This window comes from Myotis lucifugus, unplaced genomic scaffold (assembly GCF_000147115.1).
Source record: "Myotis lucifugus unplaced genomic scaffold, Myoluc2.0 scaffold_984, whole genome shotgun sequence".
NCBI lineage: Eukaryota > Metazoa > Chordata > Mammalia > Chiroptera > Vespertilionidae > Myotis > Myotis lucifugus.
In genome coordinates, this window is record NW_005872032.1 from 1 (window position 1) to 121,417 (window position 121,417).

At 43.4% G+C, this 121,417-nt stretch overlaps 1 protein-coding gene across 1 annotated transcript; it reads left to right on the forward strand.

Moving 5' to 3' along the window:
* Positions 1 to 24,164: 24,164 nt before the first annotated feature.
* LOC111824153 lies at positions 24,165 to 58,538 on the forward strand. Its single transcript, XM_023747798.1, has 4 exons — positions 24,165 to 24,419; positions 49,451 to 49,557; positions 53,046 to 53,097; positions 57,836 to 58,538. Exons 1-4 carry the CDS (start codon positions 24,165 to 24,167, stop codon positions 58,469 to 58,471), a joined length of 1,050 nt encoding a protein of 349 aa, XP_023603566.1. The 3' UTR covers positions 58,472 to 58,538.
* Positions 58,539 to 121,417: the final 62,879 nt, after the last annotated feature.

Genomic DNA, 121,417 nt, shown 5'->3' on the forward strand with positions numbered 1-121,417 from the left:
AAGGAACACTCGTCCACTGCTGGTGGGAATGCAGACTGGTGCAGCCACTATGGAAGACAGTATGGAGTTTCCTCAACAAAATAAAATGGAACTCCCATTTGACCCTGTGATCCCACTTCTAGGAATATATCCCAAGAAAACAGAAACACCAATCAGAAAGGATATATGCACCCTATGTTCATAGCAGCACAATTCACCATAGCTAAGATCTGGAAACAACCTAAGTGTCCATCAGTAGATGAATGGATTAGAAAACTGTGGTACATCTACATGATGGAATACTATGCTGCTGTAAAAAAGAAGGAACTCTTACCATTTGCAACAGCATGGACGGAACTGGAGAGCATTATGCTAAGTGAAATAAGCCAGTCAATGAAGGAAAAATACCACATGATCTCACTCATTTATGGATAATAACGACCATTATAAACTTATGAACAAAAATAGATACAGAGGCAGAGCAGCCTCAAACTGACTGTCAAACTACAGTGGGAAGGCCAGGGAGGGTTGGGGGGCAGGAGGTGGGGGGGTAAGAGATCAACCGAAGGACTTGTATGCATGCATATAAGCATAAACAATGGACATAAGACACTGGGGGGTAGGGAAGGCCAGGGGATTAAGGGAAGGAAAAAAAGGAGACATGTGTAATACTCTTTTTAATACTTTAAGCAATCAAACAATTAAAAAAATAGAAAAAAAACTGTGACTCATAAATAGAGAGCAGGCAGACAGCTCAGGGGGTGGGAGAGGGATTGACCAATAAAGAAAAAAAGGGGGGAGGAAGAACTTATTGATATAGACAACAATGTGTTGATTGTGGAGTGGAGGGGAATGAGTGGAGATGGAAGAAGGCACAGAGGAGATAAAAAGTGATGGAAAATTAAAAAATAAATTATTTAAAATCTCAAAAATATTCAAGCATATGGAGGCTAAATAGCATATTATTAAATAATGAATGAATAACCCAGAGATCCAGGAAGAAGTCAAAAATTTTCTGGAAACAAACAAAAATGAATGCATAATGACCCAAAATCTATGGGACACAGCAAAACCTGTCCTGAAAGTGAAGTTCATAGCATTACAGGCCTACCTCAGGAAGCAAGAAAAATCTCTCATAAACAATATTACCCTATACCTAAAAGAACTGGAAAAAGTACAGCAGAAAAACTCCAGAGTAAATAGGAGGAAGAAAATAATAAAGATCAGAACAGAAATAAACTACATAGACTCTAAAAAGAACAAAAGACAATGAAACCAAAAGCTGGATCTTTGAAAGGATAACCAAGATTGATTGACCTTTAACCAGACTCATCAAGAAAGAAAGAGAGAGGATCCAAATAAGTCCAATCCGAAATGAAAGGGGCAAGGCAACCACTGACATCACAGAAATACAAATGATTGTAAGAGAATATCATTAACAACTATGTGCCAACAAAATAGTCAACCTTGGCAAAATGGAAAAATTCCTAGAAGCATGCAATCTTTTAAAATTGAATCAGGAGAAAATACACACCTGAAAGCACCAATGACAGCTAATGAAAGCAAAACAGTAATACATTTTTTTCTGAAAAATTCCAAGAAGAAAATATCCTGAGATCAGAAGCTTTCATAGATGAGTTTTACTGAACATTCAAGAAAAAAATCCTGCTAAAGCAAATACAAAATATTGAAGAGGGAAGATTGCCAAGCTCTTTTATGAGGCCAAAATTATCCTAGTACCAAAACAAGGTAAAAACACAACAAAGAAAGAAAATTATAGGTTAATATCCCTGATGAACTGACATGCTAACATACTCAACAAAATATTAACATATCAAACCCAGTAATACATTTTAAATAAAAAGCCATGATACAGTGAGATTTATTCCAGAAATGCAAGGTCTATATAAACTTTGCAATTAAATAAATGTGTTACATAACATAAACAAAATAAAATATAAAAATCACATGATCATATCAATAGATGCCAAAAAGCCATTCAATAAAATCCAGAACCAATTTATGATAAAAACTCTCAACAAAGTGGGAATAAAGAGAACATACATCAATATAATAAAGGCCATATTTGAAAAACCTACCATCACTTTATACTGAATGGGCAAAAACTAAAAGTGTTTCCCTTAAGATCAGAAAAAAGACAGGGATATCTGCTTTCACCACTCTTATTCAGCACAGCACTGGAAGTTCTAGCTACAGTGATCAGACAACAAGAAGAAATAACAGGCACCCAAATTGAAAGGGAAGAAGTAAAGCTGTCATTATTTACAGATGACATGACATGGTACATAGAGAACCCACAAGATGCAACCAAAAAGATAAATCTAATAAATGAATTTGGCAAAGTTGCAAGACCATCCTAATGGGTATGAAGGAATATTTCATTTTTGTTTGGATTTGATTTCTCTAATGAATAATGATGTTGTGCATCTTTTAATAAGCTTTTTGACCATTTGTATGTCTTCTTTATAAAAATGTCTATTATAGTGTTTTGACCATTTTTTAATCAGGCAAATTGGTCCTTTTATTGTTGTTGAATTGTAGGGTTTCTTTATATACCCTAGATGTACCTCTTAACACACCCACACACACACACATATATATATATATATACTAGAGGCCCAGTGCACAAAAATTTGTGCACTCGGGGGGGAGAGGGGGTCCCTCAGCCCAGCCTGTGCCCTCTCGCAATCTGGGATCCCTCAGAAGATAATGACCTGCTGGCTTAGGCCTGCTCCCGGATGGCAGAGGGCAGGCCCAATACCTAGGCGCAGCCCCTGGTCGGGCTCAGAGCAGGGCCGAGTGGGGAGTTGGGGCGCCGCCCCCTGTCATGCACAGAGCAGGGCAGATCGGGAGGTTGCAATGCCACCCCTAGTCACGTTCAGGGTAGGGCCGATTGGGGGGTTGCAGCACCACCCCCTGTCACACTCAAGGCAGGGTCGATGGGGAGGTTGTGGCTCCACCCCCTGTCATGCACAGAGCAGGGCCGATCAGGGGGTTGGGGCACCGCCCCCTGTCACACTCAAGGCAGGGTCGATGGCAAGGTTGTGGCGCCACCCCCTGTCACGCACAGAGCAGGGGCCATCAGGGGTGTTGGAGTTCCGTACCCTGTCACACACAGAGCAGGGCCGATCAGGGGGTTGGGGAGCTCCCCCCTGTCACGCACAGAGCAGGGCCCATCAGGGGGTTGGGGAGCTCCCCCCTGTCACGCACAAGGGAGGGCCGAACAGGGGGTTGAGGAGCTCCCCCTGTCACTCACAGAGTAGGGCTGATAGCGGAGTTGGGGCACCACCCCCTGTCACACACAGACCTGGGTGGATCAGGGGGTTGGGGCACCACCACTGTCACACTCAGGGGAGGGCCAATGGGGAGGTTATGGCTCTACCCCATCACACACAGAGCAGGGCCCGTGGGGGGCAGGATTGGGGGGCCGCACCCTGTCACACACAGAGCCGCAGGGCGATCAGGAGGTTGGGGAGCTCCTCCCTATCAGGCACAGAGCAGGGCTGATCAGGGGGTTGGGGTGCCTTCCCCTGTCACGAACAGAGCAGGGCGGATAGGGAGGTTGTGGCCCCGCCCCCTGTCACACACAGAGCCACAGGGCGATCAGGGGGTTTGGTCACTGCCCCCTGTCATGCTGCTCCAGGGGCCACGAGGCCTCACAGCTCAGCTGATCCCGGTGCTGGGAGGCCTCGCTGCTCCACTGATTCCGGTGCTGGGTGGCATATTACCCTTTTACTATATAGGATAGAGACCTGGTGCATTGGTGGGGGCCGGCTGGTTTGCTCTGAAGGGTGTCCTGGATCAGGGTGGGGGTCCCCACTGAGGTGCCTGGCCAGCCTGGATGAGAGGATGATGGCTGTTAGCAGCTAGTCACACTCCCTTCAGGGTGGGGGTCCCCACTGGGGTGCCTGGCCAGCCTGGATGAGAGGATGATGGCTGTTAGCAGCTAGTCACACTCCCTTCAGGGTGGGGGTCCCCACTGGGGTGCCTGGCCAGCCTGGATGAGGGGATTATGGCTGTTTGCAGCTGGTCACACCCCTTTCAGGGTGAGGGTCCCCACTGGGGTGCCTGGCCAGTCTGGGTGAGGGGCTGAGAGCCATTTTCATGCTGGCGGGTGACTGAAGCTCCCAACCTGTCCTTTTTATCTTTTTTTTTTTTTATTCTGGGCCAGCTTTAGCTCTGAGGCTTGGCTCCAGGTCTGAGGCCTAGGCTGTTGAAAGCAGGTATCTGGTTTGTTTGGGTTCTATAATTGTAACACTGTTGCGGTCCTGCTCACTCCAGCTCTGAGATCTCGGCTGGCTGAAAGCAGGGATCTGAGTTTGCTCTATACTTGAAACAATGTTGCAGTCCTGCTAGCTGAAGCCCGGCTGGCTGAAAGCAGGTTTCTGGGGTTTTGTTTAGCTTCTATATTTGTAACAATGTTTCTTAAACTGCAAGCTCAGAGGCTGGCAAGGCAGGCGGGGAACGTTGGCTTCCTCCATCACTGAAGCAAGCAAGCCTCCTGTTCGCTTCAAGCTGCCTGGCTGCCGGCAGCCATCTTGGTTGGCAGTTAATTTGCATATCGCCCTGATTAGCCAATGGGAAGGGTAGCGGAGGTACGGCTAATTACCATGTTTCTCTCTTATTAGATAGGATATATACTAGTGACCCAGTGCACAAAATGTGTACATATTAAAAGGGAATTAATTAGAGAAAATATTTTAATATTGCTATTTGCCTTTATAATAGAAGTGTCAGAGATAAAAGAGGAGAAACCAAGATGGCGGCATAGGCAAACACCTGAGTTTGCTGCCTCGCACAACCACTTCAAAAATAAAACTATAAGATGGAACGGACATCATCCAGAACCACAGGAAGGCTGGCTGAGTGGAAATTCTACAACTAGAAGGAAAGAGAAAAGCATACCGGGACTCACAGGAGGCGCAGTGCGGAAGTAAAATACTGAGGTGCAGAGGTGCATGTGGAGCAGGCTGGTGGCTGAGGGCGGGGTAGTCATTTTCAATCGGGAGGGAGTCTCAGCTCCGAGCTTCAGTTCCAGGCGAGTCTCTAGGAACCCAGATTCATACGGGAGAAGCGGGACTGTCTGGCATCGGTCGGAACCCTAGGGCAGCTTTCTCTCCGAGGGGCTTGCAGTGATTACACGGACACTGAGAAGCAGAGTCTCTGAGGGCTAGTCTGAGAGCAGCCATAACTGCTAGCCCCGCCCTGTTGATCCCGTGGGACCCGCCCTGCCCAAATCCTGCAGGGAGGCTTTTGCTGGATAGCCTCAGGCAAAGGCTAGATTAGCACCTCCCTAGAGATCCAGGAGCCAGGAAGCCCAGAGGTCAGAGTGGGAAGATCTAGTTTCCAGCTCCCTGGAAACATAAAGGACACACTCAGGGGGCAGACTCGGTGAGCACCAAAGCCCCATTGAAGCAATTCTTGCCCCAGAGGGGTGTCTCCAGCACGGAAGTTCTCCCACTGCAGACACAGCTGATTCTCACAGCCAATTGGCCTGGAGGTCAATTCCTCCCAGTGATAACTACAACAATCAAGGCTTAACTACAACAAGACTGTGCACAAAGACAACAAGGGGGTGCACCAAAAGTGTCCTCCTCAGGTAATTGGGGAGGCTGAACCACTGGTCCCTAGAGGACACTCAGCACAGAAAACCGCTTTTCAACACAGGGAAGCATAAAATATGCCAAGACAAAGAAACAGGTCACAAACAAAAGAAATGAAGGAAAGCAAACTACTGGATATAGAGTTCAAAACCACACTTTTAAGGTCTTTAAACAACTGTCTAGAAGCCGCCAATAAATATAATGAGATCCTCAAGAAATATAGTGAGACCCTTGATGTTGTGATAAAGAACCAACTGGAAATTAAGCATACACTGACTGAAATAAAGAATATTATACAGACTCCCAACAGTAGACCAGAGGATCGCAAGAATCAAGTCAAAGATTTGAAATACGAAGAACCAAAAAACACCCAACCAGAAAAGCAAAATGAAAAAAGAATCCAAAAATACGAAGATAGTGTAAGGAGCCTCTGGGACAGCTTCAAGCGTACCAACATCTGAATTATAGGGGTGCCAGAAGAAGAGAGAGAGCAAGATATTGAAAACCTATTTGAAGAAATAATGACAGAAAACTTCCCCTACCTGGTGAAAGAAATAGACTTTAAAGTCCAGGAAGTGCATAGAACCCCAAACAAAAGGAATCCAAAGAGGACCTCACCAAGACACATCATAATTAAAATGCCAAGAGCAAAAGACAAAGAGAGTATCCTAAAAGCAGCAAGAGAAAGAAAGTCAGTTACCTACAAGGGAGTACCCATACAATGTCAGCTGATTTCTCAACAGAAACTTTGCAGGCCAGAAGGGAGTGGCAAGAAATATCCAAAGTGATGAACAGCAAGAACCTACAACCAAGATTACTTTATCCAGCAAAGCTAGCATTCAGAAGTGAAGGTCAGATAAAGAGCTTCACAGATAAGGAAAAGCTAAAGGAGTTCATCACCACCAAACCAGTATTATATGAAATGCTGAAAGGTATCCTTTAAGAAGAGGAAGAAGAAGAAAAAGGTAAAGATACAAATTATGAACAACAAATACACATCTATCAACAAGTGAACCTAAAAATCAAGTGAATAAATAATCTGATGAACAGAATGAACTGGTGATTATAATAGAATCAGGGACATAGAAAGGGAATGGACTGACTATTCTTGGGGTGGGAGAAGGAGTGTGGTGGGTGCGGGAAGAGACTGGACAATAATCATGCACCTATGGATGAGGACAGTGGGTGAGGAGTGAGGGCAGAGGGAGGGGTGGGAACTGGGTGGAGGGGAATTATTGTGGGGAAAAAGAGAAACCAATGTAATAATCTGAACAATAAAGATTTAATTAAAAAATAAAAAAGAGATAAAAGAAAATTAGTAAAATGTATATAAAAATCTTCCTCCTGTAAGAGCCTGGGGTGCGCCATGGGAACCAGAGTCAAGTCCCTGCCCACTCACGTGTGCCTCAAAATTGCACGAGACCCAGACCTGGCCAGCCCCACCGGCATTGGGCTAGATCCAGACCCAGCTGGTCCCATCCCCGTCAAGCCCTGCTGGATGGGGGGGCGTGGCCTCAGGTTGCTCAGCCCAGTGCTGGGGCGGGGCCTGAGGCCCCCCGCAAGCCCTGCTGGATAGGGGACATGGCCAGAGATCCTGTCAAGCCCTGCTGGGCAGGAGGTACGGCCTCAGTGCTCCTGCCCCTGGCCCAGCGCCACACAGCCTCAGGTCCCTGCTGATTGCTAGTTAAGGCTCATTACAGGAACTCTGCCTCTGCTGTGGGTGCAGCCATCTTGTATTATGGAATCCCTGGCTCTGCTGTGGGCACAGCCATCTTGACAGTTATGGGGTGATGGTCAATTTGCATATTCCCCTTTATTACATAATATATATAATTTTCAAATACTTTTTCTCATTCTGAAGGTTTGTTTTTCACTCAGATGATTGTGTTTTTTTTGATGGCCAATAGTTTTTAAGTTTAATGTAGCCCCATATTCTTTTTAAATATATTTTTATCAATTTTAGATAGCAAGGAAGAGGGAAAGAGAGATAGAAACGTCAATGATGAGAGGGAATCATTGATCAGGTGCCTCCTGCAAGTTCCCTACTGGGGATGGAGCCCACAACCTGGCATGTGCCCTGACTGGGAGTTGAACCTCACTGAGCAATGCTGGGCGGGCTGTAGCCCATTTTCTATATTCCTTTGTTCCCTGAGCTTTTGGTATCATATCCAAGAAATTATTGTCAACTACAATGTCAGGAAGTTTTTCCCCTGACTATTCTGTGAGTGTTATGGTTTTTGGTATTACATTTAGATCTTTAATACATTTAAAAAAAAAAAAATATATATATATATATATATATATATATATATATATATATATATATATATATATAATTGATTTTTTTACAGAGAGGAAAGGAGAGGGATAGTTAGAAACATCGATGAGAGAGAAACATTAATCAGTTGCCTCATGCACACCCCCTACTGGGGATGTGCCTGCAACCAAGGTACATGCCCCTGACCGGAATCGAACCTGGGACCCTTAAGTCTGCAGGCTGATGCTCTATCCACTGAGCCAAACTGGTTAGGGCGATCTTTAATACATTTTGAATTAATTTTTATATGTCCTATAAGATTCTTTTACTTGAGAATATCCAATCTTCCCAATACTTTTTGTAGAAGTCTGTCTTTTCCCCATTGTGTGGTCTTGGCACCTTCAATGAGGATTATTTGATAATATAAAGGGTTTTATTTCGGGCTCTCTATTCTGTTCCACTGGTCTGTATTTCTATCTTTATGTCAGTATCACTCTACTCTTACTTTAGCTTTGAAGTGTGTTTTGAAATCAGGAAACTTGGCGATTTTTGAAGATTGTTTTGTCTCCGCAGGGTTCCTTGAGATATCATATGAATTAAGAATGATATTTTTATTTATTTAAAAATGCCTTTGGGATTACAATATATTTTATTGAAACTGCAGATTGCTTTGAGTAGTATGGACAGTTAACAATATTAAATCTTCTAATTTTGGTGTTGTTGTTAATGAGGATGGATTTTAAAGAAGCAATTGCTTTGTTCCTTTTTCCTTCAATCTTTTTGTACTCATTCTTCTGAGGAAGTTGACAAACCTCTCCTAGCCCAGGACTCCCTGAGGTGAGGACAGGACAAGGGTTCCAGAACTTTAGATCCAGGGTCTATGTGAGGCTATTAAGTAAGCTGGAGTCTTTCCCCGATCCTTCCATTTTCTCACTCTGGTGTAACTGGCTGTTAACCCCATGGGTGACTCTATTCTGTTGAACATCCCTTTTTTTCCTGCCAACTCTAGCTCAACTGGAACAATTTTGTCCTGTATAAATAAGAACCTTTAAAAAAAAACAAATAAGAACCTTATTTACTAGAAGCCTTCCGTTTTAAGAATATTAGTGACTGGTTCATTTGACACATCACTAGTCTGTCAGAAATATTTGAAAGTCATTCACAAGAAATGTAGTCAAATTGTAGTAAGAAGCTAGGAATATTCCTTGGCATGTGGAATGGGGAAACTGAGACAGATAGCTGGATAAACTGGCTTAGCAATTTACAGCCAGATGCAGAAGGTCACCACGGCAGAAACCCTCGGGTACCTAGCAATGGGCAAAACTGTTCCTAGACCTTGACTTCAGGGTGGCCTTTCCTCCCCTGGCATACCATTGGTCATAACCTGACCTGCTGTTGACCAATCAGTAGAGACCAGGATCTGAAAGGGCAAACCTGGAAATGCTTATAAATATCTTATTGAGATCTTCCCTGAGACCTCCCCTAGGTACCCACCTTTAAAAAGTAGATAGAACCCCTCAAGACAAAGACGCCAGCATGTGCCCCTCTTGGGGCACACTCACTCAAATCTCCTTTTCCAGTGAATTTTCTTTCACCTAAACTCTAAGTGGTACCCAGGAGACTTGCAACCAGGGAAACAATAGCTCATCTTGGGCTAACCCGCTGAACTTGTCCCCAATTCACTTTGCCTCTGACTCTCCAGTGAGCTGACAGCAGCCCTGTATAGGCTCCCTTCTCTCCCATAAAGTTTCTAGAGAGCTGAAGCAGCCACAACTTGTCTCTCTCCCTCTGCTTCTTGTATCCCAGGCCCTTCCTTGTTTCACTGTCCCCAGCTTTAATAAACGTAGTCTCAAAATCACCTGGACTCATATTCTGAAATCTTTCCTGCGTGAAGTAAAGTACATGCACACTACCAGCTGGTCTTTTGCAAATTTGCTCAGGGCCTGGCTTTTATTTCTGATAACATTTTGAAATGTCGAGAGAATGCTACTTCAAAAGGAAGGAAAAGGATCTGGGAGTGTTCTTTAAAAATATTTTTATTGATTTCAGAGAGGAAGGGAAGGGGAGAGAGAGATAGAAACATCAATGATGAGAAAGAATCATTGATTGGCTACCCCCTGCACACCCTACACTGGGGGGTCGAGCCCACAACCTAGGCAACTGCCCCGACTGGGAATTGAACTGTGACCTCTTGGTTCATAGGTTGATGCTCAACCACTGAGCCATGCCAGCTGGACTGGGTGTTTTTATTTTTTTATTTTTTAAATTCTTTATTAGTTAAGGTATTACAAATGTGTCCTTATCCCCCCTATTAGCCCCCATACTCCCCCCCCACTCATGCTCTCATCCCCCTGTTGTCCATGTCAATTGGTTTGGCTTATATGCATGCATACAAGTCCTTTGGTTGATCTCTTCCCCTTACCCCCTCCTTCCCCTACTTTCCCTCTAAATATTGATAGTCTGATCGCTGTTTCTCTGTCTTTGGATCTGTCCCTGTTCATCAGTCTATGTTGTTCTCTATAATCCACAAATGAGTGACATAATGTGGTATTTATCTTTCTCTGACTGGCTTATTTCACTTAGCATAATGCTCTCCAGTTCCATCCATGCTGTTGCGAAAGGCAAGAGGTCCTTCTTTTTTACCACAGCATAGTATTCCATTGTGTAGATGTACCACAGTTTTCTAATCCACTCATCTGCTGATGGGCACTTAGGCTGTTTCCAAATCTTAACTATGTTGAATTGTGTTGCTATGAACATAGGGGTGCCTATATCCTTTCTGAATGGTGTTTCTCATTTCTTGGGATATATTCCTAGAAGTGGGAACACTGGGTCAAATGTGAGTTCCATTTTTAGTTTTTTGAGGAAGCTCCATACTGTTCTCCACAGTGGCTGCACCAGTCTGCATTCCCATCAGCAGTGCAGAAGGGTTCGTTTTTCTCCACATCCTCTCCAACACTTGTTGTTTGTTGATTTGTTGATGATAGCCATTCTGACAGGTGTGAGATGATACCGCATTGTCGTTTTGATTTGCATCTCTCATATAATTAGTGACTTTGAGCATGTTTTCACATGTCTTTCGGCCTCCTGTATGTCCTCTTTTGAAAAGTGTCTATCTAGGTCCATTGCCCATTTTTTGATTGGATTGATTATCTTCCTATTGTTAAGTTTCATGAGTTCCTTGTAAATGTTGGAGATTAAACCCTTATTGGTGATATTATTGGTAAATATGTTCTCCCATGTAGTGGGTGTTCTTGTTGTTTTGTTGATGGTTTCCTTTGCTGTGCAAAAGCTTTAATTTTGATGTATGAACTGGGTTTTTTAAGAGAAGTTAAAAGTAAGTAGTTTGACCTAACAAGTTAATTATTTCTGAATGAGTAAAAAGAGGCAAACTGAAAACTAGGGAATCTTTAGAGGTTAGTGGAAAAGGAATATTGAGAAATTTTATGTAGAAATGCCAGAACCTAATTATTGAGATATGCTTACACCCTAACCCAACAAAGACTACTAACCATATTAATTCAAATGAAGCTGAAATAGCTATAAAAACATGGTCCTCTATAACTGCAGCTGAGGCACAGAAAATTTACTTATGATAATCTTACTGTCTTCCTGGTCTGTGAAACTTTTAGATGGTAATTGTAATATACACCATTGGGTTATGACAGCCTTGTCCCCAAATATGATTACAGTTCCAAATTGCACAACCAGCAGGAATCAGATTAATAATGAATGACCCTTGAATGTTTTCAATGGGAAATAAGTGGACCATTGTAAATGGGAAAAAATCTCATGATCAGATTGTGAAAACTGAAGAGGTGTATAGTGTGCCCTCAAACTATAAGCAAATGTTATACTAGATGCAAAATACAGAGAAATGAGACAGACAGCAAAATGTGGATCACGATAGCTTATAGGTTAGGAATAACCCAAAATGTTTTAATTTTTTATTGTTTTTTTTATTTAAATCCTAACCTAAGGATATTGTTTCCATTGATTTTTAGAGAGAGTAGAAGGGAAAGAGTAGGAGGGAGGGAGAGAGAAAAACAGAGAGATAGAGGAACATCGATATGAGAGAAACACGATTGGCTGTCTCCTGCATGCATCCTGATTGGAACCATGGATTGAACCTACAACACACACACATGACCTTAACAATGAACTGCAGGCTGATACTCTAATCATTTAGCAACACTGGTCAGGGCCAAAGATTTTTCTTAATGAAGACCAGTGGAACCTGACTGGCTCCCATTTACCTGCTTTTCACTTTTGAGAAAATTTGACCTTGACTTCCATCCAAGGTTACAGTCTTCTCCTATCCCCAATGGTCATTTGTTCAGCTAGGTAAACTAAGACTTCCTAGCGATGAGCCTTTCTAGCACCATGGGACCACATTTTCCAACCAAAAGTTTGGTCATCAGTAAATCATTCCGTTTGATTTATGACCCAAAGGGGGAGGTGTGGATGAAAAAGGGGCCACATACTAAAGCTGACAAGCTCAGAGAAGGCCTGCATATTATGATTTGCAAAATATGAGACCTAGAGCAACCACATAGGATGGCCTGAAATGATAACTTTCTAACTATAAGTGAGTCATGGCAGGTAATTATGTTTTAGGAATTTTTTCCTGACAAAGCTGAATCTTTACATTAACGGAACATATCTATTGTTTTTGCATTCGTGATAACTTACTTTTGGAAAATCAGGAAAAAATTTTCATTTTTCCGGACCCTCACTGCACAGAGGAGAAACGACAGAACCCCTAATTGCTATTGTCATCATGTTAATTGTTCACTGCTAACTATACTCTATCAACCAATGTAAAAGAAGTATGTGTCTATTTGTTTTATTTTTTATCCAATCTCAGAGATTTCCCTGTTTTGCTTCCTCCCACCTTCCTAATCTATCACCAATGGATTTTATTTAACCCCTTAGGCCTCCTGCTTTGATTGTAATGTATAACATACGGTGCAAAACTGCCACTTTTCGTAGAGATTTTGCTTTCTGGCAATTGTCGTCAGTTTGACTCAAATAAATTCATAAAAATTCTTGACAGGTTTAAATGTTTCTTACGTTGGCAGCTGAAAATTTCAGACTTCTAATCAAGATTTGGCCTTTATGGCAACCTGTCCTCACCCTGCAACTAACCAGAGGCCTGTCAGGAGTTGCCTCATCGGGACAAAAGACACTCTTATTGCCCATATCACTCAGAAAATTTCAAGAATTTAAACTGCTCTATTCTAAGAACCAGGAAATATCTTTCTATGAAATCACATTAGGAAACTGAGGTTTTTTGAGGTGAGATCACTTGCCCAGAGTCACACAGCCTGCAAGTGGACAAAACCATGCCATGTATTGTCTATTGGCACTTGACATCTCAGCTCCACCCCTTTCTATATTTCCTCCTATACCAGAGGGGTTGAAAGGTTAAATACCACTCTTCCCACTTCTAATGACTGGGAATCCAGGTGTGAATTAATTTCATCCTCTGAGATGCACTTGTGTGTAGTTTGGACTCTGGGAGGGAGAAGGGGCTGTGATTCCTGCTCCTGGTGGGTGGGCTCTGCAGACAGAGCTTTATGTGAAGAAGCATGTGTTTCTTTCCCTCTGGGTGGGGCTGTGGCAATGGGACATTGAAACCAGACTTCATGTGTTAACTCCCTGACTTCCATTTTTCAGGCCCTTCATTGGTTTTACATGCACCTATTTCTGTGTGCTAAAGACCTTTCTGCACAAATGTTAATGCCTGGTTTACCTGTAATAGTCCAAAATGGGAATCAACACAAATGTCCATGAATGGATGAATGGCTAAACAAGTTTGGTGCATCCTACGACGGAATCGACCTGAGGGATTAAAAAGGAAAGAACTATTTCAAGATGATGGCGTTGATTCAAGAAGCCAACATTCGCCCAAAATTACATATTATATGGTTCAAAATATGGAAACTGCAGAAAATGCAAACTCATCTATTATGACTGAAAGCAGATAAGATTGGAGGGTGTGGGAGAGGGACAGAGTGAGGAGATTATAAGAGGGCCTGAGGAGGTTTTAAGATTAAAGAACATGTTCATTTTCTTCATTGTAACAACTTCTCTGGTGCATGCATATGGCAAAGCTTAATAATTTGTATACTTTCAATAGGGCAAGTTTATTACATGCCAACTAAATCAATAAATATGTTAAATTTAAATATACACATATGAAATATTGCTTAAAGTATAAGTTGAATAGAAAATTCAAAACTGTAACGTGACTTTTTTCTTGCACATTTCTCAGCTTGTCCATCAAAGGAGGGTGAGCACCTCCACAGCCTGCAGCCTCCTCAGCTGTCTGCTGACCCCACCTCAGCAACACCCACAGCCCAGCAGGGTCCAACCTCACCAGCATTACTCAGTCCACATTCCTTCTCACTATTCACACTGCCCTCTCTGGACTTCCAAGGCTCCTCCATCCAGCCAGGCATCTGCCCACCAAAGTCCAGTCCTCTGCAGGCAGCTTACTCATGACCCTCTGTCCAAAGGGTGAATGGCCACTCATGCTTCAGGTCTCAGCCAAGAGGTCACTTTCTCAGAAGTGCTCTCTGGAATCCCCAGAGAAGCTGAGACTCAAGTACATACAACTCTTACTTCCTGGTCCTTCTTTGGATTATAATTATCTCCTTAGTGCTGTGATTTCTCTGAGAGCCTGTCTTTGTTACAAGGTAAACTCCATGAGCACAGGTCCCACCTATGTCCTGTTCTCTCAGGTCCCAGGGCCCATCCCAGGTCTGGCACATCACAGATGCTCAGAAAACACTCATTAAATGGATGAGGGGAAACCACCCAATGGAAGCCTGTCAACCTGTGTGACACTAGTGGTCAAGCTATGTTCTTTATTGGCACGAAGTCATTGGTTTCAGCATGGGAGGAGGCCACAAGAGTCCGGGTATGACCAAGGGATGGGTTTTTCCCCCTCACACAAGCAGGGTGGGCTGGAGGTAGGACCAACTAAAAGTGAATAGTCAAACCTTCCTTCATTCTCAGAAAATCACAGCCCTCCCATTTTCCAACTTCTGAGTGTTGTCTCATATTCCTGGGCCCTGGACAGCAGCCTCTGTTCTTTGTCTTCTCACAGAGCCCTGATCTGGCAGACACTCTGGATCTTTCACCCCAGGTAGAGGTACTACCGTGGGAAAAGAGAGCTCACACTGACCTCAAAGGAATCCGGGGATGACTCCCAAACCCACAGTCAATGGTCTGTGGAGATCAGCCTGTATCCCTGAACATCTCACCCGCCCATGATGACTTGTGGAGCAAGGGGAACGTCCTCAGCAGGATGGGACAGGAGAACACAGGATCTGTGGTTGCTTCCATCTCAGAGGACTGAGGGTCCCACAGGGGCCTCCCCTCCCCTAACAGAGGGACCCACAGCTCCTGTGGTTGACACGCCAAGTGGAGCTGCTTCAGATCTTGGGCCCTGTGGGGAGGACTACAGCAGAGGATGGACAGGAACACAGGTGACTTGAATGCAACACCCCAATGCAATGATGGAGACGCACAGGGCATTTCTGGGATCAGCCCTCCAGTTTAGCACACTCTACTAAAAGCCTCAGAAGAGACATCACCAGGTCCTGTTCTTGAAATCTTTGGGACAGAGATTTCCTCCTGAAACAGCACATCCACCAGAGGGGATAGTTCTCATGACACTGGACTCATAATCCTCTGGACCCTCAGCCCCTCTGAGATGGAACAGCCCCAGATCCTGTTCTTTTACTGGGCTCACCCTGCTCTGGGATGGAGTCAGGAGGCCTGGAGCCCACAGTGACTGGGCCCTGACTGGCTGGCCTTTCAGTTTGAAGGACTGAGCCCAACTCTGCCCTGGTGTCAGGGTCAGCTCTCATTCTCTGGTCAGCATCCCTGGTGCAGCACCTGACATTGGCTGCAGGTCTCTTTCTGTTCTCCAGGGGGCGATATTTAAACACACAGACAACAGGGAATTCACACATGAAAATGGCTTTGCCTAAGGAGCTGGAGAAGGAACCTGATTTCCATTCCCTGCTCCCACAGATGCTTTTGTAATCTGCCCTCATGACTGCTGTATCCCACCTGCTACTTCTAGGGACTGTGAATAAAACAACAACAACAACAGAAATGGGTTGTAAAATAAGCCTGACAAGCCCAGGGGGTCACATGGCAGGCCTGACCAGCTCAGTGACCAAAAATAACTGCACAGGATGGTCGGATCACAAATTCCACACTGGGCAGGTGATGGCAGGGAGTCATGTCCCAGGCCTACACCTTCGTTAGCAAAGGTCAGACTTTACGTAAAGTGAGCCCTCTTCCCTGTTCTTATGCATCTTGAATAACATACCTTTGATACATCAGAGTAGTTGTTTTTTGCAAGATGATTTGAAGGCACAGACTCTGGTACCAGCATATGAGACAACATACTTCTTAGTTACCTGGTTCCTTGCACAACCTCTCTATGTGCTGTAAATGTTAATTATCCTGGACCCACCAAAGTAAAATAAAAAAAGTGTGTGTTTCTCCATTTTGCCTTTTATCAATTCTAGAGATTTCTTCACTTCCTAATGGATTACACACAACTTTTTCCATTTTCCTTTTTTATTATAATGTATAAAATAAGTTTCACAACTGCCAAGCTCAGGATTTGAGATCTTGTTCCAGGCATATGACGTTAGCTTGGTTCAAATAAACTTAAAAAATTTTCACAGGTTGGGAAGTTTCTTACTTTAACAGACCCAAGATCACCTGCTTTCTCAGGGCTATATTTGCTATTCCCCGTCCCAGGCCTGGCACCACTATGAACTAGGTGAGGTAATGAAAGGAAACTCCCCAAGACAGAGGACAGACAACGGCCCAAGGTCAGGGAGCTCCGGGACAGGCTGAGCCAACAGAGAGGGAGGTTCTCCCAGAAACTACCCCTGATAACCAGGGAGCGCTCAGCCACCTGAGCTCTGACCACAGTCCTCTCTTCCCAGGACATGCAGGACACCTTCACCTTCACTCCCAGGTACTGCAGGGCCTCCTGAGACTCCTTGTCCTGGGTCTCTGTCCCTGGAAGCAAAGGCCAGGCTGGTGACAACCTGAGATAGAGGGAGGGTCCCCTCTGCATTCATCACCCAGATTGATGCCTTTTCATACCCACAGTCACCTCTGTGGCCCTCCTGCTGGGAGGAAATCCAAACTCCCCAGGGCATTTGAGAACAGGGGGCAGACCCAGTGCCCAGCTAGGTTTCTGTATCACAAACAGAAATAATACCCAGTTTGGGGCCTGCAGGGCCCTCTGTGTGGTGCTGACAGACCCAAGACCAAGACACAGCAGAGGCCAATGCTGGGGTGACAGGATCATCCTCTCGGGGAAAACATGCCTCCATCAGCCTTGCTGTTGCAAGTGGGCTCCAAAGGCCATTAAGATCCACCTCCCCTGAGAGCTTGTCAGATGCAGAGTCTCTGGTCCACTGCACACCTGCAGAGTCAGAATCTGCATTTTAACATTATGTGGAGAATCCCTATGCCAGGAGAGGGGGAGGGGTGTCCCATCACCACATCACCAGATCTCATTCTGGTTGGGCATCCACATTAGCTGGACAGCTGCTGAAACAGCATCTACCGTGGCACTTGGGCATCGCAAACTTTACAAAGTTTCACAGGTGATCCTATGCAAAGCGGTGGTGACATCCCTGTGACAAGAGTTCCTGAGGTGGCCTCAGAACTCCTGCTCTGAAGGGAAAAGTCAAATTTTGAAGAGAGAGGGCTGTGGGGGAGGCTACTGTGCACCTGACTGGGAGCCATGGGGAATGCCCATGACCTGGATGCTCCAGGCTGGTGCTTTTCCAAACAGAGCATGTAAGTGTGTGTGTGTGTGTGTGTGTGTGTGTATGTGTGTGTGTGTGTGAGAGAGTGTGAGTGTGTATGTGTGTGTGAGTGAGTGTGAGTGTGTATGTGTGTGTGAGTGTGTATGTGTGTGTGTGTGAGTGTGAGTGTGTATGTGTGTGTGACATCAGCAGCTCCAAGGCAAACAAAATTTAGAGAGATGGTAAGCTGGAACTAACCAACATTTAGAGGAATGGTAAGCTGGAAGAAGGGGACGAGGAGGTGGGTCTTTGGCACAAACTCCGCCCTGGTCCACGTGAGCAGGTAAGTGATCTTGCACCAGGAGGAGGCCCAGTGCACAGTGAAGAGGGACAGCAGATCCCAACAGTTTGTGCAGCGGTGCCTTTGAGCTTTCCTGGAATCCAAGCTCTTCTCGCAGAGGGAGGGACAGTGCAGGCAGCAGACACCATGGAGTCACTCTCAGCCCCTATCTGCAGAGGACCTTTCCCCTGGCAGGGGCTCCTGTTGGCCAGGAAGGAAGGAACAATCCCTGGGGTTGGACTGAAGCAGGAAACACGGGGACTTGCTGGGGTCTCCTGGGGAGTGGAGGGAGGGCTTCTGTGTGGACCGGGGGCAGAGTAGGATGGGAAAGGGAGATGAGTAACAGGTAACTGGGAAATCTCATGATCTGGAAGTGGAGTGGGACAGGGAAACTTCAGTTGCTGTTAATTCCTAAGTTATTCATCACTGAGTATTGAATTTTGGAAACTGACCAAAATAATAACAATTTATGTCAGGTGGCACCAGAGAAGAACTTAATCAGGGGTACAAACATCATCCTTACCACCAGTCTCAGGAGAAATACACCCCAAGAGGTGCAGGACTCTGGGAACATTCATTAACCCACAGGTATTTGCAGCCTGTTGCAGGCACTGGGGATGCATGATCAGACAAGCCCCTGTCCCCATGGAGCTCACGTTCTGTGGGTGGAGAGAGATAAGAAAATATCTACATGTGATGTCAGGTATCCACAAGTGTTATAAAAAGAACAACAGAGCAGTGACAGGTCAGAAAGTGATTAACAGAGAGTCTTTAGGGAAGTGTTCTGTGAAGGTGCCTCCTATGGACCCTCCTAAATGTCACCAGGGGTCTGAGGCAGTGAGTGGGTGAGCTGAACAGACACCTGGCAAAAAGTCTGAGAAACAGAAAAAGTAACAGGTTCACAGGTGCTGAAGTATTGGTGGTCATGCTGTTGACCTTGACCACACTCACACACACACACTCACACACACACACCAAGGCTGAGATAAAGAGACCTGTTCCAAATCTTTCCAGCCCAATATATACATCCAAATATTGATCAATTTCTCTCTTCCCTCCTAGTTTCACTCTTAAATTTCTGGAGCCTGCCCACCACTGCCCAACTCGCTGTTGTGTCAACCAATGCTGCTGAGGGACAGGATGTGATTCTACATATCCGCAATATGCCTCCGGAATTTACAGTCTTTGTGTGGTACAGGGGGGAAGGGGAAAACTACAAACATAGTATTGCATGTCTTGGAATATTCCTAAGACATAGAACAGGGCCTGCACACAGCTGTCGAGAGAAAATAAACTTTGATGGATCCTTGCTGATAAAGAGGGTCACCCTGAAGTACACAGGAATCTACACCATAGCAGTCTACCTTCCAGGCTATATAAAAGAAATAGGATTTGGACGGCTCAATGTATACAGTGAGTGATTGCTCTCTGAATTCTGGGTGTTGGATGGGTGAACACACAGGACTGACAGCCCTGTACTCTACCTCCATGCCCCTCTGCATCATCTCCCAGGTTGGGTTTGGGCATTTAGTGCAGGACACACACAGTGGAGACAAACTTTCTCAGATCAGAGTTCCCTTACTGGATTCCAGCCCTGCAGACATTCTCCACAGAGAGAAGGGCCAGTCTGATGGGAGTTCCTCAGCAGAGTGAGACCAGTCTCCATCCAGTTCCCTCGGCCCCTCCCCATGACAATGACCCTGAGAAAGACCCTGCAGGTCTCGGCCAGAGCCCATCCTGAGGAGCCCCCTGCAATCCTCATAAAGAAGCTCAGCTTTGGCAGCCCCGCCCAGACCCCTGCCCCAGGGTTTCTGACTCCAGGGACCCTGGGGTTCCTGTGTCAGGTTGGGGTTAACCTCCTGGGAAGGGCTCAGTGGGTGCAATGGTTTCCCAGGTGTCTGAGTCACAAGGCTTTTGAGCTGCTCAGAAGCCAGAGCACAGGCCCATGAGCCACATCTGGATAGGGGTGGTGCTTCACCTGAGACTGTATGTGGCTAGCACAGATGGACAAGGTCGCCATGCCATTTATGAACTACACTGAAATATTTAGGAGAGTCCAGAGAAAGGTCAGAATCATAGGGAACAAAAAGAAGGAAAGATACTCCTGGCAGCTCCTCATCCACCAGGGATCAGCCCAGGAGATTCTCTCTTGGAGTTGAACAATAACAGATGTCCCTCATTTGAGCAGCTCCCCTGTGCCAATGTTTAGTCAGATACTGTGAATATTTTATTGTTGATACCCTGACACCCTGGCAGCCAAATGTTCATCGTACTGCATTGAGAGGAAACCAAGGCACAGGGAGATATAGTCACTAAAGCAGAGCCACACAGGCCATGAGAGTGACTCAAGGTCTGTCTGCAGCCATAACCTCTCCTCCATCCCAGAGGGATCCCTAAAGCAAACACTGGTTTAGAGCAGTGATGGCAAACGATTTGAGCTTGGGGTGCCAGCATTTTGAAAAACCTTAACTTAACTCTGGTGCCATGTCACATATAGAATTTTTTTGATATTTGCCACCATAGTAAAAAAAGACTTACATTTTTGATATTTATTTTATATATTTAAATGCCATTTAACAGAAAAATCAGCCAAGAAAAATGAGTTTGCTTGTCACCTCTGAGTCATAGGTTCGCCATACCTGGTTTAGATCTTCCCTTAGACATCCCCAGTTCAGAGAGAGAGACTGTGGTCTAGAAAATAACACCAAATGGAGAACTAATTTATTTGTACTCTAGAACCAAATTGCCTGCAGTAACAATCAGTCAGTGCTGGGAACACCCAGACCTTCCCCTCAGGTGGCTGATACACCCCTCCTTGCACTGGAGGTGAAACCACTGAATTGTTTCCTGATGTGTTGGTGTCACTCCCACTGGATATAAAGGAAAGAACGTTGCCTGCTAGCTCCCCATTTATGCTTGTAACCAGCTAAGGGATCAAGATGTAACACTCAGTTGTTTTGATGAATTAGGAAGAAATAAATGGCTACTGAAGGAAGGAATGAGCTAAAACATCTTCAGAGCTGAAACCTGGATGCAGAGTCTTTGGAATGCTGGCCACATGGGAAAGGCTCTCTGTCACTCCAAGGGTTGAGACCGATGTTTCAGACCCTTTGCTGTTCTCTATAGAAATAGTCCTTCTTGCAATTGTTCTTAGGCCCTGTGGTATTAATAGTAATTTTTGCATATGGGGGAATTTTAAGATCTTTCCAAATTTCTATCTCATAACCACCAAACACAAATGGTCCACAAGGGTCCACATGTCAGCAATCCATGCTGCCCTCTTGCCATTCATCACCCCTTCTGCATCTGCACAAGCCTCACCTGCCTTCCGCAGAGGGAGAATGACTTTAATGACCAAGGGCAAAGGATATGGTTCTGCTGCCACAATCAGATCCTGCCTGTCCCTTCACTCCTTTCTGGCTCATTCCTTGGACTCTGCTCTATCATTTATTGGCTCACTGGCTCATGTCAATCACACTCACCGGAAAAGGCCTGACCCTGCTCTTGGCCCCGGGGCCTGAGTAGTCAACAGACCACAGGTTCGATCCTGGTCCCGTTTTATTTCTGCTCCAATCTGAGTCTCTAAGATATCCTGGGAAATGGTGTCTCTTAGAAACACACCTCAGCTGGGCAATGAAAGTCTGTGAAGCTAGAACAAATTGCAGTCAGATGGTCAGTGAAGAACTAGGAGAGGTGTGGGAGGATTAGGGGGGCAGGTGGTGTCTCTAACTCTAGGTTCTCTTTTTTTCCACAACCAAATCCTGCTAATCTATTGAATGGTTCCCTTCATTTGTTGAAAAGACCATCCTTTCTCCATTGAAGAGTCTTGGCTCCTGAGAAAGGCTGTGCTTTCTCCCAGACATAGAGGATGTAAGTTCTCTGTGGGCTCAGAGCCCCAGGCATTTGTCTTGTGATACATAGACCTGCTTTATTCCTTTAAGTTGGCTGAGAGTTGAGAGGTGCCAATACTGATTGAAGAAGGCTTGGAGGACTCAAATGTCGCACAGGGCAGTGGTCTCCTGTTACCTGCTCAGTGGAGTTACCCACACTCAATATCACAAGCATTTACTTTGAGAGATTTGATTTATATTTTTCTAATGATAGTGATGTCGAGCATCTTTTCCTGGGCTTATTGACCATTTGTATATCTTCTCTGGAGAAATGTTTATTCATGAGGTTTGCCCGTTTTTAAATCAGCTTATTTGGTGTTGCTGTTGTTGAGTTGTAGGAGATCTTTATATATTCTGGATATTAACCCCTCATCCTATTAATGATTTCCAAACTATTTTCTACAAAGACCTCCTGCCAGGATTTCAGGAGACGGTTTACATTTGCTTTCTGTAAAGCCCATTAGAAAAATTGTAGGGTATCTTTATATATTCTGGATATTAACCCCTCATCCTATTAATGATTTCCAAACTATTTTCTACCATTTCACAGATCACCGTTCACTCTGTTGATTGTGTCCTTGGATGAACAGAAGTTTTCGTTTTGACAAAAATCTAAATTATCTAATCTTTTCTCCTCTGAGTTTCTAGTTTCATAAAGAAATCACTGCCAAATCCAATGCCATAATGCTTACCCCTATGTTTTCTTTTAAGAGTTTTATAATTTTAGTTTTTAGCTTTAGGATTCAATAAATTTTGACTGAATTGTTGTGTACGTAGATATTGCTGTTCAACTGCCTTTGTTAAAAAGACTGTCTTCTCTCCATTGAACAGTCTTGGCTCCTTTATCAAAACCATTGGATTGTGACTTTTGACAAATAGAAGTCTTTATGCCAGTGTAACTATTTTGGTTACTTTCCCTTTGTAGTAGGATTTGAAATTAGTAACTGTGAGACCTTCAATTTCAATGCATCCTTTTGAAGATTGTTGCAAACGTTTGGAATCCATTGAAATTCCACATAAATTCTGGGATGGATTTTTTTATTTCTGAAAAAAAGTAATTGGGATTTTGATAGGGATTGTTTCAAATATGTAGATAGTTGGTGGTCTTGGAATCAATGAACATGGATGTCTTTCCAGGTATTTTTTTCTTCTTTACTTTCAGAAATGTTTTGTAGTTTTCAGTGTATTCATCTTCTACCTTATTATGTTTAACCCTAAGCATCTAGTCTTTTTGATGCTATTGTAAATGGAAATGTTTTATTTATTTTATTTGATGATTGTTCATTTTTGTTTAAAGAATGGAAATGATGCTGAGTGTTGATTTTGTCTGTGGAAACTTCATCTTTTATATTAGTTATAATAGTTTTTTTAGGTATGTATTGGTGAAATCTTCCGGGTGTTCTACAATAAGATTATGTCATCTTTTTAAAAAAGATATTTTCTTATTCCTCTCTAAATTGGATATCTCTAATCTCATCTTCTTGCCTGATTTTCCTGACTAGTTGAATTAGGGGAAAAATAGCATCCTTGTCTTATTCATGATCTTAGTACTGTTTTCAGAGGTTCTCTGTGTGTTAGCTGTGGACTTTCCTGTGCGGTTTTTACCATATTAAGTAATTTCTTCCTATCCCTGCAGTTTCTGTCTTTTTTTAAAATCATAACCACTTCCCTTTAGTGATTTATTTTACCATTATATGCACTCAGCAGGCCTGGAAATAAAGTCCTGTTCAGAATGAGGAATCCTATAGATGGAAATTATGCAGATCCAAGGTCAGGAAGAGTGGGTTGGGCCATCTTTATTCACTAATGAGTTATTTAACAACAGTTAAATGCCCGTTCACTTTCTGTAAAGTCCCCTTGGCCAAAGTAGTGGGCAGAAGTGGTAAGATGGCCTTTCCCAACATACATGGAATTTTAAGTCAAAAGAACTTGTAGGAAAGGGTCAGTAAAAGCTCATGAGAGGAAAACTCCACCTTATGGTGAGGTTATACAAACGTGGGCTGCGAAAGGGATCCCTGTGTTGATACTACAAAGATGTCTATGGGAACAGGTCAGGGGTGATCTGGGTTCAGAGAAGAGGTGCAACCCTTTCCCTACACATCGTCCCCTGAACAAAGACAATTGTCCTTCTGCAGAGATTAGAACCATCCTCTGGTGACCTTACGGAGCTCACAGTGAAATCTGAGTGGCTAAGATGTCTGATGAGCTTGCATGGCCCAGGTCCCAAGCCCACTCTCAATTAGCCATGCTCTCTATTTCTTCACAGAGCCAGTGACAATGCCCACCCTTGAAGCCAGCAGCACCACAGTCATGGAGTATATGGATCCCGTGGTCCTCACCTGCTACACAAATGCAGTCTCCACCAAGTGGTTCTTCAATGGCATGAATCTGCGGCTGACGGAGCGAATGATGCTGTCCTTGGACGACAATAAACTCACCATAGACCCCGTCAGGAGGGAGGATGCTGGGAATTACCAGTGTGAAGTGTCCAACCCCATCAGTTCCGCTAAAAGTTTGCAGGTTGAGCTGGATGTAAAATATTAGTGACCTTCCTCCTCTCCAATATGTTACTAAACTCTGAATAATCTTTTGTGCCCTTTAAATAGATTTCTTATGTGGGTGGAAAGTCCTTAGAAGATTTGCATTGAGTCAATAAATGCTCAAAAAAGAGAGCTGACATTGTCATTATTGTTGACTTAAGGTGATAGTCTATACCAGATCCCACCTCTGTGTGGTCTAAGTTGTACCATTTCCACAGTGGAGGTGAAACTGTATCTTTTAAGAGAATCTCAGTGGCAGTGTGATTACCCTGGGTGCAGGTGATGAGTTTGCATAAATCCAAGCTCTGTCCCTCCTCCAGGGGGACATGTAGTGGATACCCAGCCACTGTTTTTGGCAATGGGAATGGACAGGAGGACATCCATGTGGGTAACAACACTGACCTTTTTTTCTCCCTGTTTGACTTATTTCAAAAAATTTCTTAAGTCTTTTTTAGTATGTTTATTTATATGGCTATAGACTTATTTGCATAAAGTAAATAGGACTCTGTCTTCCTTGTTAATAGGGTATAATTGAAACCTTAGTAACACAACCAAGGCTTTGGCTCAAATGTCCTAGTTCAGACTGATGCCCACAGAATTAGAAATGACCTCACCTTTCATGGAGCTAAATTTGACCTGCGGGGTTTTTTGGAATCTCTTGGAGATGAGGGCATTACCCAAATACAAGGATGAGGCTTCCTAATTTCAGGAGGCTGTTAGAACTCCCATCTTCGGTTTCATAGAAAACCTGCATCAGAGCAAATTATGTGGTAAATGTCAGTTCCTCTGCACTTAGGTCACTAATCAGGCCAAATCCAGTGACACCAGCCATGTTGTAGGATGGAGAATACTCTTTTCCTTGGAGGTGACCTGTGGTCAAAAGGAAGGTGACTGTAGAGAGCAATGTAATGTCTCCATGGAGAACTCTAGAAGCACAGCATTCTGGGAGATCAGATCCTGGCTGTGTTCAGGAACTCTCAGCTACTTTGCATCTGTTTATAAATTGCTGGGAAATTGCACCTCTTTATACATTCCTGGAAATGATTAAGATGTCAACTGCATCTTGGCTAAGAGAGATTTAGTTGTGTTCCCTCCACTGTGCTGAAAGCAGATTTGTTCTGAACTAGAGGCCTTAATGTTCCCTCAGAGTCACTAACCTTTACACAGTTTCTTCCTGACAACATGCCTTTGTCTTCCATCCTTAGACCATCTCTTTCATAAATGTAATTAGTAATTGCAGGTTCTTTCTCTGCACTTTTGAAATATACAGGCTTCTTGCCAGGGTTATGACCCAGAGAATAACTGTCTCAAGGACCTGGCCCCACCGTTTGAAATTTAATCTTCCTGGTGTCCCTGTGTCCCAGTTTCTGAGGGAGAGTAGGAGCCTAACTTGGGTGGGGACATTTACAACCAAGATGTGAAAAGACCTCCTGCCAGGTCTTCAGGAGATGGTTTACATTTCCTTTCTGTAAAGCCCATTACAAACACAGATGCCTATAATTCCTTTTTCTTTCCTAAAATCTCCCCAGCCTTTTGTTTCAGGGGTGTTGAGTTTCATCTCATTGCCCTATTGCATGGTTCTGAAGAATGTCTTCCTTTCCTCTTTAAATGAGTTGGACACCTGTTTTACTTTGTCATCATCTACCTGTAACTAGCTGATCCTGTCATTTTGCTCACATTGTCGATCCTTACCTTATTTTCAAATCTTCCATTTTCTTTCCTTATCAGGCTAAAATCCTCCACATAAAGGTCTCCAGTTTTCCTGCCTCCCTTCTGACTTGGCATCCACAGCAGCATCTGACGTGACTTCCTAGATGCTTTTGAGGCCCCTGGTTGCCTCAGGATGGCCTTTGCTTCAGAAACTGAGAAGACATGCAGGCCTGAAAGGGTACACGTCCACAGGGACCAAGCCCTCAACAGTGTTCACATTCATTTTCACTGCATCTTCAAGGAACAAGTTCACAGAGATTTTAACAAATATTCTGTCTGGAATCTAAGAAACTCTAGTAAACATGCTGGTCCCTGACATGTCAGTCACCCACAGGCTGTCACTAAAAGATGCTGTTTTGTGTCCCCCGTGACATGGAGCTCAGGCCAGGCATGTGTCCTCATACTTTGTTTTCTTCATTGTTTTTACAATCACAATCGCCAGGTGCCTGTTCATATAGAATCCACATCCAGAACCTGGGAAATGGAAATAAATCTTTCCTGTGCCTTGTGGGTCTGGGGTATTTAGCTATACTCCTTTGAGACTTAGCCAGAAGTGGATTGTGGGTAAGCAGAAGTGAGCATAGAGGGGAGCTGTTGAGTGATAGGATCTGTTCACAGCCAGGATGATAATTAGTAAAGCCTGGGGGATTTGGAGATGTTAGGCATTATATGAGGTCAAGGGGACCTAAAGGTACCCTGAAGGTGGGCTCTTTTGGGGAGGGCTCTGGATGGGGGTGAGGGATATGAGTGAGGGGCTACCTTCTACCTGTTGAGGGAGAAGCCACTGGAGCTGGTGTAGTGAAGTGGGAATGCAGTTTTCACTAACTTGGATAGGCAAAAAGGGTTGGGGGAAAGAATAAGGTTCTTGAAAATTCATATTAGTGTCCTGACATTTGGGAAAAAAGGGAGCACCAGATATACTGGCTGGCAGGAGTTACAGAATAGACATAAAATAAGAAACAAGAAGTAAAAGCAGATGAGCATCTTGTAGGGAGTTAGGAGTCTGAAAAGTGAGGAGGGATGGGGACTCCATGAATGCAGATGAGCCTAGGGAATGTGGCATTTGAGCCAGGAAATTAGTTGAAGTCCAGGGTAGTCAGACTAGAACAGGGCTTGGCATGGAGCCTGGGGAAAGTGGGGAATGCAGGGCAGGCTTGAGGGTGAGGACCAAATTGAGGGCCAGAGGTGTCCAGCCTCAAGCTCCAACCCAGGAGAGTTGTGTGCATTTGGCTCTCAAAGCAGTTTCCCCATAGCCTGGGAGAACCATGAAAGGCCAATCTCACCTCTATACACCAAGATGTGCCTCAGTAAACAGGTTAGCCATGTCCCAGGGGATTTGTGTGTCAGTGAGTAAGTCTGACTAGGAGCCTGGGGACAGGCAAGGAAAAGGCTGATGGTATGTGTGTGTTGGGGGAGGAGAAATTGAAGGCTGGCATGATCTTGGAATGTGTGGAGCATTTTCCTTCTTTGTTGACTACTGAGAGTAACTTTCTGTGATTCCACAGGTAAGAGATCAGTGGTAGGTCACAGGGATAGAGTGGTAGGTACGCACCTGTCTTTGTCTAATCCAGGATGTGTCACTTCCAATTATATTGGATGCTTCTCTCCTCACCTGAACTTATGTTGGTGGGTGTGGTAGAACCCAGGCTATGATGAGAAGTTCTGCCTACCTGGTCATATTACAGAACACGTTCAGATTCTCCATCTCTCCTCAGGCCTAGAAGCCTGTTGGGAGCTGTTGCTTTATTGCCGTAGAAGATATGGCCTTGTTCACAAGAAGTCTGCCTAGGAGTAATTATTTTATTAGATCTCACCAGAGGTTTCATAAAGCACCTTTCATTCTTCTAACATCAATTAGCAACTTGTCCTTTTCTCTGGAGGTTACATCCAGCATGGCCCAGACTAGTGGAGCCATAGATGTAGCTGATCCCTGAATGGTCAAGGATGTGGATGGCCCTATAGCTCATGCTTTGTTTAAACTGCTGATCACAAGAGTTGATCCTGTCTCTGGTGTCACTGTCATCACTGATGTCATTGTCTTAGAGCATCAACGTTAGCAGGCATCACTTCCACCCTTTGGAGCACATGTGTCTTACTAAGGCATTGAGAAACTTGTAATTTTGTTCATCTTTAGCAGGAAAGCCTCTAGTTCTCTCCATTTTTATGACTTGAGTTTGGGATTGAATTAACTTGGAGAATGAACACGTCCATTTGCCCTGGTAGGGAGGGCTGGCTTCATGGACTGGTAATTTGTGCAGCCACTTAGAAGGGCCTGTGATGCTATTTTAAATGGAACTGTTCTCTTAATTTTATTTTGGCATTGTTCATTTTTGTTGAAAAAAATGGAAATGATGCTGAGTGTTGATTTTGTCTCCAACAACTTTGTTTTGGTGTGTGTGTGTATGTGTGGTGAAATTTTTAGGGTTTTCTATATCTGATTAGGTTGTCTTTTTTAAAAGATAATTTTTCTTCTTCCTTTCCAATTTGGATACCTCTTATTTTATCACCTTGACTGATTTTTCCAGCCAGTTCTTCCACTACTATAGTGAATAAGCAGGAAAAACAGCATCCTTGCCCTAACCGTTTTGGCTCAGTGGATAGAGGGTTGGCCTGCAGACTGAAGGGTCCCAGGTTCAATTCCGGCCCATGGTATGTACATGGGCTGCAGGAACATCCCTAGTAGGGGGTGTGCAGGAGGCAGCTGATCAATGTTTCTCTCCCATCCATGTTTCTAACACTCTATCGCTCTCCCTTCCTCTCTGTAAAAAATCAATAAAATACATTTTAAAAAAACAGCATCCTTGTCTTGTTCATGATGTCACTAACATTTTCCAAGTTTCTCCATGGAATGTTGGGTTAGCTGTGGGCTTTCATGTGTAGCCTCTATCATATTGAATAGTTTCCTTCTATTCCTACAGCCCCTGTCTTTTTTAAAACTATAACCACTTCTCTCTAGAGACTTATTTTACTATGATATTCTAACTGCAGGCCAGGAAATAAAGTCCTTTTAGACTGAAAAGTCATTTAGCTGGAACTTCTCCAGTTCCAAAATCATGAAGACTGGGTTGGGCCATCTTTATTGCCTAATGAATTATTTAAAAAGAGGTAAATGCCTTTTCACTTTCTATAAAGTTCCCTTGGCCCCAGAGCTGGACAGAGGTGGTACCCTACCTTCCAAAACATACATGCAATTTTACATAAAGAATGGGACCTCATCTTTTTTGAAGTTAATGACAGAAAGAATCAATAAAAGCTCATGAGAGAAAAATACTACATGATTATGAGGTTATAGGAAACATCAGCTGGGAAGTTGCTCCCTATGCAGATATTACAGAGATGTCAGGGGTCACGCTGGCGGATTATGTGGGGTCAGAGAAGAAGTGCAGCCCTCTCCTTATACATTGTCACCTCAACAAAGACAATTGTCCTTCTGCAGAGGTCAGGACCATCCTATGCTGACATTTACAGAGCTCACCGGGGACTATGAGTGGCTGAGATGTCTCAGAATGTAGCAGGACCCCAAGTCCCAAGCCCACTCTCAATCAGTCCTTGGCTGTTAGATCTTCCATCTTAGGTTTCATAGAAACACCTGCATCAGAGCAAACTAAGTATGAATGTAATTCCTCTGCACTTAGGTCACTAATCAGCCAAATTGAGTGACACCAGGCATGATGTAGGATCAAAAATACCATTCTTGCTTGGTGATTTCATTTGATCAAAGGGAAGGTTACTATAGAGGGAAATGTAATGTCTCCATGGAAAACTCCAATTGCACAGCCTTCTGGGAGATCAGATCCTGGCTCTGTTCAGGGACTTTCAGCTATTTATCACCTGCTTATAAATTGCAGAAACTGATGAAGATGCAAACTGGATCATGTCTGAAAAATATTTAATGGTGTTTTCCTCCACTGTGCAGAAAGCAGTTCTGTTATGACCTGGGGACCTTAATTTTGCCTCAGTGTCACTTATGTTTAGATGGGTTCTTCCTGACTTCAGGCCTTTGACCTCCATTGTTTTAGAGCATTTTCTTCAGAAATGTAATCGGAATTTGCAATTGCAGATTTTTTCTCTGCCCTTTTGAAATATACCTAAGTCTCCTCAAAAACTTCTTGCCAGTGTTATGTCCCATAGAATATTTGTCTCAAGAGCCTGGGCCCATCCTTTGGAAATTTAATCCCCGCGGTGTCCCTGTGTCCCAGTCTCTAAGGGAGGGTAGCAGCCTAACTTGGGTGAGGACATTAATAGCCAAGAGGCTATTGGTGGGTGTGAGAGTACTCAGGTCATGATGAGCAGTTCTGGCTACTGGGTCATTTCATGAGAAGTTTTACTTTTCTTTTGTGTAAAGCCACCTAGCAAACACAGATGCCTATGATTCCTGCTGTCATCCTTAAAATCTCCCCAGCCTTTTATTTTGAAGGTGTTGAGCTCAGTATCACTGTCCTATTGCATGGTCTTCAATAAAGTGTTTCTTGACTCTTTCAATTTGCCCAATGCATGTTTTCTTTTGACATTACCTACCTAGAATTAGCTGATTCTGTTATCTTGCTCATCTTACCTATTTTCAAATTTTCCAGTAGTTCCTTATCTGGCTATAATCCTCCAAATAAATGTTTCCAACTTGCCTCCCTCACTTCTGACTTACCCTCCAAAACAGATGACCTGACTGCCCAGATCATTCCGTGGCCCCGGTTTTCCTTGGAGTTGCCTTTGTCCCAGAATCTGAGTGCACCTGCACAGCAGCCTAAACATTTAGATTATTCTCATTCCACATGCATGTTAACTGCACTTTCAAGGGAAAGGTCACAGAGATTTTTGAAATATTATGTCAGAAAACTCTAGAACTCCGGTTAATATGCATGATCTTTATCATGTCAGTCACGCACAGGCCTGCAGTTAACAATCTTATTTTGTGCCCTCTGTAACCTGGAGCTCAGGCCAGACATCACTGTCCTCATTCGTGGTTGTTTTTACAAACTCCATGTGCCTCTTCTTAGAGAGTTTACAACCAGAAACTGAGAAATCGAAAATATATCTCTCTTCTGGTTCTATTTCCTTTTCTGCTACTTGTGGCCTCTGGTATTTAGCTGAAATCCTTGGAGGCCTGCCCAGAGAATGATTGTGGATAAGAAAAGGTGGGTATGAGGGGGGACATGGAGGGATGGTGTCTTCTCAGAGTCAGGATGAGAAATTATAAAGCCTGGGAAGGTTTGGATGTTAGGCATTATAAGGGTTCAAGGGGACCTATGGTGCCATGGAACAGGTCTTTGGGTGGACTGAGAATGGAGTTTAGAATTTTGATTGAGAGGTAGACTTAGTTATTGAGGAAGAAACCACTGGAGCTGGTGCAGCGAAGGGTGGGGGAGTCCCATTCTCCTAGACTCGAATGGGCATGAAGGGTGAGACACAGGGTAAGGGAAATGACAAGGTAGCTGAAGACTCCATTTAATGCCCTGACATTGGGACAAGAGGGAGCACCAGGCTGGTAGAGGACATGTGATAGGGGCAAGGGGGAGAAGGAGATGAGCATCCAGTTGGTGAAGAGTAATGAGGGATTGTAGAATAGGGACACTATGAACATAGAAGATGATTCTTGGTAGTTTGAGATTTGTATCAGGAAGGGAGTTGTAGTGCAGGGTTGTCATCCTATAAAAGGGGTTGCATGGAACTGGGGTAAGGTGGGGAATGCAGGGTAGGCTTGGAGTTGAAGACAAAATTGGGGGCCTGAGGTGTGCAGTCTCCAGTTTTGAACCAGTAGAGACATGTGCAGCTCAATCTGAAAGCATTGCCCAAAGGCAGCAGTTTCCATATGACCTGGAAGAGCAATGAAAGGACAAATTTAATTCTCATACCACTAGACATGGCTCAGCTAAGTCAATAAGTTAGCCATGTCCCACGGCATTTTTGTGTCAGTGAGTAAGTCTGACTCGAAGACTAGGTACAGGCAAGGGAGTAGCTGACTGTGTTGGGGGAGGAGGAATTGAGGACCAGGATAAACTGGAGTGAGTGGATCCTTTTCCTTCTTTCTTGAACTTCCTGTGATTCCACAGGTGAGAGCTCTGTGACAGGTCACTAAGCTGGAGTGGTAGGTGCCCATGGTCTTGGCCACCTGTTCTCATATAATCCAGGATGTGTCACTTCCATCTGTGATTGATGCTTCTCTACCCACCTGACCTTCTGTTGGTGGGTGTGAGAGTACTCAGGTCATGATGAGCAGTTCTGGCTACTGGGTCACCTTACAGCCCATGTTCAGACTCTCTGTCTCTCCTGAAGCCTAGAAGCTGGTCATGGCTATTGTTCTATTGCCTTTGAAGACATGGCTTTGCTCCAAACCATAGGAATGTGCATGTCATTCTCTATGAGGTATCACAAGAGGCTTAACAAAGCACGTTTCATTCTCCTAACATCGATTAGATTAAGGTACAAGCACAGAAACTTCTCCTCTACTCTGGAGAATACCGTCCAGCAAGGCCCAGACTATTGGAGCCATGAAAGCCTCATAGATGTCTCAGACCCTTGAATGATCAGAGTCGTGGATGTCCATACAGACAATTGTTAGCTTAAACTGCTGATCATTAGTACTGATGCTGACACTGCTGTCACTGTCATCACTGATGTCATTTTCATAGAGCATCAACATCAGCAGGCATCCACTTCCACCCTTCAGAGCACACGTGTCTTACTTAGGCACTTACGAATCTTATCGTTTTGTTCATCTTTAGCGGGAGAGTCTCTAGCTCTCACATTGAGTATGGCTTTAGGTCTCTACGTATTTTATGATTTAAATTTGAGGGAAAATTAACCTAAAGGATGAACACATCCTTTGGCCCTGCTAGGGAGGACCAACTTCATTGGATCCCAATCTGTGCAGTCATTCAGAAGTACCAGGAGTAGGTTTAATACTTTGCTTTTGCCATTTTGAAATTCTCTTTTTTTCTTTATTGATTAAGGTATTACATGTGTCCTTACCCACCATTGTTGAAATTCTTAATGGCACTCACTTTACTTGATTACGTCCCTAGCAGAGACCCCGGGCTGGAAAAAATGTTTTGAGCCTGGCCAGTGTGGCTCAGTGGATGAGTGTCCACCTATGAACCAGGAGTTCATGGTTCCATTCCCACTCAGGGCACATGCTCAGGTTGCAGACTCGATCCCCAGTATGGGGCATGCAGGAGGAATCCAATGATTCTCTCTCATCATTGATGTTTCTATCTATCTCTACCTCTCCCTTCCTCTCTGAAATCAATTTAAAAAAATTTTTTTAAAGAAAAAAGGTTTGGCCCTATTTGTGAGGTGCAAATTGTAATGTGACCACCAGAGGGCGGCACCACCAAAAAGTAACCTAGAGGAGCTGAAAAAGAATGTGAAGTGGTTTTGTCTTTCTCTACTCTAATGAGCAGGACCACCCCTCTCCCACCCCTGCAGCTAGAAGAGGAAGGTTCTCCATCTATGATGTATTTCAGAGATTTGAATTTGAAGAAATCACGGAAAGTTGGCTTAAATGTGAATAGCATTAAACAGATACAATAAAGTCTACACTAAATGCTGGTATTCAGGAAAGTACTGGGGAGACAGGATAAGAAAGCTGTGTGTGTGTTGTTTGTCTGTGTGTGTGTGGGGGGGATGATGACGATGGGACAGAAAGCACCAGAGTCCTCATCTTCATAGAGGGAAGAACTTGGATTAGATAATGCTTAAAGAGAGGAAAAAACAGTAAGTAGCATCAAAGCACATTGTTTAGAGAAGACTTTGGTTCCTTCTAGGGGAGCTGTTGTTCTTTGGGACAATGTCCTCAGCATGGCCCAGACAGGGAAGCCGGAACTTTCCTATGATAACTTTGAACAGAACATTGAGACACAGAACTTATCACAGCAACATCCAGTGTTGTCACACATGCATACAGGAAAGAACATCCAAGGAGAGGGAGCCTGGAACAGGGTTTGTTCATAGTGTGAATATCAGACACAGGGTAACAATGTCATGTTTCACCTGCAGGAAAAGTTAAAATCTCTTTAAGGTTTTAAGTGATCAAATCAACACAATATGCCCCCTCTGGTGTCTTACATACTGATTAAGGTTTGTCTGAGAAACCCAAACTTCTTGGTTCTTTGTCCGAATGACATATGATGGGCAATGACATGTTCTATGTGGTTGTTTTATTTTTGATATCAGTAACATAGAATTGAAAAGCTATAATCTTTCGTTTATGAACCAGTCCATGAATGATCTGTCTTCCTTTTAGGAAAAGTATTATTTATTTAAGTTAAATTTTATTTATTTACTTATATATACGGGAGCTGACTGAAGTTGCAGCTTCGAGAATGGTCTCCAAGGACAGGACTGGAGATTTTCCAAGGAATACCTGTTACTTCCCAGGTGAAAACACTAGGAAATGGACTGCATTGGTCCAGGCCATAGCCCTCTGCAGCCTTTAGGACCTACCAGCCCCATGGACTGAGTGCTGAGAGAGGAACAACGTACACCTCACAAAACCACTTCCTTCTTCCAGACTCACACACTGAATCTGTTGTCAGAGATTCAGGAAATTACTCCCTTCAGTTTCTCTGTTTTCTGTGTGTTTTCCAAAGGATTTAGGAAAGAATGAGTTAAGCCAACCTGGGGCATCTCTCCTACACAGCATTGGGGTACCTTTAATGTAACATGTGCACAACCAAGATCTTTATTCTCCCCACCTCCCAACCTGATCTTCCAAGAACCTTCCACTTCTCAGACAAGATCAATGCCATCGTTTCAGGTGCTCGGCTCAGAAATATTGGCATTATTCTTGATGCCTCCCTTGCTCTCACAGTAATCTCTAGTCCATCAGCACACATGCAGTCAGTGTACACAGTATAGATAGAACACGAACACTCAGGTCCAAGCCACCATCACTCCTACTAGAGGTTATTGTAACAGCCTTCTAACTGGTTTTAATGCTGCCTCCTTAACCCACCTTATTGCCATTTCCCCAGAGTAGGGCCTGTGAAAACTTAGCGTTAAATGATTTAAAAACCCAAGTCAAGTCATCCCTTTTACTCCCAAAGCCCTCTTGTCACTCACACCTCAATCACAGCTCACAAGGTCCCACATTAGTGCAGCTCAAAGGGCTGGTCTGCATAAGACAGGAGTTTCCACCAGAAGGTCAAGCAACTCAGTTCTTTATTTGAGAAAGTCTTGCAATGAAGAACATATCAGGTGAAATAAGCAGGACACTGAACAATGTGGTTGGTCTACTTTCTGTCCCAGGATCTTTATCTCCTTGCAGATCACCCTTTGATAGCAGAGCCTGAAAAAAATCTGGTCCCTGTCTCCACTTCTCATGCCATTCACCTCATCTCTTCTATTCTGGCCACAGTGGCTTCCTGACCTTCAAACATGGCAAGCATCCTCCTGGCTCAGAGTCTTTGCCTTGGCCATTTTCTCTTTCTCCAAAGACCTATATGACCCCTTTCTCCCTCTTCTAGGTCTTTCTCAAATGTCACATAATCTTTGAGCATTTCCTTGACTATCCTATATAATAAAAGGATAATATGTTAAGTGTCTGGTCGTCCGTTCAACCAATCAAAATATAATATGCTAATGTTATTCTAAGGTCATTCAACCACTGACTATGACATGCACTGACAACCAGGGTGCAGACAGTCGACTGGTCAACCAGTCACTATGATGTGCACTGACCACCAATGAGCAGATGCTCTGACTGGGAGGTTAGCTTGCTGCTGGGGTCAGGCCGATCAGGACTGAGTGAGATGGGCCAGACATGCCCTGGAGCCCTCCCACAGTTCCTTTCAGGCTGACCAACCTCTTGTGTCTTCCCCAGGCCCTGATCGTGCACAAGTGGGGTCCCTCAGCATGGCCTGCACCCTCTCGCAATCTGAGCTGAAGGACCCCCCCCACAAGTGCACAAATTTTGTGCACCTGGCCTCTAGTTTTATATAAGAAAATAAATCCCAATTCACCCACTCCCTCTCTCCTTCACACCCCTTTAGAAATGCTGCTCGTTCATTTGTTGATTGCTTCTCCCTCATCACTACAATATCAGCTTCTGAAGCCAGTGACTTTTGTGTCTCCTCCAACCACTATAAGCCTGTGCAGAAATTGTGCTCATTGCTCAAATAAGCAATTAATTACTCACTGGTGAGTAATATCATGCTGGGAAGTGAGTACAGTCTCTTTGGTTTCATTGTTTGTAAAATGTGAATAATTCAAGCCCTGTCAACATGTAGGAATCATGGGATGGCCTCCTTCCTGATATCTATCCCTATGTAACCAAGAAGACCCCAAACTTAAAATCGCTGCATGTATGACATGATGAAGGACCTGAAAATCACAAACTCTAATGATGATGATAAATGATCAATTTTTGCACAAGGTACTAAAGACACAAAATCCTGAGTGAAGTTCCATGGAGAAGGAACACTAGTGTCCTTTTGGAGAATCAGCTTTCCTGGCTTTTCATGCCTCTCTACACTCCATCTCTGGAATGACCCTAAGGTATATGCACTGTCCTCACACTGAGGGTCAGAGTCTCATACTGGGGTTGTCATTTCAGAAGACACAGGATTCAGTGGGACTATTCTGTCATCCTCTGTACTTACCTACACACACTACGTAAGTCAGACACATGGATCCATGCTGCTTCTTTTACTGAACATCGTGTCTCTGAGATACATCTAAGTTGGCATATGTGGTCTTATTCCTCTCGTTGCCATCACTACAAGATTTTTACACTTCCCCAGGAAAGGACACTTTTATTAAAGCCTGGATCACTGTCTGTCCACAGAATATGTATGATCTGGGTATTTTAAAAGCATATCTGGGTATTTTAAAAGCATATCACACTCTTCAAAGGACTATGTACAATTAATAAGAAGACATAATTGTTTACTCTTAAAAATCTGGGTATTGCATTTTTACTAATAAGTAGACATTATTATTTTATCATTTGAAAAAATGTATAATCTTATTTGAAAAAATGTATAATCTTATTTTAATAGGTGACTATTAATTATAAAGGGGAGAGTGTCATTTATCAGAAATCAGTCATTATATATTTGTAAAAGATGTAGTTTATACGAAAGATTAGGCACCTCCTCATATGTGTACTTAGAAGGGCAGCCCCTGGGGAGTTGGGCGCTCAGACCACTGACAGGTGGTGATGCTGGAGTTTAGTGAGACACAGGCTGCAAAGATTCCCAAGAAAGGGAGGGTAAGTTCAACATGCCCAAGGCAGGTGAGTCCAGTGTGGGGGCCAGGGCCCAGGGCTGTTTGTTAGGTTCAAAACTGTAGTAAGAAATAATGTCTCTTAGGGAAATGCTAATCTAAACAACAATGAGATTTTTCAAAAATTAAAAGTAGAACGATCATACAACCCAGCAATTCCACTTCTGATTATTTATCCAAAGAAAATGAAAATACAGATCAAAAAGAAATATGACAGCGTCCTAAGTGTCCATCAATAAATGAACGAATATAGTAGATGTGTATAATGTAAAGACAAACACATATGAAAAATAAATAGAATATTACTCAACCATATAAAAGAATGACATCTTGCCATTTGTTCCAAAGTGGATGGCCTTGGAGGGTATTATAGTAAGTGACGTAAGTAGGACATGATATTACTGGATGTGGAATCTAAAATGCAAGATAGCTCTGGTCGGTGTGGCTCAGTAGGTTGGACATTGTCCCATGCACCAAATGGTTGCTGGTTCGATTCCCAGTCAGGGCACATGCCAGGGTTGTGAGCTCGATCCCCATTAGGGCTGTACAGGAGGCAGCTGAATGATGTCCCATTCTCACATTGATGTTTCTCTTTCACCCTCTCCCTTCCTTTTTCTCTAAAATTCAATAAAAATAGCCCTAACCAGTTTGGCTCAGTGGGTAGAGCATCGGCCTGTGGACTGAAAGGTCCCAGGTTCGATTCCCGTCAAGGGCATGTACCTTGGTTGCGGGCACATCTCCAGTAAGGGGTGTGCAGGAGGCAGCTGGTAGATGTTTCTCTTGCATTGATGTTTCTAACTCTCTATCCCTCCCTCTTCCTCTCTGTAAAAAAATCAATAAAATATATGTAAAAAATCAATAAAAATATTGAACAAATGAAAATAAATAAAAAGCAGGCAAATGAATAATCCAAACAAAACAAAAACAGGCTCATAGATGCAGAAATCAAACGTGTTTTCTAGAGAGATGTGGGTGGAAGAATGGTAAAAATGGGTGAAGGGTATTAAAGAGTGCAAACTTCCAGTTATAAAATTAACAAGTCACTAGAATATACCAAGCAGCACAGAGAATGTAATCAGGAATATGGCAATAATTTGTATGGTGACAGAGGGTCACAAACTATCTATCATACTGATCACTTCGTAATGTATATAAATATCAAGTCACTATGTTTTATACCAGAACCTAATAGAACATTGTAAGTTAATTATCCTTAAATTAAAAAAAGACCTTAAAAAATACAATGAGATTCTATCTCTCACCCACTAGGATGGCTATTATTGAAAACCAGAAAATAACAAGTGTTGGAAACAATGTGGAGAGGTCGGAAAGGTTGTGCACTGTAGGTAAGAATGTAAAATGCTACAGCCTCTTTGGAAAACAGTGTGGAGGTTCCTCAAAAAGTTAAATATAGAATAACCATAAAATCTAGCATTTCCAATTCTGGGTACATACTCAAAAAATGACAACAGTGTTTCAAATAGATATTTGTATACACATGTTCATAGCAAATTTATTCACAATAGCTGAAATGTGAATGCAACCCTAGTGTCCATGGGTAGTGAATGGAGTGGCAAAATGTGGTACATACAGGCAATGGAATATTTATTGTTCAGCTTTTAAAAAAGGGAATTCTAGGGAAGGGAGATGGGAAGTAGCTGGAGGCTGCATGCCATTTATCCCAGCCAGGGACCAGATTTAGAAATAAATACTGTGGAATCAACTTGAAAAAGCAAGTGAGGTGTAGCTGATTGGAAATATTATATCTAAGGAGCAATGAAGAAGCCACGTCGAGAGTGGTAAGAGGAGTAGTGTTGGGAAAGGGATTGCCCCCGTTGAGCAGGTGCGGTGGCTGAGGCCAGAGGGATATCACAGCTACAAAGCTCCCTCCCCTGGAAGTGTGGGGTTTAAACTCCATGCAGGGATCCCAAACCCAGAGCAGCAGAGATGTAAAAAAAGAGTCCATGTAGCATCACACATGGGGAGCCAGGGGGACTCTGTCTGCCTGGGAGACATGGACCGCACCTTGCCAGTGAGGGGTTGCTCCTATTGTTAGCAACCCCAGTATGAGAAGTTTGCTCTGGGCTCTGACTACTGGAGAGGCTGCACTACCATGTTTGAGATCAGTGGAAGGGTCTGCAGGCTGCACCCAGCAGTGACTTTGAGGGACCCTCTACATTCATGGAAGACATTGTGCAGAGGCCCAGTGAATGACTAAATTGTTTGCTTGGGGAAAGAGGAAAGGTCTCTCCTACCTTGAGCACATGGTTAGTAACCCTCCTGCCACCTGTGTAGCTACTCGGACTGATGGGTTGATGGCCTGGGGGATCAGTGCAGGTCTGGGATTATTGGCCCACACTGCAGAGTTCAGAGCTCTAGTGGAGCTGGGAATGTTGGCCCCCACCTTGCTGGTACCTGCTGTGAGGACAGATTGGAGTCTTGTGCAGGGCTGATTTTCTACCCCTTCCAGCTTGGTCTGGTGGCATAAAGGCGTCAGTGCCACACAAAGTTGGGATTTGGGGGCTATATTCCCTAGAGAGGCTTTTATTGGGAAGACAGGTGCCAGTGCTTGGCTTTGTGATGCATTGTGAGGAGGCTGATCTGAGCTCCCTGTAAGTATTGCCAGGCAGCCCCAAGAAGAAGTAGAGTCCACCACCCTCAATCCTGCAACCTGCAGACAACACCCTCAACAAGAAACTGTTTAGTTCAGCCCTGTGAAGTCCTGGGTAGCTCCACTGGGTGCAGTCCTATGGGGGATGGGAGAATGGTTCAGAGAGAGACATTCAATATGTGACACCTCCAGGGGCTGAGAGGAAGTTCTTAGCCCCCTCTTGGGCTGGGACCACAACATCTTCAACCAAAGACTCTTCTGATCTATCCCCCTGAGCCCAGGCAGGTGAACCTGCTCCTGCAGAGGAGACTGAAGGCCCTACCCAAACTGAAGCTGCACCAAGCCCCCTTACAGGAAACAAGAGTTGGTGTCTCTGGTGGAGACTGAGGAGTTTAGCTTTAAAGCAGAGACTAATTTCCCATCATTGAGTGCCTGACTGTGTAATCCCCAAGCAGGGGGTCCACTAGTAGACATAGACACAAACAGCTATCAGAGAAGTAACTACACACATGTACACACAATGTCTGAGAGCCTCTTGCATCTGAAACCCACCCAGAAGGACCCAGAACCAACACAACCGGTGGTGGGCTTCAGACCACACCAGAGTTCAATTCAACTAGGCCCACAAATGGTGCACACAAAGGTGGATTCTGGCAGGTTCCAGACCCTGCTGGGAATAACTCCACCTTGAATGGCCATCCCCTGCACAGCAGCTCATACATGGCGATAAAGTTTGACCCCTTTAAACACACAGCCTGAAGGGTTAATGATCGTGTCACTGAGTCCATCAAGACACCTTGAGACTGCACCTGCATGACAGTTTGCACACATCGGTCAAGGTTGAGCCTCATAGTCAACCAGCCTAAGGGTGAATCTCACCCATGAAAGGGCCAACAGCAATGAAGTCCCAGTTACAATAGGAACAGCCAAACAATCCACACTAGAGACATTCCTAGAGCACCCAGCTCAGGAGATCAAGGAGACTGCATCACTCTGTCCCACAGGACACCTAATACAAATGGCCACCCCACCAAACTCAGAGTCATAGAGAGTTACAGAGTTTTCTCTAATACATGGAATCAAACACAAAGAGACAGCCAAAAGGGGGAGACAAATAAACATGCCCCCAACAGGAGGTATATCCAGATAAAGAGCTAAATGAAATGGAGGCAAACAATTTATCAGATAGAGTTCAAAGTAATGGTTATAAGGATGCTCAAGGAACTTAGTAAGAACCACAGCATGAAAAAGGACATAGAAACCATGAAAAGTAATCAGTTGGAAATGAAGAATGCCATACCTGAAGTACAGAATACACTAGAAGAAATAGCCTGTAAGCTGGATGAAACAGAGTATCAAATCAGTGAATTAGAAGACAAAATAGAAGAAGAATCACTAAATCAAAGCAACAAAAATAAAAAATAACTTTAAAGCATGAGGATAGTTTAAGGCAGTGGTTCTCAACCTTGGCTACACATTAGAATCACCTGGGAATCTTTTTAAAATCCTGATTTCTGGGCCTCATCAAAGAAACAGAACAAAGAAACAGAACATTAGTAACAAAGAAACAGAATTTCCAGAGGATGAGGCCCAGAAATCAGGATTTTAAAAAGATTCCCAGGTGATTCTAATGTGCAGCCAAGGTTGAGAACCACTGGTTTAAGGGAACTTTGGAACAACATGAAACATAACAACATCCACATCATTGGGGTAGGAGAAGTAGAAGAAAGTGAGAAAGAGCTAGAGAACCTGTTTGAAGAAATAATGATAAAATAAACTTTCCTATCCTGGTGAAGGAAGATGTCAAAAAAGCTTAGGAAGCACAGAGTCCCAATCAAAATGAACCCAAAGAGACCCACACCAAGACATATCATAATTAAAATGGCAAAGATTAAAGACAAAGAGATAATCTTAAAGGCAGCAAAATAGAAACAGTTACCTAAAAGGGCGTTCCCATAAGGCTGTCAGATGATTTCTAAACAGAAACACTTCAGGCTAGAAGGGATTGCCATAATGTATTCAAATAAATGAAAACCAATAAACTGCAAGCAAGACTGCTCTATCCAGCAAAGCTATCACTTAAATATTGAAGGCAAAATAAAATGTTTACCAGCAAAAAAAGACTAAGACCAGCAAAAAAAGACTAAGACTAAAGGAGTTCATTACCAGCAAACCAGCATTGCAAGAAATGCTAAAGTGAATGCTTTAAGAAGAAGAAATTATATATATATATATATATATATATATATATATATATATATATAGAGAGAGAGAGAGAGAGAGAGAGAGAGAGAGAGAGAAAGGAACATAGGCATAAAAATGTTGCAAGAAGTACCTATCAATAATAACCTTAAATGTAAATGGATTAGAGGCTCCAAAAAAAGAAGAAGAGTAGCTGAATGGATAAGAAAATATGGCCCATATTTATATGCTGTATACAAGATACCCACCTCATAATGAAACTTATGCATAGGCTAAAAGTTAATGAATGGGAAAATATTCCATGCAAATAGAAACAAAATATAGCTGGTGTAGCAATACTTATATCTGACAAAGTAGACTTCAAAACATAGACCATAAAAGAGACAGAGAAGGTCACTACATAATACTAAAGGGATTGATCCAACAAGAGGTGAACCTTATAAATATATATCCTCCCAATATAGGAACACCTAAATATCTTTTAAAATTTTAGTAGACTTTATTTTTTTCTCTTTTTTTATTGCTTAAAGTATTACAAAGAGTATTACACATGTCTCCTTTCATTTTTTCCCCCCGACCTTGACAATCCCCCGGCGCCCCTACCCCCCAGTGTCTTATGTCCATTGGTTATGCTTATATGCATGCATACAAGACCTTCGGTTGATCTCTTACCACCCCCCTCCTGCCCCCCAACCCTCCCTGGCCTTCCCGCTGTAGTTCGACAGTCTGTTTGAGGCTGCTCTGCCTCTGTATCTATTTTTGTTCATAAGTTTATAATGGTCTTTATTATCCATAAATGGGTGAGATCATGTGGTATTTTTCCTTCATTGAGTGGCTTGTTTCACTTAGCATAATGCTCTCCAGTTCCATCCATGCTGTTGCAAATGGTAAGAGTTCCTTCTTTTTTACAGCAGCATAGTATTCCATTGTGTAGATGTACCAGGGTTTTCTAATGGATTCATCTGCTGATGGACACCTTGGCTGTTTCCAGATCTTAGCTATGGTGAATTGTGCTGCTATGAACATAGGGTGCATATATTCTTTCTGATTGGTGTTTCTGGTTTCTTGGGATATATTCCTAGAATTGGGATCACAGGGTCAAATGGGAGTTTCATTTCCAGTTTTTTGAGGAAACTCCATACTGTCTTCCATAGTGGCTGCATCAGTCTGCATTCCCATCAGTAGTGCACGAGTGTTCCTGTTCCTCCACATCCTCTCCAGCACTTGTCGTTTGTTGATTTGTTGATGATAGCCATTCTGATGGGTGTGAGATGGTACCTCATTGTTGTTTTGATTTGCATCTCTCAGATGATTAGTGACTTTGAGCATGATTTCATATGTCTCTTGGCTTTCTGAATGTCCTCTTTTGAAAGGTGTCTATTTAGGTCCTTTGCCCATTTTTTGATTGGATTGTTTATCTTCCTTTTGTTAAGTTGTTTGAGTTCCCTATAAATTTTGGAGATTAGGCCCTTATCAAATATAACATTGGCAAATATGTTTTCCCACACAGTGGGTTTTCTTGTTGTTTTGTTGATGGTTTCTTTTGCTGTGGAGAAGCTTTTTATTTTGATGTAGTCCCATTTGTTTATTTTCTCTCTAGTTTCCTATGCCCTAGGACCTGTATCGGTGAAGAAATTGCTTCGGCATACGTCTGAGATTATGTTGTCTTTGGATTCTTCTAGAATTTTTATGGTTTCGTGTCGTACATTTAAGTCCTTTATCCATTTTGAGTTTATTTTTGTGTATGGTGTAAGTTGGTGGTCTAGTTTCATTTTCTTGCATATATCTGTCCAATTTTCCCAACACTACTTATTGAAGAGACTATCTTGGCAACATTGAATGTTCTTTCCTCCTTTGTCAAATATTAATTGAGCATATTGGTTCGTGCTGATTTCTGGGTTCTCTATTCTTTTCAATTGATCTATATGCCTGTTCTTGTGCCAGTACCAGCCAGTTTTGAGAACAGTGGCTTTGTAATACAGCTTGATATCTGGTATTGAGATCCCACCTACTTTGTTCTTTCTCAGGATTGCTGCAGCTATTCGGGGTCTTTTTTTATTCCAGATGAATTTTTGGAGAGTTTGTTCTAGGCCTGTGAAATATACCGTTGGTATTTTAATGGGAAGTGCGTTGAATTTACAGATTGCTTTGGGTAGTATGGACATTTTCATGATGTTGAGTCTACCAATCCAAGAACATGGTATGTTCTTCCATCTGTTTATGTCTTCCTCTATCTCTTTTTTCAACATCCTGTAGTTTTCTGAGTAGAGGTCTTTTACCTCTTTAGTTAAGTTTATTCCTAGGTATCTTAATTTTTTTTGGTGCGATGGTAAATGGGATTGTTTTTTAGTCTCTCTTTCGGTAAGTTCACTATTGGTGTATAGAAATGCCATAGATTTCTTGGTATTAATTCTGTATCCTGCTACATTGCCAAATTCATTTATTAAGTCTAATAGTTTTTTGATGGAGTCTTCAGGTTTTTTTATGTATAATATCATGTCATCTGCAAATAAGGACAGTTTTACTTCTTTTCCAATGGGATGCCTTTTATTTCTTCTTCTTATCTAATTGCAATGGCTAATACTTCTAGTACTATATCGAACAGGAGTGGTGAGAGTGGGCATCCCTGTCTTGTTCCTTTTCTTAGGGGAAATGGTGTTAGTTTTTGTCCATTGAGTATGAGGTAGGCTGTGCGTTTGTCATATATAGCTTTGATTATGTTGAGGTATGATCCTTCTATTCCCACGTTGCTGAGAGTTTTTATCAAAAATGGGTGTTGGATTTTGTCAAATGCTTTTTCTGCATCAATTGATATGACTATGTGGTTTTTTTCTTTCAATTTGTTTATGTGATGTATCACGTTTATTGATTTGTGGATATTGTACCATCTTTGCCTCCCTGGAATAAATCCTACTTGGTCATGGTGTATGATCTTTCTGATGTACTGCTGGATCTGATTTGCTAAGATTTTGTTGAGGATTTTGGCATCTATGTTCATGAGGGATATTGGCCTGTAATTCTCTTTCATTGTGTTGTCTTTACCTGGTTTTGGTATTAGGGTGATGCTGGCTTCATAGAATAAGCTTGGAAGTGTTCCTTCCTCTTGAATTTTTTTGAAAAGTCTGAGGAGGATAGGTTTTAGTTCTTCCTTGAATGTTTGGTAAAACTCCCCTGTGAATCCGTCTGGTCCAGGGCTTTTGTTTGCTGGAAGCTTTTTGATGACTGCTTCAATTTCTTCCATAGTTATTGGCCTGTTGAGATTTTTAGATTCTTCCTGATTGAGTTTTGTAATGTTGTATTTTTCTAGGTATATGTCCATTTCCTCCAGGTTGTCTAATTTGTTGGAGTGAGTTGTCCATATTATTGTTTAACAATCTTTTGTATTTCTGTGGGGTCTGTTGTTTTTTCACCTCTGTAATTTCTGATTTTGTTAGATGAAGGTACAAGCACAGAAATTTCTCCTTTACCCTGGAGGTTACCATCCAGCATGTCCCAGAGTATTGGATCCATGAAAGCCTCATAGATATGTCAGACTCGTGAATGGTCAGAGTCCTGAATGACCTTACAGTTCATACTTTGCTTAAACTGCTGATCATTAGAACTGACCCTGACACTGTTGTCACTGTCATCACTGATGTTGTTGTCATAGACAATCAACAGCAGCAGGCATCCACTTCCACCCTTCAGAGCACACGTGTCTTACTAAGGCACTTAGAAATCTTATCGTTTTGTTCATCTTTAGAGGGAGAGTCTCTAGTTCTCACATTGAGGATGACTGTAGGTCTCTAGGTATTTTATGACTTAAATATGGGATTAAATTAACTTAGAGGATGAACACATCCATTTCCCTTGATAGGGAGGGCCAACTTCATGGATCGAAATCTGTGAAGTCACTTAGAAGGGCCTGCAGTAGGTTTAATACTTTGCTTTTGCCATTTTGAAATTCTCTTTTTTCTTTATTGATTAAGGTATTACATATGTGTCCTTACCCACCATTGTTGAAATCCTTAATGACAATCACTTTACTGGATTACGTCCCTAGCAGAGACCCTGGGGTGGTAAAAATGTTTTGAGCCTGGCCAGTGTGACTCAATGGATGAGTGTCCACCTATGAACCAGGAGTTCATGGTTTCATTCCCACTCAGGGCACATTCTCAGGTTGCAGACTCGATCCCCAGTGTGAGACATGCAGGAGGAAGCCAATGATTCTCTGTCATCATTGATGTTTCTGTCTCTCTCTACCTCTCCCTTCCTCTCTTAAATCAATTTTTAAAAAATGTTTTAAGAAAAAATGGTTTGGCCCTATTTGGGAGGTGCAAGTTGTAATTTGGCCACCAGAGGGCGGCACCACAACAAACTAACCTAAAGGAGCTGAAAAGGAATGGGAAGGGGTTTTGTCTTTCTCTACTCTAATGAACAGGACCACCCCTCTTCCACCCCTGTAGCTCAAAGAGAAAGGTTCTCCATCTATGATGTACTTCAGAGATTTGAATTTAAAGAAATCACAGAAAGTTGGCTTAAATGTGAGTAGCATTAAACAGATAAAATAAAGTCTACACTAAATACTGGTTTACAGGAAAGTACTGAGGATTGTTTTGTATCCTCAGGGTTCCTTGAGATATCATTTGAATTAAGAATGATATTTTTATTTGTTTAAAAATGCCTTTGGGATTACAATATATTTTATTGAATTTGCAGATTGCTTTGAGTAGTATGGACAGTTAACAATATTAAATCTTCTAATTTATGGTGGTGTTGTTAATGGGGATGGATTTTTAAAGAAGCAATTGCTTTGTTCCTTTTTTCTCCAATCTTTTTGTACTCATGCTTCTGAGGAAGTTCACAAACCTCTCCTAGCCCAGGACTCCCTGAGGTGAGGACAGAAAAAGGGTTCCAGAACTTTAGATCCAGGGTCTATGTGAGGGGGTTAAGTAAGCAGGAGACTTTCCCTGATCCTTCCATTTTCCCCCTCTGGTGTAAGTGGCTGTTAATCCCATGGATGACTCTATTCTGTTGAACATCCCTCTTTTTTCTGCCAACTCTAGCTCAACAGGAACAATTTTGACTTGTATAAATAAGAACCTTAAAAAAAACAAATAAGAACCTTATTTACAAGAAGCCTTACATTTTAAGAATATTAGTGACTGTTTCATTTGACACATCACTAGTCTGTCAGAAATATTTGGAAGTCATTCACAAGAAATGTAGTCAAATTGTAGTAAGAAGTGGAATATTCCTTGGCATGTAGAATGGGGAAACTGAGACAGATAGCTGAATAAACTGGCCTAGCAATTTACAGCCAGATGCAGAAGGTCACCAGGGCAGAAAGCCTCGGTACCTAGCAACAGGCAAAAGTGATCCTAGACCTTGCCTTCAGGGTGGCCTTTCCTCCCAAGGCATACCATTCATCATCTGGCTTAGACCTCCTGTCCTGCTGTTGACCAATCAGTGGAGACCAGGATCTGAAAGGGCAAACCTGGAAATGCTGATACATATTCTATTGAGATCTTCCCTGAGACCTCCTCTAAGTCCCCACCTTTGAAAAGTAGATAGAACCCCTCAAGGCAAAGAAGCCAGCATGTGCCCCTCTTGGGGCACACCCTCTCAAATCTCCTTTTCCAGTGAATTTTCTTTCACCTAAACCATAAGTGATACCCAAGAGAGTTGGAACAACAGGAAAAATAGGCAGCACTAGCTCATCTTGGGCTAACCCCCTGATGTCCCCAAGTCCCCTTGCCTCTAACTCTCCAGTGAGCTGTCAGCAGCCTCACATAGGCTCACCTCTGTCCCATAAAGTTTCCAGAGAGCCAAAGCAGCAAGACCTTGTCTCTCTCCTACTGCTTCTTGCATCCCAGGCCCTTCCTTGTGTCACTGCCCCCAGCTTTAATAAACATTGTCTCAAAATCACCTGAACTCATCTTCTGAAATCTTTCCTGCATGAAGTCAAGTACCTGCACACTACCAGCTGGTCTTAGGCAAATTCGCTCAGGGCCTGGCTTTTATTTATGATAACTTTTTAAAATGTAGAGGGAATGCTATTGCAAAAGGAGGAAAGGGATCTGGCAGTGTTCTTTAAAAAAAAATTTATTGATTTCAGAGAGGAAGGGAAAGGGAGAGATAGATAGAAACATCAATGATGAGAGAGAATCATTGATTGGCTACCCCCTGCACAACCCACACTGGGGGTCAAGCCCACAACCCAGGCAAGTGCCCTGACGGAATCGAACTGTGACCTCTTGGTTCATAGGTTGATGCTCAACCACTGAGCCACGCCAGTCAGGCTGGGTGTTTTTAAGAGAAGTTAAAAGTAAGTAGTTTGACCTAACAAGTTAATTACTTCTGAATGAGTAAAAAGAGGCAATCTGAAAACAAGGGAAGCTGTAGAGGTTAGTGGAAAGGAATGTTGAGAAATTTTATGTAGAAATGTCAAAACCTATTTATGGGGATATGCTTATACCCTAACCCAACAAAGACTACTAACCATATTAATTCAAATAAAGCTGAAGTATCTATAAAACATGGCCCTGTATAACTGCTGCTGAGGCACAAGAAATTTACTTATGATATTCTTACTGTCTTCCTGGTCTATGAAATTTTTAGATGATAATTGTAATATACACCATTGGGTTCTTACAGCCTTGTCCCCAAATATGATTACAGTTCCAAATTGCACAACCAGCAGGAATCAGATTAATAATGAATGACCCTTGAGTGTTTCTAATGGGAAATAAGTGGACCATTGTAAATGGGAACCCATCTCATGATCAGATTGTGAAAACTGAAGAGGTGTATAGTGTGCCCTCAAATTATAAGCAAATATGATACTAGATGAAAAAGACAGAGAAATGAGACAGACAGCAAAATTTGGATCATGATAGCTTATAGGTTAGGAATATCCCAAAACGTTTTTCTTTATTTTTTTATTTTTATTTTTTGTTTTGTTTAAATTCTAACCCAAGGATATTGTTTCCACTGATTTTTAGAAAGAATAAAAGGGAGAGAGGAGGGAGGGAGGTTGAGAAAAAAGAGAGAGGGAGAGGAACATCGATATGAGAGGGACACAAATGGCTGTCTCCTGTATGCATCCTGATTGGGGCCAGGGATTGAACCTACAACCCAGACACATGACCTTGACCAGGAACTGCAGGCTGATACTTGAATCACTTAGCAAGACTGTTCATGGACAAAGTGTTTTTCTTAATGAACACTTGTGGAACCTGACTGACTCCCATTTACTGCTTTTCACTTTTGAGAAAATTTGACCTTGACTTCCATCCAAGGTTACAGTCTTTCCCTATCCCCAGTGGTCCATAGATCAGCTAGGTAAACTAAGACTTCCTAGTGATGAGTCTTTCTACACCATGAAACCACATTTTTCAACCAAAAGGTTGGTCATCAGTGAATCATTCCATTTGATTTATGACCCAAAGGGGGAGGTGTGGATGAAAATGGGGCCACATACTAAAGCTGACAAGCTCAGAGGACGCCTGCATAGTATGATTTGAAAAATCATAGACTTAAAGTAACCACATAGTATAGCCTGAAATGACAACTTTCTAACTAAAAGTGACTCATAGTGGTAATTATGTCTTAAGTATTTTTTCCTAACAAAGGGGAATCTTTATGTTAAGTGAACTTGTCTTGTCTTTTTACATTCGAGATAACTTACATTTGGAATATCAGGAAAATTTTTTCTTTTTTTCCAGAACCTCACTGCACCAGAGGAGAAGCCACAGACCCCTCATTGCTATTGTCATCATGTTAATTGTTAGCTGCTAACTATCCTCTATCAACCAATGCAAAAGAAGTATGTGTCTATTTGTTTTACTTTTTATCCAATCTCAGAGATTTCCCTGTTTTGCTTTCTCCCACCTTCCTAAACTATCACCAATGGATTTTATTTAACCCCTTATCCATCCTGCTTTGATTGTAATGTATAACGTATGGTGCAAAACTGCCACTTTTCGTTGAGATTTGGCTTCCTGGAAATTGTCGTCAGTTTGACTCAAATAAACTCATAAAAATTCTCTACAGGTTTAAATGATTCTTACGTTGGCAGCTGAAAATTCCAGGCTTCTAATCAAGATTTGGCCTTTATGGCCATCTGTCCTCACCCTGCAACTATCCAGAGTCCTGTCAGGAGTTGCCTCATTGGGACAAAAGACACTCTTATTGCCCATATCACTCAGAAAATTTAAAGAATTTAAACTGCTCTATTCTAAGAACCAGGAAATACCTTTCTATGAAATCACATGAGGAAACTGAGGCTTTTTGAGGTGGGATCGCTTGCCCAGAGTCACACAGCCTGCAAGTGGACTCAACCATGCCATGTATTGTCTATTGGCACTTGACATCTATGCTCCACCCATTTCTATATTTCCAACTATACCAGAGGGGCTGACAGGTTAAATACCACCTTTCCCACTTCTAATGACTGGGAATCCAGGTGTGATTTAATTTCATCCTCTGACATGCACTTGCGTGTTGTTTGGACTCTGGAAGGGAGAAGGGCTGTGATTCCTGCTCCTGGTGGGTGGATTCTGCCAACAGAGCTTTATGTGAAGAAGCAGGTGTTTCTTTCACTCTGGGTGGGGCTGTGGCAGTGGGACCTTAAACCAGACTTCCTGTGTCAACTCCCTAACTTCCATTTTTCGGGCCCTTCATTGGTTTTACATGCACCTAATTCTGTGCTAAAGACCTTTCTGCACAAGTGTTAATGCCTGGTTTACCTGAAATAGTCCAAAATGGGAATCAACACAAATGTCCATGAATGGGCGAATGGCTAAACTAGTTTGGTGCATCCTACCATGTAATAGACCTGAGGGATTAAAAAGGAAAGAACTATTTCAAGATAATGGCGTTGATTCTAGAAGTCAACATTCACCAAAATTTACACATTATATGGTTCAAATTATGAAAACTGCAGAAAATGCAAACTCATCTATAATGACCGAAAGCAGATAAGAGTTGGAGGGAGTGGAAGATGGACAGAGTGAGGAGATTATAAGAGGGCCTGCGGAGACTTAAAGAGTGAAGATTTCTTGATTGTAACAACTTCTATGGTGCTTTCATCTGGCAAACTTAATAATTTGTATACTTTCAATATGGTAACTTTATTATATGCCAACTAAAAGTCAATAAATATGTGAAATTTAAATATACACATATGAAATATTGCTTAAAGTATAAGTTGAATAGAAAATTCAAAACTGTAACATGACTTTTTTCTTGCACATTTTTCACCTTTTCCAACAAAGGGAGGTGAGCTACCCCACAGCCTGCAGCCTCTTAAGGTGTCTCCTGACCCAACCTCAGCAGCACCCACAGCCCAGCAGTGTCCAACTTCACCAGCATTACTCAGTCCATATTCCTTCTCACTCTTCACACTGCCCACACTAGACTTCGAAAGCTCCTCTATCCAGTCAGGTATCTGCCCACAAAGTTCAGTCCTCTGCAGGCAGCTCTTCTCCACCACCCTCTGTCCATAGGGTGAATGGCCACTCATTCTTCAGGTCTCAGCCAAGAGGTCACTTTCTCAGAAATGCTCTCTGTGATCCCCAGACAAACTGAGACTCAAGTACATACAACTCTTTCTTCATGGTCCTTCTCTGGATTATAATTATCTCCTTAGTGCTGTGATTTCTCTGAGAGCCTGTCTTTGTTACAAGGTAAACTCCATGAGCACAGGTCCAAACTATGTCCTGTTTTCTCAGGTCCCAGGGCACATTCCAGGCCTGACACATCACAGATGCTCAGTAAACACTCATTAAATGGATGAGAGAAACCACCCAATGGAATCCTGTCACCCTGTGTGACACTAGTGGTCAAACTATGATCCTTATTGGCACGAAGGCATTGGTATCAGCATGGGAGGAAGCCACAAGTGTGCAGGGATGACCAGGGATGGGTTTTTCCCCCTCACCCAATAAGGGGGGCGGGAGATAGGACCAACTAAGAGTGAAGAGTCAGACCTTCCTTCATTCTCAGAAAATCACAGCCCTCCCCATTTCCACCTTGTGAGTGCTGTCTCATATTCCTGGGGCCTGGACAGTAGCCTCTGTTCTTTGTCTTCTCACAGAGCCCTGATCTGGCAGACACTCTGGATCTTTCACCCCAGGTAGAGGTACTACCATGGGAAAAGAGAGCTCACACTGACCTTAAAGGAATCCGGGGATGACTCCCAAACCCAAGGTGCCTGGTCTGTGGGACACCTGCATGATGTAGTCCCTGAACATCTCACCCGCCCATGAGGTCCTGGGGAGCAAGGGGAACGTCCTCAGCAGGATGGGACAGGAGAATTCAGGATCTGGGTTTGCTTCCATCTCAGAATGTACTGGGCTGGATATCAGGGCACGCTGTGCTGTCTGTTCCTGGAACAGACAGATAGGAAGGTACTGACATCAGGTCAGGCCTTGAGATATGGTCTCATGGTCCCTCCTCAATGTATACTGTGCTCTCTGTTCCCAGAAAACATAGATAGGAAGGTGATAATGCTGTGCTGTGTCAAGAACAAATTGTGTAAGCATGACTTTGTAACTTTGTAGTTTTTGCATATAAATTGCCATAACTCTTGGAGTCAGGTGCTGCAGTTCGAAGCAAAGGCTGAACTGCAGACAGCTGGCCAGCTTAATAAAAGTTCCTAAATTTAAATTCTGAGTCAGTGGTCTATCTCGCTGAGTCAACCATAACATATGGAGGCCCCAGCGAGATACCCGGCAGGGAGGAGAGGGACCCCTTATTTAGGGCAGGAGGCTCTCCCCCAGCAGGGAGGAGAGGGACCCCCTATTCAAGGCAGGAGGCTCTCCCCCACTTGTTGCCGGGCACTCAGCGAGATACCCCACACCTGTGGAGAACAACTACCAAGGAGGCCTCCAGTCCACCCAAAACTTTCAATTCGGAAACCGAACCACCTGGACTCTCGAGAGAGGTAAGGACCGGTCGTTAAACAGGAATTGGGACGTCCCACGGAAGGACCTATACGGAGGGCTGGACGCAGCGGTACTCCTGGTCCTGACCCGTGGCCACGACGGTGGCCGGGGTCCCTGGTTCGTGCGGCTGTAGGCTGCACTGGGTTTGTCTGTCTGGTATTTGTTTGTCTTGCTGTTTATTGTTAAAAAGTTGTCTGCATCTGTGTACACCCTGCTGCAGTGTTTTTTGAACATTTTCAGGACTTCAAGGAGCAAGCTGCAGGTTCCGGGCAACCTTAGGTTGCATTTGGCTGATTTATTTTGTCTTTGTTCTTTGTTGTCTTTGTCTTTATCAAATGGGATAGGGTCAGTTATCTTCGTCGACCCCCTATCAGTCAGGCCCACTCCAGGTGAGTGGAAGGGGAGCTTGATCACCTCCCGGGAAGCTATAGAGCTCCCTCAGGAATTAGGAAATTGTTAGGAATTGGGTGGATTGTTTAAACTCTGAGTGAATGTCTGGTGAAAGTGTGTGAGTGTGGAGGGAAGGGGCCTGCCCTCTCCTCTCCTTTATGTGGCTCCACGACTTCGGTTACGGAGTCCAAGTGGGCCCCAACCTGCGGTTCTGTGATTCGTCATATGGCATAACGGTGACTCACCCCCATGTGGAGGTGACCAGGCCCGGGGTTTATACGGGTGCACCTTAGCTACGACGAATCTAAGCTCCCAAGGGACACGGCCAGGTGGGCATCTGAGTGAGGATCTGTGAAAACAGGTCACCCCCTCCCTTGTCTGTCTCTCGCCACCAATCATCATGGGGTCGGGACAAAGTTTGTGTGGGACTAGCCAATTTACTACTGAGAAGGAGGAAAAAAAGTGTAAATCATTACTGGTCTGTGTGAAGTAAGAGCTACTTTGATTTATTCTGCTTTCTGTTGATACGCTTGGCTGACTGTTTGGGCTGGCCCCTTAGCAGTATGCAAACAGTCTCTCGGCAGCTGCGGGAATTATTTTTCTCAGAGTCTTTTGCTCACTGTTAAGGAGAATTAGCCCACTTAGTTAATAAAGATTTCTGTCTATCAGCTGCTCTTACCTAGGTTGTAATTTACTGTATTAAACTGAAGTTCTAGGGTAGATTTAAAGGTTATAATGTTAATGCTTTTGATTTACAGCGATTCTGTGAATGAGAGTGGCCCACTTTCCAGGAGGGGTGGCCGGATGCAGGGTCCTTTGATCTGACCACTGCCTACCGGGTCCATTACATCATACACGGCCGCCCAGGGCATCCTAATCAAATTCCTTATATTCAAATTTAGGTTGACATATTGTCCAAGAAACCCCAGTAAATGAGGGCTTGCCTCCCGAGGGAAAATTGGGACAGAGACAGACAATTCTTTTGGCCGGGCCCCAGAAGGGAAAGGCTCCCCCGGTCCTTCAGGGAGAGCAGGAAGAACCCATTAGCCGGCCGCCCCCTATGGTCCCCTGGCGCCGGATTCGGGTGAGCCCGGGCCTCAGGCCCAGGCCACGCCACCAGCTCTTGACCCGGAGCCCCTGCCTCCCCCGATGCCAATTGTCTTCCTTCCGCACCCACCGACGGGAAGGGCTTTGTCGTCCTTCAACCCCTTCAGTCCATCCCATACTAGACAGGGATAGCGTATGGGGAGAGAGAGGGGGCGGGGGAGAACCTGCAGGACCTTGCGACATCTGCCAGTCCTGCAGTTCCTATGTTGCCACTACGGCAGGCCGGCCCTCTAGATCTGGGGCTAGACAGGCAGCCCTCTGGGGAAGCAAGGCAGACCGAGGCGCTATTCCCAGCTCCAGACCAGATTAGGGAGTGAATGAGAGAAGGGGGGCGGGGGTGTTGGCAGTTAAGTTACTGGCTGCAGACCTAACAGGTCTTATCAATGAACTTCAAGGTCACAAAAAGAAACTAAGCACAGTCTTTCTCTGCCCTGGTTTATTCTTTTTAACCCCTCCAGTGCTGAATCAATCGGGCCTGGGCTGAGAGAAGGGGACTGGTGGGATGACAAGGAAAGCAGGGCCCTGTAACTATAAATAGAGTTAAGAGAAGGGCACTCTCCCTGGACCTGGGAGCCATCAGGACTTTGAAATTCTCCAAGAGAGGAGAAGTCTGACTCAGAGACTAGCCGAAACCTCGTTGGGTTAGGAGGACCGGAGGCTACATATTGAACTTATAGACTGCAATTTGCTAGACAGTGGTCCAAGACCAGTTGTATAGGGATTAAGCTACCTATGTACAGCAAAACAACTTTCTCCTGTGCCAGAATACATTTTAAGGAAATTGGACAAACTGTATTTGTGGCTAGAAAGAAGAACTGGCCTATGTGTAAACTGTCCTGGAAAAAGGCTATGTGGAATGAACCCAAAAAGTAAAGTGTGTCTAGCTGCCGAGAGGGCAGTTGCCCAGGTGAGCAAAGAAGAATACCCATTAAATTTTGGTCTCTATTGAGAGACAGTTGACAGTTAGCAACCTGTATACTGTCTTACAGGCCTGTGTGACCATGCCCATGTCAGGGGTGGCACAAAACCTCAACTGTAGGAAACTGGGAAAGGCCTGTCTAGAACAGAGGGGGTTAATAAAGTGGTGAATACTAGCCCTCTGTTACAGGAATTACAGACCCTGTGAGGTCCTGTGACATATAAGACCCTGTAGGGAAATAAAGCTCCTTTAGTCCATTCTGAAAGAACAAATAAAAGACAGATTAGAGGCTGTGTTTCCCTCCAGGCAACCCAACTGGAACCCCTATAGTGACAGGGGAAAGGAGGTTCTCGATCGGTATCGCCAGACTCTATTAGGGGGCATCCGAGCTGCTGCTTGGAGACCCACAAACCTCTCTAAGGTGACAGAGACAGTCCAGGGGCCTAACCCTGATGCTCTGGAAAGTCGGAGGGCTGTCAATGTTGCATTTGTTTCCAAGTCGGCCCCAAATATTAGGAAAAAATGACAGAAGTTAGAAGGCTTTGAAAGGAAATCAATCTCTAAATTGGTTGAGGTGGCCCAGAAGGTTTTTGACAATCTGAAGGACCCAATGGCAGGTTTAAAGACCTGGATGGCCAAGGTCCTCCTGGCCCTAAACGAGAAAAAGTGGCCCAAGGGGCCAGAGAGACAACAAGGGCAAAGAAAAGCCTCGCGGAAGAAAAGGAGTCCAACCCAGGCTTGGGAAAAATCAATGTGCATTTTGCAGAAAGGAAGGACATTGGAAAAGGGAGTGCCCTGAACGTGCGGGGGATCCGACTCCCATGCTGGTGGAGGAGGTGGATTGGGGTTGTTGGGGCTCGGCTGGCCCCCAGGAGCCCAGAATAACCCTGACAGTGGGGGGCCAAAAGGTGGACTTCCTTGTGGAACACATAGCACTCACTCAGGCCCTCTGGTAGGGAAAGGGAAAAAGAGTAAACATTTCAGCTTCCTGAAAACAGCTGCCTTGAACCCTGCCACACTCCTCCCTGACAAGAAGGCAGAGGCCCCTTTGCCTGACTGCAAGGAGACACTGACTACCCTCACTTCCCTCCGTGAGGACCTTGTGGACCAGCCCTGCAGAATCCGGATGAGACCCTCTACACGGATGACGGGAGCAGCTTCATAGAGGGAGGTACCCGGTAGCGGGGGGCACATGAGGAGGATCCAGGGGAGATCTAAGAAGCCCTGGTAAGCGCCCCGGCACTGGCCCTGCCAGACCTACCCAGGGACTACAGGGATATATCTCCTCACACTGCCCTTACAGGAGGACACGGGAGCCACCTTAAAGAAGTCTCCTGACCTCAGGAGGAAAGGAAAAAGCTCCTGAGATACTTAACAACCTGGCAGCCATATAGGGGCCAAGGAATTGACTAAAAGACCAGTAGGGCCCCTAGAAGTTCTCGTAGCCCTGCCAGCACGAAGGCACCCAGAGAAGCCTACTCATCTGCCAGAGGAGCAGAGGCTAGCTGAGAAACTAAGGGCCCGGGAAGGAGAGGCTGGATGGCTAATTCTGCCAGATGGGAGGCCTATAATGCCAGAAGCCCTGGGGCGGACCATCGCTTCCCAGACCCACCAGAGCACCCACCTGGGGGAATGAAGCTATCAGAACTACTGGGAAGAGAATTTTACATCCCAGGGCTCCAGAAAATATCTCAAGAGTTGGCTAGAAGGTGCCAAGTGTGTGCCTGGGTGAATCAAGGGCCCCCTGTTGTGGCCATGCCGGGACAGTGATTCCGAGGTCAGAACCCCGGAGAACACTGGGAAGTGGACTTCACCGAGATACCAGGAGGACAAGGAGGGTATAAATACTTGCTGGTTTTCATTGATACCTTCTCTGGCTGGCCTGAGGCATACCCAACCAAGGCAGAGACAGCACAGGTAGTAGTTAGAAAACTCCTCACCGAAATTGTCCCCCGGTTTAGCCTGCCACTATACATGGGTCCGACGATGGCCTGGCGTTTATCGCCCAAGTTACAATCCATAGTTAAGGCCCTAGGAGTTACTTGAAAATTGCATTGTGTTTATAGACCACAGAGTTCTGGACAGGTAGAGAGGATAAATTTAATCTTAAAGGAAACATTAACTAAATTAAAATTAGAGACTGGCGAAAACTGGGTAAGTCTCCTTCCTTTTGCTCTCTTCAGAGCTAGGTGCACCCCATGCATCCAAGGGCTAACTCCTTTTTTAAGATAATGTTTGGGCAACCGCTGCCATTGGTGCCCAGGTTGGGGGAGGAGGAAGTCGCCCGTCTCTCTACCCAAAATTTGCTTAAGTCCTTACAGGCTTTGCAGAGCAGCGCCACGTCAGCACGACGGGTGGTGAAAGCCATACGGGAGGAGGACGTGCTGAGATCCAGTCCAACACAGCCTGCCTTCTCTCCGGGAGATCTCGTTTGGGTGAAGCGTCACGACCCTGGCAGCCTGGAACCTAGATGGGATGGACCCTACCAGGTGGTGCTGAGCACTCCAACCGCCATCAAAGTCGCAGGAAAGAGGCACTGGATCCATCGTACGCAGGTTAAGAAAACGAACGACAGCGTCGAGGGATGGGCCCCGAAGAACTGCACGATCAGAAATTGTAACCCCGTCCTCCTCATGCCTCTCGCCTGGTGGACTGACCAATGGGAAGGGGGAAAGACCTGGGGACTAAGACTCTATGTAAGCGGCCGAGACCCTGGCCAGCTCTTCACCATTCAACTCCGGACTCTTCCCCGGTGGTTCAACCCGATTGGCCCCTTGCGTCCCCTAGACAAGCCAGAGAGGCCGAGCCAGCCACAGCACCCAGCCCCAGCTAAAACTTCCTGGTCCCCCTGGCTAACTACCCTGCTCTCCTCCTTGGCAGGACCAGTTGTTCTGCTCCTCCTAGGACTCATATTTGGGCCCTGCATTGCCAAATGCCTCCTCAATTTCATATCGTAGAGGAGGGCGCTGAATCAAAGATTTGATTCGGGAATAAGACCAGTAGGGAATGTACTGGGCTGCATATCGGGGCACGCTGTGCTGTCTGTTCCTGGAACAGACAGATAGGAAGGTACTGACATCAGGTCAGGCCTTGAGATATGGTCTCATGGTCCCTCCTCAATGTATACTGTGCTCTCTGTTCCCAGAAAACATAGATAGGAAGGTGATAATGCTGTGCTGTGTCAAGAACAAATTGCGTAAGCATGACTTTGTAACTTTGTAGTTTTTGCATATAAATTGCCATAACTCTTGGAGTCAGGTGCTGCAGTTCGAAGCAAAGGCTGAACTGCAGACAGCTGGCCAGCTTAATAAAAGTTCCTAAATTTAAATTCTGAGTCAGTGGTCTATCTCGCTGAGTCAACCATAACAAGAGGACTGAGGGTCCCACAGGGGCCTCCCCTCCCCTAACAGAGGGAAACAGCTCCTGTGGTTGACACACCAAGTGGAGCTACTTCAGACCCTGGGCCCTGGGGGAGGACTACAGCAGAGGATGGACAGGGACACAGGTGACTTGAATGCAACACCCCAATGCAATGATGGAGATGCACAGGGCATTTGGGGGATCAGCCATCCAGTTTGGCTCACTCTACTAAAAGCCACAGAAGAGACATCACCAGGACCTGTTCTTGAAACCTTTGGGACAGAGAGTTCCTCCTGAAACAGCACATCAACCAGAGGGGACAGTTCTCATGACACTGGACTCATAATCCTCTGGACCCTCAGCCACTCTGAGATGGAAGCAGCCCCAGATCCTGTCCTTTTACTGGGCTCACCCTACTCTGGGATGGAGTCAAGAGGCCTGGAGCCCACAGTGACTGGACCCCGACTGACTGGCCTTTAAGCTTGAAGGACATAGACCACCTTTACCCAGGTGTCAGGGTCAGCTCTCATTCTCTGGTCAGCATCCCTGGTGCAGCACCTGACATAGGCTGCATTTCTCCTTCTGCTCTCTAGGGGGCGACATTTAGACACACAGACAATACAGGGTATTCACACATGAACCTGGCTTTGCCAAAGGAGCTGCAGAAGGAGCCTGATTTCCATCCCCTGCTCCCACAGATGCTTTTGGAATCCGCCTTCATGACTACTGTATCCCACCTGCTACTTCTAGGGACCGTGAATAAAACAACAACAATAAAAAGGGGCTGTAAAATAAGCCTGACAAGCCCAGGGGGTCACATGGCAGGCCTGACAAGCTCAGTGACCAAAAATAACTGCACAGGATGGACTGATCACAAATTCCTAACAGGGCAGGTGATGTCAGGTAGTCATATCCCAGGCCTACAGCTTTGTTAGCAAAGGTCAGACTTTACGTAAAGTGAGCCCTGTTCCCTGTTCTTATCCATCTTGGATAACATACCTTTGATACATCAGAATACTTGTTCTTTGCAAGACGATTTGATGGCACAGACTCTGGGACCAGCATATGAGACAACATACTTCTTAGGTTACCTGGTTCCTTGCACAACCTCTCTATGTGTTCTAAATGTTAATTATCCTGGACCCACCAAAGTAAAAACAAAACAAAACTGTTTCTCCATTCTGCTATTTATCAATTCTAGAAATTTCTTCACTTCCTAATGGATTTCACACAACTTATTCCATCTTCTTTTTTTATTATAATGTATAAAATAAGTTGCACAACAGCCCAGGTAAGATTTGAGATCTTGTTCCAGGCATATGACGTTAGCTTGGTTCAAATAAACTCATGAAAATTTTCACAGGTTGGGAAGTTTCTTACTTTAACAGGCCCAAGAGCACCTGCTTTCTCAGGGCTCTATTTGCTGCTCCCTGGCACCACCCATGAACAAGGTGGGGTAATGAAAGGAAACTCCCCCAGGCAGAGAACAGACACCGCCCCAAGGTCAGGGAGCACCACGACAGGCTCAGCCAACAGAGAGGGAGGTTCTCCCAGAAACTACCCCTGATAACCAGGGAGACCACAGCCACCTGAGCTCCCACCACAGTCCTCTCTTCCGAGGACAGGCAGGACACCTTCCCCTTCACTCCCAGGAACTGCAGGGCCTCCTGAGACTCCTGGTCCTGGGTCTCTGTCCCTGGAAGCAAAGGCCAGGCTGGTGACAACCTGCGATAGAGGGAGGGTCCCCTCAGTAGTCCTCAACCAGCTTGACCCCTTCTCACCCCAGTCATCTCTGCGGCATTCCTGTTTGGAGGAAATCCAACCTTTGCAGCACATTTGAGAACACGGGGCAGACCCAGTGCCAGGCTGTGTTTCTGTGTCTGAAACAGAAATAATCCCCAGTTTGGGGCCTGTGGGGCTCTCTGTGTGGTGCTGACAGACCCAAGACCAAGACACAGCAGAGGCCAATGCTGGGGTGAGAGGGTCATCCTCTCAGGGAACATGTGCCTCCTTCAGCCTTGCTATTGCAAGGGAGCTCCACAGGCCAGTGAGACCCACCTTCCCACAGAGCTCATCAGATGCAGAGTCTCTGGTCCAGTGCACACCTGCAGAGTCAGAATCTGCATTTTAATAGGATGTGGAGACCCTCCCTTTGCACAGGAGACAGGGAGGGGTGTCCCATCACCACATCACCAGATCTCATTCTGGTTGGGCATCCACATTAGCTGGACAGCTGCTAAAGCAGCATCTATGGTGTCACCTGGGCATAGCAATCTTTACAAAGTTTCACAGGTGATCCGATGTACAGTGGTGGTGACATCCCTGTGAGAAGAGTTCCTGAGGTGGCCCCAGAACTCCTGCCCTGAAGGGAAAATCAAATGTGAAAGAGAGAGGGATGTGGGGGAGGCTACTGTGCACCTGACTGGGAGCCATGGGGAATGCACATGACCTGGATGCTCCAGGCTGGTGCTTTTCCAAACAGAGCATGTGAATGTTTCTGAGTGTTCAGAAACCTCAGCAGCTCCAAGGGAACCAACATTTAGAGATGGTAAGCTGGAAGGAGGGGGAAAGGGTGGCAAAAATGAGGGGAGGAGGAGGTGGGTCTTTGGCACAAACTCCGCCCTGGTCCACGTGAGCAGGTAAGTGATCTTGCACCAGGAGGAGGCCCAGTGCACAGTGAAGAGGGACAGCAGATCCCACCAGTTTGTACAGCGGTGCCTTTGAGCTTTCCTGGAATCCAAGCTCTTCTCGCAGAGGGAGGGACAGTGCAGGAAGCAGACACCATGGACTCACTCTCAGCCCCTATCTGCAGAGGACCTATCCCCTGGCAGGGCCTCCTGTTGACCGGTAAGGAAGGAACAATCCCTGGGGTTGGACTGAAGCAGGAAACACGGGGACTTGCTGGGGTCTCCTGGGGAGTGGAGGGAGGGCTTCTGTGTGGACCTGAGGGGAGAGGTCAGGGGGCAGAGTAGGATGGGAAAGGGAGATGGGTAACAGGTAACTGGGAAATCTCATGATCTGGAAGTGGAGTGGGGCAGGGGAAATTCAGTTGCTGTAAATTCCTAAGTTATTCATCACTGAGTATTGAATTTTGGAAACTGACCATAATAACAATTTATGTCAGGTGGCACCAGAGAAAAACTTAATCAGGGGTGCTAAACATCATCCTTACCACCAGCCAAGGAGAAATACACCCCAAGAGGTTCAGGACTCTGGGAACTTTCATTCACCCACAGGTATTTGCAGCCTGTTGCATGCACTGGGGATGCAAGATGTGACAAGCCCCTGTCCCCATGGAGCTCACGTTCTGTGGGTGGAGAGAGATAAGAAAATATCTACATGTGATGTCAGGTATCCACAAGTGTTATTAAAAGAACAACAGAGCAGTGACAGGTCAGAAGGTGATTAATAGAGTGTCTTTAGGGAAGTGTTCCATGAAGGTGCCTCCTATGGACCCTCCTAAATGTCACCAGGGGTCGGAGGCAGTGAGTGGGTGAGCTGAACAGACACCTGGCAAAAAGACTGAGAAACAGAAAAAGTAACAGGTTCACAGGTGCTGAAGTATTGGTGGTCATGCTGTTGACCTTGACCACACTCACACACACACGCTCACACACACCAAGGCTGAGATGAAGGGATCTGTTCCAAATCCAGGACCTCATCTTTCCATCCCAACATATACATCCAAATATTGATCAATTTCTCTCTTCCCTCCTAGTTTCACTCTTAAATTTCTGCTGCCTGCCCACCACTGCCCAACTCGCTGTTGTGTCAACCAATGCTGCTGAAGGACAGGATGTGATTCTACATATCCGCAATATGCCTCCGGATGTTAGAGGCTTTGTGTGGTACAGGGGGGAAGGGGAAAACTACAAACATCATATTGCATTTCTTGGAATGTTCCTGTCATATAGAACAGGACCTGCATACAGCGGTCGAGAGCAAGTAAACTTTGACGGATCCTTGCAGATAAAGGGTGTCATCCAGAAGGACACAGGAAACTACACCTTAGTAGCCTACCTTCCAGACTATATAAAAGAAATAGGATTTGGACGGCTCAATGTATACAGTGAGTGATTGCTCTCTGACCTCTGGGTGTTGGGTGGGTGAACACAGGACTGATAGCCCTGGACTCTGCCTCCATCCCCCTCTGCATCATCTCCCAGGTTGGGTTTGGGCATTTAGTGCAGGACACACACAGTGGAGACAAACTTTCTAAGATCAGAGTTGCCTTCCTGGATTCCAGCCCTGCAGACATTCTCCACAGAGAGAAGGGCCAGTCTGATGGAGTCGCTCAGCAGAAAGAGACCAATCTTAGTGCAGTTCCCTCGGCCCCTCCCCATGACAATGACCCTGAGAAAGACCCTGCAGGTCTCGGCCAGAGCCCATCCTGAGGAGCCCCCTGCAATCCTCATAAAGAAGCTCAGCTTTGGCAGCCCCGCCCAGACCCCTACCCCAGGGTTTCTGACTCCAGGGACCCTGGGGTTCCTGTGTCAGGTTGGGGTTAACCTCCTGGGAAGGGCTCAGTGGGTGCAATGGTTTCCCCGGTGTCTGAGTCACAAGGCTTTTGAGCTGCTCAGAAGTCAGAGCTCAGGCCCATGAGCCACATCTGGATAGGGGTGGTGCTTCACCTGAGACTGAGTGCGGCTAGCACAGATGGACAAGGTCACCAGGCCATTTGTGAACTACACTGAAACATTTAGGAGCGTCCAGAGAAAGTTCAGAATCACAGGGAACAAAAAGGAGGAAAGATGCTCCTGGCAGCTCCTCATCCTCCAGGGTTCAGCCCAGGAGATTCTCTCTTGGAGTTGATCAATAACAAATGTCCCTCATTTGAGCAGCTCCCCTGTGCCAATGTTTAGTCAGATATTGTGAATATTTTATTGTTGATACCCTGACACCCTGGAAGTCAAATGTTCATCGTACTGCATTGAGAGGAAACCAATGCACAGGGAGATATAGTCACTAAAGCAGAGCCACACAGACCATGAGAGTGACTCAAGGTCTGTCTGCAGCCATAACCTCTCTCCATCCCAGAGGGATCCCTAAAGAAAACATTGGTTTAGATCAGTGATGGCAAACCATTTGAGCTTGGCTTGCCAGTATTTTGAAAAACCTTAACTTTGGTGCTGTGTCACATATAGAAATTTTTTGATATTTGTAACCAAAGTAACAAAGACATATTTTTGATATTTATTTTATATATTTAAATGACATTTAACAGAAAAATCAGCTAAAAAAAATGTGTTTGCATAACACCTCTGACACACGTGTCATAGGTTCGCCATCACTGGTTTAGATCTTCCCTTAGGCATCCCCAGTTCAGAGAGAGAGACTGTGGTCTAGAAAATAACACCAAATGGAGAATTAATTTATTTGTACTCTAGAACCATATTACCTGCACTAACAATCAGTCAGTGCTGGGAACACCCAGACCTTCCCCTCAGGTGGCTGATACACCCCTCCTTGCACTGAAGGTGAAACCACTGAATCGTTTCCTGATGTGTTGGTGTCATTCCCACTGGATATAAAGGAATGGACTTTGCCTGCTCACTCCCCATTAACTCATTTAACCAGCTAAGGGATCTAGATGTAACACTCGGTTGTTTTGATGATTTAGGAAGCAATAAATGGCTACTGAAGGAAGGAATGAGCTAAAAACTCTTCAGAGGCTGAAACCTGGATGCAGAGTCTTTGAAATGCTGGCCACTTGGGAAAGGCTCCCTGTCACTCCAGGGGTTGAGACCCATGTTTCAGACCTTTTGCTGTTCTCTAGAGAAATAGTCCTTCTTGCTTTTGCTCTTAGGCCCTTGGGTATCAATAGTAATTTTTGCATATAGGGGAATTTTAAGATCTTTCCAAATTTCTATCTCATAACCACCAAACACAAATGGTCCACAAGTGTCCGAATGTCAGAAATCTATGCTCCCCTTTTCCATTCATCACCCCTTCTGCATCTGCACAAGCCTCACCTGCCCTCAGCAGCGGGAGAATGACTTTAATTACCAAGGGTAAAGCATATGGTTCTGCTGCCACAATCTGATCCTGCCTGTCCCTTCACTCCTTTCTGGCTCATTCCTTGGGCTCTGCTCTATCATTTATTGGCTCACTGGCTCATGTCAGTCACACTCACCTGGGAAGGCCTGACCCAACTCTTGGCCCCGGGGCCTTAGTAGTCAACTGACCACAGGTTTGATCCTGGTCCCATTTTGTTTCTGCTCCAATCTGAGTCTCTAAGATGTCCTGGGAAATGGTGCCTCTTAGAAATACACCTCAGCTGGGCAATGAAGGTCTATGCAACTAGAAAAAATTGCAGTCAGCTGGTCAGTGAAGAACTAGGAGAGGTGTGGGAAGATTAGGGAGGAAAAGAGGTGTCTCTAACTCTATGTTCTCTGTTCTTGCACAACCAAATCCTGCTAATCTATTGAATGGTTCCCTTCATTTGTTGAAAAGACTGTCCTTTCTCCATTGAACAGTCTTAGCTCCTGAGAAAGGCTGTGCTTTCTCCCAGACATAGAGGATTTAAGTTCTCTGAGGGCTCAGAGCCCCAGATATTTGTCTTGTGATACATAGACCTGCCTTATTCCTTTAAGTTGGCTGAGAGTTGAGAGGTTCCAACTCTGATTGAAGAAGGCTTGGAGGACTCAAATGTCGCACAGGGCAGTGGTCTCCTGTTACCCGCTCACTGGAGTTACCCACACTCAATATCACAAGCATCAGCCTTGAGAGATTTGATTTATATTTCTCTAATGATAGTGATGTTGAGGATCTTTTCCTGGTCTTATTGACCATTTGTGTATCTTCACTGGAGAAATGTGTATTCACGAGGTTGGCCCGTTTTTAAATCAGCTTATTTGGTGTTGCTGTTGTTGAGTTGTAGCAGATCTTAATATATTCTAGATATTAACCTCTCGGTTAATATCCAACATTTACAACCAAGATGTGAAAAGACCTCCGGCCAGGACTTCAGGAGATGGTTTACATTTCTTTTCTGTAAAGCCCATTAGCAAACACAGATGCCTATAATTCCTTCTTCTTAAAATCTCCCCATTCCTTAGAAGATTTGCAAACTATTTCCTATCATTTCACAGATCACCGTTCACTCTGTTGATTGTGTCCTTGGATGAACAGAAGTTTTCGTTTTGTCAAAAATCTAAATTATCTAACCTTTTCTTGCCTGAGTTTCTAGTTTCATATTCAAGAAATCACTGCCAAATCCAATGCCATACTGCTTACCCCTATGTTTTCTTCTAAGAGTTTTATAATTTTAGTTCTTAGCTTTAGGATTCAATCCATTTTGACTGAATTGTTGTGTATGTAGATATTGCTGTTCAACTGCATTTGTTAAAAAGACTGTCCTCTCTCCATTGAACAGTCTTGGCTCCTTTATCAAAACCATTGGATTGTGTCTTTTGACAAATAGAAGTACTTATGACAGTGTCACTATTTTGGTTACTTTCCCTTTGTAGTAGGATTTGAAATTACTAACTTTGAGACCCCCAATTTCAATTCATCCTTTTGAAGATTGTTGCAAACATAAATTCAGGGATGGATTTTTTTTATTTCTGAAAAAAAAGTAATTGGGATTTTGATAGAGATTGTTTCAAATATGTAGATATTTGGTGGTCTTGGAATCAATGAACATGGATGTCTTTCCAGGTATTTGTTTCTTCCTTACTTTCAGAAATGTTTGGTAGTTTTCAGTGTATTCATCTTCCACCTTATTATGTTTAAACCTAAGAATCTAGTCTTTTGGATGCTATTGTAAATGGAACTGTTTTCTTTATTTTATTTGAGGATTGTTCATTTTTGTTTAAAAAATGGAAATGATGCTGATTGTTGATTTTGTCTCTGGCGACTTCATCTTTTTTATTAGCTATAATAGTTGTTTTAGGTATGTCTGAGGTGAATTCTTCAGGGTGTTCTACAATAAGATTATGTTGTTTGTTTTTAAAAAAAAGGTATTTTATTATTCCTCTCTGAATTGGATATCTCGTATCTCATCTTCTTGCCTGATTTTCCTGACTTGTTGAATTAGGGGAAAAAACAGCATCCTTGTCTTCTTCATGATCTTAGTACTGTTTTCAGAGGTTCTCCGTGGAGTAATTGGTTAGCTGTGGACTTTCCTGTGTGGTCTTTACCGTATTAAGTAATTTACTCCTTTTTCCTACAGTTCCTGTCCTTTGTTAAAATCATAACTACTTCTCTTTAGTGATTTATTTTACCATTATATGGAATCAGCAGGCCTGGAAATAAAGTCCTGTTCAGACTGAGGAATCCTATAGATGGAACTTATCCAGATCCAAGGTCACGAAGACTGGATTTGGCCATCTTTATTCCCTAATGAGTTATTTAACAATAGTTAAATGCACGTTCACTTTCTGTAAAGTCCTATTCGCCCCAGAAGTAGGCAGAAGTGGTAAGATTGCCTTTCCCAACATACATGGAATTTTTAAGTCAAAAGAACTTGAAGGAAAGGGTCAGTAAAAGCTCATCAGAGGAAAACTCCTCCTTATGGTGAGGTTATAGGACACGTGGGCTGCGAAAGGGTTCCCTGTGTTGATACTACAAAGATGTCTATGGGAACAGGTCAGGGGTGATCTGGGTTAAGAGAAGAGGTGCAACCCTTTCCCTACACATCATCCCCTGAAGAAAGACAATTGTCCTTCTGCGAAGATCAGAACCATCCTCTGGTGACCTTACAGAGCTCACAGTGGACTCTGGCATGGCCCAGGTCCCAAGCACACTCTCAATTAGCCATGCTCTCTATTTATTCACAGAGCCAGTGAGAGAGCCCACCCTTGAAGCCAGCAACACCAAAGTCCTGGAGCATATGGATTCCGTGGTCCTCACCTGCTGCACACAAGCAGACAACATCCAGTGGTTCTTCAAAGGCCTGAATCTGCTGCTGACGGAGCGGATGAAGTTGTCCTCAAATGACACAGCCCTCACCATGTAACCCGTCAGGAGGGAGGATGCTGGGAATTACCAGTGTGAAGTGTCCAACCCCATCAGTTGTGCTAAAAGTGTGCGGGTTAAGCTGGATGTAAAATATTAGTGACCCTCCTCCTCTCCTATATGTTACTAAACTCTGAATAATCATTTGTGCCCTTTAAATAGATTTGTTGTGAGGGTGGAATGTCCTTAAAAGATTTGCATTGAGTCAATAAATGCTCAAAAAAGAGAGCTGACATTGTCATTATTGTTGACTTAAGGTGATAGTCTATACCAGATCCCACCTCTGTGTGGTCTAAGTTGTACCCTCTCCACAGTGGAGGTGAAACTGTGTCTTTCAAGAGAATCTCAGTGGCTGTGTGACTACCCTGGGTGCAGGTGATGAGTTTGCATAAATCCAAGCTCTGTCCCTCCTTCAGGGGGACAGGTAGTGGATGCCCAGCCACTGTTGTTGGCAATGGGAATGGACAGGAGGACACACATGTGGGTAACAACACTGACTCTTTTTTTCTCCCTGTTTGACTTGCTTATTTCAAAAAATGTCTTATTTATATGGCTATAGACTTCTTTGCATAAAGTAAATCGTACTCTGTCTTCCTTGTTAATAGGGTATAATTGAAACCTTAGTAACACAAACAAGGCTTTGGCTCAAATGTCCTAGTTCAGACTGATGCCCAGAGAATTAGAAATGACCTCACCTTTTATGGAGCTAAATTGGACCTGCAGGTTTTTTTTGAATCTCTTGGAGATGAGGGCATTACCCAAAGCTCGAGGATGAGGCTTCCTAACCTCAGGAGGCTGTTAGAACTCCCATCTCCGGTTTCATAGAAAAACCTGCATCAGAGCAAATTATGTGGTAAATGTCAGTTCCTCTGCACTTAGGTCACTAATCAGGACAAATCCAGCGACACCAGCCTTGTTGTAGGATGGAGAATACTCTTCTTCCTGGAGGTGACCTGTGGTCAAAACAAAGGTGACTGTAGAGAGCAATGTAATGTCTCCATGGAGAACTCTAGAAGCACAGCATTCTGGGAGATCAGATCCTGGCTGTGTTCAGGAACTCTCAGCTACTTTGCATCTGTTTATAAATTGCTGGGAAATTGCACCTCTTTATACATTCCTGGAAATGATTAAGATGTCAACTGCATCTTGGCTAAAAGAGATTTAGTTGTGTTTCCCTCCACTGTGAAGAAAGCAGTTTTGTTCTGAACTAGAGGCCTTAATATTCCCTCAGAGTCACTAACCTTAACACAGTTTCTTCCTGAAAACATGCCTTTTTTTCCATCCTTAGACCATATCTTTTATAAATGTAATTAGTAATTGCAGGTTCTTTCTCTGCACTTTTGAAATATATATGTCTCCTCAAAGGCTTCTTGCCAGTGTTATGACCCAGAGAATAACTGTTTCAAGGACCTGGCCCCATCCGTTTGAAATTTAATCCTCCTGGTGTCCCTATGTCCCAGTCTCTGAGGAAGAGTAGGAGCCTAAGTTAGGTGGGGACATTTACAACCAAGATGTGAAAAGACCTCCTGCCAGGTCGTCAGGAGAAAGTTTACATTTCCTTTCTGTAAAGTCCATTTCAAACACAGATGCCTATAATTCCTTCTTCTTTCCTAAAATCTCCCCAGCTTTTTGTTTCAGGGGTGTTGAGTTTCATCTCACTGCCCTATTGCAGGGTTCTGAAAAATGTCTTCCTTTCCTCTTTAAATGTGTTGGACACCTGTTTTACTTTGTCATCATCTACCTGTAACTAGCTGATCCTGTCATTTTGCTCACATTGATGATCCTTACCTTATTTTCAAATCTTCCATTTTCTTTCCTTATCAGGCTAAAATCCTCCACATAAAGGTCTCCAGTTTTCCTGCCTCCCTTCTGACTCGGCATCCACAGCAGCATCTGACGTGACTTCTTAGATGCTTTTGAGGCTCCAGGTTGCCTCAGGATGGCCTTTGCACCACAATCTGAGGAGACATGCAGGCCTGAAAGGGCACACGTCCACAGGAACCAAGCCCTCAACAGTGTTCACATTCATTTTCACTGTACCTTCAAGGAACAAGATCACAGAGATTTTAACAAATATCCTGTCTTGAACGGAGAAACTCTAGTAAACATGCTGGTCCCTGACATGTCAGTCACCCCCAGGCTGTCACTAAAAGATGCTGTTTTGTGTCCCCCATGACCTGGAGCTCAGGCCAGACAGGTGTCCTCATACATTGTTTTCTTCATTGTTTTTACAATCACAATCGCCAGGTGCCTGTTCGTAGAGAATCCACATCCAGAACCTGGGAAATGCAAATAAATCTTTCCTGTGCCTTGTGGCCTCTGGGTATTTCGTTATACTCCTTTGAGAGCTATCCAGAGGTGGATTGTGGGAAATCAGAATTGGGCATGGAGGGGAGCTGTTGAGTGATAGGGTCTGTTCAGAGCCAGGATGATAATTTGTAAAGCCACGTGGGTTTGGAGATGTTAGGCATTATATGAGGTCAAGGGGACCTAAAGGTACCCTGAAGGTGGGTTCTTTTGGGGAGGGTTCTGGATGGGGCTGAGTGATATGAGTGAGGGGCTACCTTATACCTGTTGAGAGAGAAGCCACTGGAGCTGGTGTAGTGAAGTGGGAATGCCATTCTCCAAAACTTGGATAGGCGAAAAGGGTGAGACACAGGGTTGGGGGAAAGGATAAGGTTCTTGAAGATTCATATTGGTGTCCTGACATTTGGGACATGAGGAAGAACAAAATATACTGGCTGTCAGTAGTTACAGAATAGACATAAATTAAGGAACAAGAAGACAAAGCAGATGAGCATCTTGTAGGTAGTTAGGAGTCTGAAAATTTAGGAGGGATGGGGATACCATGAATGCAGAAGATGAGCCTAGGGAATGTGGCATTTGAGCCAGGAAATTAGTTGAAGTCCAGGGTAGTCAGACTAGAACAGGGCTTGGCATGGAGCCTGGGGAAAGTGGGGAATGCAGTGCAGGCTTGAGGGTGAGGACCAAATTGTGGGCCAGAGGTATCCATCCTCCAGCTCCAATCCAGGAGAGATGTCTGTATTTGGCTCTCAAAGCAGTTTCCCCACAGCCTGGGAGAGCCATGAAAGGCCAATCTCACCTCTATACACCAAGATGTGCCTCAGCTGAGTAAACACTTTAGCCATGTCCCCGGGGATTTATGTGTCAGTGAGTAAGTCTGACTAGGAGCCTGGGGACAGGCAAGGAAAAGGCTGATGGTATGTGTATGTTGGGGTAGAAGAAATTGAGGGCTGGCATGAACTTGGAATGTGTGGAGCATTTTCCTTCTTTGTTGACTAGTGAGAGTAACTTTCTGTGATTCCACAGGTAAGAGCTCTGTGGTAGGTCACAGGAATGGAGTGGTAGGTACCCACCCGTCCTTGTCTAATCCAGGATGTGTCACTTCCAACTATGATGGATGCTTCTCTCCTCACCTGAACTTATGTTGGTGGGTATGGTAGAACCCAGACTATGATGGGCAGTTCTGCCAAACTGGTCACATTACAGACCACATTCAGACTCTCCATCTCTACTCAGTTCTAGAAGCCTGTTGGGAGCTGTTGTTTTGTTGCTGTAGAAGATATGGCCTTGTTCACAAGAAGTCTGCCCAGAAGTAATTATTTTATTAGGTCTCACCAGAGGTTTCACAAAGCACCTTTCATTCTTCTAACATCAATTAGCAACTTGTCCTTTTCTCTGGAGGGTACGTCCAGCATGGCCCAGACTACTGGAGCCATAGATGTGTCAGATCCCTGAATGGTCACAGATGTGGATGGCCCTATAGCTTATGCTTTTCTTAAACTGCTGAACACAAGAGTTGATCCTGTCTCTGGTGTCACTGTCATCACTGATGTCATTGTCTTAGAGCATCAATGTTAGCAAGTATCACTACCAACTTTGGAGCACACCTGTCTTACTAAGGCATTGAGAAACTTGCAGTTTTGTTCATCTTTAGCAGGAAAGCCTCTAGTTCTCTCCATTTTTATGACTTGAGTTTGGGATTGAATTAACTTGGAGAATGAACACATCCATTTGCCCTGGTAGGGAGGGCCGCTTCATGGGCTCATAATTTGTGCAGACATTAGAAGGGACTGTGATGGGTTTAATAGTCTGCTTTTGTCATCCTGAAATTCTTAATTTGAACAAAGAGCCCAGAACTTTCACATGACTTTTCATAGTCCTGCCCCTACACCTGACCATTGGTTGGGAAAATTCTGTAATGTGACCACCAGAAGCAGTACAGCAGCAAGGAAACCTGGAGAAGCTGTGAAGGGATGTAGAGAAATATTTGGCTTTTTCTACTCTATGGCATTACAAGTGTCTAATGAGCAGGACCATCCCACGCCCACCTCTGTAGCTCACAGAAGGAAGGTTCTCCGTCTTGATGTTCTCTGGAGACTCAAATTTAAAGAAATCTCAGGTAGTTGGCTCAAATGTGAATGGCATTAAACAGACACAATAAGCCTACACTAAATATTGGTCTTTAGAAAAATACTGGAGAGACAGGAGAGAGAGAGAGAGAGAGAGAGAGAGAGAGAGAGAGAGAGAATTGGTGATGAGAAAGAAATCAGCTGAGTTTTCATCTTCCAGGAGGAAAGACCTTGCAGTAGATAATGCAAATAAATAGTAAATTTAAAGAATGTCATTAAAGACTTTGGTTCCATCCAGTGGAGCTCTCATTGTTTGGGGAAGATATCCTCAGTATGGCCCAAAGAAACCAGAACCTTCCTATGATAACTTTTAACAGAACACACAGAGACACAGGGCTTATCAGGCAACATTCAGTGTTGTAACAAATACAAGGAAGAATATCCAACAGGAGAGAGCTGGGACCTGGCTTTGCTTACAGTGTGAATATCAGACATGGAATAACTATTTCATGTTCCACCTGCAGAAGGAGTTAAAATCTCCTTGGGTGTAGAGGGTCACCTCAAAACAATTTACCTTCTCTGGGTCTTACAAACTGATTAAGATTTGCCCTTGAAGCCCAAATGATTTGGCTTTTTGTCCAAATAATATATAATGGGCACTGCCATATTTTTTGTATTTGTTTTGTTTTGTTTTTTTTTATATCAGGAAAATAAATGGTGATCGAAATAAAATAATATAAATTGAAAAAGAAAAAATTACAATTCTCAGTTCATTAACCATATCATAAGTGGTGTGCCTTCCTTTTTAAGAAAGATATTACTTATTTAACTTAATTGTTATGTATTGGGAAGCAGACTAAAGTTGCAGTGTCCTGAATGATCTCTAAGGGCAGGACTGGAGATCTGATTTGCTAAAGTGTTGCTGTTACTTCCTGGATGGAAACACTGGGATATGGACATGCTGCATTGGTCTTGAGTAACAGTCCCTCTACAGCCTCCATAGCCACAGTCCAGGCTGCATTGGTCTTGAGTAACAGTCCCTCTGTAGCCTCTGTAGCCACAGTCCAGGACCCACCAGCTCCATGGCCCTGAGGGTGGGAGAGTCACAACCCACACTGCACAAAACCGCTTCTCTTCCCCAAAACACACACATAGATTCTGTTGTCAGAGATTCGAGGAATTGCTGTCTCCAGCTGCTGAAATTTTTTCCCAAGATTTTAGGAGAGAATGAGTTAAGCAGATATGGGGAATCTTTCCTAGACATAATTGGGGCACGTCTATTGTAATGTGTGCAAACAAAGATCTTTATCCTCCCCACCTCCCAACCTGATCCTCCACAATCCTCCTCTTTTCAGTCAAGGTCAAATCTATCCTTCCAGGAAATCTTGGAGTTATCCTTGCTGCCTCTCTTGCTCTCAGTGACCAACATTCTTTGTTTCTGTAAATTTGAATACTTGAGATACATATAAGTGGAACACACTCTTCCATCTGCTTGTTTCATGGAGCATACTATCCAGAATTACCATTTTTATAAGGCTGAATAAGGTACCATTGTATATGTATGTGCTACATTTTTTATGTTACTCTATGAAAAATAGAGTTGCTTCCACCTCTTGACTATTGTGAATAATTCTGCAATGAAAATGGATGTGTAAATTTCTCTTCAAAGACTTGTTTTCCATTCCTTTGGATATAAAAGCAGAAGTTATGTTGCTGGACCACATGATACATGGTAAGTCTATTTATTATCTGCCTCCAAATTGTTTTCTATAGTAGCTGCACCATTTTGCGTTTTCACCCACAGTGAGCCCAGCTCCAATTTTTCCATTTTGTTCCAACACAGGTTATTTTCTGTTTCCAACAGTGACCATCCTAATGGTTATAAGATGATATCTCATTGTTCTTTGGATTAGATTTCTCTAAGGATCAGTGATGTTGGATATCTATTCACTAGAGGCCCAATGCACAAAATTCTTGCAAGGGGCTTGGCCCTCACAGCCCCAGCTGCCTCCGCCCTCACAGCCCGGCCTCACACCCTGCCCACTGGTGATTCTGGAAGATCATTCCGCCATTCGGTCTAATTAGCATATTCATGTTCGCTTCCAGCTGCCTGGCTGCTGGCCGCCATCTTGGCTGACAGTTAATTTGCATAAAGTATTTTGACCATATTTAATCAGGTTATTTGATTTTGTTATTGAGTGGGAGTTCTTTCTATATTCTAGATATTACCCCTCATCTTATATATGTCTTGCAAAGTATTTTCTACCATTTCATAGGTCACCTTTCACTCTGTTGATTGTGTCCTTTCATGAACAGAAGTTTTTTATTTTGATAATATCCAATTTACCTATTTTTCTTTTTTTACCAGTATTCTTAGAGTCATATTCAAGAATCATTTCAAATTCAATGTCATGATGCTTCCCTCTATAATTTCTTTAATGAGTTTTATAGTTTTAGGTTTCACATTTAGGATTCAATCCCATTTTGACTTAATTGTTGATTATGGTATAAGCGATGGTCCACTCCATTTGTTTGCATGTGGATGCTGCTGTTCAACACCACTTGTTGAAAAGACTGTCCTTTGTCCATTGAACAGTCTTGGCTCCTTTGTCAAAACCATATGATTGTGTGTTTTGACAAATAGAAGTCATTACGCTAGTGAGACCATATTTTGGTTACTTCAGCTTTGTAGTAAAATTTGAAATTAGTAAATGTAAGACTTCCAATTTTGTACTTTTTTCTAAGATTATTGAAACATTTTGTGGGTCCATTGAAATTCGTTATGAATTTTTAAATGAATTTTCTTATTTCTGAAAAAAGTCATAGAGAATTAGATAAGGATCATATATTTGGGGGTATTCCAACCCATGAACATGGATGTTTTTCAAGGTATTTTGTTTCTTCTTTACTTTCTTTCAGAGACATTTGGTAGTTTTCAGTGTATATATCTTCATCTTACTAATTAACTTAATTCTAAGTATTCTAGGCTCTTTGATGCTATTTTAAATGAAACTGTTCTCTTAATTTTATTTTGGCATTGTTCCTTTTTGTTGAAAAAAATGGAAATGATGCTGAGTGTTGATTTTGTCTCCAACAACTTTGCCTTTTTTATCAGGTCTTAATTTTTTTTTTTTGATGTGTGTGTGTGTGGTGAAATTTTTAGGGTTTTCTATATATGATTATGTTGTCTTTTTTTAAAATTTTCTTCTTCCTTTCCAATTTGGATACCTCTTATTTTATCACCTTGACTGATTTTTCCAGCCAGTTCTTCCACTACTATAGTGAATAAGCAGGAAAAGCATCATCTTTGCCCTAACCGGTTTGCCTCAGTGAATAGAGCCTTCTATGGAATGTTGGGTTAGCTGTTAGCTTTCATGTGTAGCCTTTATCATATTGAACAGTTTCCTCCCTAGTAGGGGGCGTGCAGGAGGCAGCTGATCAATGTTTCTCTCTCATCCATGTTTCTAACACAATATTCAATCTGCAGGCCAGGAAATAAAGTCCTTTTAGACTAAAAAGTCATTTAGCTGGAACTTCTCCACTTCCAAGGTCATGAAGATTGGGTTTGGCCATCTTTACTGCCTAATGAATTATTTAAAAAGAGGTAAATGCCTTTTCATTGTCTATAAAGTTCCCTTGGCCCCAGAGATGGACAGAGGTGGTAGCCTGCTTTCCACAACCTACATGGAATTTTACATAAAGAGTGGGACCTCATCTTTTTAGAAGTTAATGACAGAAAGAATTAATAAAAGCTCATGAGAGGAAAATACTACCTGATGATGAGGTTATAAGAAACATCAGCAGGGAAGGTGTTTCCTATGCTGACATTACAGAGATGTCCGGGGAACAGTCAGGGGTCAAGCTGGCGTTATGTGGGGTCAGAGAAGAAGTGCAGCCCTCTCCTTACACATTGTCACCTCAACAAAGACAATTGTCCTTCTGCAGAGGTCAGGACCATGCTCTGCTGACCTTTACAGAGCTCACTGGAGACTATGAGTGGCTGAGATGTCTCAGAATGTAGCAGGACCCCAAGTCCCAAGCCCAGAATGTAGCAGGACCCCAAGTCCCAAGCCCACTCTCAATCAGTCCTTGGTCTTTTCGCAGAGTCCACACTCATCTGTGATCCTGACCCAGTGGTTCTTCAATAACATGACTCTGTAAGAGCATGAAGCTGTCATGGAGCAACAGAGCATGAAGCTGTCCTGGAGCAACAGAACCCTCACCATAGAACCTGTCAGGAGGGAGGATGCTGGGAACTACCAGTGTGAAGTGTCCAACCACATCAGTTCTGCTGAAAGTGAAGCGGTTGAGCTGGATGTAAAATATTAGTGACCCTTCTTTCCTCCTCTATGTTATTAAACCCTGAATAATTTTTTTCACCCTTGAAATAAATTTGTTGTGAAGGTGGAAAATCCTTAGCAGACTTGAACTGAGTCAATAAATGCTCAAAAATGAGAGCTAGCATTGAGGTTATTATTGACTGAAGCTAACATTCCACAAGAGATTCCACCTCTGGTTGGTCCCATTTGCACCATCTCCATGGTGAAGGTGACATTCAGTCCCTCCCATCAAGGGCAGTGGTCATGTGATGACCAGTGGGAGCATGTGATAAGCTTCCAGGAGTCCAAGCTCTTTCCCTTCTCCAATGGGTACTGTGGAGGGTACCTGGACACTGTTTTGGACAGCAAGAATGTACAGGTGGACTCCCATGTGGGTATCAACACTGATCTTTTTCTTTCTCTTTACTTCTCCAAAAATATTTCTAAATCCCTCTTAAATATTTTTATTTTCGTGGCAGTGGATCTATTTCCATAAGTTCAGTAGGATACTGTCTTCCTTGTTAATAGGATATAATTAGAAATGCTGGAAATACAACCAAGGCTTTGGCTCAAATGTCCTAGTTCAGACTGATATCCTGAGAATTAGAAATGACTTCACTTTTATGGAGCTAAGTTTCTCCTGAGGGGTATTTTGGAATCTTTTGGGGAAGAGAGCATCTCCCAAAGCTAGAGAGACTGCAGGTGACGTGTGAAGGTGAGGCTTCCTAGCCTCAAGAGGCTGTTAGAACTCCCATCTTAGGTTTCATAGAAACATGTACAACAGAAGAAACAATGTGTGAATGTCATTCCTCTGCGCTTAGGTCACTAATCAGCCAAATTGAGTGACACCAGCAATTTTGTAGGATCACAAATACTCTTCTTCCTTTTAGATTTCGTTTGATCAAAGGGAAGGTGACTATTGAGGGAAATATAATGTCTCCATGGAAAACTCCAATTGCACAGTCTTCTGGGAGATCCTATTTTGGCTCTGTTCAGGGACTCAGCTATTTTTCACCTGCTTATAAATGCAGGAACTGATGAAGATGCAAACTGTATCTTGTCTGAAATATATTTAATGGTATATTCCTACACTGGGCAGAAAGCCTTTTTGTTATGACTGGGGGGAGGGTAGCACTTAATCTTGCCTCAGAATCACTTATGTTTAGATGGGTTCTTGTGACTACAGGCCTCTGTCCTCCATTGTCTTAGAGCATTTTCTTCAGAAATGTAATCGCAATTTGCAATTAAAGATATTTTCTCTGCCCTTTTGAAATATACGTAAGTCTCCTTAAAAACTTCTTGCCAGTGTTATGCCCCATAGAATATTTGTCTCAAGAGCCTGGGCCCACCCTTTTGAAATTTAATACCTGTGGTGTCCCTGTGTCCCATCTCTGAGGGAGGGTAGCAACCTAACTTGGGTGAGGACATTAATAGCCAAGAGGTGAAAGGACCTCCTGTCCGGATTTCATGAGAAGTTTTACTTTTCTTTTGTGTAAAGCCAACTAGCAAACACAGATACCTATGATTCCTGCTGTCATCCTTAAAATCTCCCCAGCCTTTTATTTTGAAGGTGTTGAGCTCAGTATCACTGTCCTATTGCATGGTCTTCAATCAAGTGTTTCTTGCCTCTTTCTATTTGCCCAATGCATGTTTTCTTTTGACATCACCTACCTATAATTAGCTGATCCTGTTATCTTGCTCATCTTACCTATTTTCAAATTTTCCAATATTTCCTTATCTGGCTATAATCCTCCAAATAAATGTTTCTAACTTGCTTCCCTCACTTCTGACTTACCCTCCAAAACAGATGACCTGACTGCCCAGATCATTCCGTGGCCCCAGGTTGCCTTGGAGTGGCCTTTGTCCCAGAATCTGAGTGCACCTGCACAGCAGCCTAACCATTTAGATTATTCTCATTCCACATGCATTTTAACTGCACTTTCAAGAAAAAGGTTACAGAGATTTTTGAAATATTATGTCAGAAAACTCTAGAACTCCGGTTAATATGCATGAACTTTGTCATGTCAGTCAGGAGCAGTCCTGTAATGAACAACCTTATTTTGGGCCCTCTGTGACCTGGAGCTCAGGCCAGACATCACTGTCCTCATTCGTGGTTGTTTTTACAAACTCCATATGCCTGTTCTTAGAGAGTTTAAAACCAGAACCTGAGAAATAGAAATAAATCTCTCTTCTGGTTCTATTTCCTTTTCTGCTCCTTGTGGCCTCTGTGGCATTTAGCTGAAATCCTTGGAGACCTGGCCAGAGAAGGATTGTGTATAAGAAAAGGTGGGTATGAGGGGGGACATGGAGGGATGGTGTCTTCTCAGAGTCAGGATGAGAAATTATAAAGCCTGGGAAGGTTTCGATGTTAGGCATTATAAGGGTTCAAGGGGACCTAGGGTGCCATGGAACAGGGCTTTGGGGGGACTCAGAATGGAGTTTAGAATTTTGAGTGAGAGGCCGACTTAGTTATTGAGGAAGAAACCACTGAAGCTTGGTGCAGTGAAGGGTGGGGGAGTGCCATTCTCCTAGACTTGGATGGGCATGAAGGGTGAGACACAGGGTAAGGGAAATGACAAGGTAGTTGAAGACTCCATTTAATGCCCTGACATTGGCACAAGAGGGAGCACCAGGCTGGTAGAGGACATGTGATAGGGGCAATGGTAAGAAGGAGATGAGCATCCAGTTTGTGAAGAGCAATGAGGGATTGTAGAATAGTGACACTATGAACATAGAAGGTGATTCCTGGGAGTTCGTGATTTGTATCAGGAAGGGAGTTGTAGTGCAGGGTAGTCAGCCTAGAAAAGGGGTTTCATGGAACTGGGGTAAGGTGGGGAATGCAGGGTAGGCTTGGAGTTGAAGACAAAATTGGGGGCCTAAGGTGTCCAGTCTCTAGTTTTGACCCAGTAGAGACATGAGCAGCTGGATCTCAAAGCATTGCCCAGAGGCAGCGGTTGATCTCTTACCCCCCTCCTTCTGTCCCCCAACCCTCCCCAACTTCCTGCTGTAGTTTGATAGTCTGTTTGATGCTGCTCTGCCTCTGTATCTATTTTTGTCCATCAGTTTATAATGTTCTTTATTATCCATAAATGAGTGAGATCATGTGGTATTTTTCTTTCATTGACTGGCTTATTTCACTTAACATAATGTTCTCCAGTTCAATCCATGCTGTTGCAAATGTTCAGAATTCCTTCTTTTTTACAGCAGTGTAGTATTCCATTGTGTAGATGTACCACAGTTTTCTAATCCATTCATCTGCTGATGGGCACTTAGGCTGTTTCCAGATCTTCGCTATGGTAAATTGTGCTGCTATGAACATATGGGTGCATATATCCTTTCTGATTGGTGTTTCTGGTTTCTTGGGATATATTCCTAGAAGTGGGATCACTGGGTAAAATGGGAGTTCCATTTTTAGTTTTTTGAGGAAGCTCCATACTGTTCTCCACAGTGGCTGCACCAGTCTGCATTCCCACCAGCAGTGCAGAAGGGTTCCTTTCTCTCCGCATCCTCTCCAACACTTGTTGTTTGTTGATTTGTTGATAATAGCCATTCTGACAGGTTTGAGATGATACCTCATTGTTGTTTTGATTTGCATCTCTTGGATGATTAGTGACTTTGAGCATGTTTTCATATGTCTCTTGGCTTTCTGAATGTCCTCTTTTGAAAAGTGTCTATTTAGGTCCTTTGCCCATTTTTTAATTGGATTGCTTATCTTCCTTTTATTAAGTTGTATGAGTTCCCTATAAATGTTGGAGATTAAACCCTTATCGGTGATAACATTGGCAAATATGTTCTCCCACGCAGTGGGCTTTCTTGTTGTTTTGTTGATGGTTTCTTTTGCTGTGCAGAAGCTTTTTATTTTGATTTTGTCCCACTTGATTATTTTCTCTTTAGTTTCCCATGCCCAAGGATCAGTATCTGTGAAGAAATTGCTTCGGCATATCTCCGAAATTTTGTTACCTTTGGATTCCTCTAGTATTTTTATGGTTTCCCGTCTTACATTTAAGTTCTTTATCCATTTTGAGTTTATTTTTGTGTATGGTGTAAGTTGGTGGTCTAGTTTCATTTTTTTTGCATGTATCTGTCCAATTTTCCCAACACCATTTATTGAAGAGACTATCTTGACTCCATTGTATGTTCTTGCCTATTTTGTCAAATATTAATTGAGCATATATTTTTGGGTCGATTTCTGGGCTCTCTATTCTATGCCACTGATCTATATGTCTGTTCTTGTGCCAGTACCAGGCAGTTTTGAGAACAGTGGCTTTGTAATACAGCTTGATATCTGGAATTGAGATTCCACCTACTTTGTTCTTCTTTCTCAAGATCACTGCAGCTATTCGGGGCCTTTTTTTATTCCAGATGAATTTTTGGAGTGTTCATTCTAGGTCTGTGAAATATGCCGTTGGTATTTTAATGGGAAGTGCGTTGAATTTATAGATTGCTTTGGGTAGTATGGACATTTTAATGATGTTGATTCTACCAATCCATGAACATGGTATGTTCTTTCATCTCTATATGTCTTCCTCTACTTCTTTTTTCAACGTCCTGTAGTTTTCTGAGTAGAGGTCTTTTGCCTCTTTAGTTAAGTTTATTCCTAGGTATCTCAATTTTTTTTGTATGATGGTAAATGGGATTGCTTTTTTAGTCTCTCTTTCTGTAAGTTCACTATTGCTGTATAGAAATGCCATAGATTTCTTGGCATTCATTTTGTATCCTGCTACATTGCCGAATTCATTTATCAAGTCTAATAATTTTTTTATGGAATCTTTAGGGTTTTTTATGTACAATATCATGTTATCTGCACATAAGGACAGTTTTACTTCTTCTTTTCCAGTTTGGATGCCTTTTATTCTTCTTCTTGTCTAATTGCTATGGCTAATACTTCCAGTACTATGTCGAACAGGCGTGGTGAGAGTGGGCATCCCTGTCTTGTCCCTGTTCTGATAAATTTGACAGATCACTAGTCTGTCAGAAATATTTGAAAGTCATTTACAAGAAATGTAGTCAAATTATAGTAAGAGGTTAGGAATATTCCTTGGCATGTGGAATGGGGAAACTGAGACAGATAGCTGAATAAACGGACCTAGCAATTTACAGCCAGATGCAGAAGGTCACCAGGGCAGAAAGCCTTGGGTTCCTAGCAACGGGCAAAACTATTCCTAGACCTTGCCTTCAGGGTAGCCTTTTCTTCCCTGGCATACCATTGGTTGTGTGACTTAGACCTCCTGTCCTGCTGTTGACCAATCAGTGGAGACCAGGATCTGAAAGGGCAAACCTGGAAATGCTTATAAATATTCTACTGAGATCTTCCCTGAGCCTCCTCTAAGTCCCCACCTTTCAAAAGAAATAGAACCCCTCAAGACAAAGAAAACCCCCTTGGGACACACTCACTCAAATCTCCTTTTCCAGTGAATTTTCTGTCACCTAAACCCTAAGTGATACCCAGGAGACTTGCAACCAGGGGAACAAGAGGCAGCACTAGCTCATCTTGGGCTAACCCCCTGAACTTGTCCCCAAGTCCCCTTGCCTCTAAATCTCCCGTGAGCTGACAGCAGCCTTGCATAGGCTCACTTCTGTCCCATAAAGTTTCCAGAGAGCCAAAGCAGCCACACCTTCTCTCTCTCCTACTGGTTCTTGCATACCAGGCACTTCCTTGTGTCACTGCCCCCAGCTTTAATAAACATAGTCTCAAAATCACCTGGACTCATATTCTGAAATCTTTCCTGCATGAAGTCAAGTACCTGCACACTACCAGCTGGTCTTAGGCAAATTCGCACAGGGCCTGGTTTTATTTCTGATAACATTTTGAAATGTAGAAGGAATGCTATTGCAGAAGGAGGAAAGGTATCTGGGAGTGTTCTTTAAAAATATTTTTAATGATTTCAGAGAGGAAGGGAAAGGGATAGAGAGATAGAAACGTCAATGATGAGAGAGAATCATTGATTGGCTACCCCCTGCACGACCCACACTGGGGGTCGAGCCCACAACCCAGGCAAGTGACCTGACTGGGAATCGAACTGTGATCTCTTGGTTCATAGGTTGATGCTCAACCACTGAGCCATGCCGGCCACGCTGGGTGTTTTTAAGAGAAGTTAAAAGTAAGTAGTTTGACCTAACAAGTTAATTATTTCTGAATGAGTAAAAAGAGGCAAACTGAAAACAAGGGAAGCTGTAGAGGTTAGTGGAAAAGGAATATTGAGAAATTTTATGTAGAAATGCCAGAACCTAATTATGGGGATATGCTTATACCCTAACCCAACAAAGACTACTAACTATATTAATTGAAATGAAGCTAAAGTAGCTATAAAAAATGGTCCTCTATAACTGTAGCTGAGGCACAGGAAATTTACTTTTGATAATCATACTGTCTTCCTGGTCTATGAAATTTTTAGATGATAATTGTAATATACACCATTGGGTTCTTACAGCCTTGTCCCCAAATATGATTACAGTTCCAATTGCACAACCAGAAGGAATCAGATTAATAATGAATGACCCTTGAGTGTTTCCAATGGGAAATAAGTGGACCATTGTAAATGAGAACCCATTTCATGATCAAATTGTGAAAATTGAAGAGGTGTATAGTGTGCCCTCAGACTATAAGCAAATGTGATAATAGATGAAAAATACAGAGAAATGAGACAGACAGCAAAATGTGGATCACGATAGATTATAGGTTAGGAATGACCCAAAATGTTTTTCTTTATTTTTTATTAATTTTTTTCTTTGTTTAAATCCTAATGCAAGGATATTGTTTCCACTGATTTTTAGAAAGGTAGAAGGGAGAGAGGAGGGAGGGAGGGAGAGAGAAAAAGAGAGAAGAGGAACATCGATGTGAGAGGGACACAATTGGCTGTCTCCTGCATGCATCATGATTGGGACCAGGGAATGAACCTACAACATAGACACATGACCTTGACCAGGAACTGCAGGCTGATACTCGAATCACTTAGCAACACTGGTCAGGGACAAAGGGTTTTTCTTAATGAAGACCAGTGGAACCTGACTGGCTCCCATTTACCTGTTTTTCACTTTTGAGAAAATTTGACCTTGACTTCCATCCAAGGTTAGTCTTGCCCTATCCCCAATGGTCCATAGTTCAGCTAGATAATCTAAGACTTCCCAATGATGTGCCTTTCTAGCACCATGGGACCTCATTTTCCAACCAAAAGGTTGGTCATCAGTGAATCATTTCGTTTGATTTATGACCCAAAGGGGGAGGTGTGGATGAAAAAGTGGCCACATACTAAAGCTGACAAGCTCAAAGGAGGCCTGCATAGTATGATTTGCAAAATCAGAGACTTAAAGTAACCACAAAGGATGGCCTGAAATGACAACTTTCTAACTAAAATTGAATCATGGTGGGTAACTATGTCTTAGGTATTTTTTCCTAACAAAGCTGAATCTTTATATTAACAGAACATGTCTATTGTCTTTTTACATTCGAGATAACTTACATTTGGAATATCAGGAATTTTTTTTTATTTTTTTCCAGACCCTCACTGCACCAGCGGAGAAGCCACAGAACCCCTCATTGATATTGTCATCATGTTAATTGCTAAGTGCTAACTATCCTCTATCAACCAATGCAAAAGAAGTATGTGTCTATTTGTTTTACTTTCAATCCATTCTCAGAGATTTCCCTGTTTTGCTTTCTCCCACCTTCCTAACATATCACCAATGGATTTTATTTATCCCCTTATACCTCTTGCTTTGATTGTAATGTATAACATACAGTGCAAAACTGCTGCTTTTTGTTAAGATTCTGCATCCTGGCAATTGTCGTCAGTATGACTCAAACTCATAAAAATTCTCTACAGGTTTAAATGTTTCTTACGTTGGCAGCCGAAAATTCCAGGCTTCTAATCAAGATTTGGCCTTTATGGCAACCTGTCCTCACCCTGCAACTACCCAGAGGCCTGTCAGGAGTTGCCTCATCAGGACAAAGACACACTTATTGCCCTTATCACTCAGAAAATTTCAGGAATTTAAACTGCTCTATTCTAAGAACCAGGATATATCTTTCTATGAAATCACATGAGGAAACTGAGGCATTTTGAGGTGAGATCACTTGCCCAGAGTCACAGAGCCTGCAAGTGGACTCAACCATGCCATGTATTGTCTATTGGCATTTGACATCTATACTCCAACCCTTTCTATATTTCCTCCTATACCAGAGGTGCTGAAAGGTTAAATACCACCCTTCCCACTTCTAATGACTGGGAATCCAGGTGTGAATTAATGTCAGCCTCAGACATGCTCTTGTGTGTAGTTTGGACTCTGGAAGGGAGAAGGGATTGTGATTCCTGCTCCTGATTGGTGGGCTCTGCGGACAGAGCTTTATGTGAAGATGCAGGTGTTTCTTTGCCTGTGGGTGGGGCTGAGGCAGTGGGACCTTGAAACCAGACTTCCTGTGTCAACTCTCTGACTTCCATATTTCCGGCCCTTCATTGGTTTTACATGCACCTAATTCTGTGTGCTAAAGACCTTGCTGCACAAATGTTAGTGCCTGGTTTACTTGGAATAGTCCAAAATGGGAATCAACACAAATGTCCATGAATGGGCGAATGGCTAAACAAGTTTGGTGCATCCTACAATGGAATAGACCTGAGGGATTAAAAAGGAAAGAACTATTTCAAGATAATGGTGTTGATTCTAGAAGCCAACATTCGCCCAAAATTGCACATTATATGGTTCAAATTATGAAAACTGCATAAAATGCAAACTCATCTATAATGCCTGAAAGCAGATAAGAGTTGGAGGGAGTGGGGGACGGACAGAAGGAGGAGATTATAAGAGGGCCCAAGGAGGCTTTAAGAGTGAAGAACATGTTCATTTTTTTCATTGTAACAACTTCTCTGTTGCATGCATTTGGCAAAGCTTAATAAATTCTATACTTTCAATATGGTAAGGTTATTTCATGCCAACTAAAACTCAATAAATATGTTAAAATTTTACTCTACACATATGAAATATTGCTTAAAGTATAAGTTGAATAGAAAATTCAAAACTGTAACGTGACTTTTTTCTTACACATATTTCAGCTTGTTCATCAAATGGGAGTGAGCTATTCCACAGCCTGCAGCCGCCTCAGGTTTCTGCTGACCCCACCGCAGCAGCACCCACAGCCCAGCAGGGTCCAACCTCACCAGCAGTACTCAGTCCACATTCTTTCTCACTCTTCACACTGCCCACACTGGACTTCGAAAGCTCCTCCATCCAGCCATGGGTCTGCCCACCAAAGTCCAGTCCACTGCAGGCAGATCTTCCCCACCACCCTCTGTTCAAAGGGTGAATGGCCACTCATGCTTCAGGTCTCAGTCAAGAGGTCACTTTCTCAGAAGTGCTCTCTGTGATCCCCAGACAAGCTGATACTCAAGTACGTACAACACTTTCTTCATGGTCCTTCTCTGGATTATAATTAACTCCTTAGTGCTGTGATTTCTCTGAGAGCCTCTCTTTGTTACAAGGTAAACGCCTTGAGCACAGGTCCCACCTATGTCCTGTTCTCTCAGGTCCCAGGGCCCATCCCGGGTATGACAAATCACAGATGCTCAGTGAACACTCATTAAATGGATGAGAGAAACCATCCAATGGAATCCTGTCACCCTGTGTGACACTAGTGGTCAAACTATGTTCCTTATACGCACGAAAACATTGGTGTCAGCATGGGAGGAGGCCACAAGTGTGTGGAGATGAGCCAGGGATGGGTTTTTCCCCCTCACACTATCAGGGGGGTGGGATATAGGACCAACTAACAGTGAAGAGTCAGACCTTCCTTCATTCTCAGAAAATCACAGCCCTCCCCATTTCCACCTTTTGAGTGCTGTCTCATATTCCTGGGGCCTGGATAGCAGCCTGTGTCCTTTGTCTTCTCAAAGAGCCCTGACTTGGCAGACACTCTTGACTTTTCACCCCAGGTAGAGGTACTACCATGGGAAAAGAGAGCTCACACTGACTTCAAAAGAATCCGGGGATGACTCCAAAAACCACTGTTCCTGGTCTGTGGGACACATGCCTGTAGTTCCTGAACATCTCAACCACCCATGATGTCCTAGGGAGCATGGGGAACTTCCGCAAGAAGATGGGACAGGCAAACCCAGGATCTGGGGTGCTTCCATCTCAGAGGACTGAGGGTCCCACAGGGGCCTCCCCTCCCCTAACAGAGGGACCCACAGCTCCTTTGGTTGACACACCAAGGGGAGCTGCTTCAGATCCTGGGCCCTGTGGGGAGGACTACAGCAGAGGATGGACAGGGATAGAAGTGACTTGGATGCAACACCCCAAGGCGAAAATGGAGACACACAGGGCATTTGGGGAATCAGCCCTCCAGTTTGGCACACTCTACGAAAAGCCTCAGAAGAGACATCACCAGGTTCTGTAATTGAAACCTTTGGGACAGAGAGTTCCTCCTGAAACAGCACATCCACCAGAGGGACAGTTCTCATGACACTGGACTCATAATTCTCTGGACCCTCAGCCCCTCTGAGATGGAAGCAGCCCCAGATCCTGTCCTCTTACTGGGCTCACCCTGCTCTGGGATGGAGTCAGAAGGCCTGGGACCCACAGTGGCTAGACCCCGACTGACTGGCCTTTCACTTTGAAGGCCAGAGCCCACCTCTGCCCAGGTGTCAGGGTCAACTCTCATTCTTTGGTCAGCATCCATGGTGCAGCACCTGACATTGGCTGCAGGTCTCCTTCTGCTCTCCAGGGGGCGACATTTAAACACACAGACAACACAGGGAATTCACACATGAACCTGGTTTTGCCTAAGGAGCTGGAGAAGGAACCTGATTTCCATTCCCTGCTCCCACAGATGCTTTTGTAATCTGCCCTCATGACTGCTGTATCCCACCTATTACTTCTAGGGACTGTGAAAACAACAACAACAATAAAAAGGGGCTGTAAAATAAGCCTGACAAGCCCAGCGGGTCACATGGCAGTCCTGAGGAGCTCAGTGACCAAAAATAACTGCACAGGATGGTCTGATCACAAATTCCTAACAGGGCAGGTGATGTCAGGGACTCATGTGCCAGGCCTACAGCTACGTTAGCAAAGGTCAGACTTTACGTTAAGTGAGCCCTCTTCCCTGTTCTTATGCATCTTGGATACCATACCGTTGACACATCAGAGTAGTTGTTTTTTTGCAGGATGATTTGAAGGCAAAGACTGTGGGACCAGCATATGAGACAACATACTTCTTATGTTACCTGGTCCCTTGCATAACCTCTCTATGTGCTGTAAATATTAATTATATTGGATCCACCAAAGTAAAAAAAAAAATGTTTTTCTCCATTTTGCTATTTATCAATTCTAGAGATTTCTTCACATCCTAATGGATTTCACACAACTTTTTCCAACTTCCTTTTTTTATTATAATGTATAAAATAAGTTGCACAACTGCCAAGCTCAGGATTTGATATCTTGTTCCAGGCATATGACGTTAGCTTGGTTCAAATAAACTTATAAAAATTTTCACAGGTTGGGAAGTTTCTTACTTTAACAGGCCCAAGAGCACCTGCTTTCTCAGGGTTCTATTTGCTGCTCCCTGTCCCATGCCTGTCAGCACCCATGAACAAGGTGGGGTAATGAAAGGAAACTCCCCCAGGGAGAGGACAGAAACCGCCACAAGGTCAGGGAGCACCAGGACAGGCTCAGCCAACAGAGAGGGAGGGTCTCCCAGAAACTACCCCTGAAGACCAGGGAGCCCACAGCCACCTGAGTTCCCACCACAGTCCTCTCTTCCCACGACACACAGGACACCTTCCTCTTCACTCCCAGGAACTGCAGGACCTTCTGAGACTCCTGGTCCTGGGTCTCTGTCCCTGGAAGCAAAGGCCAGGCTGGTGACAACCTGAGATAGAGGGAGGGTCCCCTCTGCAGTTGTCACCCAGCTTGACCCCTTCTCACACCCACAGTCACCTCTGTGGCCTTCCTGCTGGGAGGAAATTTAAGCTTCCCAGCGCAATTGAGAACACGGGGCACACAAGGTGCCCAGCTGGGTTTCTGTGTTACAAACAGAAATAATCCCCACTTTGGGGCTTGTTGGGCTTCTCTGTGTGGTGCTGACAGACCCAAGACCAAGACACAGCAGAGGCCAATGCTGTGATGAGAGGGTCATCCTCTCAGGGGACACGTGGCCCCATCAGCCTTGCTGTTGCAAGTGGGCTCCACTGGCCAGTAAGACCCACCTTCCCTGAGACCTCATCAGATTCAGAGTCTCTGGTCCACCGCACACCTGCAGAGTCAGAATCTGCATTTTAACAGGATATGGAGACCCTCCCTGTGCACAAGACACTGGGAGTGGTGTCCCATCACCACATCACCAGATCTCATCCTGGTTGGGCATCTACATTAGCTGGACATCTGCTGAAGCAGCATCTATGGTGTCACCTGGGCATCGAAATCTTTACAAAGTTTCACAGGTGATCCGATGCACAGCGGTGGTGACATCCCTGTGACAAGAGTTCCTGAGGTGGCCTCAGAACTCCTGCTTTGAAGGGAAAAGTCAAATGTGAAAGAGAGAGGGCTGTGGGGGAGGCTACTGTGCACTTGCCTGGGAGCCATGGGGAATGCATATGACCTGGAGGCCCCAGGCTGGTGCTTTTCCAAACAGAGCATGTAAGTGTGTGTGTGTCTTTGTGTGTGTATGTGTGCATGTGTGTGTGAGTGTGAGTGTGTATGTGTGTGTGTGTGTGTGTCTGTAGGGAACCAAAATTAAGAGGGATGGTAAGCTGGAAGGAGGGCAAAAGGGTGGCAAAAATCAGGGGAGGAGGTGGTGGTTCCTTGGCAAAAACTCCGCCCTGGTCCACTTGACCAGGTAAGTGATCTTGCACCAGGAGGAGGCCCAGTGCACAGTGAAGAGGGACAGCAGATCCCACCAGCTTCTACAGTGGTGCCTTTGAGCTTTCCTGTAATCCAAGTTCTTCTCATAGAGGCAAGCAGCAGACACCATGGAGTCACTCTCAGCCCCTGTCTGCAGAGGACTTGTCCCCTGGAAGGGGCACCTGTTGGCCGGTAAGGAAGGAACAATCCCTGGGGGGTGGACTGAAGGGGTAAAGACGGGGACTTGCTGGGGTCTCCTGGGGAGAACAGCGCTCTGAGAGTGGAGGGAGGGCTTCTGTGTGGACCTGAGGGTAGAGGACAGGGGGTGAGAGTAGGATGGGTAAGGGAGATGGGTAACAGGTAACTGGGAAATCTCATGATCTAGAAGTGGTGTGGGACAGGTAAACTTCAATTGTTGTTAATTCCTAAGTTATTCATCACTGAGTATTGAATTTTGGAAAGTGACCATAATAATAACAATTTATTTCAGGTGGCACCAGAGAAAAACTTAATCAGCGGTGCTAAATATCATCCTTACCACCAGCCTCAGAAGAAATACACCCCAAGAGGTGCAGGACTCTGGGAACATTCATTCACCCACAGGTATTAGCAGCCTGTTGCAGGCACTGGGGATGCAAGATCTGACAAGTTCCTGTCCCCATGGAGCTCACGTTCTGTGGGTGGAGAGAGATAAGAAAATATCTACATGTGATGTCAGGTACCCATAAGTGTTATAAAAGGAATAGAGCAGAGACAGATCAGAAAGTGATTAACAGAGTCTTTAGGGAAGTGTTCCATGAAGTTGCCTCCCATGGACACCCCTAAGTGTCAGCAGGGGTCTGAGGGCAGTGAGTGAGTGAGCCAAACAGACACCTGGAAAAGAGACTGAGAAACAGAAAAAAGGAACAGGTTCACAGGTGCTGAAGTATTGGTGGTCATGCTGTTGACCTTGACCACAGACAAACACACACACTCACACACATACACCAAGGCTGAGATGAAGAAACTTGTTCCAAATCCATACCCACATATACATCCCAACATATACATCCAAATATTGATCAATTTCTCTCTTCCCTCCTAGTTTCACTCTTAAATTTCTGGAGAATGCCCACCACTGCCCAACTCGCTATTGTGTCAACCAATGCTGCTGAAGGGAAGGATGTGATTCTACGTATCCGAAATATGCCTCCCGATTGTATAGGTTTCACGTGGTAGGGGGGAAGGGGCAAACTACAGACATAATATTCCAAGTCTTGCATTGCACATAAGAACTTATAGAACAGGGCGTGCATACAGCGGTTGAGAGCAAATAAACTCTGATGGATCCTTATAGTTAAAGAGGGTCACCCTGAAGGAAACAGGAATCTACACCATAGTAGTCTACTTTTGAGGCTCAAAAAAAGAAATAGGATTTGGATAGCTCAATGTATACAGTGAGTGATTGCTCTCTGACCTCTGAGTGTTGGGTGGGTGAACACACAGGACTGACAGCCCTGGACTCTGCCTCCATCCCCCTCTGCATCATCTCCCAGGTTGGGTTTGGGCATTTAGTGCAGGACACACACAGTGGAGACAAACTTCTAAGATCAGAGTTCCCTTCCTGGATTCTAGCCCTGCAGACATTCTCCACAGAGAGAAGGGCCAGTCTGATGGAGTCGCTCAGCAGAAAGAGACCAATCTTAGTGCAGTTCCCTCGGCCCCTCCCCATGACAATGACCCTGAGAAAGACCCTGCAGGGCTCAACCAGGGCCCAACCTGAGGAGCCCCCTGCAATCCTCATAAAGAAGCTCAGCTTTGGCAGCCCCGCCAAACCCATGCCCCAGGGTTTCTGACTCCAGGGACCCTGGGGATCCTGTGTCAGGTTGGGGTTAACCTCCTGGGAAGGGCTGAGTGGGCGCAATGGTTTCCCAGGTGTCTGAGTCACTAGGCTTTTGAGCTGCTCAGAAGCCAGAGCTCAGCCCCATGAGCCACATCTGGATAAGGGTGGTGCTTCACCTGAGACTGTGTGTGGCTAGCACAGATGGACAAGGTCGCCAGGCCATTTGTGAACTACACTGAAACATTTAGGAGAGTCCAGAGAAAGGTCAGAATCACAGGGAACAAAAAGGAGGAAAAATGCTCCTGGCAGCTCCTCATCCACCAGGGATCAGCCCAGGAGATTCTCTCTTGGAGTTGATCAATAACAGATGTCCCTCATTTGAGCAGTTCCCCTGTGCCAATGTTTAGTCAGATACTGTGAATATTTCATTGTTAATACACTGACACCCTGGCAGCCAAATGTTCATCGTACTGCATTGAGAGGAAACCAATGCACAGGGAGATATAGTCACTAAAGCAGAGCCACACAGACCATGAGAGTGACTCAAGGTCTCTCTGCAGCCATTACCTCTCCTCCATCCCAGAGGAATACCTAATGCAAACATTGGTAGATCTTCCCTTAGACATCCCCAGATCAGAGAGAGAGACTGTGGTCTAGAAAATAACACCAAATGGAGAATTAATTTATTTGTACTCTAGAACCAAATTACCTGCAGTAACAATCAGTCAGTGCTGGGATCACCTAGACCTTCCCCTCAGGTGGCTGATCCACTCCTCCCTGCACTGGAGGTGAAACCACTGAATTGTTTCCTGATGTGTTGGTGTCATTCTCACTGGATATAAAGGAAAGGACTTTGCCTGCTCGCTCCCCATTTTACACTTGTAATCAGCTAAGGGATCAAGATGTAACACTTGGTTGTTTTGATGAATTAGGAAGAAATAAATGGCTACTGAAGGAAGGAATGACCTAAAATCTCTTCAGAGGCTGAAACCTGGATGCAGAGTCCTTGGAATTCTGGCCACATGGGAAAGGTTCCCTGTCACTCCACGGGTTGAGACCCATTTCTCATACCCTTTGCTGTTCTCTAGAGAAATAGGCCTTCTTGCTATTGCTATTAGGCTCTGGGGTATTAATAATAATTTTTGCATATAGGGGAATTTTAAGATCTTTCCAAATTTGTATCTCATAACCACCAAACACAAATGGTCCACAAGGGTCCGAATGTCAGCAATCCATGTTCCCCTCTTGCCATTCATCACCCCTTCTGCATCTGCACAAGCCTCACCTGCCCTCTGCAGAGGGAAAATGACTTTAATGACCGAGGGCAGAGCACATGTTTCTGTTGCCACAATCAGATCCTGCCTGTCCCTTCACTCTTTCTAGCTCATTCCTTGGGATCTGCTCTATCATTTATTGGCTCACTGGCCCATGTCAGTCACACTCACCTGGGAAAGCCTGACCCAGCTCTTGGCCCCAGGGTCTGAGTAGTCTACTGACCACAGGCTTGATCCTGGTCCCCTGTTTTATTTCTGCTCCAATCTGAGTCTCTAAGTCTTAGAGTCTAAGATGTCCTGGGAAATGGTGCCTCTTAGAAACACACCTCGGCTGGGCAATGAAGGTCTGTGCAGCTAGAAAAAAATTGCAATTAGCTGGTCAGTGAAGAACTAGGAGAGGTGTGGGAGGATTAGTGGGGGAGGGGGTGTCTCTAACTCTCTGTTCTCTGTTTTTCCACAACCAAACCCTGCTAATCTATTGAATGATTCCCTTCATTTGTTTGCATGTGGCTATTGCTGTTCAACACCATTTGTTGAAAAGACTGTCCTTTCTCCATTGAACAGTCTTGGCTCCTGAGAAAGGCTGTGCTTTCTCCCAGAAATAAAGGATTTACGTTCTCTGAGGGCTCAGAGCCCCAGGCAATTTCTTGTGATACATAGACCTGCCTTATTCCTTTATATTGGCCTTGAGGTGAGAGGTGTCAACTCTGACTGAAGAAGGCTTGTAGGACTCAAGTGTCCCGCAGGTCAGTGTTCTCCTATTTCCTGCTCAGTGGAGTTACCCACATTCAATATTACTAGCATTAACTTTGAGAGTTTTCATTTATATTTTTTTAATGATAGTGATGTTGAGCATCTTTTCCTGGGCTTGTTGACCATTTGTATATCATCTCTGGAGAAATGTTTCCATTTTTAAATCAGTTTATTTGGTGTTGCTGTTGTTGAGTTGTAGGAGATCTTTATATGTTCTGGATATTAACCCTTCATGCTATTAATAATTTGCAAAGTATTTTCTACCATTCCGCAGATCACCTTCCACTCTGTTGAGTGTGTCCTTGGATAAACCAAAGTTTTCCATTTTGACAGAAATCTAAATTATCTAATCTTTTCTTGCCTCATTTTCTAGTTTCATATTCAAGAAATCATTCCCAAATCCAATGTCATACTGCTTACCCCTATGTTTTCTTAAAGAGTCCTATAATATTAGTTCTTACCTTTATGATTCAATCCATTTTGACTGAATTATTGTGTATGGGATAAGCAATGGTCCCCTTTATTTGTTTGCATGTAGATATTGCTGTTCAACGACATTTGATGAAAAGACTGTCCTTTCTCCATTGAAGAGTCTTGGCTCCTTTATCAAAACCATTTGATTGTGTCTTTTGACAAATAGAAGTCTTTATACCATGTAACTATTTTGGTTACTTTCCCTTTGTAGTAAGATTTGAAATTAGTAACAGTGAGACCTCCAATTTCAATTCATCCTTTTTAAGATTGTTGCAAACATTTGGTATCCATTGAAATTCCACATAAATTCTGGGATGGATTTTTTTTTATTTCTGAAAAAAAAGTAATTGGGCTTTTGATAGGGATTGTTTCAAATATGAAGATAGTTGGTGGTCTTGGAATCAATGAACATGGATGTCTGTCCAGTTATTTGTTTCTTCTTTACTTTCAGAAATGTTTGGTAGTTTTCAGTGTATTCATCTTCCACCTTATTATGTTTAACCTTAAGCATCTAGTCTTTTTGATGCTATTGTAAATGGAACTATTTTTATTATTTTATTTGAGGATTGTTCATTTCTGTTTAAAGAATGGAAATGATGCTGAGTGTTGATTTTGTCTCTGGCAACTTCATCTTTTTTATTAGTTATAATAGTTGTTTTAGGTATGTCCGAGGTGAATTCTTCATGGTGTTCTACAATAAGATTATGTTGTCTTTTTAAAAAAGATATTTTCTTTTTCCTCTCTAAATTGGATATCACTTATCTCATCTTCTTGCCTGATTTTTCTGACTAGTTGAATTAGGAGAAAAACAGCATCCTTGTCTTATTCATGATCTTAGTACTGTTTTCAGAGGTTCTCCGTGGAGTAATGTGTTAGCTCTGGACTCTTATGTGTGGTCTTTACCATATTAAGTAATTTCCTCCTATTCCTACAGTTCCTGTCTGTTGTTAAAAACATAACCATTTCTCTTTAGTGATTTCTTTTACCATTATAAGAAATCAGCAGGCCTGGAAATAAAGTCCTGTTCAGAATGAGGAATCCTATAGATGGAACTTATCCAGATCCAAGATGAAGACTGGGTTGGGCCATCTTTATTGCCTAATGAGTTATTTAGAAATAGTTAAATGCCCGTTCCCTGTCTGTAAAGTCCCTTGGCCCCGTAATAGGCAGAAGTGGTAAGATTGCCTTTCCCAACATACATGGAATTTTTAAGTCAAAAGAACTTGTAGGAAAGGGTCATGAGAGGAAAACTCCACCTTACAGTGAGGTTATAGGACACGTGGGCTGCGAAAGGGTTCCCTGTGTTGATACTACAAAGATGTCTATGGGAACAGGTCAGGGGTATCTGGGTTCAGAGAAGAGTTGAAACACTTGCCCTACACATCATTCCATGAACAAAGACAATTGTCCTTCTGCGGAGATCAGAACCATCCTCTGGTGACCTTACAGAGCTCACAGTGGACTCTGAGTGGCTAAGATATCTGAGGAGTTATCATGGCCCAGGTCCCAAGCCAACTCTCAATTAGCCATGCCCTCTATTTCTCCACAGAGCCATTGAGAGTGCCCACCCTCCTAGCCAGCAACACCACAGTCACGGAGCATAAAGATTCCGTGGTCCTGACCTGCTACACAAATGCAGTCTCCACCCAGTGGTTCTTCAATGGCATGAATCTGCGGCTGATGGAGTGGATGAAGCTGTCCTGGAATGACAGAACCCTCACCATAGACCCCGTCAGGAGGGAGGATGCTGGGAATTACCAGTGTGAAGTGTCCAACCCCATCAGATCCACTGAAAGTGTGCTCGTTGAGCTGGATGTAAAATATTAGTGACCCTCCTTCTCTTCTATATGTAACTAAACTCTGAATAATCTTTTGTGCCCTTTAAATAGATTTGTTGTGAGGGTGGAAAGTCCTTAGAAGATTTGCATTGAGTCAATAAATGCACAAAAAAGAGAGTTGATATTGTCATTATTGTTGACTTAAGTTGATAGTCTATACCAGATCCCACTTCTGTGTGGTCTAAGTTGTACCATCTCCACAGTGGAGGTGAAACTGAGTCTTTCAAGAGAATGGCAGTGGCTGTGTGATTACCCTGGGTGCACGTGATGAGTTTACATAAGTCCAAGCTCTGTCCCTCCTCCAGGGGGACATGCAGTGGATGGCCAGCCACTGTTGTTGGCAATGGGAATGGACAGGAGGACACCCATGTGGGTAAAAACACTGATCTTTTTTTTCTCCCTGTTTGACTTATTTCAAAATAACTTATGTGTTTTTGAGTATTTTTATTTATATGGCTGTAGAGTTATTTACATAAAGTAAATAGGACTCTGTCTTCTGTGTTAATAGGGTATAATTGGAAACCTTAGTAATACAACCAAGGCTTTGGCTCAAAGGTCCTGGTTCAGACTGATGCCCACAGAATTAGAAATGACCTCACCATTCATGGAGCTAAATTTGACCTGCAGGTTTTTTGGAATCTCTTGAAGATGAGGGCATTACCCAAAGCTAGAGGGTGAGGTTTCCTAACCTCAGGAGGCTGTTAGAACTCCCATCTTCGGGTTCATAGAAAAACCTGCATCAGAGCAAACTATGTGGTAAATGTCAGTTCCTCTGCACTTAGGTCACTAATCAGGCCAAATCCAGTGACACCAGCCATGTTGTAGGATGGAGAATACTCTTCTTCCTGGAGGTGACCTGTGGTCAAAACAAAGGTGACTGTAGAGAGCAATGTAATGTCTCCATGGAGAACTCTAGAAGCAAAGTATTCTGGGAGATCAGATCCTGGCTGTGTTCAGGAACTCTCAGCTACTTTGCATCTGTTTGTAAATTGCTGGGAAATTACACCTCTTTATAAATTGCTGGAAATGATTAAGATGTCAACTGGGTCTTGGCTGAAAGAGATTTAGTTGTGTTTCCCTCCACTGTGCAGAAATCAGTTTTGTTCTGAACTAGAGGCCTTAATGTTCCCTCAGAGTCCTAACCTTTACACAGTTTCTTCCTGACAACATGCCTTTTTTTCCATCCTTAGACCATATCTTTTATAAATGTAATTAGTAATTGCAGGTTCTTTCTCTGCACTTTTGAAATATACATAAGTCTCCTCAAAAGCTTCTCACCAGTGTTATGACCCAGAGAATAACTGTCTCAAGCACCTGGCCTCATTCATTTGAAATTTAATCCTCCTGGTGTCCCTGTGTCCCAGTTTCTGAGTGAGAGTAGGAACCTAAGTTGGGTGGGGACATTTACAACCATGATGTGAAAAGACCTCCTGCCAGGTCTTCAGGAGATGGTTTACATTTCCTTTCTGTAAAGCCCATTTCAAACACCAATGCCTATAATTCCTTCTTCTTTCTTAAAATCTCTCCAGCTTTTTCTTTCAGGGGTGTTGAGTTTCATCTCACTGACCTATTGCAGGGTTCTGAAGAATGTCTTCCTTGCCTCTTTAAATGTGTTGGACACCTGTTTTACTTTGTCATCATCTACCTGTAACTAGCTAATCCTGTCATTTTGCTCACATTGTTGATCCTTACCTTATTTTCAAATCTTCCAATTTCTTTCCTCATCAGGGTAAAATCCTCTACATAAAGGTTTCCAGTTTTCCTGCCTTCCTTCTGACTTGGCATACACAGCAGCATCTGACGTGAATTCCTAGATGCTTTTGAGGCTCCAAGTTGCGTCAGGATGGCCTTTGCACCAGAAACTGAGAAGACATGCGGTCCTGAAAGGGCACACGTCCACAGGGACCAAGCCCTCAACAGTGATCACATTTATTTCCACTGCACCATCAAGGAACAAGATCACAGAGATTTTAACAAACATTCTGTCTTAGACCTTACAAACTCTAGTAAACATGCTGGTCCCTGACATGTGAGCCACCCACAGGCTGTGACTAAAGATGCTGTTTTGTGTCCCCCGTGACCTGGAGCTCAGGCCAGACAGGTGTCCTCATACTTTGCTTTCTTCATTGTTTTTACAATTGCCAGGTGCTGGTTCTTACAGAATCCACATCCCGAACCTGGGAAATGGAAATAAATCTTTCCTGTACCTTGTGCCTGGGGTATTTAGTTATACTCCTGTGAGAGCTAGCCAGAGGTGGATTGTGGGTAAGCAGAAGTGGGCTTAGCGGGGAGCTGTTGAGTGATAGGATCTGTTCAGAGCCAGGATGATAAATTGTAAAGCCATGGGGGTTTGAAGATGTTAGGCAGTATATGAGGTCAAGGGGAACTAAAGGTGCCCTGCAGGTTGGCTCTTTTGGGGAGGGCTCTGGATGGGGGTGAGGGATATGAGTGAGTGCCTACTTTCTACATGTTGAGTGAGAAGCCACTGGAGTTAGTCTAGTGAAGTGGGAATGCTGTTCCCCAAACTTGGATAGGCAAAAGGGGTGAGACACAGGTTTGGAGGAAAGAATAAGGTTCTTGAAGATTCATATTAGTGTCCTGACATTTGGGACAAGAGGAAGCACAAAATATACTGGCTGTCAGGAGTTACAGAATAGACATAAAATAAGAAACAAGAAGGAAATGCAAATGAGCAATTTGTAGGGAGTTAGGAGTCTGAAAATTGAGGAGTGATGGGGACACCTTGAATGCAGAAGATGAGCCTAGGGAATGTGGTATTTGAGCCAGGAAATTAGTTGAAGTCCAGAGTAGTCAGACTAGAACAGGGCTTGGCATGGAGCCTGGAGAAAGTGGGGAATGCAGGGCAGGCTTGAGGGTGAGTACCAAATTGAGGGCCATAGGTGTCCATCGTCCAGCTCCAACCCAGGAGAGATGTGAGCATCTGGCTCTCAAAGCAGTTTCCCCACTACCTGGGAGAGCCATGAAAAGCCAGTCTCACACCTATACACCAAGACTTGCCTCAGCTGAGTAAACACGTAAGCCTTGTCCCAGGGGATTTGTGTGTCAGTGAGTAAGTCTGACTAGGAGCCTTGGGAAAAGCAAGAAAAAGGCTGATGGTATATGTGTGTTGGGGGAGGAGAAATTGAGGGCTGGCATGAACTTGGAATGTGTGGAGCATTTTCCTTCTTTGTTGACTAGTGAGAGTAACTTTCTGTGATTCCACAGGTAAAAGATCAGTGGTAGGTCACAGGGATGGAGTGGTAGGTACCCACCTGTCCTTGTCTAATCCAGGATGTGTCACTTCCATCTGTGATGGATGCTTCTCTCCTCACCTGAACTTATGTTGGTGGGTGTGGTAGAACCCAGGTTATGATGGGCAGTTCTGCCAACCTGGTCACATTACAGACCACGTTCAGACTCTCCATCTCTCCTCAGGCCTAGAAGCCTGTTGGGAGCTGTTGCTTTATTGCCGTAGAAGATATGGCCTTTTTCACAAGGAGTCTGCCCAGGAGTAATTATTTTATTAGGTCTCACCAGGGTTTCACAAAGCACCTTTCATTCTTCTAACATCAATTAGCAACTTGTCCTTTTCTCTGGAGGGTATGTCAAGCATGGCCCAGACTAGTGGAGCCATAGATGTGGCAGATCCCTGAATGGTCACAGATGTGGATGGCCCTATAGCTCATGCTTTGCTTAAACTGCTGATCACAAGAGTTGATCCTTCTCTGGTGTCACTGTCATCACTGATGTCATTGTCTTAGAGCATCAACGTTAGCAGGCATCACTTCCACCCTTTAGAGCACACATATCTTACTAAGGCATTTAGAAACTTACAGTTTTGTTTTTCTTTAGCAGGACAGACTCTAGTTCTCGCCATTTTTATGACTTGAGTTTTGCATTGAATTAACTTGGAAAATGAACACATCCATTTGCCCTGATAGTGAGGCCGCTTCATGGGCTCATAATTTGTGCAGACATCTAGAAGGGACTGTGGTAGGTTTAATATTTTGCTTTTATCATCCTGAAATTATTAATTTGAACAAAGAGCCCAGAATTTTCACGTGACTTTTCATAGTCCTTCCACTACACCTGACCATTGGTGGGGAAAATTCTGTAATGTGATCAACAGAGAGCAGTACAGCGGCAAGGAAACCTGGAGAAGATGTGAACGGATGTAGAGAAGTATTTGGCTTTTTCTACTCTGTTTATGGCATTACAAGTGTCTATCTACTCTGTTTATGGCATTACAAGTGTCTATTGAGCAGGACCATCCCACACCCACCTCTGTAGGTCACAGAAGGAAGGTTTTAAAGAAATCTCAGGTAGTTGGTACAAAGGTGAATGGCATTAAACAGACACAATAAGCTTACACTAAATATTGGTCTTTAGAAAATACTGGAGAGACAGGATGGGGAGAGACAGAGAGAGAGAGAGAGAGAGAGAGAGAGAGAGAGAGAGAGAGAGAATTGGTGATGAGAATGAAATCAGCTGAGTTTTCATCTTCCAAAAGGAAAGACCTTGCAGTAGATAATGCAAAAAATTAGTAAATAAACTCAAAGAATGTCATTTAAAAAAACTCTCTGTCTCCCTCTCCCTTCCTTTCTGCAAAAAATCAAAAAAAATATTTTTCAAAAAAGAAAAACAGCATGCTTGTCTTGTTCATGATGTTAGTAACATTTTCCAAATATCTCCATGGAATGTTGGGTTAGCTGTGGGCTTTCATGTGTAGCCTTTATCATATTCAATAGTTTCCTGCTATACCTACAGCTCCTGTCTTTTTTTAAAACTATAACCACTTCTCTCTAGAGACTTATTTTACTATGATATTCTAACTGCAGGCCAGGAAATACACCCTTTATAGACTGAAAAGTCATTTAGCTGGAACTTCTCCAGTTCCAAGATCATGAAGTCTGGTTGGGGCCATCTTTATTGCCTAATGAATTATTTAAAAAGAGGTAGGTGCCTTTTCACTTTCTATAAAGTTCCCTTGGCCCCAGAGATGGACAGAGGTGGTAGCCTGCCTTCCACAACATACATGGAATTTTACATAAAGAGTGGGACCTCATCTTTTTTGAAGTTAATGACAAAAAGTATTAATAAAAGCTCATGAGAGGAAACTACTACCTGATGATGAGGTTATAGGAAACATCAGCTGGGAAGTTGCTCCCTATGCAGATATTACAGAGATGTCAGGGGTCACGCTGGCGTTATGTGGGGTTAGAGAAGAAGGGCAGCCCTCTCCTTACACATTGTCACCTGAACAAAGACGATTGTCCTTCTGCAGAGGTCAGGACCATCCTCTGGTGACCTTTACAGAGCTCACTGGGAACTGTGAGTGGCGGACAGAGCTCACTGGGAACTGTGAGTGGCGGAGATGTCTCAGAATGTAGCAGGACCCCAAGTCTCAAGGCCATTCTCAATCAGTCCTTGGTCTTTTCGCAGAGTCCACAAGAGTGCCCACCCTCCTAGAGAGCAACACCATGCTACTCATCTGTGATCCTGACCCAGTGGTTCTTCAATAACATGACTCTGTAAGAGCATGAAGCTGTCATGGAGCAACAGAACCCTCACCATAGACCCTGTCAGGAGGGAGAATGTAGGGAACTACCAGTGTGAAGTGTCCAACCCCATCAGTTCTGCTGAAAGTGAAGCGGTTGAGCTGGATGGAAAATATTAGTGACCCTGCTTTCCTCCTCTATGTTATTAAACCCTGAATAAATTTTTTTCACCCTTGAAATAAATTTGTTGTGAAGGTGGAAAGTCCTTAGAAGACTTGAACTGAGTCAATAAATGCTCAAAAATGAGAGCTAGCACTAAGGTTATTGTTGACTGAAGCTAACATTCCACACCAGATCCCACCTCTGGTTGGTCCCATTTGCACCATCTCCACAGTGAAGGTGACGCGGAGTCCCTCCCATCACGGGCAGTGGTCATGTGATGACCAGTGGGAGCATGTGATAAGCTTCCAGGAGTCCAAGCTCTTTCCCTTCTCCAATGGGTCCTGTGGAGGGTACCTGGACACTGTTTTGGACAGCAAGAATGTACAGGAGGACTCCCATGTGGGTATCAACACTGATCTTTTTCTTCCTGTTTTACTTCTCCAAAAATACCAGTGGGAGCATGTGATAAGCTTCCAGGAGTCCAAGCTCTTTCCCTTCTCCAGTGGGTCCTGTGGAGGGTCCTTGTTAATAGGATAGAATTGGAAATGCTGGTAATACAACCAAGGCTTTGGCTCAAATATCCTAGTTCAGAATGACATCCTGGGAATTAGAAATGACTTCACTTTTTATGGAGCTAAGTTTCTCCTAATGGGTATTTTGCAATCTATGGGGAAGAGGGCATCTCCCAAAGAGAGAGAGACTGCAGGTGAAGTGTGAAGGTGAGGCTTCCTATCCTCATGAGGCTGTTAGAACTCCCATCTTAGGTTTCACAGAAACATGTGCAGCAGAAGAAACAATGTGTGAATGTCATTCCTCTGCGCTTAGGTCACTAATCAGCCAAATTGAGTGACACCAGCCACTTTGTAGGATCAAAAATACTCTTCTTTCTTGGAGATTTCGTTTGATCAAAGGGAAGGTGACTATAGAAGGAAATGTAATGTCTCCATGGAAAATTACGATTGAACAACCATCTGGGAGATCAGATCCTGGCTCTGTTCAGGGACTCTCAGCTATTTTTCACCTGCTTATAAATTGCAGAAACTGATGAAGATGCAAACTGGATCTTGTCTGAAAGATATTTAATGGTGTTTTCCTCCACTGTGCAGAAAGCCATTTTGTTATGACCGGGGGTGCCTTCATGTTGCCTCAGAGTCACTCATGTTTAGATGGGTTTTCCTGACTGCAGGCCTCTGACCTCCATTGTTTTAGAGCATTTTCTTCAGAAATGTAATTGCAATTTGCAATTGCAGATTTTTTCTCTGCCCTTTTGAAATATACCTAAGTCTCCTTAAAAACTTCTTGCCAGTGTTATGTCCCATAGAATATTTGTCTCAAGAGCCTGGGCCCACCCTTTTGAAATTTAATCCTCGTGGTGTCCCTGTTCCCAGTCTCTGAGGGAGGGTAGCAGCCTAACTTGGGTGAGGGCATTAACAGCCAAGAGGTGAAAAGACCTCCTGTCCGGATTTCATGAGAAGTTTTAATTTCTTTTGTCTAAAGCCAACTAGCAAACACAGATGCCTATGATTCCTGCTGCCATTCTGAAAATCTCCCCAGCCTTTTATTTTGAAGGTATTGAGCTCAGTCTCACTGTCCTATTGCATGGTCGATCTTCAATAAAGTGTTTCTTGCCTCTTTCAATTCGCCCAATGCATGTTTTCTTTTGACATCACCTACCTGTAATTAGCTGATCCTGTCATCTTGCTCATCTTACCTTATTTTAAATTTTTCCAATATTTCCTTATCTGGCTATTATCCTCCAAATAAATGTTTCTAACTTGCCTCCCTCAATTCTGACTTACCCTCCAAAACAGATGACCTAACTGCCCAGGTCATTCCAAGGCCCAGGTTGCCTTGGCCTTTCTGAGTACACTGAGTGCACCGCACAGCAGCCTAACCATTAAGAGTATTCTCATTCTACATGCATGTTAACTGCACTTTCAAGGGAAAGGTCACAGAGATTCTAAAAACTATTATGTCATAAAACTCAAGAACTCCAGTAAATATGCAGGATCTTTGTCATGTCAGTCATGCTCAGGCCTGCAGTAATGAACTTATTTTGGGCCGTCTGTGACCTGGAGCTCAGGCCAGACATCACTGTCCTCATTCTTTATTGTTTTTACAGACTCCATGTGCCTGTTCTTAGAGAGTCCATAACCAGAACCTGGGAAATCAGAAATAAATCTCTCTTCTGGTTCTACTTCCTTTTCTGCTCCATGTGGCCTCTGTGGTATTTAGCTGAAATCCTTGGAGACCTGGCCAGAGAAAGATTGTGGATAAGAAAAGGTGGGAATGATGGGGGGACATGGAGGGATGGTGTCTTCTCAGTGTCAGGATGAGAAATTATAAAACCTTGGAATGTTTGGATGTTACTCATTATGTGGGTTCAAAGGGACCTAGGGTGCCATGGAACAGGGCTTTGGGGGCCTCAGAATGAAGTTTAGAATTATGAGTGAGAGGCTGACTTAGCTATTGAGGGGGAAACCACTGGAGCTGGTGCAGCAAAAGATGGGGGAGTCCCATTCCCCTAGACTTGGATGGGCATGAAGGGTGAGACACAGGGTAACGGAAATGACAAGGTAGTTGTAGACTCTGTATAATGCCCTGACATTGGGACAAGAGGGAGCACCAGGCTGGTAGAGGACATGTGATGGGGGCAAGAGGAAGAAGGAGATGAGCATCCAGTTGGTGACTAGGAGTCTGAAGAGAAAGGAGGAATTGTAGAAAAGGGACACTATGAACATAGAAGATGATTCCTGGGAGTTCGGGATTTGTATCAGGAAGGGAATTGTAGTGCAGGGTAGTCAGCCTAGAAAAGGGGTTTCATGGAAATGGGGTAAGGTGGGGAATGCAGGGTAGGCTTGGAATTTAAGAGAAAATTGGGGACCTGAGGTGTCCAGTCTCCAGTTTTGGCCCAGTAGAGACATGTGCAGCTGGATCTCAAAGCATTGCCCAGAGGCAGCAGTTTCCACATCGCCTGGGAGAGCCATGAAAGGACAAATTTAATTCTCATACCACTAGACATGGCTCAGCTAAGTCAACAAGTTAGCCGTGTCCCAGGGCATTTGTGTTTCAGTGAGTATGTCTGACTAGGAGCCTAGGGACAGGCTATGGAGTAGCTGACTGTGTGTTGGAGGAGGAGGAATTGAGGGCCAGGATAAACTGGAGTGAGTGGAGCCTTTTCCTTCTTTCTTGACCAAAGTGAACTTCCTGTGATTCCACAGGTGAGAGCTCTGTGACAGGTCACAGGGCTGGAGTGGTAGGTGCCCATGATCTTGGCCACCTGTTCTAATCTAATCCAGGATGTGTCACTTCTATCTGTGATGGATGCTTCTCTCCCCACCTGACCTTCTGTTGGTGGGTGTGATAGAACCCAGATCATGATGAGCAGTTCTGGCTACTGGGTCAACTTACAGCCCATGTTCAAACTCTCTGTCTCTCCTGAGGCCTAGAAGCTGGTCAATGGCTGGTGTTCTATTGCCTTAGAATAGAACAAAACCATAGGAATGTGCATGTCATTCTCTATGAGGTATTACAAGAGGCTTTTCAAAGCACCTTTCATTCTTCTAACATCGATTAGATAAATGTACAAGCACAGAAACTTCTTCTTTGCTCTGGAGGGTACCATCCAGCATGGCCCAGACTATTGGAGCCATGAAGGCCTCATAGATGTGTCAAACCCCTGGATGGTCATACTTTGCTTAAACTACTCATCATTAGCACTGACACTGACACTGTTGTCACTGTCATCACTGATGTTATTTTCATAGAGCATCAACAGCAGCAGGCATCCACTTCTACCCTTCAGAGCACATGTGTCTTACTAAGGCACTTAGAAATCTTATCATTTTGTTAATCTTTAGTGGGAGAGTCCCTAGTTCTCACATTGAGGATGACTGTGGGTCTCTAGGTAATTTATGACTTAAATTTGAGATGAATTAACTTAGAGGATGAACACATCTATTTGCCCTGCTAGGGAGGACCAACTTCATTGGATTCCAATTTGTGAAGTCACTTATAAGGGCCTGCAGTAGGTTTAATAGATTGCTTTGGACATTTTGAAATTCATTTTTTCTTTATTGATTAAGGTATTACATATGTGTTCTTATACCCCCATTGTTGAAATTCTTAATGACACTCACTTTACTTTCTTACATTCCTAGCAGAGACCCCCAGCTGGAAAAAATGCTTTGAGCCTGGCCGGTGTTGCTCAGTGGATGTGACTCCACCTATGAACCAGGTGTTCATGGCTCCATTCCCACTCAGGGCACGTACTCAGGTTGCAGACTCCATCCCCAGTGTGAGGCATGCAGGAGGAAGCCAATGATTCTCTGTAATCATTGATGTTTCTGTCTCTCTCTACCTCTCCCTTTCTCTCTTAAATCAATTAAAAAAAAATTTTTTTTAAGAAAAAGTGGTTTTGCTATAACCGGTTTGGCTCAGTGGTAATGTGACCACCAGAGGGCGGCACCACAACAAAGTAACCTAAAGGAGCTGAGAAGGAATGTGAAGGGGTTTTGTCATTCTCTACTCTAATGAGCAGGACCACCCCTCTCCCACCTCTGTAGCTTGCAGAAGGAAGGTTCTCCATCTATGATGTACTTCAGAGATTTGAATTCAAAGAAATCACAGAAAGTTGGCTTAAATGTGAATAGCATTAAACAGATACAATAAAGTCTACACTAAATAATGGTCTTCAGGAAAGTACTGGGGAGACAGGATAAGAAGATCGTTTGTGTGTGTGTGTGTGTGTGTGTGTGTGTGTGTGTGTGAGAGAGAGAGAGAGAGAGAGAGAGAGAGAGAGAGAGTGTTGATGATGATGATGGGACAGAAAGCACCTGAGTCCTCATCTTCAAAGAGGGAAGAACTTGGATTAGATAATGCCTAAGGGGGGGGAAACAGTAAGTAGCATCAAAGCACATTGTTTAGAGAAGACTTTGGTTCCATCTAGGGGAGCTGTCATTGTTTGGGACAATGTCCTCAGCATGGCCCAGACAGAGAACCTGGGACCTTTCTGTGATCACTTTGAACAGAACATTGAGACACAGATCTTGTCACAGCAACATCCAGTGTTGTCCCACATACATACAGGAAAGAGCATCCAAGGAGAGGGAGCCTGGAAAGGGGTCTGTTCATAGTGTGAATATCAGACACAGGATAACAATTTCATGTTTCACCTGCAGGAAAAGTTCAAATCTCTTTAAGGTTTTAAGTGATCAAATCAACACAATATGCCCCCTCTGGCTCTTACATACTGATTAAGGTTTGTCTCAGAAACCCAAACTACTTGGTTCTTTATCCGAATGACATATGATGGGCAATGACATGTTCAATGTGGTTGTTTTGTTTTTGGTATCAGGAACATAGAATTGACAAACTGTAATCTTTGGTTTATGAACCAGTCCATAAATGATCTGCCTTCCTTTTTAGAAAAGTATTAATTATTTAAGTTAAATTTTATTTATGTACTTATATATACAGGAGCTGAATGAAGTTGCAGCTTCTTGAATGGTCTCCAAGGGCAGGACTGGAGATTCTCCAGGGAATACCTGTTATTTCCCAGGTGAGAACACTGGGAAATAGACTGCATTGGTCTCAGGCCATAGACCCCTGCGGCCTCTAGGACCCACCAGCCCCATGGCCTGAGTGTTGAGAGAGGAACAACTTACACCTAACAAAACCACTTCCCTCTTCCAGACTCACACACTGAATCTGTTGTCAGAGATTCAGGAAATTGTTGCCTTCAGTTTTTCTGTTTTCTGTGTGTTTTCCAAGGGATTTAGGAAAGATTGAGTTAAGCCAATCTGGGACATCTCTCCTACACAGCATTGAAGTACCTTTAGTGTAACATGTGCACAAGCAAGATCTTTATTCTCCCCACCTCCCAACCTGATCCTCCTAGAACCTTCTACTTCTCAGTCAAGATCAATGCCATCCTTCCAGGTGTTCGGCTCAGAAATATTGGCATTATTCTTGATGCCTCCCTTGCTCTCACAGTAATCTCTAGTCTATCAGCACACATGCAGTCAGTGTACACAGTATAGATAGAACACGAACACTCAGGTCCAAGCCACCATCACTCCTACTAGAGGTTATTGTAACAGTCTTCTAACTGGTTTTAATGCTGCCTCCTTAACCCACCTTATAGCCATTTCTCCAGAGTAGGACCTGTGAATTCTTAGAGTTGAATTATTTAAAAACCCAAGTCAAGTCATCCTTTTTCTTCCCAAACCCCTCCTGTCACTCACACCTCAATCACAGCCCACAAGGTCCCATATTAGTGCTGCTCAAAAGGCTGGTCTGCACAAGACAGGGAGTGTCCACCTGAAGATCAAACAACTCAGTGCTTTGGTTGAGAAAGTCTTGCAATTAAGAACATGTCAGGTGAAATAAACAGGACACTGAGCGATGTGGTTGGTCTACCCTCTGTCCCAGGCTCTTTAGCTCCTTGCAGATCACCCTTTGATAGTATAGCCCTAAAAAGTCTGGTCCCTGTCTACACTTCTCATGCCATTCGCCTCATCTCATCTATTCTGGCCACAGTGGCTTCCTGACCTTCAATCATAGAAAGCATCCTCCTGGCTCAGAGTCTTTGCCTTGGCCATTTTCTCTCTCTAAAATAATCTTTCTCCAAAGACCTACATGACCCTTTTATCCCTCTTCTAGGTCTTGCTCAAATGTCACATAGTCTTTAAGCATTTTCTTGACAATCCTATATAATAAAAGGATAATATGCTAAGTGTCCGGTCCTCTGCTCATCTGTTCAACCAATCAAAGCGTAATATGCTAATGATATCCTAAGGCCACTCAATCACTGGCTATGACATGCACTGACCACCAGGGGGCAGATGCTCTGACTGGTAGGTTAGCTTGCTGCTGGGGTCCAACTGATTGGGGCTGAGTGAGATGGGCCAGACATGCCCTGGGGCCCTTCCTCAGTCCCTCCCAGGCTGGCCAATCTTCCTTGTCCCTCCCCGGCCCTGATCATGCACCAGTGGGGTCCGTTGGCCTGGCCTGTGCCACTTGGCAATCCAAGCTGAGGGACCTCTCCACCCTGAGTGCATGAATCTTATGCACCTGGACTCTAGTTTTATATAACAAAATAAATCCCAATCCATCCGCCCACTCCCTCTCTCCTTCACACCCCTTTAGAAATGCTGCTTGCTCATTTGTTGATTGCTTCTCCCTCTTCACTACAATATCAGCTACTGAAGCCAGTGACTTTTGTATCTCCTCCAACCACTATAAGCCTGTGCAGAATTTGTGCTCATTGCTCACACAAGTAATTAATTACTCACTGGTGAATAATATCATGTTGGGAAGTGAAGACAGTCCCTTCGGTTTCACTGTCTGTAAAATGTGAATAATTCCAGCCCTGTCAGCATGTAGGAATCATAAGATGAGCCTCCTTACTGACATTTATCGCTATGTAACCAAGAAGACCCCAAACTTAAAATCGCTGCATGTCTGACATGATGAGGGACCTGAAAATCACAAACTCCAATGATGATGATAAGTGATCAATTTTTGCACAAATTACTAAAGACACAAAATCTTGGGTGAAGTTCCGTGGAGAAGGGACACTGGGGTCTTTTGGAGGGTCAGACTCCTGGCTTTTCATGCCTCTCTTCACTCCATCTCTGGAATGACCCTAAGGGATATGCACTATCCTCATGTTGGGGTTCAGAGGCTCATACTGGGGTTGTCACTTCAGAAGGCACAAGACTTAGTTGGACTATTCTGTCTTCCTCTGTACTTACCTACACACACTACGTACATCAGACACATGGATCAATGCTGCTTCTTTTACTGAACATCCTTTCTCTGAGATACATCCAAGTTGGCATGTGTGGCCTTATTCCTCTCTTTGCCATCACTAAAAGATTTTTACACTTCCCCAGGAAAGGACACTTTTATTAAAGGCAGGATCACTGACTGTCTACAAGACATGATCTGGGTATTTTGAAAGGCAAAGGTCACTGCATGTGTAAAAGCATATCACACTTTTCAAAGGGCAATGTCTATACAATTAATAAGAAGACACAATTGTTTCATTTACTATAAGGACAAGTTCATTACTCTTAAAAAACTGGGTATTGCATTTTTAAGTAGACATGATCATTTTATCATTTGAAAAAACATATAATCTTATTTTAATAGGTGACTTTATTAATTATAAAAGGCAAAGTGTCATTTATCAGAAATCGCTCATTAGATATTTGTAGAAGATATAGTTTATATGAAAGATAAGGCACCTCCTCATATGTGTACTTAGAAGGGCAGCTACTGGGGAGTTGGGTGCTCAGACCATGGACAGGTGGTGATGCTGAAGTTTAGTGAGACACAGGCTGCAAAGATTCCCAAGGAAAGGGAGGGTCAGTTCAAGACGCCCAGGGCAGGTGAGTCCAGCATGGGGGCCAAGGCCCAGGGCTGTGTGTCAGGTTCAAACTGTGGTAAGAAATAATGTCTCTTAGGGAAATGCTAATCGAAACAACAATGAGATTTTTCAAAAATTAAAAGTAGAACTATAATACAACCCAGCAATTCCACTCCTGATTATTTATCCAAAGAAAATTCAAACACAAATAAAGAAGAAATGTGACAGCAACCTAAGTGTCCATCAATAAATGAATGAATATAGATATGTATAATGTAAGAGAAATACATATCAAAAATAAAATAGAATATTACTCAACCATATAAAAGAATGACATCTTGCCATTTGTGCTGAAATGGATGGCCCTGGAGGGTATTATATTAAGTGACGTAAGTATATGATATTACTAGATGTGGAATCTAAAATGCAAGAGAGCTCTTGTCGGTGTGGCTCAGTAGGTTGGACATTTTTCCATGCACCAAATGGTTGCTGGTTCAATTCCCAGTAAGGGCACATGCCAGGGTTATGAGCTTGAACCCCCATAGGGGTGTGCAGGAGGCAGCTGAATGATGTCCCATTCTCACATTGATGTTTCTCTTTCACCCTCTCCCTTCCTTTTTCTCTAAAAATCAATAAAATAGCCCTAGCCGGTTTTGCTCAGTGGGTAGAGCCTCAGCCTGCAGACTAAAAAGTCCCTGGTTCAATTCCCGTCAAGGGCATGTACCTTGGTTGGGGGCACATCTTCAGTAAGGGGTATGCAGGAGGCAGCTGATCGATGTTTCTCTCTCATCAATGTTTCTAACTCTCTATCCCTCTCTCTTCCTCTCTGTAAAAATATCAATAAAATATATGTAAAAATCAATAAAAATAGTTAACAAATGAAAATAAATAAAAAGCAGGACAAATTAATAATCAAAACAAAGAAAAAGCAGGCTCATAGATGCAGAAAACAAACTGGTGGTTTCTAGAGAGATGTGTGTGGGAGAATGGTAAAAATAGGTGAAGGGGATTAAAGGGTGCAAATTTCCAGTTATAAAATAAATGAGTCACTAGAATATACCAAACAGCACAGAGCATGTAGTCAGGAATATTGCAATAACTTTGTATGGTGACAGAGGGTCACAAGAACTATCTATCATGCTGATCACTTAGTAATGTATATAAATATCAAGTCACTATGTTGTATATCTGAACCTAATAGAATATTGTAAGTTAATTATCCTTAAATTAAAAAAGACCTTAAAAAATACAATGAGATTCCATCTCACACCCACTAGGATGGCTATTATCGAAAACCAGAAAATAAGAAGTGTTGGCCACAATGTGGAGAGTTCGGAAAGATTGTGAACTGTTGGTAAGAATGTAAAATGCTACAGCCGCTTTGGAAAACAGTGTGGAGGTTCCTCAAAAAGTTAAATATAGAATTACCGCATAACCAAGCAATTCCACTTCTGGGTACATACTCAAAAAAATGACAACAGGGTCTCAAATAGATGATATTTGTATACACATGTTCATACCAAATTTACTCACAATAGCTGAAATGTGAATGCAATACTAGTGTCCATGGGTAGTGAATGGAGAGGCAAAATGTGGTATATACAGGCAATGGAATATTTATTGTTCAGCCTTTAAAAAAGAGAATTCTAGGGAGGCAAGATGGGAAGTAGCTGGAGGCTGCATGACATTTATCCCAGCCAGGGACCAGATTTAGAGGTAAATACTGTGCAATCAACTTGAAAAACCAAGTGAGGTGTAGCTGATTGGAAATATTATATCTAAGGAACAATGAAGAAGCCACGTTGAGAGTGGTAAGAGGAGTAGTGTTGGGAAAGGGATAGCCCCCGTTGAGCAGGTGAGGTGGCTGAGCCGAGAGGGATATCACAGCTGCAAAGCTCCCTCCCCTGGCAGTGTGGGGTTTCAACCCCATGCAGGGATCCCAAACCCAGAGCAGCAGAGATAGAAAAAAGAGCCCACGTAGCATCAGACACGGGGAGCCAGGGAGACTCTGTCTGCCTGGGAGACTTAGACTGCACCTTCCCAGTGAAGGGGTGTTTCTATTGTTAGCAGCCCCAGTCTGAGAAGTTTGCTCTGGGCTCTGACTACTGGAGAGGCTACACTGCCATGTTTGAGTTCAGTGGAAGGGTCTGCAGGCTGCACCCAGCAGTGACTTTGAGGGACCCTCTACATTCATGGAAGACATTGTGCAGAGCCCCAGTGAATGACTAAATTGTTTGCTTGGGGAAAGAGGAAAGGTCTCTCCTACCTTGAGCACATGGTTAGTAACCCTCCTGCCACCTGTGGAGCTACTCAGACTGTGGGGTTGATGGTCTGGGGAATCAGTGCAGGTCTGGGATTTTTGGCCCACACTGCAGAGTTCAGAGCTCTAGTGGAGCTGGGAATGTTGGCCCCCACCTTGCTGAAACCTGCTGTGAAGAGAGATTGGAGTCTCGTGCAGGGCTGATTTTCCACCCCTTCCAGCTTGGTCTGGTGGCATAAAGGTGTCAGTGCCACACAAAGTTGGGATTTGGGGGCTATATTCCCTAGGGAGGCTTTTATTGGGAAGACAGGTGCCAGTGCTTGGCTTTGTGATACATTGTGGGGAGGCTGATCTGAGCTTCCTGTAAGTATTGCCAGGCAGCCCCAAGAAGAAGTAGAGTCCACCACCCTCAATCCTGCAACCTGCAGACAACACCCTCAACAGGAAACTGTTTAGTTCAGCCCTGTGAAGTCCTGGATAGCTCCACTGGGTGCAGTCCTATGGGGGATGGGAGAATGGCTCAGAGAGAGACATTCAATATGTGACACCCCCAGGGGCTGAGAGGAAGTTCTTAGCCCCCTCCTGTGGGCTGGGACCACAACATCTTCACCAAAGACTCTTCTGACCTATCCCCCTGAGCCCAGGCAGGTGAACCTGCTCCTGCAGAGGAGACTGCAGGCCCTACCTAAACTGAAGCTGCAGCAAGCCACCTTACAGGAAACAAGAGTTGGTGTCTCTGGTGGAGACTGAGGAGTTTAGCTTTGAAGCAGAGACTAATTTCCTATCATTGAGTGCCTGACTGTGTAATCCCCAAGCAGGGGGTCCACTAGTAGACATAGACACAAACAGCTATCAGAGAAGTAACTACACACATGTACACACAATGTCTGAGAGCCTCTTGCATCTGAAACCCACCCAGAAGGACCCAGAACCAATACAACCAGTGGTGGGCTTCAGACCACACCAGAGTTCAATTCAACTAGGCCCACAAATGGTGGACACAAAGGTGGATTCTGACAGGTTCCAGAACCTGCTAGGAATACCTCCACCTTGAACGGCCATCCCCTGCACAGCAGCTCATACATGGCGATAAAGTTTGACTCCTTTAAACACACAGCCCTAAGGGTTAATGATCATTGTACTGAGTCCATCAAGACACCTTGAGACTGCACCTGCATGACAGTTTGCACACATCGGTCAAGGTTGAGCCTCATAGTCAACCAGCCTAAGGGTGAATCTCACCCATGAAAGGGCCAAAAGCAATGAAGTCCCAGTTACAATAGGAACAGCCAAACAATCCACCCTAGAGACATTCCTAGAGCACCCAGCTCAGGAGATCAAGGAGAGTGCATCACACTGTCCCACAGGATACCTAATACAGAAGGCCAACCCACCAAACTCGGAGTCATAGAGAGTTATAGAGTTTTATCTAATCCATGGAATTAAACACAAAGAGACAGCCAAAAGGGGGAGACAAATAAACATGCCCCAAACAGGAGATATATCCAGAAAAAGAGCTAAATGAAATGGAGGCAAATGATTTATCAGATAGAGTTCAAAGTAATGGTTATAAGGATGCTCAAGGAACTTAGTAAGAACCACAGCATGAAAAAGGACATAGAAACCATGAAAAGTAATTAGTTGGAAATGAAGAATGCCATACCTGAAATACAGAATACACTAGAAGAAATAGCCTGTAAGCTGGATGAAACAGATTATCAAATCAGTGAATTACAAGAAAAAATAGAGAAAGGATCACTAAATCAAAGCAACAAAAATAAAAAATAATTTTAAAGCATGAGGATAGTTTAAGGCAGTGGTTCTCAACTTTGGCTGCACATTAGAATCACCTGTGAATCTTTTTAAAATCCTGATTTCTGGGCCTCATCAAAGAAACAGAACAAAGAAACAGAACATTAGTAACAAAGAAACAGAATTCCAGAGAATGAGGCCCAGAAATCAGGATTTTAAAAAGATTCCCAGGTGATTCTAATGTGCAGCCAAGGTTGAGAACCACTGGTTTAAGGGAACTTTGGAAAAACATGAAACATAACAACATCCACATCATTGGGGTATGAGAAGTAGAAGAAAGTGAGCTAGAGCTAGAGAACCTCGTTTTGAAGAAATAATGATAAAATAAACTTCCCAATCCTGGTGAAGAAAGATGTCAAAAAAGCTTAGGAAGCGCAGAGTCCCAATCAAAATGAACCCAAAGAGACCCACACCAAGATATATCATAATTAAAATGGCCAAGTATAAAGACAAAGAGATAATCTTAAAGGCAGCAAAATAGAAGCAGTTACCTAAAAGAGAATTCCCATAAGGTTGTCAGATGATTTCTAAACCGAAACACTTCAGGCTAGAAGGGATTGCCATAATGTATTCAAAGAAATAAAAACCAATAACCTGCAAGCAAGACTGCTCTATCCAGCAAAGCTATCACTTAAATATTGAAGGCAAAATTGCAAGCAAGACTGCTCTAAAAAGACTAAGACTAAAGGAGTTCATTTTTACCAGCAAAAAAAGACAAAAAATGCTAAAGGGACTGCTTTAAGAAGAAGAAGAAATATATATATATATATGCTTTAAGAAGAAGAAATTATATATATATATATATATATATATATATATATATATATATAGAGAGAGAGAGAGAGAGAGAGAGAGAGTGTGTGAGAAAGGAACATAGGCATAAAAATGTTGCAAGAAGTACCTATCAATAATAACCTTAAATGTAAATGGATTAGAGGCTCCAATAAAAAGATGAAGGGTAGCTGAATGGATAAGAAAATACGGCCCATATTTATATGCTGTATACAAGATACCCACCTCATAATAAAAGTTATGCATAGGGTAAAAGTTAAGGGATGGGAAAATATTCCATGCAAATAGAAACAAAAATATAGCTGGTGTAGCAATACTTATATCTGACAAAGTAGACTTCAAAACATAGACCATAAAAGAGACAAAGAAGGTCACTACATAATACTAAAGGGATTGATCCAACAAGAGGTGAACCTTATAAATATATATCCTCCCAATATAGGAACACCTAAATATCTTTTAAAATTTTAGTAGACTTTAAAGGAGAGATCAACAGCAATACAGGGAGGGGAGGGTCCTTAAACACCCCACTGTCAATGGATTGATCTTCCAAACAAAAAATCAAAAGGGAAACTGAGACCTTAACTGATACATTAGATCATATAGATTAAATCAATATTTACAGAACATTTCATCCCAAAGCAGCAAAATGTATATTTTGCTGAAGTGCACATGGAACATTCTTATAGATAGACTACATGTTAGGCCAGGGGTGGGCAAACTTTTTGACTCGAGGGCCACAATGTGTTCTTAAACTGGACATCATTACATAAAAGGGTATGGTCTTTTTTTTTCTTTTTAGTTTTATTCATTTCAAATGGGCCAGATGCAGCCCGCGGGCCATAGTTAGATAGACTACATGTTAGGCAGTGGTTCTCAACCTTCCTAATGCCAAGACCCTTTAATACAGTTCCTCATAATGTGGTGATCCCCAATTTCATTGTTACAAATTGAACATAATTAAAGCATAGTAATTAATCACAAAAACAATATGTAATTATATATGTGTTTTCCGATAGTCTTAGGCAACTGCTATGAAAGGGTCGTTTGACCGCTAAGGGGTCGCGACCCACAGGTTGAGAACCACTGTAATAGGGCACGTCTTCACAAATTCAAGAAGATAGAAATCATATCAAGCATCTTATTGGATCACAATGGCATGAAAGTAGAAATCAACTACAGTAAAAAAACAACAACAAAAAAGCTGAGAAGCCACCACAGCTGTGAACAGCACCCATCAGAGGAGCTCCTGCCAACTGAGGAGCAGCTGCTACCACAACCGCCCGAGGAGCAACCACAGCCCGAGGAGCCACTGTCACCCAAGGAGCAGCCACTGAACGACTCAACTTCTAGATATGTCGCTGAGATCAAACATGGGTAGACAAATAAACCCCCAAAGGAAAGAAAAGGGGGACTTGCCAGAAAAGCAGCTAAGTGAAACAGTGGCATGCAACATGACAGAAAAAGAATTCAGATTAAGGGTCCTAGAGTGCATAAACCGGATGGAGGAAAAAATCAACAACGTATGCAAGAATCAAGAAGAAACAGATGAAAAAATCAACTACTTATGCAAGATGCAAGAAGAAATAGATGAAAAAATCGATAACTTTTGCAAGACCCAAGAAGAAATGAAGAGAAGAGCGCTGCAATAAAAACCACCATTGAAAGCATCAACAGTAGACTAGGAGAAGCGGAGGACCAAATTAATGAATTAGAAGACAAGGAAGCAAAACACACCTAAACTGTACTGCAATTGGAGAAAAAAATTAAAACACAGGAGGAGAGCCTAAGGGAGCTTTGGGACAACATGAAACAAAACAACATACGAATAATAGGGGTGCCAGAACAACAGAAAGAGGAACAAGGTTTAGAAAACCAATTTGAAGAAATAATATCAGAAAACTTTCCTGATGTGGGGAAGAAAAAGTCACACAAGCACAGAGAGTCCCAAACAAGGTGAACCCGAAAAGACCCACACCAAGACACATCATAATTACCATGGCAAATGTTCAGGAAAAAGAGAGAATCTTACAGGCTGCAAGAGAGAGATGGAAAGTTACATACAAGGGATCTCCCATTAGATTATCAAATGATTTCTCAACAGAAACACATCAGGCCAGAAAAGAATGGACGGAAATTTACAAAGTGATGTAAAACAAAGGACTGAATCCAAGAATACTCTATCCAGCAAGGCTATCATTCAAAATTGAAGGTTAAATAAGAAGCTGCACAGACAAAAAAAGGCTAAAGGAGTTTATCACCACCAAGCCGACAATGCAAGAAATGCTAAAGGGACTGGAGTAAAAAGAAGAAATAAAAAGCTCAGAAAAAAAACAGCCACACAAAAAAAAAGAAAATGCTACAAACAAGTACCTTTCAATAATAACTTTAAATGTAAACAGACTAAATGCTCCAACCAAAAGACATCGAGTGGCTGAATGGATAAAAAAACATGACCCATACATCTGCAGTCTACAGAGACCCAATGACACGAAGACAGCCTTCAGTTGATCAGCAGCCTAGTCAGGACCTCTAGCCAGGATCTCCAGCAAAAGTTCTGGTCGGAGTTCTGGTTAGGAACTGACAAGGATCTGATGATTATTGTCTTGTTACATCCATATTTATACCAGCCGATTTTAATCCTGTCAATTTCTATTACAAAGGTTAGGGCGTTTCTTATCTCCATTCCAGGGAGTAAAGATTATGTAGCTTAACTACCCGCCTGGCACTTAATTAAGGGGTTGTATCCCCTCCCTAACCTCAGGGAAAGATCCCCACCTGGGGAAACAACCTTTGTCGGAGAGGTGACCTTGGTTAAAACACATGGCGCTAAAGAGAGCAAACATATTAAGAACAATATGCTATATATGCCAGGTCCCTTGAAACATATGCTGTGCAGATGTTTCTTTCCTGCAGCGACTGTGTCAAGCAGCAAGGATGGACCGGCTCCCGGCACAATCAAAAGACATCAAGTGGCTGAATGGATAAAAAAACATGACCCATACATTTGCTGTCTACAAGAGACCCACCTCATTAGAAGGGACTCACACAGACTGAAGGTGAAGGGATGGCAAAATATCTTTTAGGCAAGTGGAAAGGGAAAGGAAAAGAAAGCTGGGGTAGCAATACTTATATCAGACAAAATAGACCTCAAAGTGAAGGACATAACAAGAGATAAGGAAGGCCACTTCATAACACTACAGGGATCAATACAACAAGAAGATATAACCCTGGTAAACATATATGCACCCAATGCAGGAGCACCAAAATACATAAAAAACCTCCTAGAAGATATCAAAGGAGAGATCAAAAACAATACAATCATAGTAGGGAACTTTAATACACCACTGACATCACTGGATAAGTCCTCTAGACTAACAATCAGCAAAGAAACAGCAATCCTAAATGACTCACTAGATCGATGAACTTAATAGACATCTACAGAACACTTCACCCCAAAGCTGTGGAATATACATTCGAGTCAAGTGCTCACGGGACAGATTCAAAAATAGACCACATATTGGGTCACAAGCAAAGTCTCCCCAAATTCAAGAAGATTGAAATCAAAAAAAGGATCTTCTCAGACCACGATGGAATAATATTAGAAATAAACTACAATAAAAACAACCCAAAATACTCAAACACTTGGAAGTTGAATAGCATGTTATTAAATATTGATTGGGTTACCAATGAGATCAAAGAAGAAATTAAAAACTTCCTGGAAACTAATGACAATGAAAACACAACAATCCAAAACCTATGGGACACAATGAAAGCAGTCCTGAGAGGGAAGTTTATAGCTCTACAGGCCTATCTCAAAAAACAAGAAAAAATGGTAGTAAAACATCTAACTCTACAACTCAAAGAAATAGAAAGAGAAAGACAAGAGAACCCTAGAGTGAGCAGAAGGAAGGAGATAATAAAGATTAGAGCAGAAATAAATGACATAGAGACCAAAAAGACAATACAGAAAACCAATGAAACCAAGAGCTGGTGCTTTGAAAGGATAAACAAGATTGACAAACCTCTAGCCAGGCTCACCAAGAAGCAAAGAGAGAGGACCCAAATAAACAAAATCAGAAACGATAGAGGAGAAATAACAACAGACCCCACAGAAATACAAATGATTGTTAAAAAATACTATGGACAGCTCTACTCCAACAAAATAGACAACCTGGAGAAAATGGACAAATTCCTAGAAAAATACAACATTCCAAAACTCAATCAGCAAGAATCTAAAAATCTCAACAGGCCAATAACTATGGAAGAAATTGAAGCAGTCATCAAAAAGCTTCCAGCAAACAAAAGCCCAGGACCAGACGTCTTCACAGGGGAGTTTTACCAAACATTCAAGGAAGAACTAAAACCTACCCTCCTCAGACTACGACAAAAAATTCAAGAGGAAGGAACACTTCCAAGCTCATTCTATGAAGCCAGCATCACCCTAATACCAAAACCAGGTAAAGACAACACAATGAAAGAGAATTACAGGCTAATCTCGCTCATGAACATAGATGGCAAAATCCTCAAAAAAATCTTAGCAAATTAGATCCAGCAGTACATCAGAAAGATCATACACCATGACCAAGTAGGATTTATCCCAGGGATGCAAGGATGGTACAATATCCGTAAATCAATAAACGTGATACATCACTTAAACAAATTGAAAGAAAAAAACCGCATGGTCATATCAGTTGATGCAGAAAAAGCATTTGACAAAATCCAACACCCATTTTTGATAAAAACTCTCAGCAAGGTGGGAATAGAAGGATCATACCTCAACATAATAAAAGCCATATATGACAGGCCCACAGCCAACATCATACTCAATGGACAAAAACTGACACCATTTCCACTAAGAACAGGAACAAGACAGGGATGCCCACTCTCACCACTCCTGTTCAACATAGTCCTGGAAGTATTAGCCATTGCAATTAGGCAAGAAGAAGAAATAAAAGGCATCCAAATTGGAAAAGAGGAAGTAAAACTGTCCTTATTTGCAGATGACATGATATTATACATACAAAACCCTAGAGACTCCAACAAAAAGCTACTAGACGTAATACATGAATTTGGCAATGTAGCAGGATACAAAATTAACCCCAAGAAATCTGAGGCATTTCTATACACCAATAGTGAACTTTCAGAAAAAGAGATTATATAAACAATCCCATTTACCATCGCACCAAAAAAAATTAAGATACCTAGGAATAAACTTAACTAAAGAGGTAAAAGACCTCTACTCAGAAAACTACAGGACGTAGAAAAAAGAGGTTGAGGAAGACATAAACAGATGGAAGAACATACCATGTTCATGGATTGGTAGAATCAACATCATTAAAATGTCCATACTACCCAAAGCAATCTATAAATTCAACGCACTTCCCATTAAAATACCAATGGCAAATTTCACAGGCCTAGAACAAACTCTCCAAAAATTCATCTGGAATAAGAAAAGACCCCGAATAGCTGCAGCGATCCTGAGATAGAACAAAGTAGGTGGGATCTCAATACCAGATATCAAGCTGTATTACAAAGCCACTGTTCTCAAAACTGCTTGGTATTGGCACAAGAACAGACATATTGATCAATGGAATAGAATAGAGAGCCCAGATATCGACCTGAACCAATATGCTCAATTAATATTTGACAAAGAAGGCAAGAACATACAATGGAGTCAAGATAGTCTCTTCAATAAGTAGTGTTGGGAAAATTGGACAGATATATGCAAGAAAATGAAACTAGACCACCAACTTACACCATACACAAAAATAAACTCAAAATGGATAAAGGACTTAAATGTACAACGGTAAACCCTAAAAATTCTAGAGGAATCCAAAGGCAACAAAATCTCAGACGTATGCCGAAGCAATTTCTTCACTGATACAGCTCCTAGGGCACTTGAAACTAAAGAGAAAATGAACAAATGGGACTACATCAAAATAAAAAGCTTCTGCACAGCATAAGAAACCATCAACAAAACAACAAGAAAGCCCACTGCGTGGGAAAACATATTTGCCAACGTCATATCTGATAAGGGCCTAATCTCCAGAATTTATAGGGAACTCATACAACTTAACAAAAAGAAGATAAACAATCCAATCAAAAAGTGGGCAAAGGATCTAAATAGACACCTTTCAAAAGAGGACATTCAGAAAGCCAAAAGACATATGAAAACATGCTCAAAGTCACTAATCATCCGAGAGATGCAAATCAAAACAACAATGAGGTACCATCTCACACCTGTCAGACTGGTTATCATCAACAAATCAACAAATGACAAGTGCTGGAGAGGATGTGGAGAAAAAGGAACACTTGTGCACTGCTGGTGGGAATGCAGACTGGTGCAGCCACTATGGAGAACAGTATGGAGCTTCTTCAAAAAACTAAAAATGGAACTCCCATTTGACCCTGTGATCCCACTTCTAGGAATATATCCCAAGAAATGAGAAACACCAATCAGAAAGGATATATGCACCCTATGTTCATAGCAGCACAATTCACCATAGCTAAGATCTGGAAACAACCTAAGTGTCCATCAGTAGATGAATGGATTAGAAAACCGTGGTACATCTACATGATGGAATACTATGCTGCTGTAAAAAAGAAGGAACTCTTACCATTTGCAACAGCATGGATGGAACTGGAGAGCATTATGCTAAGTGAAATAAGCCAGTCAATGAAGGAAAAATACCACATGATCTCACTCATTTATGGATAATAACGACCCCTATAAACTTATGAACAAAAATAGATACAGAGGCAGAGCAGCCTCAAACTGACTGTCAAACTACAGCGGGAAGGCCAGGGAGGGTTGGGGGGCAGGAGGTGGGGGGGGGGTAAGAGATCAACCGAAGGACTTGTATGCATGCATATAAGCATAACCAATGGACATAAGACACTGGGGGGTAGGGAAGGCCAGGGGATTGTTAAGGGCAGGAAAAAAAGGAGACATGTGTAATACATCTTTTTAATACTTTAAGCAATCAAACAATTAAAAAAATAG

What these genes read in the sequence shown, in the direction of transcription:
- LOC111824153 (XM_023747798.1), top strand. Translation starts at nt 24,165, where the DNA reads ATGCCCACCCTTGAAGCCAGCAGCACCACAGTCATGGAGTATATGGAT. An exon ending in GTTTGCAGGTTGAGCTGGAT is followed by an intron (nt 24,420 to 49,450) that starts GTAAAATATTAG and finishes CTTCCATCCAAG; the next exon opens with GTTACAGTCTTTCCCTATCC. An exon ending in CCACATTTTTCAACCAAAAG is followed by an intron (nt 49,558 to 53,045) that starts GTTGGTCATCAG and finishes GGAGGCCTCCAG; the next exon opens with TCCACCCAAAACTTTCAATT.